The sequence below is a fragment of the Metopolophium dirhodum genome, chromosome 1 (assembly GCF_019925205.1).
Source record: "Metopolophium dirhodum isolate CAU chromosome 1, ASM1992520v1, whole genome shotgun sequence".
Taxonomy (NCBI): Eukaryota; Metazoa; Arthropoda; class Insecta; order Hemiptera; family Aphididae; genus Metopolophium; species Metopolophium dirhodum.
The window spans coordinates 128,145,317-128,289,495 of record NC_083560.1 but is presented as its reverse complement, the minus strand read 5'-3'; the positions used below and the strand labels follow the sequence as shown (position 1 = coordinate 128,289,495).

General features: G+C 30.4%; 5 protein-coding genes across 10 annotated transcripts; 1 reads left to right on the top strand and 4 right to left on the bottom strand.

Annotated features, from left to right (window-relative positions):
* Positions 1–20,266: 20,266 nt before the first annotated feature.
* LOC132934049 (zinc finger BED domain-containing protein 5-like) lies at positions 20,267–20,773 on the bottom strand. The gene has a single exon (XM_061000331.1). It carries the CDS (start codon positions 20,771–20,773, stop codon positions 20,267–20,269), a length of 507 nt encoding a protein of 168 aa, XP_060856314.1.
* A 98-nt stretch (positions 20,774–20,871) lies between these two features.
* LOC132953708 (zinc finger BED domain-containing protein 5-like) lies at positions 20,872–22,003 on the bottom strand. Its single transcript, XM_061026076.1, has 2 exons — positions 20,960–22,003; positions 20,872–20,883 (listed from the first exon to the last, which is right to left on the bottom strand). Exons 1-2 carry the CDS (start codon positions 22,001–22,003, stop codon positions 20,872–20,874), a joined length of 1,056 nt encoding a protein of 351 aa, XP_060882059.1.
* A 43,781-nt stretch (positions 22,004–65,784) lies between these two features.
* Positions 65,785–102,015, top strand: LOC132937443 (one cut domain family member 2-like). Of its 2 annotated transcripts, XM_061004268.1 has the most exons (6): positions 65,785–68,969; positions 73,676–73,711; positions 92,478–92,549; positions 94,786–94,809; positions 97,658–97,776; positions 98,485–102,015. In XM_061004268.1, the coding sequence occupies exons 1-6, from the start codon at positions 66,950–66,952 to the stop codon at positions 98,710–98,712; spliced, it is 2,499 nt and encodes an 832-aa protein (XP_060860251.1). In that variant the 5' UTR covers positions 65,785–66,949; the 3' UTR covers positions 98,713–102,015. The 2 variants fall into 2 exon arrangements, with proteins under 2 accessions (XP_060860251.1, XP_060860252.1); XM_061004269.1 differs by lacking the exon at positions 94,786–94,809 and having other exon boundaries at positions 98,485–102,014.
* Positions 102,016–102,099: 84 nt separating this feature from the next.
* Positions 102,100–111,577, bottom strand: LOC132937444 (uncharacterized). Of its 4 annotated transcripts, none has more exons than XM_061004270.1 (5): positions 111,164–111,577; positions 109,758–109,934; positions 106,872–107,248; positions 106,067–106,253; positions 102,100–105,670 (listed from the first exon to the last, which is right to left on the bottom strand). In XM_061004270.1, the coding sequence occupies exons 4-5, from the start codon at positions 106,242–106,244 to the stop codon at positions 105,003–105,005; spliced, it is 846 nt and encodes a 281-aa protein (XP_060860253.1). In that variant the 5' UTR covers positions 106,245–106,253; positions 106,872–107,248; positions 109,758–109,934; positions 111,164–111,577; the 3' UTR covers positions 102,100–105,002. The 4 variants fall into 4 exon arrangements, with proteins under 4 accessions (XP_060860253.1, XP_060860255.1, XP_060860256.1 ...); XM_061004272.1 differs by having other exon boundaries at positions 109,758–109,920; XM_061004273.1 differs by lacking the exon at positions 106,872–107,248.
* Positions 111,578–129,847: 18,270 nt separating this feature from the next.
* On the bottom strand, positions 129,848–137,623 carry LOC132934662 (TATA box-binding protein-like 1). 2 transcript variants are annotated; one of them, XM_061000989.1, is made up of 5 exons: positions 137,495–137,623; positions 135,275–135,544; positions 134,783–135,036; positions 132,700–132,794; positions 129,848–132,615 (listed from the first exon to the last, which is right to left on the bottom strand). In XM_061000989.1, exons 1-5 carry the CDS (start codon positions 137,531–137,533, stop codon positions 132,362–132,364), a joined length of 912 nt encoding a protein of 303 aa, XP_060856972.1. In that variant the 5' UTR covers positions 137,534–137,623; the 3' UTR covers positions 129,848–132,361. The 2 variants fall into 2 exon arrangements, with proteins under 2 accessions (XP_060856972.1, XP_060856973.1); XM_061000990.1 differs by having other exon boundaries at positions 137,148–137,613.
* Positions 137,624–144,179: the final 6,556 nt, after the last annotated feature.

Below are 144,179 nucleotides of genomic sequence, written 5' to 3'. Positions count from 1 at the left end.
CTAGGCAGGTGACCGTCGCGCGCCTGGTGGCAAATTTACGATAGTAAAATACTTGTAATGTAAGGGTTCACAACTTTTTTCATAAAACATCTGCAACACAGCTGCACCGGCTATTCATTTAATAAATTATACTTTTAGAACCCCTGGTTTACATGAAAACGGCCGGCCTAGTTTCGCTGGCCGTACTATATAGTATTTAATTTAAACGTCGCAACAGCCCGGCCCATTTCGAAATATTGGAAAAATTTCACGCCAGTATTTGTCATATAATTAGCATGCATTTTCATGGCTTAAATGTAAACTTCCATGATATTGATTTAACAGCTAACTGCTAAACTCAAAATGTTATGAGCAGGGCTAGCGCATGGTTATTTATATAGGTATAGTTGATAATAATATTTGAGATTCTGAGCGGAACGATGAATGTATTGATTTTAAATTGATTTGGGTTTTTTATTTAAATTTTCAAATTTTTTTTTGTTCTTGTGATCACGATAAGTAGTCGAAATAATACTTTGATTTTCAACTTAAGTATCTTATTAGATGGGAAATTGAATCTTGCTGATGCATTATTTAATCAAAATCCAGCACCATGTTCTTCTACTTGGATTTTTTAATCCAATATTGTACAGTTATTCCTAAAATGAGCTTTATAGAAATACAATATTAAAACACCTTTTATGTGGAGCTCGTCCATTAAAATAATTGACTGCACTCATTTTACCATCCATAGTGTTTTGTACATTATTACCACCTTGATTATAACATTAACCCATACAAACAGTGTTTTGAAAAAAATTTTTACTATACCCACCATTATAATGATTATAATTATTCTTTGCATGGCCTGTGTTATGCAACCAGTTACTATAACCGTTATTGTTTGGATTCTAATATTGTTATTCCTAAAATCTATGTTTTGTAAACAGTTTTTATAACCTTTATTGCTCCAATTACAATTCATATTTCCATGGTCAGTATTTTGAAAAACCCTAATTTGGGTTGAGAATAATTCCTTTAAAATCCATGTTTTTTTTTTTTCACTCACTTGGTTAATTGATTTGGTAATACTATATTAACCTATGCAAAATGTTCACTGTATATTTTCACATTCATAATATAAACAACATACCGTGTTCATTAAAATTTAAAATCAAATTATACTTATTTTATTTAAGCTCCTTTTTTATATAAAAAAAACTACAACCCTTTCAGCTCAAAATAAGAATCTCGTTGTCGGAGATGGGGGATGAAGAAAAGAGTTGCCTCGTGGTCTAAAGCGATGCAGTGATGCGCTTATACTTACGGATGAGCTGTTTGACCTGCTGACTGAGGCTGAATTTGGTTCTATAACCACGCAAGTCTGCCCTGATGGGTCTCACTATGGTTTGAGTAGACGAAGAACGGAATTAACACTATTTGGTCCAGAAGACTTGGACGCACTTGGAGCTTAGACTGAACTGGAACTATGAGATTTTAGACCAGTCTTTCTGCTTGCTTTGCTTTGCTTTGTCTTGAGAACTCTGTACCAAGCTTAATACTTCTTTCAGAGAGACGGTAGTGAAAATAAATGAGAGTGATGAGTTTGGATTGGTATGAGGCAATTACTATGTCAATGGGTTTCTATGAAAGTGTTCTTTCGGAGAAGCCTTTGTACTGATGTCAGAAATATGATTGAAACTTGAATTTTGAATTTTTTGAGTAAGATTTTATTTTGTTTCATGAAGTCTTCAAGTGTCATGATTTTTAGCGATGATCTGATAGTGCCGTTTGACACGTACCAGTCTAATCCTGTGATTTGACATAGGGTGGTTGATTGTAGTGCCTCAAGTTTTGACTAGCTGGTCCTTGATATGTTAGCTGTCCATGCAGGTCCCGCGTAGGTGATGATTGGTTGGATGTAGGTTTTAGATAAAGGGCATTAAAGAGTAGGAATAAAGAGAATTTCGCACCTTTTGTTTTTGAAACGATATTTTGTACATGGGAAGAGAAATTAAAATTTTTGCCAATGGTGATTCCCAGGTATTTGATTTTGTTTTCCCATTTGATGGGAGGATCTCAAAATTTGATAAATTGGATTTGTTTATTAGTGAACATGATTGCTGTGGTCTTAAATGGGTTGATAGTAATTTTCTACGGGCGGAACCACTGAATCGCAATGTAAATTTGAGACTGTAAGCTTTTAATTGTGCCTGAGTTATTCTTGCTTGCTGCGTAGAAAATTATATTGTCCGCGAATAATGCAATTTTTTCCTTTGGTACGGTTGGCATGTCGTTGACATATACAGAGAACATGTGGGATAGACAGGATCCCTGAGTGACTCCATCTCTAATGAGCCTGGGTGTTGATTTAGATTCACCAATTTGTATGCAGAAGAATCTATCTTTGAGGAAAGATTTGATGATGGAGACAATTTACCTGCATTAATAAAAGTTTGAATAAGATACCCTCGTGTCATACCTTATCAAAAGCTTTTTCAATGTCTAGCAGAGTTGCAGAAGTTTTTAGTCTTATGTTCATTTTGTCCGTGATATTGTCAATAAATTTGACTAGATGGATCGTTGTGCTGTGTTGGGGTGGAACCCAAACTGTTCAGGCCTGATTTTTGACATAATATGTGTTTTCAGTCTGGAGAGGAGGAGTTTTTTAAAAATTTTTCCCATGGTGTTAAGAAGTGAGATGGAACACCCCTGGTAGTTGGATGGAACTTTTGGATCAATCTTTGGTTTAGGGATCATTGATGTCCGCGATTTTCCACTGGTTGGGAAAGAATCTGAGTCTGGTACATGCATTATATATTCTGCACAGGTTAATAGCTAGTTCCCCCCCCCCCCCCCCACGCTTCAAGGAGCAGTTGGATATAAGGTTTGGCCCTGATGCACTCTTGTTAGGAAGCTTGCGAAGCGTGTTCCATACTTCGGATAGTTTAGGGATTCTTGGACTACTTTTCTATACTTGTGGCGAAGATATTGGCTTTTGCTTCAGAAAAATAGTGGAGTTTGCCAAAGTTGTCTTTGAATGGATTGGTTGGAAGTGATTTCCTCAGAAGATTTTTGTTCAGTTTTTAAAGTTTAGACCAACCCTGTGGAGCAGATTTGATTGAACCAAGAAAATCGGATTATTCTTGGTGGTTTGAATGGAGGAGGTCACAGACTAAACGAGTTTGGTGGTTGAGTAGGGTTTTGATGACTGGATTTATTGTCCTTTGCCTAATAAATCTTAATTTCCATTTTTTATTGATTTGAGATCGAATAGCTGGTACTAGATCTGCTTTTTTATCCGACGGATTATGCATTACAGAATTAGTCTTAACATTATCTGAGATGAAATCTGTGATTAGTCGAATAGCTGAGTTTATATGCTCCTCTGTGGATAAAAGGAAGAAAAATGAAGGGCTTGGATTCCATTTCAACTTATTATTTTTACCAGTCGGTGAAGAATAGAGGTTTTGGCGAAGACACGTGTGCAGAGCGGTGGTATATATCAAGCAGTACAGGAGAGTGGTCAGACAAAAGCTCAATTGGGAGATTTTCTAAATGATAACCAAGACCACCTGTTTTTATTATGGCAATGTCAAGAACATCGGACCTTTGATTTGGGTGAGTTGGGTAACGTGTTGGTGATGTTGGAGCAGTAGCTATTGTATCTAATCTCGTGTTCATGTATCTGAATAGGGCTTTACCTGCCGTGTTGGTTGACTTGCTATTCCATGCTTGATGCTTGGCATTAAGGTCTACTGCTATGATGGCATTTTGGCCAGAATTTAGGATGTTATCCAAGTCAGCCGTCAGAAAGGGGGTTTCTGGACTTTTGTACACTGCGAAAATGAGTTCTTCGTTGTTAGTTTTAACTTGGATTGCCGTGTTTGTGATGGATGTTGTATTGGTCTTGATGTTGTGGTGAATATATTTTTTGTTTACTAGGACTACAATGCCTCCCGCTAGGTCTATTTGTCGAGTAGGTGATAAAGTTTGGAAGTTCGAATAGACGGTTAGAAGACAGGTGGGTTCCGTTTACAGGATGATGTCGACCTTTTTCCTTTGAACTAGATCGAGGAGTTCAAGACGTTTCCGAGTAACGCCTTGAGAGTTCCAAACATAATTCTGGTGTCAGACATTATGAGATTAAAGGAGGGGAATGAGAGCAGTTAGAGTAGAGATAAGAACGTCTCTGATGTTGGTGGTGCCGGCTGTGAGCTCTGAGAGTAGGTTATTAACCAATTGGATAGCTTTTGGATCGACGGACTTTTTAAATTATTTTATAAGCCGAGGCCTAGCGAGCCTTGCATATGACTGAGAGCAGATTTGAGCATCTTCCTTAGATGAAGGTGTGTTGGTTACCAGAGATTGGTGAAGATGGGTTGATTGGACGCGCTGGCGATTGAATGTGTGTAAGGATGCTTGTTTTGCAGTTTTAGTCTTTAGGATTCTGGACATTTTTTGTAGTTAGCTGTGTGAGGGATGTCACAATTAATGCACTTGGGAGTCTGTTCCGGAGTCTTGGAGAAGTCTTTAGCCAAGTGAGATCCAGCACATTTCACGCATCTTGGGGTGATTCCGCAGAAGATGCTGGAAGGTCTAAATCTTTGGTATTTAAAGCACTGGGCTGGGTTTGTCGCTTTGTAGGCTTATACCTTAACTGAGATATAAAAGAATGAAAATTCCTTAAATATTGACTTTCTGGCAGGGTTGTTTGGTAAGGAGACTATATGAAGGGGTAATTTTATTTCGGCTTTAACATATTGGTGAACTGCAGAGATTTCGCAACCTTTGAATACGAGTTCTTCGGTGAGTTCGAGGTCAGAGATATCAGTAGGCAAGCCTCTGATTACGACTTTGAGTGTTTTTTCTTCAGGACTTGGAAATGTGGAAAATTCAGTTTGAGTGTTATTAAAATATTTTTGGACAATTCTGAACATTTCAGAATCAGTGCATTGGTTGTTGACCGAGTCATTCCGTAAATCTTTGACTATTATCGAGTCAATAGGAATTGTTGCCATAAGTTTGGTCACTGCTTTCCTCCAGGCTGAGGTAGAAATGATTAGTGGCGGTGGAGGTTTGATCTTTTGTTCGACAGGTGGAAGGTCTTGAGTGGGTGTAGGCGAGGAGTGACTGGAGTGGATTTTTCCGGAGTGGAAGTACGGATGTTAGTTGGCAGTGATCCTGGTGTAGATTTAAAATCGGAGAGTGAAGGTGAGTTAAAATCAGGTTGACTTGATATTTGGGCTGTTAAAGTCGCCTCTGAATTGGACGACATAGATTCGGATTCTAATGAAGAAAGAGATTCGTTATCTTTTTGTTTTTGTTTTTTGGTTGACGTCTGAAGTGGAGAAGCCGATGAAGTTGGTCTTTTGATTGTAACCTTTGAAGGAGGAAGAAGATTTGGGTCGAAACCACCACGTGGAACGTTTTCTTTACTCTTGTCATTATTACTAGCGGTGGAACGATCGTGCACGATGCACAAACGCGACCTGGTGGTGCGAATCCTCGGGTTCACTTGCCTCGTAGTCTGTGGGGGAGTAGTAAAAGTGGTACTTACAAATAATGTATGATGTCTGAACGTGTTGCTCATTCAGGCCGAAGCGAGTGTCATGTTCAACGCTGAACGTCACTTTGAGATGGTGAAAACAGAACGTCGACTGGATTGACTCGTGCCCGTATGGAATACAATCTTGAGTTTTGAGTCCTATTGCCGGTATAAGTACTACTGTCTGTACCGACTAGTAAACACATCGTTTTTCGGATGTTCATTTGTGCTTACAATCGAACGGATTTGGCGGTATCTTGGTCGTTATTTGACATATCTCGGACGGAGTGGTATTTATGCGAATCCGGACATTTCGGCGTGGGTCTATTTCGGCGTAGTCATTTTTTCATAAAATGATTTTAATCGCGCTTAGATAATATAATGTTAGTATTGATTATATTGTACTGATATAATTTATCAGTTTTTATCTCACTTTCGTCGGTTGGATGCAGGTATGAACTGTATATAATAATAATAATTATATATATATATACTATGAGATTATTTAGCTTTAGCTTTTGTTAAAATTGACGACATTTAAAATAGTTTAAACTTATTATACGATGAACTGCATGAAGAAATATTTCCTCTCTTAGAATGGTTTGAAGAAAACTACATCAGTAACTGTAAGAAATCGTCGTCGAAACCCACTTTTCTCCCCTATAATTTGGAACATTCATGATCACGTACTTAATAAAGAAGATCGAACAAATAATCATGCAGAAGCGGAAATTTGTCGGCTTAACCTACAAATGGCCACGCCGAGTTGGCCATGCTGAAATTTCCTAGACCGGTATTTATGTACTCTTTAGATTGGCCCCCAATATCAAATTATTATTCTTTGTTTATATATCTTTTGTCCAATTATTATTGTTTGGTTTAGGTACTTCTACTTATGAGGACATTTTAATTAAGGTTTCAAATGTTTTGAAAACTAAAAGTTGTTTATCGACAATTACTAAAAAAAAAACTCGAAAACTTAAGTATTTTAAAAAAAGAGTAGAAATATTTAGAAAATTATACAATCAACTAATACTAAACCATAAGCTCAGTTGGCTATCAGTAGCCGTAGTGTCAAGTCGTCCGTAGTACTCCGTTACTCCGTAATCGCGCGTGTTTTTAATCTAATTTCAATGCATTCCAAGAATAAAAATATTTCACCTCAAGACCTCAACTTTCCTGACACTTCCAAGAAAAGAACTAGCAGTGCCGCTCTTACACCTCCTCACAATAGTAAAAATAGATTCGCTCCACTTTTAAACCTACAGACACCGGTGAATTGAACCATATCATAGAAAACGACAGTTCTCAGCAACCACAGGTCAGACCTAAAATTCCTCCTATATATGTCTATAATATCTCCGACTATGAAAACTTTCATACTTCCTTAGATAATATAACATTTGACAATTTCTCCATTGTTAATACAAAATCTGCCCTAAAAATTAATTTAAACTCGATTGATGATTATCGAACTGCAACTAAACATTTCGACGAGACTGACATTGAATACCACACATACCAACTCCCTGAAAATAAACAACTTTCAGTATTCATTAGAAATCTACCTGTTAACATAACGGAAGCTTGTATTTACAATGAACTTCAAGAACTCAAATTTGAAGTCGCTTCAGTCACATGCCTTCAAAACCAGTTCAAATCGCCAATTCCAATCGTAGCAGTTTTATTATCAAAATCATCCACTGAAATATTTTCTTTAAATAGACTTTTACATTGTATAGTTATAGTCGAACCTCGTAAGCCCTCCAAGGATATCCCTCAATGTACAAATTGTCAAAGATTTTCCCACACCAAAAAGTTTTGCCATCTACCATCAAGGTGTGTCAAATGCGCGGGTGACCATCACTACAGTCAATGTCAGAAACCAACTGATGTCCCTCCAAAATGTGTTAACTGTAATAGTGATCACCCAGCTAATTATAGAGGATGCACCTTCTACAAAGAAATATCAAAAACCAAACATAAAAATAAAACTAGTACAAATCCGTCCCACAGAAAAAATCACACAATCACAATACCTAATGCAAATTCTCAAAATACATATACAAACCAAGATAACACTAATACGCATTACACATACGCCTCTGCGTGCAATATCAATAACAATAATCATAGAGGCAAATCAGCCAAACCCACAGATAACGATAGTAATTTTATGTAAACTCTCTTACCACTAATTAACTCATTTGTTACCCAATTAATACAGAAAATAATTCAAAACATGCCAGTCATCATTAACAGCTTAAATTTAAACACCAATGGAACTCCATAATACCTTATTATTAAACTGGAATGCTAACGGTCTTAAAAATCAAAGAAATACATTACTAGCTTTTCTTAATCATCACAACATTCATATCGCATGCATTACCGAAACGCATTTGTCGCTCACAGATAAAATTTAATTCCCTGGCTACAAAATGTATCGTGCTGATCGTATTACACATTCTCGTGCCATGGGCGGAGTAGCTATTCTAGTTCGGAACCAAATCAAACAACAACAAATGCCTATAACCGGTCTCGAGAGTCTGGAAGACGTGGCAATTTTAATAAACATAAATAATAAACCAATTATGGTCGTTAGCGCTTATCAACCACCTAGTCGTAGTATGCTTATCGCTGACTACGATAAAGTAATGAGCCTACACAATTCTATCATAGTTGTTGGAGACCTTAACTCCAAACACACTAATTTGGGCTGTCGCGTCAATAACCCGAACGGTGTCAAACTTCAAACTTTTATCGCCAACACTCCTTACTCAATAGCTGCACCAAACGGTCCTACCTACTTCCCTACGGACATTAACAGACTACCAGACATTTTAGATATTTTATTATTAAAATCAATTCCGTTTGTATTCACGCAAGAAACTTTAGCTGAGCTTGACTCAGACCACGCACCTGTAAAAATTACATTAAATTCTACTTCTCAACCTTATCTGTATAATAACTCTCTAATTAAAGGAAAACCAAACTGGGACATATATTCTAATCAAATAAAAACGAAATTAAAAGTACCAATTAGTATACCTTCTATACAAGCGGCGGAACAAACATCTGAACATCTAATCACAGTCATTACAGAAGCCGCACAAGCCTGCTTCCAACCCAAGACACGTAATAATTCTCAAAATATCGGTTTTGTACCACACTCTATACTATCTTTAATACGTCAAAAACATATTGCTAGACGGAATTGGCAAATCCAAAGAAACCCGGCAAGGAAAAAACTTTTTAATCAACTCACGAAAAAAGTTAAAGTAGTGCTACAAAACCACCATGTATTGTCTTATAATAACTATTTATCAAATATGCATCCGGGTGACACCAATTTATGGAAAGCATCCAAAAGACTGCTAAATCAAGAAATAAATACTATTCCCCCTCTTTGTAAAGACAATCAACTAGTGACTTCTGAAAAGTATAAACACACCAAAATACTTATTCTATATCATTAAATCCTTTCTTTCGGACAGACAATTCTCAGTAAAAATAAATGACTCTTTCTCGGACCTCCAGCCTATCACTGCCGGTGTACCCCAAGGCTCCAAGCTGGCCCCAATCTTATTTAACATTTATATATCTGACATCCCTCAGTCACCACTCACCAATATTGCCCTTTTCGCAGATGATACGTCTATATACAGTGAATTCCGTAATATAGAAACGATAACTCATAACCTACAAAGCCACTTAAATGTATTATCTGAATGGTGTAAAAACTGGAAGATTCAAATAAACACATCAAAAAGTACAGCAATCATTTTCAGCCTTAGTCGCTTCTCCACACCACCACCATTAAAATTCGACAACGTGCCAATACCTTGGAAACCAACTGCCAAATACCTCGGAGCCACTTTTGATAAGAGGTTGACCTGGGGGCCTCATTTATCAACGAAACTACAACTAGCATATCAACGTCTATCGATGCTATTTCCAATTATAAAGAAAAAATCAGTCATTCAAAAAAAATGTTCAATCCTAATATACAAGCAACTTCTACTGCCAGTAATTACTTATGCTAGCCCAGTATTGGGGAACTGTTCGGCTACACACCTAAAAAAAATCCAAATATTTCAAAACAAAGTGCTAAGAATTATTACAAATGCTCCGTGGTTCATCCGGAATGAAAATATTCACAAAGACTTCCATAGTTCATTACTCATCTCAACAAACTCACTTCACTACAATCTCCATATTCATCCACTACTCCAACGACGTCTATAACGCGGCCGCCCTCATGACCTCATTATTCAAAATCAACCTCCAGTCTAATCTGTATATATTGTAATAGTTTTGCATTTATATAATAACTCAAGTATCTGTAACTATACCGCATTCATATATTGTAAAATTTAGAATATTTATTTTATTTAGTCTTATTAGTTAAACTGCATACATCTTTCCATATTTATATTTATAATTATCCTCTTAAAATAGCTACAAACTAATATTGTCTTTTATCGATAGATATAGATAACCAATAACGGCTAGGATTGTCCTATTTTATTAAAATAAAAAAAAAAAAAAACCATAAGCTAATATAAATATTTGGTGAACATTTCAAGTATCTACAGTTATTCATTTTTGAATTCCCTACAACAAAATAGAAAAATCAATACCTAGCTATCAACTATTAGAAATTACAGATATTTTAAGTGTTTATAATTTATTCACTACTCATACTTGTTAAAAGTCGTTTTAATAGGTATTTATTATTTTATTAACTGTAGTTTTAGTTTGTGAGTAAAGGTTTAGAAGTTCAGATAGTAAAAGTTACAAAATCGTCATAATACTGAAACATTATAAATTAAATATATTATTCTTTAGATATACAATAGATGGTAATTTTAATATATTGACACCAACCACAGGAATAATGTGTGTATATTAGATATAGTCCACTGTAGGTGTCCACTAAAAAACGTATGTAGATTTAAAATGTATTGTGTTTTTTATTAGGTACTATTTATTTCAATAGTTTACATCACTACAATTGAACAGTCTCGTGATGATTTTCATATCATTGTTATTGTTGACGCTGGTCATGACGTGACGTTTGATGGTTTAATAATCGCAGTCATATTATGGTAACGCACTAACGCTAACTTGAGACGACGTCGAAATCAATTTTTCCCACTTTAAACCAGAACACGCATGTAATACGTATAGGTTAAGTTAGGTTAGGTTACATATAGGAACATATTATTACATAATATATAGGATATATATTATAGGATATTATATTTAATATAGGAAATAAATAAGGCGGTGAAACTTTGAACTAATTGACTTAAAATCCAACACGTTTGGACACATATAAAATGTATTTGGGTATATCACCATAATTTTACCTAATCAGTGAACGTTTGGGTACACATAATATACAAGACACGTCCAGGTACAATACAATTATTGATAACATATGAACATAAACACGTATCTACTGTACCGCACGAAGTTGAAAAAAAAACAATCGATGAAAATAAAGGTTTTGATTTTTGTATATTTAATATAGTTTAATAATATAATACATGAACTAATCGAAATATTTTTAAATTAAAGTTGCGAAAAAAAAAGTGTTTGGGAGACAATTAACTATACTGAGAGCCAACCTAGTCGTGGTGTCTCCTGGGTAAATGGGTAAGAATAAAGCGTTTTATTACTCTATAATATTCTATACTAATTTTACATGCGGCGTTTCAACGTCTACTTCAATAAGTCAAATCTCTCAGAGAAATTCAGCGTAGAATATTAAACCGATCGCATTATAAGAGATATCAAGACGATGAATCTTAACAATAACATTTAAGTATGCCTGAAGAAGATGATGATGCGTAACGCATTATAGATTATAGCAATAATTCATTTGTACCTATACAACTTTTGTCCGTTATTTGTAAAATAGTCAATTTGGTAAAAACAAAAACGCGGGTAAGTGGATACCACTCTGATATACATTAGGTGTCAAGAGAGCAGAGACTGGAACCTAACCTAAAAGAACCGATTTTGGAAACGGAACCTTTAAAATATTAAGAACATGTACCATAAGCGAAACCTTTATTTTAACAAAAAAAGTACCGGCAACCGAAACGCAATTTTTAAATTAAATAGGTTCTTTTATGTTTAAAAATGAAATGATTTTATTTATTATAATTTAATGGTGTTACTGTTTTGTGGGATAATCTATATATTATTATGATCATATATTTAATTAATTTTTTTTAAATTTCTCAAACTATTAATTAAACCCACATTCCGGATATATATTTAAAACTATTATACTTTTCGGTACTGAAATTATTTGGAACTTTTATACCGATACTTTAATTTTTTTTTTTTCGGAAAACCAGAACCAAACCGGAACAATTATTTTATTTTTGGAGAACCAGTGCCGGAACCGATACCGATAAATTTAAAAGGTTCCAGTTCTTGCTAGAGAGCCACTGTAGGTGTATTAATTAATATTTGTATAAAAAACGATTCTGAGCGAAGTCGGTCTTTAAGCCAATAATATTATGATACTAATATGATTAAACTGATTAAAGTAATTTAAATAATTATTAGGCATTAAATTACAATAGATTAAATTGATTTTTGCCAGTAAAATTGCATTTGAAAATGTCATTGTATGGTTACCGAGTACTCCTCTAAAAGTCTCAAGTGCCCACAAATAATATTTTTAAATTACAACGAAATAACTAAAATCGTTATTATAGATTTTCTTTACGTAATTTCGTAAAAATTTGTACTTAAAATGTCTGTAAAAAAAACTATGTATTTATATTTTTTTAGATTTTAGGCTATAATTTAAAATATTTATAAGAATTATTGTTTTAAATTTTCAATTCTTAGCTGTAAAAATTGAACATTTTATAATTTTTTAACAACAAAGTAATTTTTAAAAAGTTGAGATTTTGATAAATTTTGTCAACATTTCAACTTTAAATACTTATAAAAAAAAAAAATCGTGCTTATAGATTTTAAATATTTATCAAATACTATTATAACAGCTTATAAGGGAACTTGTATTCAACTTTAAATCTTTTTTACCCAACGAATAAAAAACGTTTCATATTTGTAGAATAAAAACTAAAATGTGAATTTGTTAATTTTACGGGTGAAAAAATATATTTATTTTTCAGGTAAAATGTTTTTTGTTATATGTAGAAAAACTTAAGGGGAATCTTGTGTTAAATTTTCATAGCTTAGTTATAAATAGAAAATTTTTTATGAATTTCTTACTTGGAATAATTTGCCAATTTCTTGATACTTATGAATTTAGTCAAAATTTTAACGTAAGATGCTTATAAAAAATTACTGTAGATTTACGATCAGCTTTTTTTTAATTTTCATTGTTATGAAGAACGTTGTATTAAATCTTTAAGTTATTTGACTGAGTGAAAAATTTTGTATCGACAATAATTTAAAAAAAACTAATATAACACTTAATCTTCTTATGCCTATGAATTGCTCAAAAACAGTCACCTCGAGAATCAAACAACTTCTAAAATTATATATGGTGCAAAGAAATGGCTATTATAAATATTCAGTGAACATTATTTTCATCTATCTATGGTTATTTTTTTTAGAGTTAAACTTGAAAACAAAATTGATTATTTAGAAAAATAGTTTTCGTATCGAAAATCGCAGATTTTCCTTTATTTTTGTTAATTTTTTCTGACGCTTTTGAAAACTATTGGGAATTTTTACTTTTGACGACTAAAGTACCAACTAGATTACCATTCCTGCAAGAAATTATGGTATCGAAGAAAATTTTAAATTTTTACTGTACCTACCACAAAGTGATGACAGACATAAAAAAAACATACATAATAATTGTAAAATCAATACAATCATCGCTCCGCTCAGAATCTAAAATAAGTGCATGCGCTAAAAATATTAATAGATTCTGAGTGAAGCGATGAATGTATTGATCTTACAATACTCTCCTTGTTTATTTATTATTTTATTTTTTGTGTCCGTCATCATATTTTAAGACAGTAAAAAATACTTTGATTTCCTAATTCAGCATTTCTTGGTTAGTAAAGTAAATCTAGTTGGTACTTTGGAGGCTTAAAAGAAAAAAATTCTCAGTGGTTTTTAAAAACGACGGGGGGGGGGGGGAATTTCTCCAAGTGGGTATCCTTTTGCTGTACAGTGTCAAGTGGGTACTGTAATGGATGGGTTAAATTGATATAAAACCATTGAATACAAAAAACAATTTCTAGCAAAAAAAGTTTGTCACCCTATATAATATTTTACTATGTATATTTTATAATATTATTAACGATAGTAAAATGATTTATTTTACTTTTAGTAATACAATAGATTAAATTGAATTTGCTTAAAAAAATTCAAGTACCTACTCACGAATAATATTTTTTAATTACAGTAAAATAACTAAAGTTGTTTATTCTTTGTTTAAGTATTTAATGTTATCCAAATTTGATCTTAAAATATCTATGAAAGTCTGTATGTTATATTTCTTGAATTTTTTTATTACAGTATTAAAATTACTTATGAGTTATGAGAAACTCTTAAATGTATAAGCTAGATTCTGCACTCTACTGTGCATTGATAAGGTCTATTTTAAAATTTAGTTATTTGGTTTGGACCCCATTTCTCAGTCTGGTCTTATAGATAAGCTTGAAAAACTACCTACAAAGTCGTTTTGTATAGGTGCATACGTATAGTTTTAAAAGGCTTTATTGATATGCCTATCAGATATTTTTAATTGTATTGGTTAGTATTATTAGCTACCTACTTGTCCTAAATATTCTGTTGTAGTTTGCGTGTACGAGTTAATAAACTCTAGTCTCTACGATAGATGGTCCTGAATTTTAATCACAAATTGGTTTTAGAGCTCTGCTTTTTATTCTAGAAATAAATCCCGTTTTCATGTTCCATTTAGTTCTAAGAATTATATGCAAAAACAGTCAGAGATGCTGCTTGCATTAGTTGGGTAACAAATTAGTCAATTTTGATTTATATTTTGATCCAATAACCAAAGTTTGAACATATAAAAAATAGTCATATTTATGTATTTTTGATATTTTTTAACTGCAACTGCTATATTATGACAACTTATAAGGAAGATTGTATTTTCTAGCTTTTTAACACAGCGAAAACATTTTTATTTCCATTAATATTAGAACAACTAATACAAATTTCAAATTTCCAATGTCTATTTATATCTCAAAATGAGTCAAAATATTTTAAAAACTGTATCATTTCTAGAAAACTATAAAATAAACATTTGGTGAAATTTCCAAGTATTTACCATAGATAATAAAGAAATGGATAGGCCATGCTTGTATTGTACTCTTCTTTGACGGGAAAGAAATTTTGTTACCAATATGGTAACAATTAATAATGTTATTAATTATTGGTAATTTGTTATCATTATTATTGACGATAACAAAATATTATCATATCACCTTATCAATTATCCGGCAACTACTGTCTAACTACTGTGGTAACAATAGTTCTCTTCGATCACATAATGCTCCGTGTATAAGATATAGGGATGGCCCATCCATTTTTTTTATTGTCTATGGTATTTACAGTTATTCATTTTTGAATTACAACAAAATAAGAAAATCGTAAAAAATAACACACATTATTATTAAATCAATACCAATCAGAATCTAAAATTAAGAAAAAACAAGAATTATATTTTCAGGTTAAACAGTTTTCCACAAAATCTGTTTTTTTTTTACTAAACGAAAAACTGTAGAAACTTTAAATTTTCACCAAATATTTATGACTTATTTCTATTTAAATTTATCTAGTTATTTCTATTTAAATTTAAAAATATTTTGACCCTTTTAAGCTTTTATATAGACACGAGTAATTTTCGATTTTTTTTAGTTTATATTTTTCAATAAACTATTGTTGAAAAATAATTTATAGCTCTGTCAAAAAAATTCAAAAATTTATTTCAAGGTTTTTCATTACTTTTTATTGATTATTTAAAAAAAAAAGTTGAACGTAAATTCGCAATAAATTTGTATGAGTGTATACAGTTAAAATCTTAACAAAATTCGTCAAAATCACGAAAATGTTTTAATTATTATTTCGAATTAAAAATTCATAAACTATTTATTTTATACATTAGCTTTGGAAATGTAATAAGTACAAGATTCCTCATAAGTTTTTTTCTAAATTTACCAAAAAAGAAAGTCACAAGCATTTTCAAATCTCTATAAACTTATCAGCTTTTAAATGAAAATTATTTCACAAGATTGCAATTTACTTTAATAAAATATAATTAACGAAAACGTCACATGTCTCCAGAATTATTTTTACTTAACTATGATAGATAAACTAGAATCAATTTTTTTTTAATATAAGACGGCTTTAATTTTAGGTATTTGTTGTTAAATTTTTATAAATTTTTTTTATGTTAGTAATTTATATTGTTACAATAAAACAATAGCTCGTTTAATGTAGCTACCTACCAGCTACCACACATAATAAAGAACGACTATTTATGTAACACATTTTTAAAGCTTCGAAGTTCAACTTTTGAAAACATTTGTTAATACTTAATACTGCATAAAAGTTTTAATTTTAATACTTAAGAAGGCATAAAAACATGTTTTTATATAATATGCCCCATAAGTTTTCTTACTGGAGTTAAAAAGAAAAGTTTAGCTTAAAGCCACGTAAATTTTTTATGAGCCTTTGAACCTTAAAGAAATTTAATATTAAAAGCTCAAACATTAAATAACTATTACTCATCAAACAATTATTGTTACTTTGTTGTACCTCAAAAATTATTAACCTTGGAATTTTGAAACATTTTACCATTAATAAAATTATCTTATTTTATATTATACATTAACATTTTCAATATATTTTAGAATAACTGAACTATTTATAGTAATTTTAATAAATTAAGTATTATAAAATATGTTGATAAAATAAAAAAGTTTACAACGTTTAGCATACGTTATTATAATTAAAAATATATTAAATATACCTACACATGTTGCAATTTTTTTTATAGTTATTAGAAGTTCAAATCTTGTCAAAGTTAGATAATATCTGAACAAAAATTAACGATTTTACATCAAACGTTTTAGTTATTTTTTTTAATTCAACAAATAATGATCGTATCGACTTGAAACTCTTCATAAGTCCATATATACTTATATATGTATATTGTACATAATATAAGTATTATTATTTTCTTTGGACAATGCAATTTCAAGACTAATTATAGAATCAACAATCCTATTCACGCCGTTTTGTGGTACTTCGATAGGTAAAGACTTTTATATTTTTATATTTTTATCTATGCAGTGGTTAAAAGAGACTTACTATAATAAGTTATTACTTATTAACAATAAAATATTAATAATAATAATTTAAATAAATAATTAAATTTTCTAATAATCATTAGCAATTACACATTATATTATGCGATGTTTTTGGAAACATTTTGTTCAATCTAACGTATTACCAGCTATTAATAATAGATATGGAAATCAATGATAAAATATCTTTATTATAATATAAGCAATAGAGGCAGACCGGTTTTTTGCGTGCAATAAAATTATATTTTAAAATTGAATTTAAAATTCAACACATCCATAATGCCGACTTACTGAATTAAACGCTATACCTATACATTTATACAGCTATAGACGGTCGAGCGACTTTGCCGAATTTTTATTTTTCAGTGTACGCCCCGACATCTAGTTGGGTCGATGGTCATCGGTGAAACTGTGACGCAGTGCTCCCCGTCGATGAACCCTGCAAACAGCCACTTGTACTTGAACTTCTGTCAAGTTTAGATACTAGAGAGCGACGATAACGGCTTTTGCTGTGGCGCGTAACCAAACGGCCGGCGCTATCAGCCGGTCGGATGTAACACTAACCACGGTCTCGTCGCAAAGCCGGTAGATACCGTGGTCTGCATGGTATATTTATTATAACGATTCCACGAAAGTGTCGTGTCAACACGCATTCCTAACAACTTCTTTGTTATTGTTTAAAGTAATGATAATATGGTTACAACCTTTTTTTTCAACCTTATTTATTTATGCGTTTTTACGAAACTTTAAATATTATATGCGTTTAGGTATAATAGATACCTGCTTATACAACAATTATATTGAATTTTATTTACCGGAAGAAATTACACCACACTATATTTTGAACGAGCCTCCATGGTTATTATTTATTATAACATCTACAAATGTGTGTCATTTTTAAGGTGTATTTTGACGTATGCTTTAGATTCACGTGGACACAATAGTAGTGTGCTTATGAGAGTCATATATGTATAAAACAACCAGATTGCCGATTCGAAAAGTATATTGAAGTCGGCAGCTGTTATACACTAAAAGGCCAAAATACGATTGATTATCAATAAGTAATAACATTTAATATAACTATGGCATGAAACATTATTTAATAATTTGATAACAACAAGTAACGGCGCATGCAGGGTGTTTATCAGAATTTATTCGCGAATTAAAATTAAATCGTGGTGTTAGGTTATCATATTATAATTCATGGCATACCTAATTAAATATTTCACGGATTAATCAATTGTATTTTGTCCTCTTGACATATGGCTGCTAGACTTCATAGGTCATAATATATTATTATGCAACTTTAACACATCAGTCTAGTTGTTTTATATAAATATATTATATCTAAAGTGTCAGTATAGTAATAATGATCACTAATGTGGAGTGTGTGTGGTCACAACCAATTACCGAATCAATCAGTTACATATAGTACTTAGAGCACGCACATGGCACGTGTCATTACAGGGATAAAATATAAAAACACCTATTCGAAAGTTATTTAAGAAAGCGAAATAGCAATTAAAATAACTGACAAAAATTTAGCCACATCGATTCATATAGATAGGTATAAGAACTAAGTATAGTTTGCCATGGACGGAGCTTATTTTTAATTGGATATGTTTACAATTTTAAAATCTAATTGTAGAAAATATATTCTTTTTGTCAGGTTTATAATTTGAGAAGGTTGTTTTGATGAAAAATTAATTGTATCCTAATGCATACAAATTCACGAATAGTTTATAATAGTTTGAGTTTATCGTGACTTACAATTACTTTCATGAACCAGGCCGTGACTTTTGTCATACATTTAGTTTTCGTATTCCTTTATATGCAGCTTAACTACCAGAGAAATTGTGCCCTTGCCAGGATGATGCGGATGGCTAATGATCCATCTTTTTCTATGTAATGGTTTTCATATTATATTATACATTTGCGTGCCTGCATTTTGTATGTTATTGAAATTATTATATTTTTATTTGTACTTGTTATAATATAATATGTATTATTATTTGTACCAAATTATTGGTAAAACCACTGTAATTGAGCTAAGGCACGTATATATACTTAGTGTGTACTAATACTGATACTTATATAAATGAATAAAACCATTATCTAGTTAGGTACATTAGCAGAAATAAGTTAAAAAGTACATAAATAGGAATTCTTTTAAAAAAATAAAATAGGTTAACTTCAAGTTTGTAATATTATTCAAAATTATATTTCTAATTATTCGTTTTTACTCAATTTTCGTAATGGGGACATTGATTCCAATCATATAGCATTGATTCCAACAGTGTCCAGTATAAGTAGTTTAAAAACCACCTATAGATTTCCTTAACTTAATAAAATTTTACCTTATTGCTCTATTAATTTGTTAACTATAAATTTGACCGAATTATTAGACATTTGAAAACACATATTCAAATATAGGGATATAAAAAGTAAACATAGAATAACTAAAGTATAATTTAATTTAATTTTTTTTTTTCAAATAATGTTGAATAATTGTTACAAAATTTATTTATTTTTCAGTTACAACAGAAAAAGAAATTCGATTTTATCCAAAACTGGGTTTGTGTAAAAATTGCAGCTTTTCATATTTTTTTGTTTTTATTTTTCCTGGTTATTATAAAAATACTACATATTATTTTTAAAGTACTAACTACATTAACTGTCCTACCGGAAACCACCCTCATAGTTAAAAATCAAAGAATTTTAAATTCTACAAATGGTTATGAGTTATGACTGACACAAAATAAAAACGACAAATAATTGCAAAACGAATAAATTCATTGCTACACTCAGAAATTGTAAAAAATTTTTTCTCATAAAATGCTATAATGCCAAATAAATTTGGTAACTGTAAACGTTTAGGTTTGTTATCTTTTAATACATCCGAATATACTAGTTGTCAATTTTTTCGACATGAAAAACAATGGCACGACACCGAGTTACTTGCATTTACACTCCAAATTAGTAAAATCAATGCGTTAATTATTTTCTGTCCTTTGAGATGGAATCTATGTATTTATTCCTAATAATATCAGTTCTGTCTGAATCGATGTAATCTCAGTGTTATCTTGTCTTATTTTCTTTAAGACCCATTGTTTTATAATTAGGTATACTTTTTGAAGGCGGGCCATGATGTTTTATTTAGTACATACCTATGTACCTATAGATAGCGGTTCCCAACCTTTTTAGTCGGCGGTGCCCTTTTGTTGTTCCAAATTTAGTTAGGTGCCCCTCTGTGAATATTATGAAAAACATGATAAAAATGAACACTTGTTTTCATTGTTGACCAATTTAAATAATTTTATTGTACATATTAAAAACAAATTACAATATTATGGTTGAAAATAAAGAAAAAAAATACTGCTTTAAAAGTTAAAAATTAATGAGAGTTTTGTGTCTGCTTATTTTTTGATAGTTTGGCAATATCTGGTTCAATTTTTGACAGTTGAATACGAAGGTCAGGTTCTACATTAAGACGGTTCCGGTATTTGGTTTTAGTAGCCGCATAGGCTGAAAATCCTGTCTCGCATAAATATGTGGTAGCAAAAGGTAAGAGTATTGTTATTGCTTTTTGACTCAAATTATCAAAACTTGTATTTTTCAAATTTAGCCAAAATTCAACATAAGAATTGCTACTGAAGGTGGATTGAAATGTTGAATCTGAAGTAATATCGATCAAACTCTCATATTCGATTGAAGACAAGCTTGAGGGTTTTCCACAGACTGAAAATGGATTAACTACCCATTCACGGTCTTTTAAAAACACCTCTCGATCTGTAGGAAAATATTTATTAAATGAATTTTTCAGTTGTTTGAGATGTTCAGCAATCTCGTTAATAATGCTAATGGGAGCTTGCAATTCGTTTTCCTCCAAAAAGGCCTGCATTATTGGAAAACACTCCAGCTCTCTTTTAAATAAGCACTCTGACCAATAATCAATTTTTCTTTTCAATGCACATACTCTGGAGCTCGCATCAAAAATTGTCAAAGTTCTTCCTTGTAAAGAAAGACTCAACTCATTCATTTTGTTAAAAATGTCTGCCAAGTACGATAACCGACAAAGCCAAGTCACGTCATTCATAGTTTCAGCTAATGTAACGTTGTGGTCCATTAGAAATGAAGAAACTTCAGCCCTTAATTCCATTAACCGTGTTAATACTTTACCGCGAGATAACCACCTGATTTCTGTATGGAAAAGTAACGTATTATGAATACTTCCCAAGTCGTCACACAAGATTTTAAAAAGTCTAGATTTCAGAGGACGTGACTTGATGAAGTTGACTATTTTTATGGCTTCATCCAATACGTTTTTTAGACAAAGAGGAATATTTTTCATTGCTAGAGCATGTCTATGAAGTATGCAATGACTACTAGTAGTTTCATTTGATTTCTCCTTTATTTTAGCGATTGCTCCAGCTGTTGCACCTGTCATGGCCCTAGCACCATCAGTACACACATCGATACAGTTTGTCCATGGAATCTGATTTTCTGTTAAGAAATCATCCAATAAACCGAAAATTTGAACCCCTGTCGTATTAGATAGAAGTGGTTTACAAAATAAAAGATCTTCTTCAAAAGAGTTAATGTTTACGTAACGAACGAACACCAATAGTACAGCAAGACCAGCAATATCGGTTGATTCGTCCATTTGTAGTGCGAATTTTGTGTATTTAATACGAGAGACAAGTGTTTCTGATACGTTGCTAGCCAAATCTTTAATTCGCCGTGCAACAGTATTATTTGACAAAGGAATTATGGATAAATGTTTGGCAGATTTGTCATCAAGCATACAAGTTACTATATCAATAACACATGGTTTTATGAGGGTCTCCGCAATGGTATGAGCTTCGCCTTTTTGAGCTATACGGTAACTCACCATGTAGGAAGCTTTCAATGCGTTTTCATTATCGGTTAGAACGTGCTTTTTTATTTTTTTTTTAACAGCCAATAGTTCAGAGCGCTTTCGTTTGAAAAAATCGAGTGGTTTCCCATTATGATCTGTGTGGACCTTTTCATAATGACGACGTAATTTTCCGGGATACATAGAACTGTTAGGAAAAACTTTTGAACAAATTACGCACTGTGGCTGGCCATCGTTTGTTTCTATGAACCCCATCTCCAAATAACTTTCATCGTATTTACGTTTTTAGGACGTTCTTGGGGCAGAGTCACCAGTATTGGGCGGTAGTGTACTACTCATACCTTGAGAAGTAGGACTATTATCATTAACTCCGTTTTCGTTGGTTATGCTTTCTTCTATATTAGAACAAGATGACTCCGTAGCAGGCGTCTTATTAATAGACCCACTTTTCAACCAACTGTCCATGTTTAAAACAAAAACAAACGTATGTACAGAAAAAAATAGTTTACGAAAATACGTGTTAACGCGTAAAATGTCGATCACAGACTGAAAGTAAATGCTCAACTGGTTTGGTATAATAATAATTCCGAAAATATACGAGTGATACAATTCAATTTAATGAACGTCGGAAATTCGAAGAAGTCGTGCGTGTATATTGTATATAATGTTATCTGAATTTACCGATTCGATAGCACCGATTAGAAACACTGTATTAAATATATCGAGTGTACTAAGTAATTTCATACGTAAAACATTTTTTTTTTAACTACAATAAATTGTAAATATTTTTTATATTATATTATATCATATTTAATATTTTTTTTCACTCTTTCACTCTCGAGCCGCGGTGCCCCTGAAATAAGCTGGCGGTGCCCTTTGGGCACCGCGGTGCACAGGTTGGGAACCGCTGCTATAGACAATATTAAACTAGCATATAATTTTGACTATAATTATTTTTATTGATCGGCCTTACCAAAAATATAAAATTCTTCTTAGCTTCAAGCATTTCAACTATCAATAAAAAGTAATGGCCTTTAAACTATTTTAGTTTATAGATGTGCTTGAACATAGAAATGTATATTAGGTGCTTAGGTATGTAGGGTAAGCGAGAATTATATTAAATTGAATAAAATGTGTGGTAAATATCACATTACACAATATCTTGGAAAGTCCACAACGAAATCAGTTAAATAATTAAAAGGTACTTTTTACACAAATATTATGATAAAACAACCACGCTAAAACCTTCAGCAAAATGGCAATTTATCTAATTTCCACGCAGTTTGCTATTATATTTACAACCAAGCCACAGTATAAAATAATAAAAATATAAAAGTTGCATTTTTGAAGTTTATATTAGTATAATACTTTATAATATATCTTTATGAAAAAACGAGCGTTTATAATAATTATTTATCATAATATACTGAATTTCCTTTGCATGTTTATTAATTTATTAATATTGTCACGTCGTACGGTTCGCTGTATATAATGATACAAGGTTTTTCATTTAAATTACATCAGTATTTTATAGATATACCTACAGGCATACTTGTTAAATATTCAAATATTTATTTAATATAATAACAGTGATAGCCCAATATTAACAGTAAACGAATAGAAATGATACGTTTTAAGTTTTTATAGTTTCAAAATAAATATACATTAAAATAGTTAAACAGTAATAAAATATAAAAAAAAATCAATAAAGATCCATAATGTAACTATGTAACTTCATATTAGTTAATAATAAGGAAGACAAATATATTTATTTATACCTATATATTATATTACATTTGCATACATAATATTATTGTATATTTTATACATTATTATATAATCAACTATATTATAAATTATGATATAAAAATCGAAAATAGTATACGATCCACAATATGAAAATGAAAAAGGCAGACAAGTGGGAACCACTCTGCTGTACAGTAGACGGTAGTTTTCGAGCATGTCGTTGTAATGAATATGTTATATTTGAATCCAATGACGAACCAACACATCATTGTAAACACGATACATTATTTCGCTTCGCTCAGAATCTAAAAAATTACATACAAAAATTAAATTACTTGAAGTATTCTTGGCTGATAATAAAATATTAATAGCAGAGTGTGCCATAAATTGTTTTTAGTATTTTGGAATGAGAAAAAAATCTTTGATGCATACATGATAAGAGTTTATTTTAAATGATATGAGACTAATAAAGGAATAATCCATATTGTTATTTGACAATTCAACTAGAAACATCTTTTAATGTTTGTAAATATAATATTCGGAGAATATGATCATAACCAGAGTGAGACAGTCTACATATTATTATATTTCATTTATATGTAATAAAACATAGAATATTATTTTGTACTTATTCAACTTTTTTGCAATAAGTTCAAGTCCCTGCTTCCCATATAGTATAGGCATACTCTAGATGATGATAAATAAGAGAAGTGTAAAGGCTTTTCAAAGTACTAGGTGTGTCTTTAACATTTACACAGATTTTATTAATCATACCATAGAACCGAAAGTAATTTCAAGAACATAATATTGTAACATATTATAGTTTTGTATCAAAAATGTCACCGAGGTCAACCGCCGTCGGATGCAACTCTCCGACGTGCACGCATAAGTCAATACATCGCGAAAAATGAAATATATTTTTGTTTGCGTAACAATAAAAAATACTCAAAGTGGTACTTAGTTAATTATTAAACATTCTTAGTACATTTGGAATTTCGAACAAATGGCTGAAATTATAAGTTTCAAGACTAAGTTCTTTAGGGATAATTTTTTTGCTTTAAAATCAGATTTGCCAAAAATAAATACAATTAATGTAATGCAATTATTTCAAGAGATTTTTGAAAGAAATATCTTCATTTTAAGGTCCTTCAAAATCTAAAATTGAAAATCAACTTTCTAAGAAGTCTGGATATATTTTTAAAGAGTTCATGTATCTATTAAAAATTTAAACCAGACAATCTAAAGTAAATGTAGTTTACCACCACTTAATGATCTAAAATTTACGAAAATACGTGTGCTTCAACCTCCTTAAAAGGACGTAGTGAGAAATTGTAATGCATTTAAACGTTGTTTTGGAAAAATCTTACAATTTTTTTTTAAAAGTTTTCTTTTCATAATCATTTTATAGTTTAAAGTCTAATAATTATTCAATTTAAAATTATATACATAATTATTATATAAAATAAAGGCAATATATTATGATGCATTACATATTTCATGAAATACAGGCATATCGTAAGTCTCTTTAATAGTTGACAGATTCTCTGTATTTAGGTATATTATGTAGAAACATATTTTTGAACATTGTTTTAATATAAAATAAATTATGATAAGTTTTATTTTGATAACATTTCGTGTAATAAGAACTACACAAACATATCACGTATTGCCCCTTATTGTCTGTACATATTGTATTTCAGAAAATAAACGAATAATTATAGCACTGATAATTTATTAGTATTGTTAATTTTGCTATAGTTATCATTTATTGACAATAAATACCACAGGACGTATATGGTTTTTATAAAAAATACTAGCTGTCACACCTATAATCTTTTTATTAATAATAAATAGTTTTTTTTTTTTAAATATTATACTTGTAAAAAAAAATCTATTTTCCATATATTTGCTACTAATAACTGTAACAGTAATTAATGGCAACCATTTAATTGAACAAAAAAAAAAAAAAATTCTTTTTTAGAGAGCTGAAAAAAATGCATGTATAAGTTTCTCTTTAGTTACCTATAGTGGTTGAAAAAATAAGCTATAAAGCCTCAAGGAATCTATTGATTTAACTTATATTGAAAACCGTCCATGAAATGCTCAATTCACCTATAGAAGATTGGATATATCGCTTGGTATAAATCGAAGGTGGTTATAACTTCAAACTACTTTTTAAACTTTCCTGAAATCCCTAAGGACAATTCGATATTTTCTCGATCATGTAGTATTTGAGTATATAAGCTACAAACATACATTCAACTATCATTTTTATTTGTTTTAAGATATAATATAATATATAATATTTCTTTACTCAAAGCCATAAACGCAACGATTTTATGCATGCTTTTACCTCATATGCACGAATAACCTATGGTAGCCTTTTATATTAAAATCAATTCATAGAAAAATCCAAAAGTCCCACTGAAAAAAGGCTTTTCAGTTTTCCTAATTTTTTCAATAAAATTGTTTTTCCTTAAAACACCAATCGAAACATTACAAATATTAAAAAAAAAATGATCCAAATCAGTCCAGTCGTTCTTGACTGATGCGGTTACCAACGAACAGATTTTCATTTTTACTATATACCTACTATGTAGAATACGAATTTTAAATTCATCGGTAACTGATGTTGGCTCGACTGTAGAGTAGTTGTCGAGTGTACCTCGTCATTATGGAGGTCGCTCTAATGGATGTGTTAAATGTGAATTCAATGATAAATCATTGTGTACGATGAAAAACAACTCTGAGCGAAAACAGTCGAACGTTTTGGTAGCCATAGTTACCATAGTTGTTTTGTGTCTTTGCGAAAAATAAGGCACATCATTGTAAAACTAATACATTCATCGCTCCCTTCACATTTCAAAATAATAATGTACTATACACAAATGTATTGCACGGCGTTATGTGTAGGCAAAACAGGTACACGTGTACCAAAAAAAATTCCGTTGATTGACACTTCATTACATCGACATTTTTCCTCCTTCGTATATTATATATTATATTATGTATCATGTATTTCAACACGTGCATCCATTGAAAAATTAAGAATAGGTTAGTTTCACATAATGGATTGAAGAGAAACTAAATGAACGGTGTGTCTGTATAGCACTGGTCCCGTGAAAAATTATCTAAACAATTGTGTACCTATTTTTGATTTTAGTCTTTATTAATACCATTTGTGCAAATTGCTTAAAAAGGTCATTAAATTGCTCTGACTGATATAACAAATAAAACATATTACACGATATTTAAGTCAATTAACTGGACAAATGGATGTCTATTTCGTAAAGAAAAAACAATTGCATGGAATAGATTAATCATAAGTAATAGGTATTATCATAAGGGGTTGGTGAATTAATACAATGTAACAATTTCGAAATTTGTTGGTGTAAGTACATAAAAGTTCCACTATGGCTCTTGGCAAAATCAAAGTAGTTTCCACTTGTTATTATTTTATAACCGTTGAATCAAATTTGAGTTAAGCCAAGAAGGTATTTGTTCAACAATGATGCAGGTATTTCTTTTTTACATTTCTGTGTTAACATTTTTATGGGACCAAATGAGTACTTACTTTAAAACTTTTGTGCAACTCTTAAATAGTTTTAAAACTCAACTTGGTATTTCCTTACAATGGTTATTTCTCACGGCTTTTTCGAAAAACTAACGATAACTTGACTAGGATACATGTTGCATAATAAATAATTATATTTTATTATATTTTTTTATATTTAAAGGATGTTATAGGTACTATTTTATTTTGGCAGATCTTGTCATAAATGTATTATTAATGTGATTATTACCAATAGATATCATATTCCGTCGTATTTTTATATTCCTAATTGAAAGTAATCCATTGAAAGATTAAGCATCGCATAAATTTGCAACATCTTCAAAGTTCAAGAACTCTACTGAATAAGTAATAACATTCTTCTTGTGTACAATAATTATGACAAGTCGACCATAGTATATACTATAATAATAATTTGTATATTTATATAGTAAATAGTTTTGTGAATATAATTAAATTTTTAAAAAAAAATTTGGTCAAGTTTTATTATGTTTATCTTAACTTACTTTATAATTTCAATATAAAGATATAATCAAAGAATGGTGTATTGATAAATGTGTTCACTCTACAAGAAGTTGTCATGTTTTAATATATATAATATACCAGATACCTAGAGTTGAACAATAATTATAGTGGGAAGTATAATTTTTTATATGCTTCCATTCAAAGTATGGAAATTCCATACTTAGGTAGGTACCTACCCCTTAATATTATATATTGTAACATTTTTATCAAAGAAAAATATATTCATAAAAGTATAATATGATATAATGGATGAACTTTTTCATATTTTGTTATCTATGTTGTTACTAAATAAGGAGAAAACAATTCAAAGCACTTTATATCGGAAAATTGTTAAATATTGATTTTAATGCATATACTATATTAGTATGATCAGTGCTTCAAAAATATAAATATATTTCCGTACGACTGTGTGCCAAACTATTAATAGCTTTGAATATTTTTAAAAGTTGAACAATAAAAAAAATTTGAATATAAAAATAATTAAATCATTTAGATTTGAGGCTGTATCCGGATTGTCTAATCGTCTATCGGCGATTGTTGGAATAATAATATATACATATTACTAAAATATTAAAATTTTTATTTTTATTTTCAAATACAATATAATAATATTTTATGTTAAAATGTAGTTAAGCTGATGCTTATGATGTCTTGGACTTTTTATTTTAACTATCATAATTATATTATATTTCATAAATAAAAAATTGTAAAAAATATATTTTTTTATATTTTATGCGGTTTATTTTGGAAACCTAAATATTTAATGATATAATCATGTTGATTAATTTTGTGAATTGTATAAGCTAAAATGTTGTAGTCTATAAAATTTTCTTTTAAGCTTTTTTTTTTACTAATTTTTGGTTTTTTGTTACTATTTATAGTTCTTATTTTTATGTATCTTAGTAAACGTTTGAGAATTTCAATAGTTTGAATAACATGATGAGAAAAATGTAATATATGATTGGTGTAGGAGTAGGAATTTATATACCTACCCCATTTCTATATTCCTGTAGGAATTTACACATATCATTTATACTATAAATTGTATAGGAATTAACGTATGTAATTTTTTACCGGCTTCTCTCGCAGGAACTTACGATACATTTATATATATACCTTTCGTAACAGCCAGGGAACTAATTTGGATAGTTAGACTTAGAATTAAAAACCTGAATTAGCTGTATTAGATCAATTGTACTTCAGCGACTTATTAAGTTATACCAACATATTGCACAATATATATAATAATATTATATTATATCAGTATTATAAAAACCTTTTTTAATAAAACTTATATATAATTAAACTTTTCATATATTTGTTAGTGAATAATTCTTACGTTTTCAATCTGATTATTGAACATTTATTTTCTAGATTTAATGCTATTATTAGCGTTTCTTAATAATTGCCCAATTATATTTAATAAAATACAATTATTTAAATTTTATACTTAGGGGTGTCTAATTAATAATTTAAATTACCTACGAGTTACTATGGAAACATAATACAATATTGCTAGTTCAATTTATTATCACCGTTATAATATTCTCCCAATACCTAAATTTTTATTTTCCTGTCATCGATTTTTAGCTGATATAGTTTAGGTATCATGTATTTTGTGTTTTTATTATATTCTACTATCGATTTCATCGTCAATTAAAATTAAAGGCAAAATATATTATATAACAACTATGTTCATATTAATGTATTTGCTGTTAAAAATATAATTACCTAATATTTTTTTATAAATAAATGTATTTTTTAAATACATTATCATATTATTATTATCATTAATTTTGTTTATTTGAAATACTTCAATTGCTTGTATAATAATATGAAGATACCTAATAAATCAAAAATTGTTGAAATAGAATAAGGTTATAAAAATTTCTATTTGAAATTAAAAAAACAATTAAATTATATTAAATTAAAACATTAACATAATTTCATCGAAATATCTAAATCCATATCTGATATTTTATTCATCCATAATTTAGTTTTAAAATATTAGAAATAAGCTCAAAACTTTTAAAACTACTTACTTTTGCGATAAAACATTGGCAAGATAGATAATTGTACACATAATAGGTACTTGTGTTTATTTGAAAAGTTTGAGATGCTGACAGGATGAAAAAGTTATTAGCAGTCCGATTTACAATTAGATCAACCGCTTTATAGCGGATTCCCAATGTTAACCCATATAATCATAGACAACCATAAAAATATACTTAAAATTAAACTTAATAAAAACATACTTACAATTATAGCTCATTGCCTATACTTGATTAATTTATTAACATATAATTAAAATAGGAAATCTTATAATTTAGTACCAAGGTAATTAACAAACCAATCTTCAAACGTTGATTATTATTAATATTACAATTTCGCGAATTGTGTGTGTGTGTGTGTGTGTGTGTGTGTGTGTGTGTGTGTGTGTGTGTGTGTGTCTGTGTCTGTGTCTGTGTCTGTGTCTGTGTCTGTGTCTGTGTCTGTGTCTGTGTGTCTGTGCGTCTGTGCCTGTGTATGTGACTGTATAAGACGACAAAAATCTTTTGAGTGTTGTTTCTACTTTCTTGTAGCATTTCAGTCAACATTTTACTTTTCAAAAATCAGGAAAAACAACAAAATATTAATATAATTTGTTTTTGTTTTTTTTGTTGTAATTATTTTAAAACGAATAACTGCAGCCTTGCAATTTTAACCAAGCAAAAAAATAAATATTTTTTCAAGAATAGAATATCTAACTTTTTTTGAGCTATTTATATATTTATATATATATTTGAGCTATAAAATAAACTTTATAGAAAATATCAGATAAAAAAAAGCGGGTAAGTGGATGTCGCTCTGCTGTACAGTGACTACTGTACAGTATTGTTACAAGTGGGTCACTGTATAATGGATTGTATTAAATTCAACGATATCATATCATTGTATGCGAAAAACGATTTCAGAATGAGCGGAGACGGTTTTTCGGTCTGGATATTTTATATTGTTATTATATTTTATTATAGCCTGTAAGTTGAATTAATATTATAAATTACAACAAAATAACTAAAATCATTATTTTTATTTTTATTTTATTCGTTTCTATGATGATAAACGAAGCGTTAGAAATTAAAATCCCATTTTTAGCGGTTTTTTGTAATTTATTGGTGGTTTTTCCCGTGGCATTAAATAACTATTGAGAAAATCGAAAAATGACCTCTTTAAAGTATCATCTAGATCCAATTTTCTAAACAATAAGAATATATCGAAATCGAAGCTCTCCTTCGGATTGAAAATTTGTATAAAGGATAAAAAAAAAATAAACACCATTGTAAAACCACTAGATCCACTCAGAATCTAAAATATTGAAAGTACACAATTTTTTGTATACGCGTTTGAAGCTAAGACATTGACCAATTCCGTTATCATGAGAATTTGCACTATATTTTTTTATTGATAAAAATACAAAAATATTACAAATCTACCATTTTATAAGGCTTGAGTGCTTGAAAATTGCATACAAGATTTCTCATTAGTTGTCTACAGGAATTATTAGTAAAATAGCTAAGCGTTAAGCTATACAAATGTATAAATGTTTTATGTGCGTTTGTAAATCAAATTTCGACAGTAAAATTAACGATTTATTGTCACACAATTTTTAATCGTAGAAACTTGAAACATTCCAGTGTTACTTAAATTATCTTTTTTTATACATAAAGAAATGTTCAAAATATTTAGACTAATATTTTAATCCACTGATAAGCATTAGTTAAAACAATTAAATGTAAGTGTTGATAAAATATTTTATACTCGATAAAATAACTTGAAAATGTAGGTAATACAAGATCCCTGATCATAAGTAGTTTTTGTTACAATTTAAAAATATCGACTATACATATTATTATGAACTTTTTGTATCAGACATTTCAAGTTCAAGTTTTTACAAATTGGATAATAAATGTAATAATAAATAATGATTTTGTTATTTTGTTGTAATTAAAATATATTAGCTGTAGCCTGTAGGGACTTGACAAATTTTTTCTCGCCATTATAATTATATTATATCATTATTTACTATACACATTGGTATTTTAAAAATATTAATGAAACGTACCGTATTACTCATGGAAAAATATAAAATACCTTTAGAACTACGGGCTGACCGACTTAATTACTTTTTTATTACCTACACGGCATTCACTCTTCACAGCTTATATATTTTGTATTCTATACGTCTTATCTCAATATATGGTTTATATCCTGGATGTAAATCCTGCAATAAATTTAACTTGAAATATAAACATATTCTAATGTAAATTTTTATAATGTATAATATTATGAGGGTTTTATCTGCAATTTGTCAAAAAATATGAATTTAATGTACACACACATATTATAATAGTATGTATTTATATACATACACACACACACGAATAAATTTAGGAGAGATTTGAATTCATGAACATTTATAACGCGATTACTTTTAGTTGACCTGCACCTTACATTATCATACATTTTTATGTCCACTTCAAACCCAACTCATTGTAGGTACTTAATACATTTGCATTTTGCACACGCGATTAGCAGTTTTAAAAGGTAGATAATATACCTACTTGTGTGTTATTAAATATTATACCTTTACAAATCTTGTATTCTTTCGTGTGTAAATTAAAGTTTGATTAAAATTTCTGTTATTATCAATTATTTAATAATTTATATAAGTATAACATAATTTGTAATATCGGTTTAATGTACTAGCTTACCCTAGTTATTATTATATTATATTTTAATTAAAGTTTACTGAAGATGGCCATATTTTATCTGTTTGATATACTTGAATATTGTTTTGTTGAGATGATTTTAAATATTTGCATCTAGTACACACTTTATAACACTAACAGTCCATATTAAAGCCAAACATTGTAATATATTTAGAAAATTAGTGTTATTAATTATCGGTTGTAGTTAGATTTATCCAACATAACATCTATTGAAATCATAACCGGAAATCTAGATTGTTCAAATATTGATATTTTGTATTAATATTTCAATGTAAATAATTTAATATCAGCTTAATGAAGTAAATATATTATTATTTGCATAAGCTCACGTCACCTATCGATCAAAGGAATATTATCTTCTGACACAGACATTTAAATACATTTAATTACAATAATGAACTAAAATACATGTCATTGATAATTAATATAGACAGCAAATTTGATTTGTTATATAGGTAGATGTGGAGTGTTGATGTAATCAAAATGTGATGCACATTATAATAATGTAGGTACATAAATTCCGGCATGATATTGTTATCAATTATAGTAAATGCCGTGACACTATTATGTACCTATATGCGTTACAGGTAGGTAATGCGGAAAACACGGGAATTATTGAAGAATATAGATAACTGTTGGACCGTTATATACATTTCCCGGGAAATCCACGAAAATACCGATTTATTGAGAGAAATGTAACCTATTAAATAAATAATTACAAAATATATTACTAATATTATATTATGGGTGTGTATGTGAATTAATTCTGTAGTTAAGTTTTACAAACAATTCAAAACTATTGAAACCACAATAATTACTTGTGTTTATAGTTTTTTATTTTATTTTATTAGTTATTATAATAATATAATATAATGCACAGCGATAGGAGATGATATTAGTCGCCTATTTTTGATTCACCATCAAACGACCCAATCAAGATAAATCCATGAAGGTAATACAAATTGTGAATGCATTTCATAATAATATTTTCATATAGATACCTCTATTTTTATGCTCTTGACAATAACAAAATACCAATCGTTAGAATTTTACTTTCATCCAGGTTACTTAAATATATTTACCCATTAAATCGTGAACAACTAAAAAAAAGGTTTTCAGAGACGAAGTATAATCAACAGCCCTGAGTTGTACCTCTTGCGCATGCGTGCATACCCATAACTGAAGATACATACTAGAATTAGAGTATATTATGACCTGTATAATGGAGAATATTATTATAACATTATAAAGGAAGTGAACATTTTCTGGATGACTGAATAATATAAAAATGTAATGAAAGTAATCAATAGTGTTGCATAATACCTAAATATAATAATAAAATATACATTTTTTTTAAACTTCAATTAAATATTCATGCATATACTTACTACAAATATAAAATATTTTTTTCTTTAGTTTATTGTTATCTTTAAATAAAACTCGAAATATAACTCCATATTTTATATTTCATTTAAAAAGAAAGATTTTGGTCATTGTACAGTTTGCCCATATGTGAACTTGGCTCACCTAAATGAAAAAAAAAAATACAAAAACCACACAAATCATTTGTAAACATTTGTAATAAATTTGCTCAATATTTGCTAACTTATTATATTGGTTTGGAGTGTGTCATATAAAGTGGGTGGGTCAAGTTCATGTACGTGTCTATATGTAATAACTTCAACATTGCCCGCCTACATTATTGGCATCCTATACATTGCCAATTTTATAAAATGCACAGTTATCAATTTTGCAGTCAATATAATATACATATATACATATAGGTATTTGAATTGATTTGTGTAACAAGTAAAAGAATTGAGCACGCCACCCAACTGTGTATATAGACGTGCAGTCAAGTTGTATGTTGACATAAACCCACCTAGTGTACACAGAGTATACTAATATGTAATATTATATACCTGTCCTACCAGTTACAACTACTATTATAACAACACGCAAAAAAAAATATTACTCTTACAAATGTATTTAACAAGTTATTGAAGTATAAGCGAGCATATAATAATTTATGTTATATCGTGTAAGTATATTATACTAATAAGTGTCATTTCTGGTATTATTATTATTGATTTAAGTTTGAATTTTTTTTTCTGTAATTCATTGATTTTTCATAAGCTCCAGTAAACTTTTATAAATTATAAAATAACCGCTTTCAATCGATAAAGTGTTTTGTGTTTTTTTTTTTTTTTTAATAAAAAAACTGTAACAGTTAGTTTTATGACTTTCTTTGCTCCTACAACAGATAGCTAGTGCATCATATATTTTTCGTACCTGAATTTTATATTAACGATAATTTAATATTTATATTCTCATTTAATTTATATGTATTTTTTATTTTGGTTTGGTAAATACAAATTAGGTATATAGTATATTATTATTAATAGTATTTATTTTATTGTATTTTACAACTATTCAGACAAATATATTAAATTATAAAATTCAACAAGAAACAAATAATAATATTTAATTTAAACAACAAACTAGGTAATATTTTGTTGAATATTTTTTTATAAGAAATCATCAACACTTTTAATAATTTAATGGAAAGGTGTATAACATTGTACTAAGTATTACCTGCGGAGACACCCAAACAGTTATAGATTATGCAAATAGTACCTATACAACCCAAAACATTCAAAATGCTGATAAGTTTATTTTTTTTATAAACTTATTTAAAAAAAAAAAGCAAACATTTGGAATTCAATTTATAGAAACAAAATATTTTATTAGTGGCTTATAATATTAACTGTTTTGTGAAAGTATTTTAAAAATATTTGTTTTTAATAATGTATGTAAGTACAATATTATAGCGATGAGCATTTTCTGGACTGCATTGAGACGGTATCGATTATATGATATTAAATTAAAAATTTATTTTATATAATATTATTAAAATCATTCAGAGTGAAGTATTTTTCAAATGTTTTCAAAATAATTATTTGTTTTCTTGTAGACATTTTTAGATTTAATGCATTTTATTGTGTCATAAAAAAAATGCGTCGTGTAAAACTAATAACTTAGAGGGTCATAGTAGACGCACCTTGCTTGACCTCCTTACCATGTTATGATATTTTTTAAAACATAAAACAGGCAACGTGTCCTAATAAGCGACATTGACGAACATTTTTTTAATAAACATTTGATGTTCAAAATCACTGACCTTAAAAAACTGCAGAATATTCAATATAGTATAACCACGTAATTATACGTAAAACAAATAACATATTGTTAGTTATGACTATAGACCGGATTTTTATGTTTTTACATATCTTTACTGAGAGAATGTACCTCCAATTGGATAAGTTTTGTCGACGATTCATCAACCAATGAACTGATATACAACATTTTTTAGCGTATAAAAAAGAATATTTTAAGGTTAAAGAATATTTTGTGTAAAAAACATGTTTTAGGAATATATTGCCATATTGGGGTCAAATTTGAATATTTTATAAATATCTAATAGTTAGTAAAAAATTCAAAAATATTTTCATTATATGGTATTTATTATGACGACATAACGCAAAACAACATTGATAAGAAAATCAATTTTTATCTAGATCTCTTATCTTATACTCATGAACGGAGCATGGTGGTATAGTGTGTTATAGGTGTTATAGTTCCCACGTTCAACGTGGATAGCACTGATCTTGTTTTGTACATTTCTTTGCATGTGCATAGGCCACTAAAACTTAAAACTTAAAACTTGTTATTATTATTATTTTTCGAGTTCATAAGAGTGAAATATTTAAGTTTGAGTTATTTTAATACATAATATTATTCTGTTGTTGAACTATATACAATCATTTTTTTAAATTTTAATATTATTATTTTTTGAATTCATAAGGCTGAATTATTTAAGTTTTAGTTGTTTCAATACATAATATTATATTCTGTTAATGAACTATATGCTTTTTTTTTTTTTATTTTTTTTTTTTAGTATTATTACTATTATTATTTTTTTGAATTCATAAGTTTATGTTGCAACAGTTAAATATAGGTACACCTGTATGGCAGTATATCACCATATTATAGATTAAATATAACTGTTTATTTTTATAAACTGTTACTTTTATTTGTTTATTCAGTGTTTAATACATTTTTATGAAAAAGAAATTTTCTCATATAAAAGAATATTTTTGCATATAAAAAATTATTTTGATGAAATTATAGAGCATAGAAACATCTTATTTTAAAGATTTTAAGCACATATAAATCCGGTTTCTAGTTATGACTTTATATGAGCATTTAAAAATAATTCATAAGTTGTGAATTCTTAATCGGTGTGCATATAATTTAGCAGAACCAACGAAAATGCGCTTTAAAATACGATTTCGTCTACTTATTTGGGAAAAAAATTAAAGACATTAAAATGAACGATCCCGCGTCTTATATTAAACAGTTCTCCAATAAAAACAACAACAATCTGATTGTACACTGGCAAATACCGTATGATGTGTGCGATAAACACTGTTCACTCAAACGGCAGTCTGAAAGCACACCATCGTGGGCGCAAACGGACTAGATTTTAGAAGAATATAATCTCTAAGGGATCTAAAATCTGGATTATCAGTGGTTAGGTAAAAGTAGGGTCGAGGTTATCATATTGTGATATTGCGGTTGGCTATAGTTCGTTATTTGTTTTGTATACCTATTTGTAGTCACTCGTAAATACATTTCGTTCTATGTCTGTAAAGAAAACCCAGCTGTCATTGTTTTTTTAATTTTCAATTTATTGTCGTGTGCTGTGCGCTTGAAAAATATTGTCAATTTGAAATTGTACGGGAGATCGTCCACCATCTGTACAAGACAATCTATTTCCAACATTCTAACATTTGACGTGTGACATAAATGCAGGTTTGGTTAATGAATTTTTAAATGAAGTGGTTTCCCATTACTTAGAGAATATTATAATAATTATTATATACACTTTTTGGATGATTGTAAAATACAAATAATAAAATAATACCTATCTAATTGTTATTGACTACACAACAGTTAAAAATAATTAATTAAATTAGAATATTAATTACAATAAAATGCAAAAATATAATGCACTATCTGTTGACTGTTGTGCATGTGAAGTAAGCCGTACAAGTTTTTTGTTAAAAACAAACAAACAATCTTTCATCGATTGAAATGGTTTATTTTCCAATTTATATTAGTTCACTAGACAGTGTTATGATAACATATTTTGTTCATGGTTGTTTATGATAAAAAGAATGTAAATGACAATAATGCCATTTCCAAATATTATACTTGAAATTATAAATTAGCTAAACAATCTATAATATTACTATATGTACATTTTTCTAGGTGTTTTATAAAATTGTAAAAATTATAATTTTACAATATTGAATAATCAATAAATCAAACGTATAATAACGACTCAAGGTTTAACGATATTTTTTATTTTGTTATTATTCAAAAAAATATTAATCGTAAAAACTTTAAACATTCCAATATTACTAAAATATCATACTTATCACACATGAGGCGCTATGGATCACGCTGTGGGACACGCCAGAAGACGTGGATTACAACCAGGGCTAAATTGGGTATTCTCGACCCTTCGAGAAATATTTTTCAACCAGCCTATATTTACTATAACAGCCCATATTGGCCAAATTTTAATATTAAAAAATAATAATGACCTTATCACATTTGTCGACAATATACTATTACATAGCTGTCATAAAGATCGTAATCCGGAATTACGGATATTTTATCCTACTAGCCAAAATGTTAGTGGCCCTTCGAGATTTTCTCGAATCCTCAACTGGCCTATCCCGTAGACAACAAAGAAAGAAGAAAAAATATTATTATTTATGGTCCAGGCATCAAAAGACCGGTCGACAATAAGAAACATGAATAGAAGCCATAGTTTCAGAAAAATAGGAAGACCGTCAAACAGTGGTGAGATCAATAGACTAGGGGACGCAACATGATGTACAACGTAACGTGAACAAGGGTGGCTGCAGCCTAAGGCCTGGTCGAGACGGAACAGACATAACTCTTATCTATTATAAACTATTCATAGGTAGGCGTTTTAATCTTTAAAATTGTTTAGTTTTCTTCTATAAATATTGTATGTTCAAGCAAAACGTTTGAAAATGTATATAAGATACATCGTAAGTTTTACTAATAGTCATTTGCAAATATCGAAAATACACAAGCACACTTTTTCATATAGACATTTCAAATTCACAAATAAATATGGGGACTTGACTTTTCACCATTACGTACCTATATTATTATTATTTACTTAACATAATTATATTTTTAAAATATTCAAGAAACCTATGGAGGCTCATTAGTAAAAAAAATAATAAATAACCCATGTATTATAGCTTTTTACATACATTTAAAATTTCAACTCGTGATACAATTTTTTTCTGTAGGTAACTAAACTTGACAATTTAATACAAGGTTTCTCTTAAGACGTTGTTACCGCAATTAAAAAATAACAAAACTACAGTCATAATTGTGTTTGAAACACGTTCGGAATTTTATACATTTTTAGGCAATTTGTTGAAAACAAATTGTAGAGTGACTGCCCTGGGAAGTTTTTTTATGTCTATTTTAGTTTTCAATATACTGTTATTACTCATTAAACTTTGAATAAAAAATGTAATGATAACATATCATAGTAGTATAAACTTATAGGTACTTATAGTTTTATTTTTACATAAATGGCGATTTATATTAGAATAGAAACGTCGTAAATAAAGGAAATAAGTGGGTAATAAAAATAATGATACCTACATTTAATAAATATGTAAGTACTTAAAAAGTTAAATGGGATGAAATTCAATTTAAGTAAATATATATATTATATAATATTGAATATATGGAAATTATATTAAAATAATATATTAATAGATGAATACGTTTCATGATGTTCTTAATAAATTGATATTAATTTTATTTAATAAAACTAATGATAAATTTAAAAACGTATAGTAAAGTTTTGATAAATAACTGAGTAAAGAACTTTTAATATTATATTATTTATTGTATGAATATTAAAATGGCTATTAAAAATGGATTGTGTAACAAATAAATTGCTTTGAATTGTATATGTGCAAAAATTCGATTACCTATTATCTATATTGTCTGTTTTTCAAACGTTCGTTCGCGATCTGCGATACATGTTGGTCGACCACTAATTTTATTTTAGTTTTGACTGTTATTTCTGGTCAGTAATACTTTCAGTCGTCATAAACTCACAAATGGATGTTCAGAAAACACCTGGCAGCGTCCGGCAAAACTAAAATTCTAAAAATTTAATTAAATATTAAAAATATCATATTTAAATACCCGTTTTGACTTTTCATTTAAATAAATATAACCATGTTTTGATTGTACTTTAACCGGTGTTGTTGGCGGTAGTTAGGGCGACACTTCGAATTGGTATGTAACACACGTCCAATATCCGAGTTCGTTAATTGATTTTGCATTCCATTATACATTATTGTTCGTTTAATAATAATTGTGCAAAGTGTTTATTGAAGTTTACAATTTAGCAATATATTTACCACGTGTGACCATGCATTGTATAGTAATTTGTTTTATACATAGTAATATTATACATGCATATACCTGTGTGGTAACAGTTACATAACGTCAAATTGAAATATGAAAACGTTCTATATGTTTGCCCATAAATATTTTTTCTTCTTACCAATTCGATTTTTTTCAAATACTTTAGATGGCGCAATTGATGATTTAAATAATTTAGTACATTTACTTTTATTTTTATTTTATAGAGGTAGGTACATAATAAATTTAGTTGAAAAAGTACAGGTAATATTATAAAGTACCTATGTATTAATTGTGACACATGAATATTATTTAATCATAGATTTCAAATTGTTAATGATTTTTGTCATACTAATCGTACTGTTATTAGAGAAATTTAAGTAATATACCTACTATGATTTTTCCCAATTTTATTCGATTGTAACATTTATTAACAAGACGTATGTTACATGTCGGTATGTCACCTATATCCTACCAATATGTATAATGTATATATTATATAAACTATACATATTCGCATTACGCACATAGTTCAGACACAGTAAGATTAGCATTGCTGACTGCTGACAATAATAGATACACACAAAATCAACTTTAAATCCTAATTCCAATACACAGTGTAATAGGTAGTTTACCGTAACACACTATCCTATCTTACGTAGGGATGGGGTTTTTTACTTAAAGCTCAATATTTACTCAATTTCTAGGTACCTGAACATTTCAAAAATAAGTAATAACCTATTTATAATATCAACTCATGAGTTCAAAACAAAATATTTTAAATAACCCAACCAATAAAAATATTATTTTATTTAATTTTCAAGGATATCCACCCCTAGAACCGACACTGCCAATGACTGGTTATGGACATCATCACCATTCTCCATTTTTGTTATTACTGGACTCCGTACGGATACGATACAGTCACCTACTATTGTAAAACTTAATTTACCTATACTTTATAATTATTATTATATTGTTTGTACTTAAGCATTTAGTGGGCAATTAAATGGCTCGGTGCCGATTTTTCAAAAATTCTCAGGCTAGAGTGTATTTTTGTGGACAAAATGACATCGGTACCGGACGCCTAAATCGTAAAAATAACTGTAAATTATTATTGGTCATTTGAATGTATTCAAGATTATTTTATCTACCGGCCGTGGCTACAGTAATTACAGTAGCTACATGCTCTGCTTGGATATCTTATATATTTAAGTCGATACCTCTTGGTAACGTTAAAATAAAATTGACAGTTTTAATTTTTAAAACGTGAAAATGATACCTATTAAAAATGAATTATGTAATATAAAATATAATCTGATTCTAACAAAATGACTGTCTTGTATTGTCTGTTGAAAATGTAAATAACAGTGAATATTTTTAATTCAGTTCAAGTCAAATTCATTAAAATGTTTCATTTTACAAATTAAGACTTTATTTATAAAGTTTTTTGTAAATAAAATAAAAAAAAAGTTCTATACATTTTACGGTAAATGTACTTGCACTACTCGTAACCGTTTTTTGAATGTCAAGATTTATTTATTGCTTTCAACCCGCTCGCACAACGATTATTGTATATATTACCTTTTTCATATTTAATATTAACATTTTATGGTATGAACTTTGAATACATTTTTTTATGAGTAGCTATAAATTATGAAAAAAGGTACAAAGATAAACACAATTATCTACGGTAAATTATATTACATTTGATTAATGATTCTATTGAAGATTATTTTACATCCATTTAAATTGTTCACTTGACACACTTGACACATGTCTAAAAAATTTTCCCACCGTATATTTTGACTGCTGTAGATCGTTTCATCGAAAACTCGTGGATCAACACTTAAGAATATGCTGTTTACGAATCATGCAGACATAAAATAACTTTTGTTTTGTATATAGTTAGAAGTAATTTATAAACTATAATATAATATACATACGGGAAATTGTGAAAACGAATTGGATAAAATCTGTGCCTTTGTGACGTCTATAGAAAAACTGTAAAACCTTTTTCGTGAGTGATCATTTAACTTATATACACACGAGGATATTTTTTCGCAGAGGTGAAAACTAACCTCTCTTTTTATACGATTTCTTCAAAGAACCTGTCACTCAAAGTCGAAACACATATTTGATATATCACATGCCAAAGGAAATAAGACGTATTTTTACTTTTGACTTTAAAACAATTTTAGAAAAGTAACATACATGAAGATGTATAGTAGTATCGTACTATAATTCTTAGTAATAAAAATAAAATATTTAAATAAAATCTATATTTTTATTACAGGTATACAAAAAAAATAAAAAAATAAATAAAACGTCGTCGTTGAAAAAAATCGTTGCAATATTAAATTATCAAATATAACTAAACTATTTTTTCTCCATTTTTACTTGAATGTTATTTGAATAATTAAAATGTTTATGAACTATATTCTACCGTTTCTAAGGTGAAGTAAGAGTCAGTCAAAGTCCGTTCAGACGTAACCTTTCAGTGTTCATAGACATTATTTTTATTTACATATTTTTTGGTGGTCGTTGTTTATAAAAAGTATTGTATTTTATTTAATGATATGATTTTTTATTTTATTCTAATTTCATATTCAACCCGAATTGAAAGAGAAATATAGGTAGCTACTTATTGTTATTCCATTTCTGTTTGTCTTAAAAATATTTTTTCAGAAAATTGAATGCCACATTTCCATGAACTGAGAATTGAACACAGCTGGATTTTTTTTTTCAATCTCCAGGAGGGTTTTGATAAAATTCCAAAAACCAGAAGAAAAATCAAACATTATATTATATTGGCTACACTAATTTTCTAAGCAAATGGTAGGTATTTGAAAAAAAAATGTTTTTATATAATTTTGACGTATTATTACAAGCATTACATTTTTATCTTCGTGGTTTTATATTTTTTAACGACAACCTATGCAGCTTTAATTTCATAGTCATAAGCAGTATATACAATTTTAAAATATTTATGTATAAATATTGAATAATAAATAATAATAAATACTTTTTGTTTGTAAATATCATTATATCAATCATTGAATGTTAAAATGATCTGGTAAAATGGCACGAGGCTTAAACAAAAAGTTGTGGTCCACAAAAAAAAAATACTAATTTCTACTTACTTTCAACTTACTATTACCATATTATAATATGCAATTAATGACAACTATTCATATAACTACAAAAATTCAATGGAAAAAAAGACAAATTTTCCAATTTTCTGGTCAACTTTTCCAATTTTTCTTTCCGTAAAACCCTCATTTGGAATTCGGAATATTACAACATTCAAAAATGAGCCAGATCGGTCCAGCCGTTCTCGATTGATGCGGTTACCAACGAACACCTTTTCGTTTTTAATATATAAAAATATAATAGTCCATAACCATTGTCCATTTTTTCAATTAAATACCACCGATACTCAGACAATAAAATTACCTTGAAATAGTACAAATTTATCGTATTTTATAAAAACTATTAAATGCAATAAATATTTCAGTAAATTAACTAATAGGACGGTGTTTGGGCTTGATTTATAACCTGCAGTGTTCCCAATTTTCATGAGAGATAAAAAACTTACTTTGGACCTGAATTTTTTACTTGATTTTTATAACGAACTCGTATTTTTGCATTAAAAAAAATTAACCGATGTTCTTGTGGTCATTGTAGTGTTACCAATCGATGAAGTAGAACATGTCCATCAAAATGTATTTACAAACCCAAAATGACCAAAAATGGACTTTAACCCTTTTTTTCCGAACATCGTCTTATAATTGTTATAGTTCTGTTTTAGAACAGAATATTGATTATTTATTCTATATATGTATATATATTTTAAATGTATTTGGCCCCAAGTGACCGAGTATGGTTTTTAGTGCCTTAAATAACGTCGTAAGTGGATTAATTTGATAAATGCAACTTAACATTTTACCAAATTAAATTTATAATATTATATATTTTCTAAGTAATTCAACACGACGTGGCTTCAATAATATGTTTATCGGGGAAACACAAGTTTACGTTAACGCCGAAGCACACACTTAATATTATTAAACTTTTTGAAATCAATTTAAAACGACGATGAAATAATATCGCAAACACGTGACATACAATACACGATATCCCTTGACAACTTTAACGATATCGCTGTGTCAAAATTATTTATGTGCAGATGGGCGAAATGAGAGGTGCCCTTAAAAAATCTTATACATAGACAACAGACAGCGAGCCTATCTCTATATTATTATATTATAGCTTAAAATGTTCACCCAACTCGTAATAATATTGTTAATAATATATCAATATAAAACAAATCACCTTTTGTGTTAGACCTACTACAACGTGTGCATGGGGCGCGCTATAAGAAAAAATATGTTTGACTGTTTTCGTGATAATTCAATAGAACGAAGTGTCTTTATACAATGACGGGTTGAGTATTTGAAAGCTCAAATTAAAGTGTGTGTTACAAAGTATCTATTAAACTTGATGCCCGCTGAAAAATTAAAACTTTATAACACTTACGAGCAGGCAAATCAGCTGTTTAACTGAGCCACTCCATCATATTATACTATGAGTGTTGGGCCTAACATAATAACATAAACTATGCATAATAGATGTATATATTGTATGTATATAACACGAACTACAATATAAATAATGCACACGTGGTCGTATCGACATAAGTGTATTCACACGTGAGGAAACATGATTTTATATAATATTATATTTATACAATATAGGCACCTCAAGATTGCTATGATGAAAAGTGTTGATTATTACCTATGATTATATTTACCTATTTTATGTGAATGGTTGTATTATATTATGCTGGTATACAGTGTCTGTCATCACCTTTTAGGACAGTAAAAGTGCTAGGATTTTCTTCAATAGTAACTTTTCTGATAAGAAAGTGAATCTAGTTGGTACTTTGGGGGGTCAAAAGTAAAAATTTCCCAGTAGTATTCACAAGCGACGTGAAAAACAAAAGAAAAATTAAGGAAAAACGGGAATTTTTACGCAAAATCTGTTTTCGAGAAAATCGATTTTGGTTTTTGGTGTAACTCTAAAACAAATGACCGTAGAGACATGAAATTTTGGCTGAATGTTTATATGAGCATTTTCTATACACCATAAAATTTACAAAATATTTTGACTCTTTTTGAGCTGTTTACGGCCATTGTCAGTTTTCAATTTTTTTAGTTTTTTTTTCTATAAATATCAATAAAATTTTATCTGTTGAGTAAAAAAGCTTGAAAATTTAATAGAAGGCTCCTAGGTTATTGTTTCAAAGGCAGATGAAAAAAATTAAAAATCCTTAGTCACAGTTTTTATTTATAAGCATTTAAAGTTCAAATTTTGACAAAATACGGAAAAATCACAAAAATTAGCAAATTATTTTGAGTTGAGAATTCATAAAAATTTTTCTTTTTAAATCTAAGATATGCAAATGTAATATAAGATTACTCATAAGTTTGTCTACCTTTATCAAAAAAAAATGTCTACAAGAAACTTAAATGAAATTTTTATGAGCGTCTGAAATTTATATTTTTACAACATTTGATATTCACTCGATTTCTCATGTAACAATTTTCTTATTTTATTTTAATTAAAAAACGAATGACTGTAGATACTTGAAAATTTCACTGAATGTTTACATTAGCATTTTCTATACACGATAAAATTTATAAAATATTTTGACTCTTTTTGAGCTGTTTACGGACATTGTCAGTTTTCAATTTTTTTAGTTTTTTTTTTGTATAAATATCAATAAAATTTTATTTGTTGAGTAAAAAGCGTGAACATTTAATATAAAGCTTCTGATATATCGTTCTAATAGTAGTTGAAAAATATTAAAAATACATAGGCACAATTTTTTTTTATAAGCATTTAAAGTTCAAATTTTGACAACATTTATCAAATTTATAATTTATTAATTATTTTGTGGTTAAAAATGTATAAAATGTTTAACTTTTATGGCTAAAGATTGAAAATTTAAAGCAAGGCTCCACGTAAATAGGTTATATATAAATTACTTTATTCACAATAATATCATCAAATATACTTGGTAAAATCATAGGCTGACTAACCGTTTTCGCTCAGAATCGTTTTTCTTATACAATGATATTATATCATTGAATTCAAATTTAACACCATCCATTACAGTGACCCACTTGTAACCTACTGTACAGCAGAGCGACATCCACTTATCCACCTTTTTGTTTTATTAAATGATATATAATATATTTTGTTAGTCGTTATGACGTTTTGTTTTGCGGTATTTAATTATTTTTGACTATCGCTTTCCGTTATAATTACGTTTACGAATTTCAATCGTTTTTTGTCAAATATAAAGTTACTACAACGTTGCAAGCTCTACTCTTAACTTTCAATCATTCATACATACATGCTATAAAAACGAAAAATCATTTTATGATGATTAAAAATCATAAATAGTATAGAAAATAACAAAGAATAAGGTGTGGACAATTTTACTTTGGGTCAGGGCTTGAAACCGTAAATATTTTTTCCTATTTCAATTTCGGTTTCGGATATCGGTATTTATTTTTTCTGATTTCGTTTTTGGTTTAAAATACCGGTTTTTATATTTTCCGATTTCAAATTCGATTTTGATTACTAGTATTGATTTTTTTCGATTTTGTTTTGGGTTTCGGTATCGATTTCGGTTTAAACTAGTATTCAAAATATACGGTGTCCAATATCGGTTTCAAGTCCTGCTTTGGGTTATAGGTATTTTAATATTTTATTATTTTATTAAACCATAAACATACTTAACGAAACCTAACCTAACATAATATATTAATATGTTATATAGCTCATATTATGAGCTGTATAATAATCGGTAGTCGGCACCTAGCAATTTAGGATAGGTACCTACTTTGGATAAGCATTAATTAATTTTTTTCTAGTATGGATATGATATAATTATATGTATACAATAAAACTGATCAATACAACAAATTTATTTCATAATTTAATTTTAAGTTGTATATTACATTTCAATAAAATAAGATAAATAATATAATTTATCATCCTCATCATAATTAATAACTTATGTTTAATATTCTATTTTTATTGTTAGCAAAATGTATGATTAACTTTAGAAGCATTTAATGTAATCAATATTATAGTGTTGTAAAATTTAAAAATTCGATCAAATTATGATCGGTATGATAAATAAATTTTCCGTGCTTCGTAAAAATCAAAACTGCCTACACTCGTAGTGAAAAGTCCTATACGAAATTATAAACTGTTACCAATTTGGCATTTCCAATAAATATATATATATACATAATATATAGATGATCACTATTTTTTCCAAAAACTAGTGGGTTATCGGATGGAAAATCATAACAAAAGATCACACAAGCAGCAGCGTTATTATAGAAAAATTACTAAGGATTTAAGAATAATATTCACCCTGGCCTTACTTTTTTATTTATTTAAATTAAATACAATTATATACCTATTGTATCGTAATATTTTAGCGTATAAGTAAAATTACCAACTAATAGTTGTCTTTATTCATTTTCACTTTTGTTGTATTATCCAGTATCCATTCGATTTAAAGCAACTTTTGTAAATTAATAATCGTTTGCACGCTTCGTTTGGAATCTGAAAATGTAGGTACGAAACTACAAAAGAGAATTATTTATATAGCATACTCAATAGCCTAAACTCTAAACTATAGAAACATTAGGCATACATTATTTCACAGCATCGTTGCATACTCGTAACGAATCGTACAACAATAAATACACACATTCATTGAGCATTTTAATAATTACTTGAGTTACTTTATAGTTACTTTATATATTACCTAGTCTATATAGGTAGATTTGAGAGTTAAGAGTTACAATTTAAATAATATAATTTCCAGAGTGACTGACCACGTGGTTTGATAATTTAAACACATTTTATTCATTTGACTCGTACACAAATTGGTCCATTGACTGTTCCAGCACTGCTGGAAAACGAATTACTTGAATTAATACATTCATATAAGAAAACTAATAATTAACAGCCAGCGCTCAAAATAATTTGTATTTTTGTATATTCTTTGAATGGTATCTAATGGACACATTACTGTCGTGGACTTGATAATAATGGCCATGATAAAACAAAATATACAAGTAACAAACTATATTTCTTACATTGTGACGAGTGTTAATACTAAAATCATAAAAACACATATTCATAAACAAATTAATAGATAATTATTAAATTTGAATTTATTTATATGAACATAAAATTATAGCACTCTGATGAGTACCAATTGACAAATACGACTGCCAATATAATACATAATAAATATGAAGCGAGTTAATAAGGGGAGCTAATTTAATAACTAAGTAGCCTTAGATACCACACTTAATTTTACACTGGCAGTTCTGCCAATAGTTTCCAAATAAATGTTGTTTTCAATTTCAGTCAAAATAACTTTAAAAGGTCTAACCGTTTTTTTGTTGTGTGTGTGTATATTGTCGCTTTTCAATAACTACGGTACGCCCGAAACTACATTTACAAAGAGTCTTTCAGTAAAAATACAAATTATGCGTAGTAGTAATAAATAAATAAAAAAGAAACCGAAAAAGACATCCAAAGTAGAATTACCTGGAAATTACTTAACTCTGACGAAATTCTTTAACAGTGTTGTACGAATTTTAACTGAATGTAAAGAATATTTGAAACGACAATAAGCTTCGAACAACTTAAACGTTTCCCACGGAGGGAAACAACGATTTACGTCATCGTATCCACGAACGACTAAACACCGATTCAAGTGACACGAGTTAAGTAGGTTAACTTTCGTCTTGCTGCCGTCAAACACACCACCAAAACCTTCATTATTATATACCTGGATTGCCGACCAAAAATAAATATATTTATACCGATATGGGTGAAGTACATTGATTGCGGCAATGCGGCAAGCTCTGCAGGGCCAGACTAGGGTGTCTTGTCTTTGTAATACCCACACGAGTCATTTTGGTAATATCAACAAAATTAATATTCATGCAAATTAGTCGTGAATAATCGTTAGGGGATTTCGTTGCAAAACAAGAATCGTACAAGTAATATAAATTAAAATAATTACATACATAATGTACTGAACGTTAATATGATGTACCTACTAAAAAAAAAAAGTAAACCAAGATTTTTTGTTTCTTTAAAATGGAGAATAAATTGTATTTACTAGTAGGTAATTTAAAACAAACAAAAATTAAAACATAAACCTATTACAGATGTGGCGTATTAATTTCCATCGCAGTGTTAACGCTGTTTGGTACTGTGTACCAAACCAATTGAATTAAACTAACAACAAAATATAATAATTATATATTTTAACAATGTAGTATTAACAAAGATTGAATTTGTGACCATTAGAGTGTTTTAAGACTTTTAACAAAATGAACAATTTAATCATCTCACAGAAGAGAAATTATGAAAGACCTCTCTTAAAATTCCAGAAACATTTTCATGACAAGTCCGAATTAAAAGAGAAAAGAATAAAATATGTCCAACATTTAAAGTTAACCATTTACATATGTTTTAAACCTAAGCTCTATATTTGTATAAAAAAATCTATATATATAGACATAATTAGGTATTACAATATTTAAATGAATAATATATTGTATCTTAATAATTTGTAGTGCCCAGAGATTATCTGTTCTTCAATCCTTTAAACTTTATAGTTACGAAAAATTAACGTGGCAGTCCAATAACTAATAAAACAGTAAATATTTGTATAAATGAGATAACAAAAATTATTGACGTGGAAATCAATAAATTAATCTGACAGATTTTATTTGAAATAAGACAATAATTTTACGGAATAATAATTGTTGTGTAACGTTTTTATTTCTTTTTTACAGTTTACTAAATATGTTGTATCATTTCATATTTTGGGTTTATGTCTTCTACATTGTATAGTTTAAATTCAGCTCTAAAGTCTAAAGTTTAGATACTGAGTGGAGCGATGAGTAAGTGATGTGTATGTGAACTTTTTACTTTTATATATGCTTTTTTGTCATGTTGGAATATGTGACTTCTGTTTAGGATAAAGGAGTGAACCAAAGTCGAATGTAGAAACTTTTTATATCAGAAATGTAATTTGTTTGCTACAGTTGTAAGAATTTTCTCGTTATTTCTTGTTGTTTACGTTTAAAGTTGGGAAAAGTTATTGACAATTTGATGAGAATGAGTGACATTTACTTCATCCATATACGTAATTACAATTGAATTTTTCTGTATTTTAGAAAATATTAACAATCCCAGAGTATTAATGTTCATCGATTATATATTATAATTTATAATGTTAAAGTATTATATAAACCCGATTGATGAATAAACTATAATATGTTATATGTATTTAATTAAAATTATGAATAATTTGACAAATTTATTTTATTATTTTATTTTTATAAAAAGGTTAAATGTTTATCTAAAAAACTAAAAAATATGATATATTTAGTTTAATAAAAGTTATATTTTGAATAATAGGGTAGCCATTAGGTATATTAAAATTTCTTAAGCTTTATCCACAGTTAGTTGCATATTTTAATAAATAAATCAAAATTGATTAATTTTATTTATTTATGTATGAGGAACTATGTTATATTTTGTCAAAGTTAATTTTGTAAGATTTCCACCTAGTCTAAAACTGTAAAGGAAAGCTTCAGACCTTGAGTAGTATTAATGTTTTACAATGGTGCGTTTATTTTTTTCCTCATGTCAGTTTTTAGAGACGAATACGTCTTGATTAATTTGTCAACGAAGAGGGTGGATTGTGATGCAAATCTAGTTAGTACTTTTTTTTAAATATTGGAAAGGACTAACAAAAAACCGCTGGAAAAGAGAATATTTATGCTACACCTGTTTTTAAGAAAATCGATTTTGTTTTAGATTCTGAGCTGAGTGATGAATGTATTGATTTTCTAATAATATGTGTTTTTTTTGTGTCTGTATATACACGATGATTAGACAAAATAATGTTTTGATTTTCTACTTTTAGGGTGTTTTTCATAGCAAATGGATCTGGTTAGTATTTTTGAGAAGTCAAAATTAAAAAGAATTCCAGGATTTTTGCAAAAATTTTAAATATTTTTTGTAGTTAGAACTTCATAAAATGTTGTTTTTATATCTAAGATTTAAAAATGAATTACAAAATTCTTCAGAAGTTTTCTACCTACAATGAAAAAAAACGCTTGCCGAGTCAGGGATCGGCAGGTAAACTTTCTTGATTTTTAATTTTTAGAAATGTGTTAACTGATATCACACCCAAGCGATAAAACAATTTAAATCCAGAAAAATGTCGTTGTGAACAGCCCTACAAAAAATCATTTTCATTTTCATTTAGTGAGATAGATATCTGAAACCGGAGAGCGGATTTCGTTGTTTGGGGTCTTGTTGAATTCACATTGGTTAGGAGAAGTGCAGTGAAGATTTTCAGAACTTTATCTTTAATAGTTAATTCATTACAGAACATTAAAAAAAAATTAAAACACATTTTATTGGGCGTTTATTGATGTTTTTAAGCTTTACAGCTTTGTAGTGAATTAACAATTTGAGATAAAGTTCTGAAAATTTTCACTGCACTTTTCCTATCCAATATGAATCTAACAAGACCCCAAACAACAAAATCCGTTCTCCAGTTTCGGAAATGTACCTCACTAAATAAAAATCTAGCGGAAAATAACTCTTTTTTTATCTGTGAAAAATTAAAAAAAATTAAAAAAAATTAATTCCATATTTAGTATTTAATTGACAATCCCTTTTTAATGAGTTATTAATCAACATTCTAGATATCATAGTTTAGGAGAACAGTTAAAAAAAATAGAAAATTAGGGACTGTTCATGCCGACGTTTTTATGGGTTCAAGTGGTTATACTGCTTGGGTATGATATCAAATCTCTCTCATTAATATTTTATATTAAAGCTAGCTAAATTACCCACCTACTCATCATTACTGAGTTACATTTTTATTATTTTCCTATTTAACACAAATTCTTGAAGTTTTCAAAATTCAGACTTTTTTCATTTCAATTACCATACTTACTTGATTAAAAATGTTAGTTGGAAAGTTATATTCATTTTTTATATTTAACTTTCAAATATTTCCGAAATTTGATATAAATCCATAAAATTACTTTTTTTCCTCGATGGATTTTTGATATTATATTGTTCTAATTTCAAACACGAATAAATGAAGATACCTACTTTAAATGTTCTCCAAATGTATTTCTTTCACATTTAAAGTTATGCGGCTTAGAAACTACCGCATACTAGATCCTTGTGAAGAATTTTGAAAATATTGTATAGGTATTTATATGAAAAAAAAAAGGAAAAACATGAATATTGTATTTTTTTATATTATTTAAAAATCAAATTTAAACGTAACATACTAACTCAGTAATTATTTGAAGTAATTTTAGTATTAAAGTAATTGTATTACAGTGAAACTTCCTTACAACGAACTTCCATTTAACGAAATATTTTTAAGAACTATGACGTTCATTGTTAATTACACGTAAATTTATCTCCAAATAACGAATCTGATGTTTCTATATAACGAAATGATTATTCGATAAAAACCAGTTTTTGTAAATGTTGTCACTATCAAGTTTTATATCATAGTTTATGTCATAGTTCTAAAATTGTACATGAATAATGTACCCGATAAATATAAGACACCGAAGGTAGGCAAACTGATTAATTTTACTGCAGTACTTCAGTTCCAATATTGATGCAAACGATTATACTTCGAATTTTTTTTCGTTTTATCTTCGTCCGTACAAAAAAAATGTCAAAACGTAAATGTTTATCTATCGCTGATAAATTTGAAATTTTAAACGAAGTCGATAAAGGTGTTAAAAAAAAGATATTGCCGCAAAATATAGTATTCCAACAAGTTCTCTATTAGCCATTTTGAAAAACCGTGAAAACATAACCAAGCAAATGCAAAATTCTTCTCTCCTCAGCAATAGAAAACGAATGAAAATTTGTGTCTATGAAGAAATTGACAACGCTGTTCTTAAATGGATGACTTGTATACGAAATAACAATCTGCCTATATTAGGTTTGTTAATCAAAAAAAAAGCAATTTATTTTGCTCAGAAATTTGGTTTTATAGATTTTCGTGCAAGCTCTGGATGGTTAGATAAATTTAAATCGAGACATAATGCTGTGTTTAAAGTTATTTGTAGTGAGAGTGCTAATGTTCAAGAAAATGACTGTGATACATGGAAATTAAATGTTTTACCAAAATTAATTGAAACTTTTTACGAGAAAAGGACAATTTTCAAAAATAATAAACAATCAAAACTTACAGATTATTTCTTTTGAATTATATTTAAGGTTAAAAATTAAACTAAACTGTAATATGATGTTTGATGTTGTTTTTACATACATAAATAATTCAATTTTAAAAAAAAAAGTTGAAAAAAATACGTAATTTTATTTAACGAATTCCTCCATATAACGAATTTTCTTTGCTGATTATTCGACTTCGTTATATGGAAGTTTCACTAGTATTTATTATTTAACGTTTAACATGATGTGAAATGTAGGACTGTAAAGTACCTAATTATTATTTTCTAGAATATTTTTTTTTATATGAATACATTGTATAATGTATACATATTATAATTTTATATTTTTATAATATTATTATATAATATAATTTATTACTTATTATTCTTGAACATTAAAATTGTATACAAGCCAAAGCCCGTATATTAGAGTATGTGTTTTTAAAAGGAAATGCATATATTTACAATAATGTTTTTGAAGTGAAACTTCTTTACGGAGGGGGTAGACACTAGCATTTTACCGTCACAATAGATTATTGTATACGTCATATAGTATTTTCGACAGATTTCTCGCATCACAAAATTAAAACAAGACACCCCTACCTACCTAAGTTTCCATAATAGCAGTAAATGTTGTCCGACTACATTAATTAATCAACCTAACCTAACGTAAACGCCTCAGTTTGTGTGTTGGCCTTACGAAGAAATAACGATAATATTAATTATTTTTTATCATTATACATTATGCGATGAATGTTATTAATATTTTTCGACACATTTTTCATTTAATCAGTATTCAAATTTAAAACATCGTGATTATGTGTATTTTTATCAGAAAGAATATTTACATCACCTACACGTAGATAGGTACTCGCAGCACCCGCACTTCTTATTATTTTCTTTGTTATATTTGAACATTTTTCAGCAATCACTAATCCGCGCAAGGTTAGCGAAGCGAGTGAAGTATCCAACGCCTGGGAACTTTATCTCTTCTTTATTTTAGGCTTTCTTTTTAGATTCTGAGCGAAGCGATGAATGTATTGATTCTACAATGATGTGTGTTTTTTTTTTTATTTTTTTATTTTTTTTTATTTTTTTTTTTATTTTTTTTTTATTTTTGTGTCTGTCATCACCTTTTAGGACAGTAAAAGTGCTTGGATTTTCTTCAATAGTAACTTTTCTGATAGGAAAGTGAATCTAGTTGGTACTTTGGGGGGTCGAAAGTAAAAATTTCCCAGTAGTTTTCACAAGCGACGTGAAAAACAAAAGAAAAATTAAGGAAAAACGGGAATTTTTACGCAAAATCTGTTTTCGAGAAAATCGATTTTGGTTTTTGGTGTAACTCTAAAACAAATGACCGTAGGGACATGAAATTTTGACTGAATGTTTATATTAGCATTTTCTATACACCATAAAATTTACAAAATATTTTGACTCTTTTTGAGCTGTTTACGGACATTGTCAATTTCCATTTTTTTTAGTTTTGTTTTCTATAAATATCAATAAAATTTTACCTATTGAGTAAAAAAGCTTGAAAATTTAATAGAAGGCTCCTAGGTTATTGTTTCAAAGGCAAATGAAAAAAATTAAAAATCCTTAGTCACAGTATTTATTTATAAGCATTTAAAGTTCAAATTTTGACAAAATACGGAAAAATCAGTTAGAGTTGAGAATTCATAAAAATTTTTATTTTTAAATCTAAGATTTGAAAATGTAATATAAGATTACAAATAAGTTTGTCTACTTTTATCAAAAAAAAAATGTCTACAATAAACTTAAATTAAATTTTTATGAGCGTCTGAAATGTATATTTTTACAACATTTGATATTCACTCGATTTCTCATGTAACAATTTTCTTATTTTATTGTAATTAAAAAACGAATGACTCTATAGTCATAGATACTTGAAAATTTCACTGAATGTTTATATTAGCATTTTCTATACACGATAAAATTTTTAAAATAATTTGACTCTTTTTGAGCTGTTTACGGACATTGTCAGTTTTCAATTTTTTTAGTTTTTTTTATTTGTTGGGTAAAAAAGCGTGAAAATTTAATATAAAGCTCCTGATATATCGTTCTAATAGCAGTTGAAAAATATTAAAAATGCATAGGCACAATTTTATTTATGAGCATTTAAAGTTCAAATGTTGACAAAATGTATCAAATTTATAATTTAATAATTATTTTGTAGTCAAAAATTTAAAACAAGGTTCCACGTAAATAGGTTATAATATATAAATTACTTTATTCACAATAATATCATCAAATATACTTAGTAATATCATAGGCTGACTGACCGTTTTCGCTCAGAATCGTTTTTCTTATACAATGATATTATATCATTGAATTCAAATTTAACACCATCCATTACAGTGACCCACTTGTAGCCTACTGTACAGCAGAGCGACATCCACTTACCTACCTTTTTTAAATTTAATGCAACTCGTTTTTGTTAGACGTAAAAAAATATTTTCTATTGTTTGATAGAGGTATTTTATATATCAATAAAATTGTGTACGAATAAAATTTATTATTATTATTATTATTATTATTATTATTACAAATACATTATAACTGTACCGATTTTGCTTTATGTCTATAAAAAGTTTTAATTCGATCCATAGGTACCTATGGTACAAATGAAAACAACTTTTACGAACATTGTAGGTATATTTATATTAATGTATATACGTTATTAATTGTTCAATTGTAACGGTTAAAATAAATATGGTTTATGGAATAAATTTGAAATTACCAAGGTAGACACCAATAATACTGGTATAAAAAAAAGAACGTTCGTATTGTGCTGCCGCTTTGTTTATTTATCATATTATACCGTTTTTGTAATAGTTTAGCTACTTACTTAACATAAATTAAGCAAATAATGTAAAAAATAAATCGACTTTGGACAGACTGTACAATACTGATCTGTAAATTTAGCTGTTAATATATTTGAATAGTGCAATGACCCATTGATGCTATTGTAATGTTGCACCTGGTGGTAGTATTGTTATATAACCATAATTTATCCAAAGAGGGTCGAACACGGTGTACCGATAACCAGTCGAGGTTGTGGTACATTTACGTTGTAATGAATGAATACATTTCGGTATCCAACCACCACCATATGTTTAACTTGGTAAAAAAAAAACTTCAAACAAATAATTGTTTGTATAATATCGTCAATGTTATTCTAGTGCCAGTCGTTACTCATAAGACACCGAACAAGTTTCTATATTTTTTTTAATCAATGTTTTTGGGGTTAATTTTATTTATTAACATGTAATACTCTTACCATATTCATGAAATATTTACAGTGTAAGCTTTGTTTGAGAAACGACTTGAAACAAAAATTGAATTATTTATTAGTTTTGTTTTGTCATGATTTTTTAAATATATCGCGATTGCCATATTATGTTTTAATATATATTTCTAAATCAAATACTTATTTACCATCTCAGTGTTATTAAAATAGTTAAGTTTACAACTCAAAGTTTTTATTATCACAAATTATACATTTTAAATTAGTTTACATATTTTGCATAAAATAAATACTGTATTGATCATTTATCTAATAATTACAAAGTAATAATTGTTGTCATAACCATTAAAATATTTTAAATTATAAAACTTAGAGCTAGATAAAATAATAGTATTTAAAACTACTTTCTAGCGTAGTTTCACTGTCATGGTTAAACAAAATTTTAAATGATATGGTTACCGGATTGTTTTATGATGAAAGTTTTAGTATGAAATTTTTGTAAGTACTTGTATATAATAGGTACCTACTTATAGTTTCCTTTTGATCCGATATTATATAAAATTTTAATTGCTTAAAAGTTAAAAAAATTTTGGATAATTGCCAAAACATAAATATTTCGGCACAAAAATATTATACTCATCTATTAGTCCACCAACTTATTTTACAAATTTAAGTCCTTGTACGTAAGGACAGAATGTAGAGTACATCACAATAATTCACGATGCTAAATATAATGATAGAAATATAATATTAGAATAAAATAGAAATCCACACATTATATTAAAAAGATAACATTCAGTATAGATATTTTAGAATAAGTTTTAACGACAAACTTGATTTAAATCTTCATAATGTGCACGCTTCTTAAGAAAATAAATTCTAGTACTTACCCTCCACCCCTAAATGACTTAGTTAAGTTCCCGGAATCCGGAAAGAGATCACGGAAGTAATTAACAGTGTATAATTATAAATTTTAAAGTATTTCAATGTATCCCTTACCTATCCAATTTAAAGAAAATTGAATTTAAATTAAATTATTTGTTTCAATATTATGTTCTACAATTTATTAATGACTTATTCATTTCCCATGGGTAATTAGAATTGTTAGTATCGTTTTAAATAGGTAATTACCATTGAAGCAAAAAGTATATAGAGAATAAGAATTTAAAAGAATTAAAGTAATCGATGGTGAAAATAAAATGTAAATTTAAGTTCGTATAATGTACCATTCGAGTTTACCATTAATATTCCAGTCATTTCATAATATATTTATAGCACTTTTGAAAACATAGGTACCTAACCTATACATACCACGTTTAAGAGGTCAACCATTGGCAATCGATATAGAACGGGCTAGCGTGGCTATTGAGATCCCAAAAAGGTTCCAATAACAAGATGTATTCATCCTAAACTATTAATTGGTTACTTATCAATATTATATTCAAATGAGATTAGTAAATTATCACATACTAGTTATTAGATATAACTAAAGAGCGCAATCTAATAGGCATGGAAATTCTTTATTGATATCAGATAAATCAAATCTAATATAATATGTACACAAATAGGATTAATATTACAGTCTTCCTATTTAGTTTTATACTGCAATTTTTTGCTATTTTCAACGATTTTGCAATTTTCGTATACTTCGCGTGATAAAATATACAAATTATTATAATATCTTAGAAGATTTTACTAAAAAAATATAACTACGATGTACCTAAATGTTCACATTACCTATGGTTTTTCCTAATAGTAGATAAGCATTCTATAGATACGGTCATACGATAATGTCGTGATATTATTAATATATCAATAATAATAATTTATTGGCCAACGTATTCCAGGTCCTAATGGAAAAATTAATTTAAATAAATCTTAGACAAAAATGAAGGCCGATATAAAACTATTTAAACTTATATTTTTTGAAGAAAAAAATAATTAGAATATTTGGTTAATCAAAATGTTTGAAAGGATATAATGGGATATGATGATATAGGTATAACATTATACAATTTTTGGAAAGTTACTTATAGTACAGTTATGTAGCTATATAATAATGAATAATACACCTGAGTATATGTGTATCATATTATATATTTTAATATTTATTTATAATAAATTCAAACGTTAATGAAATCGACTAAAATACTTTGACGAGACGTGTTTACTAATAAAAACAATTAACACCTTGTTTCGTTGGTATTAAAAATAATTTTAATGATTATCATCTGACACACAATTCTTTAATCTATTCATAATATTTATTTTATCGAAATTCATTTCAATTTAAATAGGTAGGTACCTAAACATCATATTAATCTTGTGTTAAAATTAATTTTGATCCCATTTAATATCAAATTAGTGAGGGAATGCGATAAAATTCCAAGTACTCTAAATTCATTCACATACGTCCTATTATGCTCTATATACTATTATACTCACTATTGATTGTCAACCTCAGCCGAACAGACCAGTAGGAATAATATAATACAATATACCCATTCAACGAAACGACCAAGTCACGAATATAAAAATGAATTTTTAGTTTCAAGCTGGTCGGGGGGAAAAATGCTAAAGAAAAAAAAATATAATTTAATATTATGTTTGTATATCCGCAATTAAGGGCAAAGTCGACTGAGGTGTTAATATTACGTGTTTCAAACCATAAGACTTTAACCACAGTATTACTTTGATCACAATCATATAACGATACATATTTTCTTGAGAAGTGTTTACTTAAATATTATACAATAATGAGTATGATAATAATATGGTACCTATGCCGAAGGTATAACGATACTATACACACATATTATGATAATATTATTTTTAATGGTTTTGTGGTAATAATTTTCGTGATCGAACCATGCATGAATTTAATATTATAACAACCAAACGGCAGTTTAAATGATTTTCAAAAAAAAAAAACACAAGCCAAAGTTGTTGTATAAATAATTCACACAAGTCTAATAAGACACGCAACAGTAACTAGTAAGTATATAAATATAATATATATGATTATATAATATTATTTACAACCAAAGCTATTAATGATCTGAATTAGTACCTTAATAATAATTAACGAATATTCATTATTATTGTATACTACATACTCGATTGATCGTCTTACCCCCAGAATAACCGTAGGCTTGATAACTGTTTTGATAGTAATATAATATTTACGATTGTGAATAACGTGACAACAATCGTAGGTAGGTACCTATAATATGGCGAACACACATAAAGTATGCCGACATGTCGTTTACTCCATATTAGGTACTCGTTGAATGTAAGTGCTTGTATAAACGTTATAATATTATGTGCAGTTTTTGATCTCTTCCTACTTACGAAAGACAAATTTTGCAAGCGTCGCGTGTAATAAGGAAGGTATAATAAGTAGGGCAGAGAACTTCTAGCATTTACATATTTGTTTTACGCAATAATAAAAAAAAAGCCAAGTAGATACAAATATGTTTCATGTTAGTTTCACTTATTATCATCAAAAAATAAAATAAATAAATTATTATTAAAACTACCAACTATTATTATATAGTTTAAAGTCACCAGCACACGGTCACGTGCACACCAAGTACAAAAGAAGAAATGACAAATTAATCAACAAATCAATTAAGTTAATCAATCAATCAATGTAGTTGACTACTTCTTAGTCAATAAAAATAAAAGATAGTTTCATTTAGATAGAAAAATATATTTTTATTTATTTGGAAATAGTATGAAATATATTTGAATCAGGTAATTATTTTATTTTATTTTAAATTCTATTTATTAATTAAACCTTTAAAAAAAATATAAGTGCATAACTACGTTTAGATCATATTTTATGGTTTTTAAATGCATATGGGTACTTGTATATCTAGTGTTGTTTAAAGGGCTATAATAGTTCTCTACTCTAGTAATAAATATATGTACCACGGATATAAATATGACTCAGTAAAAAGTGAACTAGGTTGGCATGTGTAGTATATGAACGCAAATATGCAATATAAAAGCCAATAACCATAAATTTACCACAAATGAAATGATAAAAAAACACTACAGAGATAGTTTGATTATGATTTACGAATATTCATTCAAAAATGTACACACAAGTAGTACCTTCCCAAAATGATTAGTTAATTAAATAGAAAATACATTTTCTAGTAAAGCATAAATATCGATATAAAAGAAGTAAGATTTCTTAAAATACTATCAGTTTTAGTTCTCAAAGCAGCATATTATTAGGTTCTAGTTAAAGTAGTGACACTTTGCAAAACCCCATGGCATTTCAGCATTTGCCGTCCAAAGTAAGCTTGAACGCTTAATGTAATGCTCAACATCACAGAACAGTGTTATTGTGGGTACCTAAACTTAGAAAACATGTAACTGTTAATTGTGTGCAGTGTGGATGCAAACGAATAACGATTAAACGATATGCCTCATCAAAAACTTGATAATTATTATGATTCATCGTGAAATATGCATTTTTTGTAAAAAAGATGATTATATAATATAATTTGGAGCCCAACGATAATAGTCACACAGCTTTGAGGATAAAAAAAAATTATCTCTCTCACTGAAATCTTCGGGTATAAATTAATAATAAAACATCGTATTTTTAAATAATTAATTAAAAAGTAGACAAGTATTAAATTTATAAGTCATGAAATAATAATAATATTTTAATATGTACTAACTACCCAATTATTCGTTGATAACGATCGCCAATATTGTAATAATAATTAGTGAAACATGAGGTTTTTTCGATTTGTTTGTGGTAGATATAATATATTTGTAATATATATTACCTTCGTGCCGTGTTTAACCGTTCGATAAACATAAAATTACCACCTCGCTTTGCACAGATAATATTAAAATATTCACCAAAAATTAAATGATAAAAAAAACACTAATGATAGTTTAAAAATATATGCACAATAATACCTACCTGCTGAAAAACGATTAATTAAATAAAAAAAAGTTTTGTAGAATTAATAATAAATATTAATATAAAATAAATAACATTCCTTAAATATGACCAATATACCTAAGTACTAATATACTTCTAAAAATAATATATTATCAGGTGTAGCTGGCCAGTATTACTAGTGGAGTAATGGAGTATTATAAAGTATCCATTGTGAAGCCACTGCATATTTTGTCGTTCAAAATAAGCTTGAATGTGTAGAACTAATAACGCTCAACAGCACAGAGCAGTTGAATTGAAACTTAAAACTTAGAAGTCACGTAACTATTTACTGTGCGCATGCAAACCATTAACCGAAGTATCTTATCAAAAAATCGATAATAATGATATTATAATATGCAACGACTGAACTTCGGCTAGAAAGTAGAAACTCGTCCGATCGGACAATATTAAACTTCATAGAATTCATGTCATCAAGAAAAAGTCTAATATATGCCCTTCACCGAGTGTCCATAAAAATAAGCATTTAAAAAACGTAGAAAAATGCTACTACAATGTTTCTTGTAGAAAATGTAATTATTTAATCCGCAGCCCAGCAATAATAGTAGTCATAACGTCAAAGGTAAATAAAACTATCCTTCAAATTGAAATCTTCGGTTATAATAAATAGTAAAACGTCATAATATCACGTGACTTTTAATAACAGTCGACAACATTATTATAGTTGTACAGTCATGAAACAATAATAATAGTATAATATTATGTTCCATAGTGTACCTACATTAGGCTACCACCCAATCGATGCGTTAATGACGATTGTTAATATTGTAATAATAATTGAAGTATAGGTTTTTTTTCCAAAATCATTATTATTACGTGCAGAGATTAACCGTTTGATGAACGAAAAAAATTAAAATTACTACCACGCTTATGCACAAATAATATTAAAATGTGTACCAAAATATAAAAAAAAACACTGATAATAGTTTAAAAAAATATATTATATAATATTTGCAAGTAGTACCACAGATTTTATTAAACTGTTTTATTTAATCTGTGGTAGTACCTACATGCCAAAAATGATTAATAAGATAAAATATAAGTCTTGTAGTAAAATATAATACATTTTGATATAAGAGAAATAATAATATTCTTTAAATATGACCTACCCGTGGTTTTAGTTCTCAAAGGAATATATTACCAGGTTAAAATCTAGTGGTTATTACTGATCCATTTTGAATCCATATCGTTGGCGTCTAAAATGCGCTTGAATGCATAAATCTAATAACTATAAGAAATAACGTTCAACATCACAGAACAGTTATATTTAAATTTAGAAAACGTGTAACTGATTATTGTGCGAAATTGCGAAAATGTGATTATATAATCCGCAGCGCAGCAACAATAATTTATAGTCATAACGTCGACGATAAATAAAACCATCTTTCAAACTGAAATCTTCGGTTATAATAATAAGTAAAACGTCACAATATTAGCCATTTTTTAATAATAGTCGACAATACAATAATATAGTTATATTACAGTTATGGATGTACTACCCAATCGATGCATTAACAACGATCGTCAATTGTTGTAAAATAATTAATGTTTTTTGTTCATTGATCGATATTACGTGCAATGGACAATGTGTAACCACCCGATAAACGTCTATCGATAGACCACTCTTTTTTTACCGTTTGAAAACGTCAAAGCCGGAAAATTGATGTCGTCGACAGAACGTGTTTAAAGGTAATATCGCATTGACGACTGTAACATATTTCTATCTTTGTCGCAAAGTGGCACGAATAGGGAGGGGAAGGGTGAAGCTGAGCCCCCCGAAATTCTACAAAAGCTCCCTCAACAAAATAAAAATAGAATTTATGGTATGTTTGGTTGGTACCATTATCTATAACAATATGTTACGTTATGTTACTTATGCAAAATCAAATTTTGTACAAAATTACACAAACACTGAACACCTACTCAAAGTCGTGCACATTTATTTTTAAAAAGGGACTGAGCACACCTGAATATTTCCCCTATATATCCGTGCCACTGGTGTCGCAGCAGTTGGTTCGTTTTTGGGCATTTTAAGCGCTTACAAAGGATCCCCGTGGGTCACGGGTCAAGTGCAGCAGTACAATAAAATCGTAGCCGGTGTATCAAATTGTTATAGATCGACAATCCGCTTCGCCGGCCGTGGATGATATTATTATTAACCCCATGATCACTCCAGTGGTTAGTGGTACCATTTGGTTTACCCGCACGGGGTAGAAACTCACCCCTATAAACCTGCCAAAATAAATATCTTTAAAATGTTTTTTTTTTATAAATTTAAAGTCAGTCATGTGGAAGGCGTACAGCGAATGAAGATGGTATTATATACATGTCAGAAACCCGACGATAATTTTACGTTAATTTTGTTGGTGCAAATTTTTACTCCATGCGTGGTTTCCGGTACCACTTGGCTTACTCACACCTGCTATTAAAAACCTGGTATAAATCTGCTAAAATAAATATTTTTTTAAATGTCACTAAGAAGTAAGAATGTATATTGAGTTGAAAGGTACTGAATGAAATGATACAGACACGTTAGAAGCTCGACAACAATTTTTTTGTTGCACGACGGTAAATTTTTAACGGTTACAATGTATTATACAGGATGATTTCTTAAGCAGCTCACCCAAGTTATGAAAATAGGCTTAGACGATTTGAAAAAGTTGGTAATTATTATTGATTTATCAATACAAGTAATTTGTAAAAATGAACCAAGTATTATAAATACCACACATAATATTGCATAATATTATTTGTATTTTTATAAAACCATTTTTAAGGGTTATTATCCTTCGTATAAAAATTTAATAACTCAGAAACTACCATCAACATTTTAAAGAAAGTCAACCACTAAATAATTTGCAGCAAAAAAGGGGGTTTTAATTTGTAAAACAGAAGTTTGTATCGCCACAGGACACTCCTAAAGTATTACCTACTACAAATGTCATAAATTTGAAAACATGGTCTTCATAGGTACCTATACTTAAAAATTCTAAAAATCAGAATTTGAATAAATTAATACTATTTAAGTCAAAAATGGGGGTGACCATGCTTAAAAAACCACTCTGTATAATATCACAGAATGTCACACCGCGGTGCGGAGTCGTTGATATATTATTATTAGTATTATCAATAACTATCATTTATCGTGAGTCGATCGATCGATCGGATTGATCGATCGTTTAATCTCTCGCGTCTCTCCGTCGGACACGTTATCGTTGTTTTTTTTTTTTTTCGTGATATCGTTAGGTAATATTTTAATGTCACAACATAGCACACACGACGGTCGTAGCAATCTTATAGCAATCCGCGGCCCGATAACGCGAGCCGCTTGTGCATATTATTACGGGCCCGCGATATTATTACGGTCGTTATTGTAACGCCGGTTCGCGCGTTCGTAAAATCGAAAAATCGATCGAACACCCTCCGCACGGCGGGCGCACGCGCGCGCCGCCCGCACGCGTAACACGCTCCGGGTGTACGGCGGCGGCGGCTGCGTTATATCGGCTGGCGAACTTCGATTTCATATAATACATTATCGTGGCGGCGGCCCCGCGCACATATACGATTTTTCGCCGCACGTAATATTATTATTATTATTTTATGTTTATCGCGGGCTCGCGGGCGTGCGTGCGCGCGTGCGACTAGGGACGACTACAACAACTAGACTATGCTCGCCACTGCACCAGCACACGCACAAAACCACGCACGCACGCACACGCACAGCTTGATATTATTCGCGTGTATAATATTATACGACGGCAACCCTCCGCGCGAGTATTATAATGTCGTGTGTGCTTGTGTGTGTGTTGTGTGGCCGTCGCCCCGCGTGTCCAGCTGCACACACGGCGATAGGGTGAACGCGCGTGTTCCCCTCGCCACCACCGCCACCCCATCGCGCGTATACCCACATACACGGCGCACTTAGGCGCGCGCGCGCGCCATTGTCGGTGTGTAGCCGGTGTCGACGGGAGGGTGCTTCGCCACCCCTCTCCGCCCACGATCCGCGGCGACTATCCGCCGACTCGGTTTTTCGTCGGCGCTCAATTACCCACCGAAACGGATCAATATATTGTTCGGCGTGTAGTGCCGCGTAACTCCGGCCCAAGCCGCCCGGCGCGCTTTCGCCGCAAGAGCGAACTGTTTAGGGGACGTGGCGTCGGCGGTGGGAGGGTGGCAAAACGGTATGGGGAAAAGAAAAAAAGCCCCCGGAAAATAGTAGAGGAAAAAATAATAATAATAATAACGCGACGTATAATATTATAATAATATAATACGAAACGCGACGTTGTCCGTGCGTCGCCTCCGCCGCATGCACACCACGCAGTTGTATACTCGCGCGTAAAATCCTTAACGAACGCGAATAAAATACGATAACGCGTCTAAATCCAAAATACGATATTACGCTTCAATAGCGATCCATCGGCCGATCGAAGCGGTCGGTGAACGCACACGTCCGCCGCTGCTTCTGAGTGTGTCACGGTCGAACCGCGCTCGATACCGCGATACGACCGATCCGTGGGCACGACATCACCTCGTACGCGTTTCTTGTCGATTATAAAATAAACGATATCGTTGGTGCAGGTTAACGTGGTTGTTGAATTTTCCGCGGTTTTCACACTAATACCTATACACGACATTAACGACACTCTATAATATTATTTCGTGCCGGACGTCATTTGTTGTTATTGTCGTCGTCGCGCGTGTACCTTACACTCGCGCGTTACGGGCACGGCGACTCGAACGCGAGAGCGGACGACCCGCGGTGCGGAGGAGGTAAACGCGGGGTGGCGAGACATGCACCCGTCGCCGCCGACGGCGGACAGTTGCGGCGCCCGTCCCGTGCCGTCAATACCGCTGCGGAATCGTTAATTGTTATCGGATCCAGTCGGAATCGTGTTTTCGCGTCCATCGATCGGTCTTAATGAATTTCACCAATGGATTTCCAGTAGCAGCGGTACGCGGCAGTGGTCGCCGCCGATTTCGCGCGCAACCCATACGACACCGGTAAGGCGCGCGCGCACGCCGACAACGCCGCCACCGTCGACGACGACGACGCTCGTCTGAACGCGCGCGGAACCATCGTCACACGCCGCGTAGGAAGCAGCGCGCGCGAAATGTTTTCGGACGCCGCACCAGTGTTGTTGTCGTTCCTCCGGCACCGGTGGACCGCCGAATAGTGCGTGTGCGCCCGCACATACCGACACAACCGGTCGACCACCGACGGCTGTCAATTGTTTATTTTTTTTTTTTTGACGGTCACACTCTTGCGGTATACAACACGTGGTGAGAGTACACTACACCTTACACTACACACACACACGCGCATACATAGGACAGAGGGTAGGGACAGTGCTGTGTGTGCGCGAGCGCGACGACAACGGTGCGAGACACGCGGAGCCGGTACACGAGTGAGAGCGGACGTTCTTCGCCGGATGGAAAACGTTCACAACATGGCGCCAGAGTCGCCGCTCAACGAAGTCGTGGTCGAGACAATCGATTCGCCGCAAGACGTGCGGGCGCACGTCGACGCTGGTCGGCCGTCCGCGTGCCCCGTCGCCGAGCCGCCACCGACACGCGAACTGTGCATCACGCGAGTGCCGCGGTCGCAGCCCGCCAGCAGGATCGTTTGCCATGCACGTTGTTCGCGGCCCGTCCAGCACGACGACGACTCGGAAGACGACCTGGACGACGACGACTTGGACGACGAAAACGACGACGACCACAACGACCATAATAACCACCACCAGCAGCACCATCAGAACAATCGCGGCCACCAACACCAGCAGCAACAGCAGCAGCAACACCACCAGAACCAGCACCACCAAGCCCACCATCACCAACACCTCCACCAAAACCAACACCATCCGCACCTCCAGCAGCAGCAGCAGCAGCAACAGCAGCAACAGCAACACCACCTCCAAAACTCGGACCGATCGCCGGTCGAGAGTAACGGTGGTGGTAGCCGCCGCGGCGTAGGTGGTACAGTCGTGGTCAGAGGTGGCTGCGGCGGTGGCGGTGGAGGTGGTGTCGGCAGCGGTGGAAGCGGTGGCGTCATCGTCGAGGACGCAAAACCACCCGAGAGCACCATCACTGTGATCGTACACCACCCGGACGACGACCGAGCGAACCGATCATCCAGACTCAATCCCAACCCCAGGCATTCCGTCAGCGTGGCCGGCATGATCGAGTCGCAAGACTACCATCGAGGAGCAGGCTCCGGGGCAGGCAACAACAGCGTGCTACAGCTGCACCACCATCAACAACAGCAACAGCAGCAGCAACAGCAACAACCCGAGCCCACTTACCAGACGCTCACATCGGTCAACGGTAGGATGTCGCCACCTGGTTACAGCCCCAACTCGTCGTACGCCACACTCACACCTCTCCAACCACTGCCGCCCATATCAACCATGTCCGACAAGTTCGTGTACGGTCACTCCAACAACGTGTCCGGATCGTTCACGGTCATGCAGAACAACATCGGCGGCCTAGGCATGGTGGTCAACAGCCCGTACACGTACGACAAGATGGGTATGCACTCACCCAATCACTATTCGCCCACACACATGCACCACATGCCGCCGCAACAGGGCTCGCCGATATCACCACAAAGCGCGTCGTACAGTCAAAACGGAGGCGGTGGTGGAGGTGGCCTCAACTCGCCGCAGAAGAGCATGTCGTCGCCGAACAGCTGCTATGACTCGCCGTACACGCAAATAGGGCCCGGCGGTCGGTCGGGAGCGTCCAACGCCATGCACAGCCCTGACCTCAGCCAAAACTCAGGGTCGCTGCACTCGCCACCGATGTCCAGCTACGGTGGAACCACCACGCTGTCCAACGTCAACGGGCTGACCACCATCACGCCGCACCCCGGCCGGGGCGGTGGTGGCGTCGTGGTATCTCCCAGGCACTCGCCGTCGCTGGTCATACACCCCATCATACAGCCCCAGGAGGTCGTGGTCACCACGTCCTCACCCTCACCGCCCGACCACTCGCAGAGGATGCAGATGATGCACCAACAACAGCAGCAGCAGCAGCAACAGCAGCAGCAACAACAACAACAGCAGCAGCAACAGCAGCAGCAGCAGCAGCAACAACAACTGCAACAGCAGCAGACCACGCTGATCAAGACGCAATCGATCACCACCACAACCACGGTTCTGGTTCAGAACGCGTCGTCGGCGTCCGGGTCGAACGGCAGCGGTTCCGACATGGAGGAGATCAACACCAAAGAGCTGGCACAGCGGATCAGCGCCGAACTGAAACGGTACAGTATACCGCAGGCGATATTCGCGCAACGCGTGCTGTGCCGGTCGCAGGGTACGCTGTCCGACCTGCTCCGGAACCCCAAACCGTGGTCCAAGCTGAAATCCGGCCGGGAGACGTTCCGCCGCATGTGGAAGTGGCTCCAGGAACCCGAATTCCAGAGGATGTCGGCCCTCCGCTTGGCAGGTATGCACGGTACACACGATACAATATTATATAATACCTTATTATTTATATTTTAATATAATTTACGCGAATCAAATAAGCACAATTATTATTATTATTGACATTGTTATTATGTATATAATACGCACGCCGCTGCCGCTGCGCACCACACGCACACAACACGTGGTTATCGATCTATTATTATTCTTCTGCCGCCACGCACGTGTGTGTGCGTTTGTGTATGCGTGTGTGTGTGTGTGCCGTTTGAAAACGCTTTTTTCACGCATATTGCCAATTTTTTTTTCATTAATTCGGCCCAATTCCGCCCATTCGACGATTCGAAGTATAATCATATCATTATACCTATCACACACTGCAGCGAAACTTCCATATAAAGTCTCATGGGCAACAAAAAAAAAAAACAATAAGTATTATAGAAAAATTCGTTTAATATAATCAAATAAATTTGGTTTTAATTTGGTTTGGTTATGGAAGTTCATTATAATATTATAATGGAAGTTTCAGTGCGTAGTTTGATATTTCTATAACGATATGACAACATTAACAATATTTTATATTGTTGTGACGGGTTCCACTACCTAATCGCATAATATAATATTATCTAACCACTATCGCTTTGCTCGCCAAATAGGTACGCTCTCTGTACCCCCTCCCCCAATGCCCCTCACCACCCCTCGAAAATTCATCATCACTGCTGAAGCCGTCACCAACATCTGGTAGTGCACGAGAGTGCTTGATGACTGCTTTCCGCATCACCCCGAGGACCGCGAGCACCAGCTGCTACTTAGCCCAACATCGGACATGACGTTATAACGACACTTTCCAGCAACCATTTAACCCGTTTCGGTGGCGATATTCATCGGAGCAGTCATCCGGGCCGGTTGAACGCCGGGTCAAGGTTCGAATATTGCCACCACTTCTCCAGTGGCGTGACGGCTTACTGCGTCAATTACGTGTGGGCCAGGCTATAATATAGTGTGCGCTCGTAATATTTCATTTCCTCTCACGGGTATGCCGACAATCATACCGGAATTCCCAATATTTAGAAAGTCTATAACGAGTGTATCACTTTTTAATTTTTCACTTAGACGTAATTTGTATTATAAAGGATTCGAAAAACGCGAGCACATAAAGGATGATAATTTTAATAACAATAACGTTAATAATCATAATACGTATTACATTATAAAAATTAATTTCGTCCCGTAATAATGCCGAGTCTTACATTCCGGAGTCTCTCCGAATAGCCTCACATCGCTGACCAATGACCATAATATATTATTTTCCCCACACGACAACTTACATTTATACTATAATACACGGTTATGAATTGAATTGCGCCCGTAATTATATTACTATATGTATCATTTCCCTATTCATAGTGAGTTTGAATGTTTTCTCTACGGACTGCTTCATGTATGCATGTATATTTTTTTTAAACCCGACTAGGTACTTACATTTTTTTTTCATATTTCAATTTCATCGTGAGGACTATTAAATTATTTTCACTTGAGCCTCAAAAACTCCCCTCTCTGTTTTCCCCTTATAACGCAGATCCATCTGGCCATATCCGCACGACCATATGGCATATCAAAGTGTATATGGTTCGGAAAACGCATATAATATTTCGGGGCGGGACCGTCGACGACGAAACCCAAAAACAAAACGTGCGACGTACCTATAATAGGCAGTTATTACGCCGACGACGACGTCCGGAACTCTCATGGTTGACACTAAATACACATCGACACGATGTACAGACGTGTAACAATACGTGACCGGAAGATATTTAAACACAATAATAATAATATCATCGTCGCGGTTCCCGTATATCCGTTACACGCCGGGGCGCCTCCCGCTCCATCGCACTCCCTCTCCTACCCGCACTCTCACCCGCACACCCGCTCACTCGCTCACACTATGTACACACACCTACGACATAGGCACACACCACTATAATATTGTGCTTGCTCGCGTTCCGTACACCCTAAGACAGGTGCGCTGTGAAGGATATTAATATATTATAATTCCACCGTGCGCCGAGCATTGTGCTGCACGCCCGCGTCATCGTCGTAACGACAACAATAACAGTAATAATAATAATAATAATAATACATTGGAACCCCGCGGTATCTCGACGTTTCTGTACATCAAAATATTGATATATTGAAGTTATCAGATGGCAGGTTTTCAATTACCTCGGTAACTCGAAGTTTCGACGTGTCAAATTATTTTGTTGGTCCCTTCGAGACTTCGAGATACCGAGGTTCCGCTGTAATAACACTGTAGCCGGTATTGTGTAGCGAAGGGTCACATTTCACTGTGAAGGATTGAGGTACCATCGGCAACACTTCGTTACATGGTCATATCGCTATTATCGGGGACGATCATCGTCTGGTTTTCGGGTTTTCGGGAATTTCGAATAGTATGTGTATTATTCACGTGCCTTGACGATCGCGCAGAGACTGATTGTATTTTTATTTTGTCATATTATGCGCGTTGTAGTTTAAGTGTGAAACCCTCGGACCGTAATGAATAATAAATTAATCATAATGAATAACGCGTTTAACGCATCATAAATACTTTACTGTAATGCCCGATCAGATTTCATAAGAAATCATAAAATCATAAAATCTTATGACCAATGTTTTCATAAATAAAATTTTTTCCCCCGGTAAGAATAAAAACTCATTTTAAAAAGTCAAATACTATTAATATATTTTACGATATTTAATTTACAAAGACAAAATACTATTAGTGAACTAACCTCTATGCACCTACCTATATGCCATACCTCCTTGTATTATAAATTATATTATTTTGGGTTCGTTTCACCGAACAATGAAATAACTCTTGTCCGTTGCATTATTATTGTTTTGTTTCTTCGAAAAGACAATGGACACCACTGAACAGATTCGTGTAAGTGCCCATGAGTTCTCGATTTGCAATAATATTATAATTATTAGGTATATACATTCGTATTAATACTGCAATTTATATTTATAATTGTTTTAAGATTTTAGACCAATAAAATAAAGCTGACTAAAAAACATACAATATAGGTATACAGTAACTAATACAATTGTATGTTAGTTACGAATCTACTAATATATTACCTACACAAATCCAACTTCATAATATGGTTTACATAAGATAAAAATGATCATGAATCCGATTATTATTTATTATAGACCACACGCAATTAAATATGTTCCACCCTTAAAAATGCGTTTATCACTTTGATATAAAATATCCGTTAATAATCGTCTCATTTTATATATAAAGATGTATTTGTATATTTCATTGATAATAATTAGTTATGACTATAATGACAGTAGAAATTATTCGCATGCCTAAAAACTGATGAATTTGTTTATCTTACAGTAAAAATGTTAAATGCTTGTATTATATTATGTTTATTATGGTTCATTTGCCTATATACGATATACCTATTTACAATATAATAATTTAAAAGGTACCAATTGAACATAAACTTACTCGGATTATGGAAATTGAATCATAGTCCGATCCGATGATTAATTTAAACCATTATTATTATTATTATTATTATTGTTATTATTATTTGATATTACAATTAGTGTTTTTATTATTAGCAATATGTATTTTAATTTCAGATTTGTAACACAATTTTTCTCCTTAAACCTATCACACTTTTTGATTTGACATTGTTATATAATGGCATTCTGTATATACTATAGGAATAGTATCTAAACATAAAAACTATGTCCCAGGCATATACAAAATTCACTTGTATTGTTTATAAATAGTATAAGAAGTAATTGACAGTTCCATTTTTTATAATCAAAAATAAGAAGAAAAAGAAAACGGGACAATAATAATATGTTGTCTTGAGGAAAAATTGACAACTACAAGTGTAATATAGTGACATCAACTATCAAGATTGTTTCATTTTCTTATAAATTTAATTAAATATTTCGTCCCACTAAACAGTAATATTTACCCAACCACAAAGGCTTTCATATATTATATTATTTGTTTTTATGATTTTAAATTAGTAAAAAAAGTAACTATTAAAGTGACACTATATTTTATTATAATATCACATACCTACCTGAATTTCGACGCAAATTCATATAATTTATAAGAAATTTAAAAAAACTAACGTAATTATATATTTTTTTTACATCGTACCTATTATCCTAATTAGGTATTATCAATAAATTACATTATGAACAAATAGGCACATTTAAATGGGCCTAAATATCTTGTTATGTTAAATTACCTATTCAGTTTTTTTGTACCAGCTCCTTAAGATTTTATGAGGTTAAAATCTATGAACGAAGTATCATAAGACATAACTTAATTTAATTGATATAAAATAATGATATTTTTCAATAACTGTAGGACAAAAAGAACATAAGTAAAACGCGTTTTTTTACACTGATCAGAAAAGGTATAAATTACCTTTAGTTCTCAAAATTCTAATCTAACACCTATTTTTATTTAATTCTATTTTGCTTTATCTGTTTTGGCTTTCTTATTTCTTATTTCTAACATTTATTGTTTTTACTCGCTTTTAACACCATGTTTGTTACACATAAATCGCTTGGTTTTTAATATCTTATTCACACTATTGCTTAAATATTATTATATTAATATTATATTATGTATTTACATGATTTGTTTAAATGAAAAGAAAATAGCTTATAGTTTTAAACTTTCAGATGATTCTTCTTCTAACCTTGGTCAAGACTTAGAAGGTAAGTTACGTTTTGCTTTAATATTATTAGTTACACATAAGATTTCACTATACATCCAAGTATTGTTAGTTGTTACTTGTTACGTGCCTACGGCTTGATAAAAATCAATGAATGTAGAAAACTATAAATAATTGGAATTCAAAAATCGTACGTTACACATTTGGTACATAATATAATTAATACCAATAAAAAAATATTCTAAAATGATTCAATTTATTTGATATGAATTTTACTCAGTTTTGTTGAATACAAATAATAATAATTATCAAGTATCTAATTAAAATAGTTTTCAATACAATGTCAAATTACATCAGACTGAAAGTTATTTGATTAGGGCACGTATACAGGTTTTACTCGTGTTTATAATGCTCAATGCGTTCAATTATTTCATAACTCTCGAAGGTTTTCAACAGTAATCATCTTCATAAAGCCTGCATAAAACACATATAATAGATATATAAATAAATATTGTATATAGGCTCTTCCAAATTTCGTGTGACAAAAATGATGAGGATCGTGATGGAAGAACAAACATAATCCCGATCTTTTTTGTCACGCCAAATTTGGAAGGCGCTATATATTATTAAATATAATATCTGAGTGACGACCAATAGTTAAGTAATTATTATTCTTAATATATAATATAAAATATAATACATGTATAATAGGGCCATAAGGACCCCCCTCTTTGTACATCATTTTAGGTGTTATGCTCATATAATATTATATAAAAGCGTGTTTGAATAATTAAAATTCGTGCTCGAACCATGCTGCAGGACACTAATTATTATTTACACCCAATTCTTAGAATAATATAGAGTTAAGCTATATGTAGACATTTTGAAAAGTATAGTAAACCAGTTAAATAGTGCAGAAGTTAATTAATATTACATATGTTTTTAAATCGCGGAAAAGCGTAGGAGCTCGTTGATATAAAAAAAAAAAGTATACGGTTTAGAGTTGTATACATTATACCTATTACACCTTAATATTCCGTTCAACTTCACCACGATAACGCTAATGTCCGGATCGTTTTGCATAAAATATTATTAAAAATGAGAAGAATAAAAATATATACATTAGAAACGCGGTGAAACCTAAACATTATTGCGAGGAGAAAAACGCACGGGGACAGTGACCTGCGTCTGTATTATCAAAGTCGCCGTTGGCAACACCACAAACGCTCGAACATCAAGAACATCACCCCCATGGTTATATGAAAAGGGACTGTTAAAATGACGTCATCGTTTTTTAGAAGGGAGTGAAGTGAATGATGACACCAAATGACAAAATACGTATAGGGGAATACATATACTTGACGGAACGTAAAGTTATCGAAAAGGTTTTTTTTTTATTCATTTTAAAACTCTAACAACGTTAATTATACTCATGATCTGAATGAATGCAATATTTAATTCAAAAGAAAAGAAAAACGCAGAAAAACGTTGACATGGAGTTTATCAATTTATTTTTTATTACCTATAAAAAAGTTAAACTTCTTAATGTCACAATATTATAATGGCATAACGTTTCTGAATATGTGTAGGTATTACGTAGAATTTAGTCGAAGAAATAGAACGTCAACTGCAAGTCTGACATTTGTGTACTTACCGTGGTTTCTTTGTCATAAAACATTTTTTTTTTCAATTCCAATTTATTTTCTTTCGTATTTTGATACATAATTACTCCCCATAATTCAAAAGAACAATTCAGTGCATTAAACCAAAATAATATAATGTAAAAGTTAAAATCAATAAGTAAGATAATACGATGTTAATCTAAAATCCAAAATGTTGTGTTGGTAACTTTTGTGCAATGTCTCAACTTACTATAATATGCTTTTAGTAGTAATCTGATGCTGTAGGTATTCTGGGCCGGATATATAACATACACTAAGGCTATTTTTTGGTCAAATTTAGAAATCGTTCAGTACCTATAAGTAAACATATTATAATACACACAATTAGTCACAAATAATTCAATCGGATTACATTTTGATTGCTTAGATAATTTAAAAAGTACGAAAATCTGTTTCTAAATAATTGCTAGGATTATGTTTTTATCAGATTCTTATAGGTTTAAAATGTGATTGAGTACTTATTATATTCCATGTTCTATGATAGGTATTACGTTAATACGCTAACAATATTATCGTAAATACCAGTTAATAAGTATAATTACCTAATGCTATTTCATAATTCTTCATATTATAGATTATGTTTTGTATACATTTTATGAACTTTCAATAAGCCGAGTGCAGCAGTGGTGTGTTCGCCAATAGGAAATTATTATGATATATTTAGGACACAGTTATTTTTCAATTTATTATGCTGCCTTTATCATTACATATCCATTACCTATATTATTTATTCTATGGAAATTCCTAATAAAAAATATAAGTAACTGCTAATTAAATATAGCTGTGGTTTAAAACATAAATAAAGTTTTACGTCTAATCATTTAGTTAATATAAGAATTTTTTTTAAATATTATTTCAATATTGTGGTTTTGACAATGCTATTATTGAAATACTTTTTTTTAACAAAACCATAATATCATTTTAGTTTTAAATTAAATAAGTTTTCTAATTATTAATTATGGAAATGATTTCTATAATTAGTGAATCACGTGGTATAGTATACATGTCTAAATTATTGACTTTCAAAGTTTGCATTTGTTTTCGATGATAAAGCATAACCATACTGTTTAGCGTAGAGATTATAATAATATGGAAACCTCTCATTCTGTAATTATTATTCATTTGAATGGAATGAAGTTTTCAACGTCATTTCATTACAAACAAATTGCTATTGCGTGAAATAATAACTTTTCGACTCTTGTTTAAATTAGGGTTCCGTGTAAATGCTATTTGCATAGCTTTTCCAGAGTGAAATATATAATATTATATTCATTTTAACTTGGTCACAAACGGGTAGGTACTAAAGAATTCAAAAACCTCCAACAAATATCGATTTTAATAAAACGTTTACACTGTCTAGTTGTAGTTATAAATAAGTTTAAATTTTAAATTTTGGATACTTTTCCGAGAAGTCAATTTTCAAAAGTCATTCTGTTATTGATTTAAGTATTAAAATAAACTGTGTTGTTATGGGCAGTGGATAGGTACTTTGTCCTAGTAAACCGAATTATTCGACAACTAAAAAACAATCCGTTGGCTGTTTCGTCTACATTACCTAATATACATTTTCTTGAAATTTAAGGTGGAAATGTCTCTGTACCTGACAGGATAGTATTATCTGTCATAAACATATTAATCCATATTTATTGTACAATGTATAAAGTTATGAGTGTTTCAATTGTTGTATAATTTATGTACGTCCTATAACTCATTTATTTCATTTTTTTTTTATTACATCTTCAAAAAAATGTTTTGAAAATAATAAGTTTTATAATATTTGGTGAACGTAAAATTTTTATCAATTTTTCAGCATCCTAAACACTATTACATAATTTATTACAAATTTAGTTGTCTAAGATAATATGAAACTAAAATGTTTCCAACCATCTCAGCGTAATATAATTTAGTGCCTTCATTTAATTTTAATGGTGAAATTTAAATAAATGTAATTATAGTTTTCAAATTAAATATATATTGTAATGAATAATAAATAAATATAAAAATTGTAAGTACAAAGTTAGTTTCTACAAATTGTTATTAGGTTGATACTCTAATTTAAATATAAGGTCATTTTACGACCCTTTATATTTTCAATGTTAACAAAATTAAGTTATAAATTCATGAGCTAATTTATTTACTATACCTTTTACCTTTTCAAATTCTAATTAGGTCACTTATGTTATAAATTACATATGAGAAGAATACGTATAGATAAAATATTGAAAGTGTAATAGAAATATTTATATTTCTAATTTCCTATATCAATACAAGTAGAATATTAAATTTAAATATTCAATTATTTCAATAAACACAAACAATAAACATCCGCAGGGTTACTTCATACAATTTGTAAAAAAGAGAAAAAAAATGTACAGATCTGTTTTCAAATTAAATTGGATTACGGCAAGTTAAATTATGTTTTAAATCGGCCAGACAAATTTTTTTTTTTTTTTTTGAAAAGTCTGTTCGCATAAAAATATTGATCTTGTAGAAAATTCTTTAAATCCGCTTTGTACATTATATAAAAGTATAAGACTAATAGAGCGTCGTATAATAGTGCAGCATTAACTCGCACAAAATACGTTTGCTTAAGGCTAACACAACGATAACGACCGACTACATATATATGTTTGCACAGGGAAACTTTAGGTACTATACACAATATATACGCTGCATTACCACATCTTAAGAGATCGTCTTACATAGTTGTGTTATTTATGTTTATATTATCATAAAATATGCTCAATGTGGTAAAATTTACTTTTCGTAAGATCAACTCACGGCATGGGACCCTATTGTCAATATTGAGTTGATATAAATATTGAATGATGATGAGTTGAGTATATTATCATCATCTGTGGTGTGACGCGCATAACGTAGTTGTTCTTCGATGTTTTAAATCAGCTACAACGCACATACATTCAAAATATAAACATTATTCGAAATTTGGGTGCCGTGGTTCTACCGCGGTGGACAGGGTGGGTCAAAATCACTGGTACCCCTTATTGAGAAATTAAATAATGTATCTACTGGTAATATTATTAAGTGTTTGTGCCTTCTTGGATTGCTTTACTAAGAAAATATGGGTTGAGGGAGGATTTTATTCGCATTTATAACCTAAATACTAATGTACCTGCTGCACACTATATATAGTAGTACGTCGTGCTACATCCGTATCGGAATAAAAAAAAAAAAAAATGATAATTAATGTTGTTATTGTTGTCGTCCCTATCACAATTCGTAACCGATCGATAAATCGACACGCTGATATTGACCCAGACACCAATAATTGCGAGGCCACGTGGATGACGGACACGGAGACAACAAATCGATAAATCGGTATAAGACCTCTGTGTCCGTATGTGCAGTCGAAAACAGTGGACAACGCTCTCGGTGAGGACTACAACAGTTTCACGCGATTTGCGGATTACTGCGTCTCTCACCCGGTTCGTGCGTCCGGAAGTGATGTAATATATATTCATATAATATTATTATTATTATTATTATATTCACGGCGGCTGTGCTACGGCTGAACCGGTGTGTTTTATAAAGCACATACACGTATTGAATTTCATATTTATTGAAATGAAAAAAAAAAAAAACATTTTTAATGAGATATTAACCCTCCTCGATCGGTAGGTGACAGCGGGTGACGGGGAAACAGTCGCGTGGGTGCAAGGAGGCGGAACGGTAGAAATTTATATAACACCCCCTCTAGAATTCTATCCCGAAAAAGTCATTATACGTATATCAGATCATTAATATCATTATATACCTTGGTATAATTTAAATATCAGTAAACGCATATCATTCCTAAGTAAAGGATAACGAATAATATGTTAATAAAATCTATATAATATATTTTGTAAACAACAAAATAAAACTTAACACTTTAGTCTTAAATGACTTTTATTCATTTAATGTTTAATACAACAAAAACAAGAATGTTGGGTAATAATTTAATTTATTTTATAATCAACAATAAAAGGCAAGACTGCGATGGCTTTCGCCACTTGGAATGCAAACGGCCACATAAATTTCGTGATCGATACTTAAAAAAAAATAATAAATAATAATAAACTTGGTCTTCTTTGTTTTCCAAGTAATATATGTTGTATTTAATATTTCTATCGATTATCCCCCCCCCCCCTCTCACCAAATTAATAATCTCGGATCCACGCCTGAGCGTCAAACTTACTGTACCTACAGTTTGTGTATTAATACATCGCTGTCGTAAACTAATAATAATACAAAACTAAAAAATTTATTTGAATTTCAAAATAATATATTTACCTCTTCAACAGAATTAAGTATTCACATTCTTCAATATTGCATTATAGGTATTAAAATGAAATGATAAAATTGTTAATAACAAAAATTAATATTAATATTACTATATAATGGCATACTTGATTTTTTTAATTTTTACCCAGAGAAAGTAAATTTGTGAGTCACCATACCAAAAAGGTTGGAAAACACTGGTATACACTACACAGCTGTATACAGGATGGTTCACCGTTAGTGTGTTCACCAGAATATTTTATTTAATAATTAATTTAATATTCAAATTATTCTGCCATTTAGAATTTTTAAGCGAAATTTGAACGAGATAATAAATGTGTATTATACTAAGGACAATAGTTCTTAAAAATGGTTTTACAAAAATAACAATATTAGATCTAGTAGGTATAATAAATATACTAGATGAAATATTATTTTATTATACTTGTACAATTTTTGACAACTATAAGACGTTAAATATATTAATATTAATTACTAAAATGATTTAACTTCAAATGATCAAAGCCTCCAAATCTTGAAAATTAAATAACTCAAAAACTACTCGTTCGTACAACGATTTAGATAAATCGATGTTTTCAAAACAGTAATCTTTCGAATTTAAGGAAAAAACAGTAATTATAATTTTTTTTAAAGAAGTTGGTATACTGTACATTCTTCAAGTTATACGATTATTAATATATTATAAATAAATATTTGAAAATATTATGGTCTTGAAGTGTGGGTATCTAAATGTTCTAGAAATCAGAATTCGACAAAAAAATCATCGTTAAAAGAATAATGCTGAGGTAAGCATAGTATTAATTTTGGTGAATCACTCTGTATATACTATGGTAGTAGCTGGTATCGTACACTTATCCTGCTCACATAAAATGTTCAAAAGTTTCCACGTGATGAATATTAATTATACTATGCGTCCAAAACAATTAGCCAACTAATAATTCGGGATTCTCGGTCAATAAAACAGCTAAGCGTCGCAACGATTATAATAATATTACGAACGCGACTTATACGCAGGTGGGTACATGAAGGTGAATTATAATGTAGCAGCATAATATTAATAATAATTCTCGTAGCATTACACGATTAAACATTATTTTAATTTATATTCTAAAGTAATACTTATTTATTTATATTTTTATGTGGCTTCATCTACCCTCGCACACGGAACCTTATCGTCGGGTTTCATGCGTTAAATCATACAGTTTTTAGAAGTTTTTACGCTACCTACCGTATATTCTATATTTTATTATATTAAAAAATATTTCTACAAATTCCCAGGAACTTTTGTATACGTGTGAGATATCGTTGTCGTCGTATAGATACGGGTGATTTTAGATTAGTTAAAATAGTAACATTTCTTAATTCTTATTGTGAAACTTTAAATATTAAGTAGATAGGTGTATCTTATGGTACAGTTTTGTTTATAAAGTTAGTTTGAAATTTGTTTCAATCTTTTGTCTTGGTACATTTCATAATTTCATTAAGTATTACATACAATATATCATACAATATGTACCTACGTTTTAATTTTTACGTCAATAAAGCACGTTAAAAATATAATAAATTTTTATTCGGTCGGGCGAGGTTGTTGAACACGAGTAGCTTTTATTTTTTTGCTCCACACATTTTTTTTCTCTAATTACATCACTAACAGAGTAATTCTGATTACCTACCTACTGTGTATTATTATTCTACTTGAGTTCCCATATAAGCATTTCACGATTCTCCGCGCAAGGTACCCACATTGTTCGTGGTAATGAAATTTCAAATAACGAAAACAACGACTAACCATTATATGGCTTATTCGAAAGAAACTTCAAAACGTATTGCAGTCGCTTATTTACCCTTCTTTATATATATATATGAGTTTCTAGCATCGATAGGGCTTCTCGCGTATATGTTTGCGCCGCACTTCCATTGTGGGTGAACGCGACTGATATACAAACTCAGAGTTAGGCACGTGTGAGACCCCTCGAATCACATAATTAATTCAAACCAATTATCAATTTGATTCAAAATTGAATTGCAGCAAAATATTATTATACGCATGCGCGGTCAGGGTGGTCCACAGTGATTTCTCGTTTCCTCGTTATGGAGTCAAAATACAAACATACGCCATGTGAGCCATTCCATATCTTTGTTGCTGACTGAAATGGTTTTCTATTACAGCGTTTCCTAAGCCATGAGTCACGAAATTTTTTTGATGGGTCGTGACTCGCGGTTCTGATTACTCTTATTTCAGTATTTTTGTATTTTTTTATAATTTATTTTATTTATTTTTTTATGAATTTTTATGAAATTTTTTTATTATCAAGTATTGTATTTCATAAAAATTCAATGATAAGATTAATAATAATAAAAATATATTAATTTATGGCATAATTAATTTTTTTTTAGCAGGGGGTCGCGTACCCAACAAAGATTAAATTTATGGATCGCCATTGCAAAAATTTTGGGAAACACTGGTCTATTGGTTTAAAATCTATATCTATATAAAACAAGAAAATTGTTTATACTTATGTCTTTTATGCATTCCTAAACCGTTCAGCCGATTGCGATGAAATTAGATACAGAGATAGATTAGACCTTGGGAAAGAAGATAGTCTAGGTTTTGTCACATCAACCCCAAAGGTTCTTGAAATAGGGATTTTGAGATTTACGATGGACATTTTTGTCTATAAATGGTTGCTATTGGTTTTAATAATAATAATTATTATTATTATTAATGTAGTAAGCCTGTGTATTTTGGTACAGAATGTCTCAAGTTCGAACCACAGTTTCTCCGATGGACCATTTTTTTTGTATTTTTTGATACTTTAGAGTTAAATTATACACTTACTTACCCACCACGCGGGGCCAAGATCAACCGCAGATAAATTGTCTACCTGATAATATACTACTCGCATAATCACAAGCGAATCTCACAGACAACGCCGGTCGGGATGGCTATAAATTATAATATAATATAATTTACACTTAAGCATTGCTTCCACAGCGTGTTACATCCAAAAGAAGTTGAACAATCAGAATTTGTTTTCCGGGCAACGTCGGGAAATTCTGCTATATAAATATATTATAATGAGACCTAGCAATATCAAAAGCATTGCCGGGTCAGCAAGTAATCATAGACTATATTAATTACGAAGTCTGTGCGGAAACGTTATTGTCATATACTTTTTTAAGTATAGAAAGCATAACAATTCATTAATATTATTCAATCGTCATAATCGCACCTCTAGAACAAGACTGCTACAACTCAAAACTGATAAGCTTTGTGTTATGACTACTTTCGAATAGTGAAAAAATATCTCTATAAAATTCAAGAACGTCACATTCAATATAATTTTTCATTTAGCCACTAAAAAGATGAGTCAGTATTGAATTATTACATTTTTAGACGATTTTCAAAGCAAGAGAGCCGTATTTACTTTATGGTATTATACTTATTTTAATTTATCCAATCAGTCACTGAAGTCAATATTCAAGACTGCCTTATTTCGATTTGTGGTGTTCTTGCAGTAAATAAAATCTAATTATCGTGTGATATATTGAGTTCAAAATGTCAATATTTAGAGTTGTGGTGGTATGGCATTTTATAATTTGTTAAATCGCAGTCACAATATAAAATGCAATACTGCCATATTTTAGTATATGGCTGTCTTAAAATCAATTTCTGTATGCAATACAGCCATATCTCAAAATATGGCAGTCTTGCTATTACTTAAAAAATTGTAAAAAGCCACAAGTCTAACCTTTCGGGTTTAACAGAGTATTTCATAATATTTGAAAAAGTCATATTGTAAAGTATTTAAGTATTTGCAAGTATTTAAGATTTTAATTTGAAACGCATAGGTAAAAAAAACTCTTTCATATATCATAGATTTAAACTTCAAATCACTTTTTCTCAAAAAAAATAATGTTGAGTTGTCACAGTCTTGTTTCAGAGGTGAGAATTATAATAATACCAAAGAAAAGAGGCTATGATATAGATATTTTGGTTTCTTCGACTTTAAATGCCGCCTTTAATTCGTGTACGGATCGTTCATATAAATGTGCCCGTTTATGATTCGAATAATTGTGACTGCGTAGTCTGCGCCGGGGGTGTTATTAAACGTGTTAGGTTTTTGATAGGAGTAGATTATATTATAAAGAAAAGAAACACTGATTGGAGGACGACCAGTTTATATTTGAGCTACGTGCGAAAGATCTGATTCGACGAGAACTGTAAAAATGCGTCATGCAGTAAGATAGGATTTAATCATAATTAAATAATACGGAGAAGGCTGGATCGATTTTATTTTTAAAATGATACCTCGACGATGCCTTGGTACGTGATAGAAAGTGTACGAAATTTCTAGAAACGGTGACTGTGCAGAATTCTTTACTTTTGAGAGCTGTCTCTATTTTATCCGTGATCCAATGTGTATAGTGTTTGGTCGAGTGCCAACTATCAAATTGGATAGATGTCCGGTAGGATATGAGGGTTTTCAATAATTACTGGACATAATGATATGACTGTATCAAAATATAATCAACAGATAAATTGTAAATTAAAATATTCATTATTTATAAATCATTGGTAGTTTTCGAGAAAATTGTCTGGAAGAAACGGTGTAGTTACCAACTAATTATTGCATATTTTTGTATGTTACGAATACAGTAATCTGTAGAGGTTATGAGATGGAAAACTCATTTTCAGAAGTTAAAATGCTAAAATATTTCCATACTTTATTTGATTGTTAATTATTGACATTCAGTATCAGGTATAGCTTCTTAAAATTATTAATTAAAATACTATTAACAAAGTAAATATTTCAAGAATTATTCAAAATATACATTTTATATTTTAGTAATAAAGATGAAAAATAATTATTTCAAGACGCTAAGACGGTATTATTATTGTCTATATTATGTACTGTTCACAAATATTTAAAGTAAAATTTATTGCAATAATTATTCAACCAGTAAAATACAAAATGTTAGCTATTAAACATTTTCTGAAAATATATTTTAAAACTACAAACAAAAAATTAATAATGAATGTTTTTCCTTCTTAAAAAAAAAAACAATCAAATACGTTACACAATATATTTTATTTAAACGTTTCATAAGTTGGGTTGAAAATTGTATATTTTTTATCCAGAAAATAATCTATTATTAGATTGTCTTTAAATTTACAAATATGTTTGATGAAATCTAAAATTGTATACATGTATATAACTTTGTCGTTATTTATAATGTATTGTATGATTTTATATACAAACTTAAAAGTTGGATGAAATATATGGATGACCTATACTACTAAGTTTATGTTGCCCATTGTTTAAAATACCATAAGCTATATACAAATAATACCTACATGAATATTTTATGTTTTTTAATTGTTGATACTTGATGCACATTATATTATTATAGTATTTTAAAATTTTAAATGACGACCTGTTTGATAATATGATTTCTTTTTGTTGAACATATTAAAATAAAACATTTTTTTTTTTTTAAGAAAAATCAGGAAATGGCATAATGGTTAAATGTGTTTTTTGGTTTAAGCAAAAGTATCAAATCTCAACTGTGCACTCAATATACACGAGTAGAGTACCCAATATATTTATTTGAAAAATTTTCTTAGTTCCTATTAATTTCGGTTAAGAGAACTTCTACTAATTCTACTTCGTGGCAAATAGTAAGTACTTACCTCAGCAGTTTTAATTTAGAATGGAATTTAACTATGCACTAATAAAGTAATGTGTGAAAACTATATAATTGAATGGATAAATAAATACAATTAATAATACAGTCTCAAGCACTTTACAAATTACTTATACTGTGTATTATTATATATTATTTAGAATAAGGTCCTTAGCGTTGATATTGAATTTAACATATGACTTGGACTATACAACTATAGCATATACCTAGGTCTAGATGATCTGTTTGTCGTCTTATCCAATAGCTAAATCTGTTACTCCAGTTCATAGAGTTCACAGTAGGTACTATAGGCACCTAGTTGTAGATGAGCACACCGGAAAATTCTTGTACGTTTTCCTTATAGACCCAATTCCGTACGCATTCGCATAGTCCCGGTATCACAAAAGTCGCATTTACCAAATCCTAGAAAAATTCTACTAGAATTTATAATTTAAAAACATAGTAGTTATTTATGTTGTGTTTATCAATATTTACACCGTATAAATATCTAAAAATTCTTTCAATATTGTGTATAATCATAGATAATTCCAAAATACTTCGATCCGTATAAGAAATGTCTATCAAAAATAGAAATGTTATTATTTACATTAACATTGTCAATACTAAATAACAACTTCATACCTCAGAATAATTAGCACCTAGGTAGGTGGTTATAGGCACTTATACAGACTAAATCATTAGAGATTTTAATATTAAACATTATTCATGAGCGCGAACATTTTCCCGACATATTTTTATTTTATTCAATGTTTCGAGTATCTCGGTTGCTGCTGGGTCACCTGTTTTCATATTACATTATCATTATCATCATTTTTTTTTTTATATTTTGACTTATATATTTTGTTCGAAACAAAATTATTGATGAGCAGCACAGAGTGCAGAGATATTTACTATTATAATAATATCATAATTTATTATTTTATTAACGTTTACAATAAGTTCATTTTGTAACGACAAGACGACATAACATTTTATAAGACTTTAAATAGAATGTTAAAATTATTTTTAAATATTTAAATTCATTTATAAAATAATTTAATCATACAATATTATTATGTGTTAATTAACAGCAATCAATAAATATTTATAATGGAAAAACAAAATGTGGTAATTTTATGTAATTGCTTATTGGGGGCATTTATATCTATGACGAACGGTTTTATTGTTTCAATATGATAAAAATATTATAACACATAAAATATATATTTCACTATTATAAAACTTTGTTTTTCTGTATTATTATCAATATAAACTCTATGTTAAATTTTATTTAATTATTTAATAAATTGATAGCTAACCCTATTTCATATTTCTGATAGATTTTTAGTTCTTCAGTTTATAGAAACAAATGAATATTTTAAATATTGTTTATTTAACTGAGTTTGCCAACAAAAAATTAATCTTAAAATAAATAAGTGAACACTTTACTGTTGAAGTATTAAAGTATAAACCTAATTGCTGCACAATATTTAGAAAAGCTGGTTTTTAACAAACAATTATAATCCTTGACATTTTATCCATATATTTATTTTAATAATATTTTGATGTTAAATAATTTTCTAAATATTGACCAGTGTCAGGCTAAATAAACAATAACAATATATTATCTTTAGCACAATTTTCGAGCTAAAAAATTTTTTTTTATTCTTTAAACCCAATTAAAACGTAGAAAATGGTTACAAGTTAATAGTAATAGATGAAAAATTGACTGTGTAATTATGAGTTATGAACCATTTTCTATTGTTAATATATTTTATTGTGTGTTATGGGTTACATCATATTCGTTACATGTACTTACCTATTACATCACAATATGACATATTATTATATATTTCACTCGCTACCATTATAACTGGTAGGCCCTTTGATGTTAAACGGATTAAAATCCGTTAAGTGTTCATGAAGTACGTAGGTACCTACTATATTGTATAGGTATAGTGTACTGTATATATATATATAGGCACATAAACGTTTGAATAAAAAAATGTCTTTCAGCTTTTTGTTACCATGTCTCAATAATATAGCTATAATATTATAATAGATGGGTGGAAAATTAAAGAGTTGGAGTTGAAATAAAATTTAAAAATATATCGCGTGTCATTGTAATATGATATTAATATATTATTGACAATATTACGTATCCAATATTCTATTCTATTACGTATCCTCTGGAGCGAGGATGAGGTTAGATGTATCACAAAACGACTCATGTTGTCCAATATTCACGGTTATAATATTATAATGGTAACTCCTAATATGAAGGTCTAATTTTGTCAGTCTGTACGGATCATCTCCCTCATCTCCATTTTTTTTTTTACTTGATCCACAAATGAATACGTATACTTAAATATATGAAACGTTAAGACAAAACGTCAAGGTAGGAATTGATATTGATGTTGAGATATTGACATTTTCTAACAACCGCGAGTACCGTGAAAAAAACGCACGCCCTAAGATCCAATATATTGGCTCACTGCAATATTAGGTTAGAACCAATAAAAACTAAATCAGTCAATACGTCAACCATTTTATTATTAAAACTATTGTATCAAATGCTGAAAAAACAGTACCGATAAGTTACGAACGAAGGACAAGAAGGATGATGCAGAATGTTGGGTGGGAGGTTGAATAGGAAAAAGAAAACCGTCACACGTCATAGTGGGACTTAACAGCTAGCTATAGCGGCACTCAGTTCCAAAAATACATCTAAAAAATAAATGAAACCCAGTGCTCACGAGATACATAGTGGGTAATTGGTAAAAAAAAAACAAAAAAAAACAGCGAAAAACTGAAAGTTATAACGAGTTCAAATTTAAAATAAAATACCTCTTTGTTATATTATAATCATTTACATTAGCGTTGTATAAATACTAAATAATAACTTCATAGCTCAGAATAGTCAGTGGGGGATAGGTAGGTACTTTTCTGCGGACTAGGTATATAATTATATTATGATTGAACATTATTCATGAGTGTAAACATTTTCCATGAGATATTTTAATTTTATTTAACGTTGTGATTATCTCGGCGGTGCAGTGCCTACAGTTGTGTCACCTGTTTTCATATTATACGCTATAATATGTAGGTAGTTAACCTTTTAAATATTACGCTACATTTAAGATGGGTACGAATTTGCTAAATTAGCATGATGATTATTTTTGTTGCTCCAGATCAGTAATTTTGACATATATATTATGCTTAAATAAAATTAACGAGGGGCAGCAGCACATGCCTATTTATTATTACAATATTAAAATTTATTATTTTATTGACTTTTACAGTAATTTTATGTTTTAATGTTAATGGGACGTACGTTCTTGAACGGCTTACATATAAAATTGAAGGTTTTTTTAAATATTTAAATGCAAACTACCTCTTTGTTGTATATATTTTTTTCCCAATCGCTCAAAATGAAGTTATTTGTTGAATTCTGTATAATAGATTTTGTATATATTATTATGTTTGTAACGCGTTACAACGGATAAAAGTAAATCGTATAACGGTGTAACTATCTACCAACCTACCAACATGACACTACAGGACTAGGTTATTGTATTATACGATTGTATACGCATATTATAAGACCCAACTTAACGTTTACACTATACACAAACGAGTATGGCGAACGTATGGTCAAGCGGGAAGGTCGCTGCGCAGGAGAATAATCGGCACAGACAGGGTTGCTTGAGCAGCAATATCACGTATGTGCACAGGACCAATACGAGTGCAATGTTTATCGTCGTGTCAGCGGTGTTACAGTGTCTACAACACTCACTCTCTTGTGCAATAATGTATGTCTCTTTTTTTTTTTTGTTTTCAAATGATCGAAATCCAACACGACACCGGCTTTCCTTCGTACTAGACAGTTCCGTACGAAATTGTTTAGACTAGTGCCACCCATAAATATTAATGTAAAGTCCACTGGCGACAGTACACGAAGATTGATAACAGATGGCCTATATTTTTGATAAATTATAATCTTTTTAAAATGTTTTAAAAAAATATTAACATAGTTAGAATGTTTTTGAAATTTTTTGGAACACGATCGTTAATATTCTAAAATATGCTGTCCGGTAGAACAGTATTGAAATGGAAACGATTTTCTGGTTAGAACCTATATGCGTACACCTAACCATCGGTGCAAATAGAAGGGCTTGGGGAACTGGGGCTAAGACCGGCGGGGGCCAACCGACCGCTTTGCTAAGTCCCCTAAATTAAATTGCTCATTAAGACGTAATAATTATTAAGTAAATATAATTTTTTTTCTACGATTTTGAAATTGAACCCAATAAATATTCCCGAAAAAAAAAATTATTTAAAATAAGAATTTTTGGTTCTCGTAGAAAATGTGGTGATAGAAGAATATGACAAGACCGTGCAAATTTTTACCTCAGTTTTGTGTGTGTTTGTCAGGAGTGTATTTTATTCCGTATTCTTAATAGATATTATGTAAAATATTAAGGCCCGACACACAATAAAAATATTTCCTAACTATGGTAAAAATATTTTCAGGAAAATAATATAATTGCCAAGTAACTCATATTTTTGAAAATATTTTAATCATATATTTTCAAAAAAAAATTTTATGGAAACTTTATAAAAATATTTAGTCACATTTTATGCAATTATATAGTACAATATTTTATTATCACGAGAAGAAAATATTTATAAAATATTATTAGTAAAATATTCACTATTCAAGCACTTTATTCACAAAATATTATTATTTTCCAAATGCTGGTGGGGTGTTGAATGTAAATATTATGTTAGTTATGTAAAAATAATTTTTATTAATTGTATGTCGATAAATGTAATCGGCGATGAAAGGCGGCTACATTGCACATATTTTTTATCGATTTTACGGGGGACTTAAGTTTTGGCTCGGTTTTTGTACGAACATTGAGTAAAATTGCATGACTTCAAATTCTGCAGTATTACATAAAGTAACCTGACATATTATAACGAGTATACGACAACAATTATAACAACGTTGAACGTAGTTGTATATGTGTGTAAATTTGATGGTTCTAATTATTTTATTTCAACGACTTTTTCTGTATCCGACATTCCGACATAGGTATATGTAAATTAAATACAAACATAAAATGTCTTCAGTCGAAAACATTTATAGGCTTTGACCCGTTTTTTTTTCATTCATCAACCTACACCAAGAGTAAAAGAATTAAATTCTACGTCGAATAATTACAGCGGGAAAAAATCAGTTTTTTACAAGCTTATACTGTGTTTACACTAAATCGTCATTGCACGTGTAATCGTGTAATCGTGGTCCACTGCAGCAGTGTTAACTACAGTCAAGTGAATTATTTGCATACCATTGTCAGTGGTATTTAAAAATTTCCACTTTTGACACGTCACAAAAGTTCTTATAGTATGTAGTTTAAAAAAATATTACAACATTAATTTAGATATAATATATTGTTGATTTAAAACAAATCAGAATATTACTCTCTTTTATTCGGTTTTTTAATAATATTTTAACAACTCTTTACAATATCATATATTATTTTAGATGTTCTTAAAATGTTGTAATAATGTATTATTATTTGCTGGGTATGAAGCAAAGTATTTATATTACTCGTGTTTCTTCGTATTTAGGTATAACTCTTAATATTATTATTATTATTATTAATATTTTACGCGAACAATAATATTATATCCGTAAACTGTAAAGCGATATCCTGATAACAAGAAAGCATAGTTACACAACTATTTGGCGTTTCCAAATAGTCATCCAGCAAAATGCAGCTGCTTTTCGACGGTATCTATAGTTCAAATTTCATCTCTCACGGATGCGTGCATCTCAATTTATTTTTCCGTCAGCTTATACTTGGAAACAATAAAATACGAAATAGTTTATCATCGGATACGCATTTTCACGGCTGACAAAGACAGTTCTATATTTCAATAAAGTACAACACATCGCAGTGCAATTATATTAAGTTATTATTATTATTATTTATTGTTCAACGATCGAAGTTATATTATTATTATTAAAAAAAACCCCACAACGAGTATCCAATGATGACGTTCAAATATTGAGGAATTATTACGTTCCCTGCAAACACTTTATTTTAAACATTAATGGCAAAGTTAACAACTTATAATATTATAAAAATAGGTACTCTACAATACGCGACGTGCGTACGTTACTTTATTTCTTCGTATAGATACTTATATTATCGTCTCAACTATAAAAAAAATCTTAATCGATATTACTTGCGACGTTTTAGTGTATTATATTCAACGGGGTAGGTACTAAAAAACATGTACCTACATGCGAGCGAGCGTTAATTTATTTTTGCGCTCGAAATTGATTTAGTTTCGTTTTCAATTGACAATAAATGTGGGAATGTTCGGATAAAACTCGGGAAATTGATTTCAAAGTTTAATTTACAAATATACTTATTCGTGCGCTTTTAAAAACACGTAGACGGGTTGTTGGTACATCGTTATGTAACAAACGCTGTAGGTATAGGAATTTATTGGAAAATTGCCAATCACCGGAGTGCAACAAATCCATTTTTCTCCTAGCAAAATAAAAAAAATGATCAATATCGTCGTCGTCTCAATTATTATTGTGTTTCGTTCGTCTTCGGTATAATTTTTCGGTGAACAATAATATTTATCACGTGGCGAGGCAACGATCGGTTGTAAAAATGTAATGTTTTCTATTTCTCTTATAAGTTGTAAAAACTGAAAAGTCTATTCGGGTTTCCACTTTCTATAAATAATTTCGTTGTAACTCTATAATAGTGACTAAATATTATATAGACAGCTATGTTGAACTATAACACCGTAGACGGGACCGTATCCCATTTCGGGCTTAATATTTTATTTTTATTTTAAAATCAGTTCAATTCTATTATCGATTCCAATTATCTGATATATTTAATATTTATGTAATGATATGTATACATAGCACTATAATTACTTTAAAGGTCATTTTTCATCGAGATTAAAATTAACAGTCATTGATTTTTGTTTTGTATTTTTATGGCGTAACGATGGTACCTCATCGTTATTATTATTAACAAAGGAAGAGAGTTGTAGTTGTCAATTTTGTGAACTATAGATGACGTTTTATTTATTTTGCAGGTATGTTATTGGCAGAAAATGGACTGCAGAATGTTCCAACACCAAACGTCGGAAGTTACATAAACAACATGGGTCAGTACTATTATTTTTTTTTTTTACATAAGTATACACTATATTATACTGTATTAGATTAGAGTGTTTCAGTTTTACAAAAATTTTGATTATATTGTAATATACGTTTCTCTACAATCAACAAACGTAGGTACCTATATGCTTTGAGAGAACATAATATTATAATTAAAAACAATATTAAACCGTACATAAAAAAAAATGCAACATTATAGTTTCTAAAAGTAATAAAATCACGAATTTTAAGCATGGAATGACATTTTTAAAAAGCAAGGGTTATGTTTCAGCTTTGATCTTATTCAAATATTTTGTTTTTAATGCGTACATAATGTACTCTTTCCTTGTGGTTCCACAACTACAAAAGTAACAATATTGAGTAAATTGTGTATTGAAGGAAATACAAATAAAATACTTGGAAAAAATGATTTACTTTTTAACATAAAATAAATCAAAATCTATTCAACAACATAATAAAAGGTATACATCCAAAATAATATTAAAATTAAATTTGATTTTGCTTAGCTCATCTTTATTACATCATATTATCCAATCAGTAACTCTTAGATACTACATTTTGAAAAGGTACCATACTACCATCCGATATTGATTTACCTACATTCTAAAATAATTTGTTTTATTTGTCGTGATTAATACTCAATTATTTGTCAATTATTTGCTTTTCATAAAATATATAAATAGATACCTACCACAAATAATATAGGTAGTAATATTTTTCTTTGTAAGCAAATCGTTGTAAATACTGATTTCATAATGCTATATAAAGATTAAAATTATTAAAATTTGCTCAATTAAGACCATCCGTTGTTATCTATTGATTTACATCCTGGCATAAATTATTTAACTGTTCATACTTTAATTTAACTCCTAATAATATAGTAAATAGTTATATTTCTAACCTACTTAGTCTGATTAATTTATTCACGTATCTGAACAATAGTTCAAAATCATAACTGAAATAAAATTATATATTGTTTAAATTCACAAAAATAATTAAAAAACTAAATTTCCTAAAAAATTATAACCATAACATTCAAAAACAAAAATATATATTGGATTAACTGACAATTTTGATTGTAATATAAATATTTTTTACTTATAATAATAAGTATTATTAGTGTGGTAAGTGTAATAAGTAATATTATACCATATAGCATATAGTATATAGTATTATATGTGTGGCATGTACATTTAATCGCCATTAATTTTGATTATTAGTTATACCTAACTTATAATATTAAAAACAGATCTATAAAAAGTACCTCTATTCTAAGATTATAAAAGATGAGTACGAAGATGATCATACAAAGATTTTTCAATTTAAATATTATTAATAAACACGATTTTTATAGTGTAAAATTATGAATTTTCTAACAGTATTTTTAGTCTTCAAAGTTTGTTTGTCTTTTCACGAGAATTAAATATTAGGAAAACAATATTTATTTTACCCTATTCAGGATAAAAAAAACATGTCATTATAAAAGAATATTAAATGTGAAAAAATATAAACAAAACTGAACGACCACGTGAGTCAAAAATAAATTTCTTTATTAAAATAATGTTTGTGGAAGGAAGTTTTAACTTATCCTCTCACACGTTTTAAAAACGTTTCACCGAAAAACCACTAATAACTTTCGTTGCAACTTTACGGTAATTTCAAAATCAATATTTTACTCGAATGTTGAGCGATGCGGTCAACGCAAAGTTATTTTTATTGGTATCCACGACACAATAAAATTAACGTCAATATTGTCATCTATTTTGGAGAACTATGTGTAACTGTAAAGGATGGTTTTTTATATCCTCGCAAATTCTGTTAACCATAATCAAATCACTCAGGTCGTCCATATATGATATTCATTGTAAGCATTGGCTGGTATATTCCAGTACAATCAAAATGTTTGCTCGTGTTCATCCTTGTTCTGGTTTTCAGGTTTTCTATGATTTCCCCCACACACGCTTTATTCCATTTGGGTTATTCTGCGTAATTATATAGGTAGTAGTCAATTTACAACTAGATGCATAATTGATCGTATTGAAACAATAAATTCGTATGACCAAACATAGGTACCTACTATTATCTGTTGTGTACGATAAAATTTAAAAATATCTAGAGACAGTTAAAAATATTTTTAAAAAAATGCTAAATAACTTATGTATTTGTAATTTTATCATATATTTCATATGGCTGTAACTTTTGTTTTATTTTTGTTGGTCGCAGTAGCTCAAATTCCACAGCAAAACCGTAAGTTATCATTTGAAATTAACTAATAACCCATACGGTTATAAATCGCCTTTACGGTAAACGTAATATTTGTAAATAAAATCATGTAGTTACAGCTAGAACCTTTATAGGTGTAATACATTTGTTTTTGAAAAACTAGTGGCCATTTGGGAAAGTGTGTTTAAATTTGAAGCCATGCAAAAAACAGTTTCCAAAAAAACACTTCTAGGTGGAGGAGCTTGGTTTACTTAATAAAAGTTGAGATTTTCGTAGAAATATATTGTGCATTCCGTGCATATAATATATTTCATGGTTTTTTTTAACAATCTCAAATATCACCTAAGTGTTAAGGAATTTAAACAACGGCCTTTCTTGTTTGCCCGTGTTTCAATTTTCAATCCACGAGCTTTAATTAAAAAGTTAAGTTAAGCTTTAAAAAAAAACAATAATATAATACTATGATAAATTAGATTTTTTTTTATTACAAAGTTTTGCTAAAAAATTCAGTATTTAATATTGTTGCTTTAGTCGTGTTTATCTTTGATGAAACCTTTTTGAAAGTCAATTATTCTATTTTCATTAATGTCTTACAAATTTGACATGTTTGTAAATAAAAAATAATAAAATAGATAATATACTGCACTTTATATTGTAGATAACCATTAGCTTAATAAAAAAAATTAGTTCGTAGTTAAACTGTTTTCAAATTGTTTTGAGTTTAATATTTTGTAGTCCAAATGTAATATAATACACGATTTATATAAAATAAGAAACACAAAAACCAAGTATGTAGGTAAATATAATATATATAATACACAATCATTATATGTGTTATATACTTTTAATCTAACTTCTTAATTACCAATTACTTAATAGTACCGACACTCTACGTGTTAAGTCCTCAGTGACTCACTGTGATATTTATAAAATATATTACACAAAGTAATATATATCTTCTAAACATCGCTTAGGTATATATGAAAATATCTTATCTTATAATCAATATAATGAGTCAATTAAATTTAATTAATTAAATCAAAATAATACTTACAAACTAGCTAATGATATTATGTTTACTAGACTAAGTGGGTGTTTACGTGAAACGCGCGTCAGGAACTTAAAAGCAGGAATTATACACGATACGCTTGAAAACATTAAGTTAGGTCACTCATCACAAAATATAGAAATGTTTGATTTTGTTGAAAAAATGTCTGTGTATGACACTTTAAAATCGTTACTGTTGCGCCTTTCGTGTAATAATATTATGACAAACAGTGTTCTATTACAGTGATTTTAATATTTTTAAATGGAAAAATATGATATGGGTAAGAAATATTCTGTTTCAATTACTTACGCATTATCTTAAACGGGGTCATCGAGTTATTATTTTAATAGATGATTAGTAATTAGTAAAAAGTACCCGGTTAGAATATAGAATACCTATGTATTATTACCTATTTCAATCCCTAGAGTGTTTTAAGTACGACCTATTTATTTTTCCCTAATGTGGCTTTCCTGCGTTAATTATCTGCTGAATTAATATTCTATTAGATTAAAAACGAAGAGCGGAAAAATATTTCGTTTCATAATGTATTTTTTTTTTTTTGTTCATACTTGGAGATAATGTTTTGATTTTAAAACTTTATTCCTTGAAACGAAAAGCTTATAACTCGTGCTGCTTATTCTTTAAAACTATTATCGTTTTCAAACATACTTTCACATTTATTCCACATTTTTACATCAAAAGAATCAACTTCCTCTAAAATGAACAATTTGTGGAAAACGAAATATGTACTATACGTCTTAAGTAAATCTCCTATCAAGGTTAATATTTTTCTTAACAATTCTATTTGCCGGGACAGTTTTTGATTGTGTTTAATTTTGTTTATATTATAATAACGTTTTGGAAATATTATTATGGGTACCTACTAATACATGGTTCACGAAAAAAAAAAAGTAAAATTATTACAAAACGAATAGTTCTCAAAGTAGTAATCAAAGTGATTGTGTAAATAATTTACATATAGGTACGATTTATTGAATATTAACAGTCTCGTTAAGTATTCAAATACATACGTTTATATTTTTAGTATTTCAAATACTTCTTAAATATTTTTTGACAAATGTATTTTAAATACTTAAAAATACTTTTTCTTTGTATTATAATAAAATAATGTATTGTTTATTGTATAAATAAAATTCCAGAATACTAAATCCTTTTTCTCTTTTTACCGTTGTATTTCAACAATCAATATGTTTGTTTCGTATTTCAATATTTAAGCAATTTTCATTAAAATAATGGTTAACAATACTTTAAACTATTTAATTTAAAGTAATTAATAAACAATTATCTTAATACCTCTTAAATATTAAGCAATTTAAAAAATGTCATCAAATACGCTTATGACACGATACCTAAAATGTATATCTAGTAACTGCCTTATTGAAGTCTGACTTGACCTAATTAAAATGTAATAGGTATGTGACATCTGAAATTCTTGAACCAATTAAAGAATGTATTTATTAATTACTTCATTTAAATATTTATTAGTCATTTAGTTTTTATTTATTCATTATTTATTAAGTACCTATATAAAATTCGTGAATATATAAATATTTAAAAAAAAGTACTACCTGTAAAGTATTTTGAATACTTTTTAAATATATTTATATTTATATTTATATTCAAACACTTTTAAAAGACAGTATTCGAATATGTATTAAGTATTAAAAATACAAATGTCACCAATCGTACTTAAGTGCGTATTATGAATACATTTGAAAACTAACTTCTTACCCAGACTAAATCTCAATTAATAAATAATTGGTTAATACTAATTTGTTTAATTATGTACCTTTGTTTTTTTAGCTCCTTGCAAACGAAAAGAAGAAGTCCAACCTATTGTTCCTGATCATTCATCTGCACCTAAAAAACCACGTTTGGTCTTTACCGATCTTCAACGACGAACATTACAAGCTATTTTCAAGGTAAGTACCTACATACCTATAATAATATCAACGGGTTATTTTTTAAACAACTTCAAGAAACGTTTGAAATATGTACTTAAAAAATGTACGAACATTATCTGTTTAAAATAATGTGAAATATTATACGTTCTATAACTCACGTTACAATATTAAACAGAAAACTTTTAGCTTGTGCGTCAAAAACGGGGAACAAATTGGCAAAGTTCAACTTATCAGTTATCGAAAAACATATACTTAACTATTTAACATAAGCGATATCAAAATTAAAAACGCTTGAAAATTCAATATTTTACCCTTCATTATCGAGAATTTCATTTCATATAGTTAAATTATATTGAAATTTAAAGAGTAGTAAAGTTATAACTATTTTTTTCAAGATACCTTATTTAACCATGAATTATACATGTTATGAAAGACATATTTATTTCTCTCCCTCCCTCCCCCACAAACATAAATGTAACTAAAACATATTATATTAAACTAATCAACAAATCAAGTTTACGTAATAAACCAAAAACTCAAAACTGTATTGCAACAAACGGAGTAAACAAAAAACAAAATCGAAAATATAAAATATACCAAAATATGATTAACGGAACAAAAACAATTTTTTTTCGTTACTAAAATCGAAGACTTAATAGTTAAATATATTTAAAATCCTTGCAAGTTTGTACACACGTGAAAAACTAACTTTTTTAATTTGCGTAGGAAACGAAAAGGCCGTCAAAAGAAATGCAGGTGACCATAGCTAGGCAATTGGGCCTGGAACCGACTACAGTCGGCAATTTCTTCATGAATGCCAGGAGACGGTCGATGGATAAGTGGAAGGATGAAGATCCAAAAGTAATGGCGGCATCGAACCACCACCAAGACGACATTGTAGTCAATATGCAAACAGGGACACATATGGGTAACCACCAGTCTGAAGTGTTGTGACCAATAATTAATTAGGATAAATATAGATATTTATTCCAAAATGTTAGAGTACAATATCGAAATGTGATTTATTTTCTGGCCATATATATATAAACTATAAAAGTTGATAGGTTTATTTCTTTTTTATTTATATAAAAATATTATCTCGACATATATATTATGGTAAGGCAACATAACATATTTCCCGATAAATTTATCCCAATTGATTTTTCATCGAAACACTCAACCAAACCATAACCCCGTCCCATAAATATACAATAATTTAAAAAAAATCGAAATCATATAAAAAAAAAATTCAAAAATCGATCGACTTCTGTTTGTATTCATTATTTGATTATACCAAATAAATGTATTTTTATTTTTTGTGGATATATAAATCAATGCTACGTTATACTGTTCATTTAAAAATATTTCATACAAACAGTCAAATTTGTTTTAAATAACAACAGTACCCATAGGTATTACGCTTTAAATATTATTATTTTAATACGTCATATTGTATTTATTTCATCGAAAACCACTTCACTGATGTTTATACAATTATTTACCTAATGATCTCTTCGCATTGTAGTCATATAGAAGTATATAATATTTTTAAGGTCCAACCACTACCTTTATCGATTGTTCAATCGAATCAATTATCTAGTCAAAAACCGCTCAATTTACATGAAAATTGAAAAAAAAACATATTTGTAAACAATTCTTTTGAAGTATATTTTTATCGAAACTATGTGCTTTCACAAATTTTACCAAAATGTAATCCGTCATCATATTTTGTAATACCTAACATATAGAACATAAAGTAAGGACTAAATAGTTCATTATAACAAATTAATTTATAAAGAGCTTAAATATTTTTAACTGAAAATTAATATTTTTTCACAAAACTGATTACCAAATAGAAATTCCTAAAGAAATCGTATTGTTCGCGTCCAAGTTTCTAATAGAAATTATATAGTGATAACTTAAGCATTCCATAACGATTATTATATCTAGTCAAAATAGTTAGTGCAATCGACTTAATGTCAAATCTGATAACTAGTGATTTTTTTATTATTTAATTTAATTTTAGTTATTTATTTATTATATTTTATTGTTTTTTACCTAAGTTTTGTTTTGTGGTTTAACAATGCTGTGTTTCAATTTATTTTTAATGTGTTTGAAGTAGAAGAAAGTATCAAACGTAATAATAATGATTTAATTGGGGGTAATTTGGTTGCTCAGAGATTGTTAGCTTATAATTTTTTTATTTAAAATCTCCTATGGAAAAACCAATTACCTACCCGAATAAAATGCAATTTTTGTTTTTGTCAATAATTTTTTTTTTATTTCTTTTTTTCGTCTCAACTTTTGAAATCTATAAAAATATATATCCAACATAACTGTCTTAAATATTTAAAATGTCATCTATTTATATGATTATATTTTTACTTGCGGTCGATAGTATTCCAATTATGGTTAAAGAGCATTTTTTGCTAATTTATTGTTAAAACAAAATTGTTTTATTCCCAAATAAAAAATTCAATATTTTATTTAAAATTCAGATTTTCAAGGCACAGATTCTTCGTCTGTTGAATATTTTGTTTTTCACGTGTACATTATAAGAACCCATTAGTATGTAGAATAATATTATTTTAATGTAAGTTTAGTGCGTATGTGTGGTTGCCTAGCCAGTAAATTATTTTTAATAAAACGAGAAAATATTATTATTATTTATAATTTGTATCATAGATTTTTCTATTATGCATCCAATTTACTTGTAATAAAATAATTAATACACATGCACATTAACACGTTAAAAAAATAACTACAATCAAATATGATTAGTTGTAAAATATTGTAAATATTTATACTTTATAACCTTTAGGTTATATTAAAATATGATTGTATTTTTTGGGCAATTTTCTGTGCGAATATATAAGTAACTATTTAGATTCGAACACGTCTTTTTTTAAATACTTGGCAATTTAATTATCTGTTACTTTAAATGTATTTTTAGTTGTTTAGTATTATTATTATTATTATATTATTATTATTATTATTATTATTATTATTAAACAAATTTATGTGTTACCTACTTTAATTTATATACCTAGTCATTTTTTTTAGTTTGTAAACAATTTATAAGAAAATATTGTATACTAAAATGTATTTTTTAAAAAACCGTTTCTAGTCTTGGAATGCTACCAATGTATTAATACTAAATACTAATCTAGTCATGTAAAAAAACATTGTATGTTTTATACTTAATTTCATTTTCTAGTGATATTATATATTATGTATTAATAAATTGTTAACAATTTTCACAAACCAAATTTTTGATAGACCAATAGACCATAAAATATATTATTTAGTTATATAACTATTGAAACATGAAAAAAAAAATTCATTTAAAATATGTCGTCATTAAAATGTTTTTTTTCACGTTAAAAAAAAAAAATGTGAAAAATTCTTTTTATTATCTAAAGAAATGTCTAAAAAAAATAGTGTATTAGATGTTTCTTAAAGTGATTTAACATTTTATCAGTACTTTAATAATAAAGCATTACTGTAAATTCAACGGAAAAATTATTGTTGTTTAATATATTAAATTCAGCGCATTAAGTCCAGTGCATCGTATGAACACGACAACCATGAATAAAAAAAAACACGATATTATCCTATAACAAACGATTTTAAATACACGTTCAGGGTTTCTTTTTTTTTACAGTGTATTGATAATTGTGCTAATATGTATAAGTTTATTTCTCTCATGTGTAATACCATGTAGTGCAGTGGTTCCCAAATTGTTTTCCACTGCCACACATTATTATTGATAATGTAATGTTATAAGAATAATAAAATAATACTAAAATCACACGGCGTCTTGGATAGGCTTTTTAGCTACACCACTGTCGTGAACCCATTTATCCGATATCTTATATAAGACGTATGTGACGCATGGTGACTAAGTATAAGTAAGTAACCGACATTTGTATTTAGACGGTGCAGTTTTTAGGCCACAACAAACATTAAAATTTAAAGTACAGTATGATTGCTGTCCAAATTAAATATTTAGTAGTTATTGTTGTTGTATAAATAAGTTATAGGTTACTCTAGGTCATTAAATAAAAATAAACAAATTAAATATTAGAATGATCCACTCAGTTTTATTTAAATAAACGTGTTCAACGCGCTTACCAATTAATCTTAAGCAAATTTATTTTCCAGTAAGTATGAAATTGTTTGGATTCACTATTTTTGGACAAGAATTTTAGTTTAAATATTGATAAAATAATTTAGGTAGCATATTTGTAATATATTTTATGTTATATTTTAGTATTTCATATAATATAGTACTTTATAAATTATATTGTTATAATTTTAAATATAAGTTAAACTATGAATTTAATAACTAATAGTAATAAGTATACAAAGATATTATGCTTACATATATTATATGTCATAACAGAAACATCACTTCACACAAGACTGCATTCTCCTGGAATACGCTTACTGGTCCCACACTGAGGTTCAAGAGACTTAAGTGACTTATGTGTTTGTAGCCTGCCTTTAATTAATGTATCGATTTTACAATCATGTTGATCTATTTGTCTTCATAATGCCGACAAACTACTTACGTGTGCTAATTGTAATGTTCCCGTTTTCTGTTGTTTTTGTGTAACTATTGTAGTATGCTAAATTTCAATATTATATTATATATTGTCATGTCAACCATAAACGAAGTTAATAGTCCATAGCCAACGGTAAAAACCATACCAAAAATTATGTCTTAAAAATTAATAATTTAGGTACAAATGTTTCAAAAATGTTATTACTCGCCTCAAACGGTACGTATGTATTTGGAATCTATATAATATTATATTTATTTAATTTACCCTTGACTTATGCTGTATAATACTTGTTTTGTACATCCAATAAAATCAAAACAATTAAATTGAATGCAAAAATAAAACTGCTTGATTCCTTAATAAAATGATGGCGTACTACATTTTTTACCAAAAGTTCTTTAAATATATCTAAAATAACTTGTGTGCTATTTACCTATTAAACGGTTTTTTTTTGTATTTTGACTGTTATTCTTTTATTTTATATTTAAATAAAAATCAAAGGCCACAACGTCCACGCATCACTTCAAATCGGCTGCACCTATTTGGCTAATTCTTTTTTTTTTGTGGCTGTAGACAAGTTTTGTATGAAAGAAAATTTTAGAAAAATCCACTGGAAAAGTATGAAATCTGGATGACAAAATACCAAAATGGCGCCATCTGTGCAGCTAATCTTATAAATTAAAATCAAATGAAAAGCTCTTCGTTAGTCTCGATAAAACTCAAAAACAGCTTGACTGATTTGGCTGATTCTGTTTATTGTGTAAATAAGGGTTGTATAAAAAAACATTTTGGTTAAATCTACTAGATAAGTAGAGAATCTGGATGGCAAAAATACAACAGTCGCTCCATCTGTCCGGCAAAAAAATAATATATTAATTATATTTTTATTTATTATAAGGTTGCTCTTGGTTACAAAAAAATAAAATAGTTAAAGAACTGAAAGAAGATAATTAAAAATTAAAATTAAATAATAGAAAACTATATGAGGACGTCAGAAAATTAAATCGAAAAATATATATCTTGGAGCAAAAGCAAATTGTGAACAATGTGGAGAAAATCAGAATGATTTAAAAACTGATAAAAGTAGTAAAGAAGTTATTGAACTTAATGCATCCAGACTAGAAGTAAGTTATAATAATAATAATCATAATAATAATAATATTAATATATTTTGAAAAAACATAGGTGATACATTATAATATTATATACAATTAACATAAATCAAATGGCAGCACTCCTTAAAAGCCAACCTTGTGCTGGGGAAGCGGATCTTATCAGTTAAAATTTACATATAATAGCATAAAGTAATTGTACATATTAGAATAAAATGTATTCTAATGTCTAAAATAAAGAAAGAAAAAATATAGTATAATTAAGTAAATAGTATTTAAATTTACTAATATTAATTATATACTAGATAAATCAAGACTCTTTACATAGCTTTTGAAAGAATTTAAATTACAAAAATGATTTATATTAATATTTAAAGTTTGGCATAGCTTAAGACCAATATATAAAACACGTATGAAACACTTATTTGGCCAAAAACTTTATTATATTTAAGTTAGCAATAGTTAATGTTTTTTCGTTCACACTACACATTCTAAACAAAGTAATAGACCAAGAAACATTATTGTAATCTTACACGATAGAAAACAAACAAAACATAATGGAGTCTGCTAAAAAAAAAAATGGATATGGTAAATGGAAGCTGGGCAAATGGAAGCATAATATTCATAAACAATGATTTGTCGTCGTACAATAGGTATTTATTTTATAAGACAAGAATGTTCGTTAAACCAAATTAATTAAGGTTTGTATGATTTAAGAATTTAAAGTCAGGTATTTATAAAAAAAATTAACTCCAAAACATGTATAATACAGGATGACCAATATTGACCAATATGTCTATTCAAACTTTTGTTAATCTAATTTGAATTATTACTTATTGTCTGTTATATAAAATGTCTTCATCGTGAACAACTGCAATATACTAAAAGTTACACAATACACTTTTATTGAACACGGTCCAGTCGTTTTTTGAGGCTATTAACTTCGGATGAACTAATGTCCAATTTTAGTTGTATAACCCGATTTCGCCCATGGGAAAATGAAAAAATACAAAATTTTTATTTCGACCAAGATGGACATTTAACTTTTTGTGGATTGGATATAGCACTTGGTATAAATCAAATGTGATTCAAACTACTCTTTAAACTTTCCTGATATCTCCAAGAACAATTTGACATTTTCACAAAATCAGTTAGGTTAGGTTAGCTTTTGAGCACCTATATATAATAGCTACAAATATACTCAACCCTCATATTTGTTTTAATAATTACTTTATTCAAAACTATAAACGTGACGATTTTATGCTTTTACCTTATCTACCCGAGTAACTAATAGTAATCATTTATCTACAAAAAAAAAATTACTTATTTCTACTAATTATCTCTTCTATAACTCACGACAACTATTTATAAACAAACATTCCCATCAGAAATCTCAAAATATCCACCTCTCTAGGTTGGACCTACACGGTCCAATTGTAAATCTAAAGCATCCAAGGAACCACTCACACACACAAAAAATCAAAATCGGTACAGCAGTTTAGGAGGAGTTCAGAGACACACATGGACAGAATATGGAGATGATAATACATGAAAGTACTATTGCCTATTACCATGGAATGCGTCCGTCCCACTCGCAACCATTTTCCAGTGCGTATTCCAGACATTGACCGTGCCCGTTTGACGCTGCCTCGTCACACGTGGACATGTCCCAAATACAGCCGTTGTTGTGCGCGTACATTAGACAGCGGAGGTGGCCGCCAGCTGCGGCCTCTTCACATGTCGTGCAATCCCACAGACAACCATTTTCATGTGCGTACACTAGACACGTTAGGTGGCCGTGGGCCGCGGCTTCCCGACACGTGGCCGAGTCCCAGGGACAGCCATGATTGTACGCATACCGCAGTACGTCGATGTGCCCACCTGCCGCGGCCGCCTCACACGTGGACTCGTCCCAGGGACACCCGTTGTCTTGGAGGTACGCCAGACACTCGAGTTGGCCATTTCTGGCCGCTTTCTCACACGCGTACAAGTCCCATGGACAACCCTGTTCCCGGGCGTATCGCAGGCACTCCAAGTGGCCGTTGGCCGCGGCGTACTCGCACACCGACTCGTCCCATGGACAGTCCCGTTCGTGTGCGTACTTAAGGCACTCAAGCTGTCCATTGGCGGCCGCCTGCACGCATATGGTTCGCGTCCATGGAAACCCGCGACTTTCGGCGAACGCCAAGCACTCCAGGTGTCCACTAGCTGAGGCCTTCTCAATCATCGAGTATTCTAAAAAAAATAACGTTTGACCATTATAACAATAATATATTAAATAACATATTTAGAGTCTTTTAGAGAAAGCTTCCAAAAGTCCTGGAACTACTATTTGAATAAATATTTTCAGAGCTCAAAATCCCTACACCCATTCACGAGCATTACTATTATTTGCCCCAATACGATCGATCGATATCGTATGTATACTGCAGGCTCGGATAAAGAGATATGAAGGTGATTGACCAGGGGTGGTATTTAACTTTTGACTTAAACAACAATTAATAAGGATCAGTGCGGTTGGGTTGTGAAAAGGTAAATAGTTCGACACTATAAAAATGTGCTATACAGTCGCTCTTTTTGCCTTATATTCGTTCAGGCCATATCGCTTATCTACGTTATCTTTACACTTACCGTCATAGTTTAAATCAATGTTGTCATACATAATATTTGATTTTGTCTCATTTTTTAGAAATCTCAATAAATCGATACAACAATGTTGAATGTCGATTTTTATTGTCTCTAAATCGTCATAAAATGTTCTTTCTTCGTCATCGCAAGCATAGTAGGCTAGCTTCCTTAGAGAAAACATTTTCCAAATCTGCAGAACAATTAACATTTTAATAATATATACACAAAAAGTAGTTGAAATAATACTTCAATTTTCAACGTCAGTATTTTTTCTGGTAGGAAGGTTATCTAATTGATGATTTAAATATGTTAAAACTGAAAATGTATAGGAATTTTCAAAATTATGGATTTTCAATAAATAAACAGTAAATATTAACGAGTGTTCATCGAACGATTTTCTTATTTTTATGTTATTAAAAAACAAATAGTTGTACTAATACATGAATATATTTAATCGAATGTTTGTTTTATCATTTTCTATACTTGATACAATTTTTCAAATATTTTGACTCGTTTAAACAAGTTTAGCTATAAATGCAACTAATCTCCTAAAATTATCCAAACATGCAGTAAAAAACTTTAATAATGCATTAAAACTCGTAAACTGAAACGCACTTTTTATCAATTTATTAATTCAATAGTTTATCAATATATCGTATTGAAAGAAACAATATTTTAAACGGCTACTTATGTACATAGGTCAGAATCTGGATAGAGAAAGAGTACACACTAATTAATTAAGTGAACGGTTTATTGATATAATAAACACAACGTCGCCATAAGGCGTAAACAATATATGAAAACTTACGATGGCAATTCGTCCGCGGACACGTTCGTCGTGCTCGGCGGTAACGGCGAAACAGAAGGAACATGCCTAAAGGCAGCCGGGTCAAGCCGCACGGCGGAGCTCAAGTGTTAGTGCTGCCAACTATATTAGCTTACAGTATATTGTGTGGCAAGGGCGGGAAGTGAGCTATTTCGCTATTTCGGTCGCAGGCGAGTACTATCACGTTGCGTAGCGATAAGGCCGCATTTTGCACAAGACTGAAATTGCCTTCGCGCACGAGCTGCACATATCATATTTTGTCACGCCTGCACCGAAAGTTTGGTTTTCGATAGCGGTTGAAGCATTCGAAAACGACCTTTTTCCATCTAGCTGGTAGTAAAGTGGGAATTCCTTAACACCTATGGCATGGAGTGCATGCCGTAATCACACAGAAGTCGCACAATATTTACACAACATTGGTAAAATACATCACAAGCAATTTAAACTACATTTTTATGAAATTTTTTTGCTCTAATAAGTAGAAACGTTACAATATGCAAAATAAAGTTTTATATTATTATAAATTTTATAATATGAGTTTTTAAATTAATTATAACAACATCAAAGTCCCAATCATGACATCAAACATAATTATCAAGTATTTTAAATATGTCAATTGCATCAGTAAAAAATCATCATAATATATTCTGAGTGGTGAATGAGGTTAGGTTTTAGACCGGGATCGAATATTTTTTAGAAGCATTTTCCGTCTGGATTTAGAGCAATTTTAAAACTTTTAATTTAGTATTAATAAATGTGAATATATTTGAAATGTGTACAATTTTGATACGTAAGGATATTACGCAATATTACAATATTCACTAATAAAATGATACATTATTGTTGTAATTTAGTAAATATTATTATATTAAAATGATTGAGCTATTATGTATGATACTCTAAATTTAAAAGTAAATTCATTATTCGTTAATATCCAATATAGGTAGGTATCTAAAGAAATGTATAGTTTATAAAAGTCAGCAGTTTTAAATGCCTATTAAAATAATACTTCATACCTAATTTAAACTTAGTGAACATTGTTCATACAAGAGGTTCAATCGAATAATAAATTATATGTATATTTACTATTTCGCTATATTTATCACATTATTGAATGAGACTAATGTTTAAACAAATAACTTAAAAAATAGGTATTTTAAAGTATTCATATGTTCAAATTGGTTAAAAATAGTTGGTTTTGACCAAATAACATTGTAAAATAAACTACAGTCTACAAGTCTTTAAAAAATTATATCAAATAGGTACCAACTAATTGTTTAAAACACTCACAATTCTTTTATTTGCAACAAGTTATATACTCTCAATACAATATAAAACTGGGTTAAGCATTCTATATTCACATACCAACTACCGATATAATTAAATATGATTATTGTATTCAGTGACATATTTTATTATTTAGCACCTTTTTCGGCCAGAACGTAAAAGATTTATAGTAGGTACTGTAAGAACTACAGATCATGAATAAAAGAAATTTTTCACTCGGAGAAAAAACAAAAATACAATATTAGGTACATACTATTAAGTCTTCGATATGTATCATGCGTTAGTACATTGTTATACTATCATAATTAAATATGATATTGAAGGCATTAACAAATTGATAAATAATTAAACTATACATAACATTCTCAAATTTTAAATAATGATGGTAATGAATAAAAATATAATTTTTTTATGAGATATAAAGTACCTTTTAAGTCTTAGTGTAAATTCTCGAAATTACATCTTCTGATGTCAGTTTAAAACGAATGCAAACATTTCTAAACGATAAGAACTAGTTAACAAAAATTCAAACGCACTAACTACCATGACTTATAAAAACAACTTAGTTGAAATAATGAATTAATAAGATATTATGTATTTTAATATAATTTAACTTTTAAGCACGATCTTAGATTATAAGTTTTTTAAGTTGTAACTGTCATATAAAAATTATGAAGTATGAAATGACAAGCGTTATCAATTATCAAGTTATCAACAAATAACCACATGTTATGAAACATTTCTGTAAACATCACAACGGATGTGTTCGGCTGGGAGTGGTGATAAGATATTAAGGTCCAATTCGCGTGACTTTTGTACTTATTAGTTATTATCGAATATCGATTATGATCGTTACGACTTATGGGTATTGTTAAATTGAGATATAATTTCGTTTTGACTTCTGGTTTTTTCTGTTGGGTTCGTTAAATTGAACGGTAGCAGTACATTTAACGAATATTTAGGCATTAATAAGTCACAAACGGATTACTCAAATTAAATTCTGTAAACGTTAAAATTATATTTTTCAACTGCTATTGTAACAATATATCAGGAGCCTTGTATTACATTTTTACAATTTTTGGCCCAACAAATAAAACTTTATTAATATTCATAGAAAAAAAAAAATTAAAAATTTGAAATATGAAATTGTCCGTAAACAGCTCAAAACCAGTCAAAATATTTTGAAAATTTTACCAAAAAAAATTTGGTTTTAAATAAATTTTAAGTCTTTCAAAAATCCTAAAAAGCTCTTATCAATGAAAAAATAACATAAAAATTTTAAATTGACAAAAAAATTTAAAAAAATGGAAATTAAAACTTTTTATTCTGATTTAAAAATACATGAGCACCACGCGCCTAGATTAGGAAAACAATTCAAAGTGCATCGAAATCCCAGGCAAATTATTATTAATAATTATGAACTTTTAGTTAACCTAATATAGGAACGCTTGAATGACTAACAATTTTTACAGTGCATCGGGACATAATATTAATAAATTTACAATTTTAAAATACTCATAACTCGTTTTAAAATTAAAATATAATAAAAATCCCATGAAGTTGCCTAGATAATAATCTTACCTTTAGATTTTATAAGAGGTCAATTCGCTCTAATTTTTATACTAACGGAGCTACACGTGTTCTGCTGAGCGTAAAATTTGATATGTTATACGCACTTGTAAGACGGAGACAACACATGCGGGTATACCGTCCTCTTAAAAACTCGTAATATTGACTATGAATACTATAAATATAAAACTGTATAATTGATTATTATTCGTATCATTTTTATTATTATAAAAAATGTGTAAGTACTATAAACTATTATTACCAATAGCCTATCATTTAAAAAAATATCAAATATGTACCTATTTATCAAAATAATTATTAATATAAATTCGTTACTTTGACCATGATTTAGAAAAATGCAAATTATAACTATAATAATGTTCAAATTAAAAATTAAAATTGATTATTATTATGGTGTACAATTCGTGTCTTTAAAATATATGAATTAAGCTGAATCGACCGCCCTACACCAACCAGTGGGGTGGATACGCGCTTGTCCTAGTATCGATTTTGTGTTTTCTATAATCCTGAAGGGGTCCTCAACCCTCTTTTCGGCAAACACGGGGAGCAACTTCCTGCGTGAGTGCGACGTATAGTATAACGGCTAGCGGGACGCGGTTTCCAATAATTGTTGTGTGTGGCCACCGAGTCATTCACGCGCAAAAAAACAGTCGGTCATTAATATTACGGAGGCAATGTGGCTGTTGCCCGATTGTGCGCCACTTACGTTGTGCTCGGCTGACCTACCGGACTGGTAGCCATCGTGCGTGTACGATTGGTAGCGTGTAGTGTGTACGGGTGGTTGGTGGTTGGAAAACCGCGAGATCGCTTAGTTTTGTGGCTGCAGCTGTGCGATAGCCGTCCGCGATTCCGTGAAGAAACGCGTCATGCTCACTCATGGACGTCCGCAGAGTTCCCGATCAGGTGCAGCCCATAGCCCATAAAATGCAGTGGATTAGAGTGAACATTTATGGTGAATACGCGAGCTTTTGCGCGACTTTTAAGAGAGAAAAACAAATTCTACGATTACGTAAATGATGGTCAGCTGGTGACGACGTGTTCCAATAATAATTATAGCGAGGCTACAAAATAGGTCACGGCTCGGCGGCGGCGGAGGTAACCGATTTCAAGGTTGTGGCGTACGCGCTGCGTCATTATCGCCAGTATAAAATATTGTCTCGTGACGAAATGTGACGGTCGGGCGGGGTGGCGGTATGTTAAGTAATTACTTTGCACAGCTGTTTCACGGTTATTCTCAATCGTGCGGATTTCCCTTTGCGTATGCACCTGCATAGTGAATACTTATTACGACGTAATCCCAACAAACCGGAAAACATGCCCATGGTTAAATATCTTAATACTAATGTAATATTGTAAACAAATAATGCGAGGTATGTGTCAGCGTGAAAAACTCTTACCTCTTCGCTGACTCTAGGCGATTCCTATGCGGGGAGCCAATTCGACACGACTACGGCGGTGATGTTTTTCGCTGTAGTCCGGTCACAACGTGTGGTTTGATGGAGTGGCAGGTGACACAGTGATATCATTTAGTAGCATTATAATATGACAGTAATATAATCTAATTTCGAGATCACTTTATAAATATTGAGATTCTCAATTTTTACAAGAAACAGACGATTTTTCGTTTCACAACGGTCGTTTGGCACAAATGTCGATGAGATGTGATGAAACAAAAATAAACTAGGTACAACGATACTGTCCTAGGACGCTAGGACGGTTGAGGTGTACGAGAACGGTGTGTATACGAGAGCGAGGCGCGAGGGAATTGCCGGCGATCCGGCGGTCGGTACTCGTGCGGCGCGACTAGCCTTCTCGTCCCACCATGTACCTTTACGGCTTGGTGGGAGAGCCGACTGAGTCGCGTCGTCGGTGCTCCGTGGTAGTGGTTGGTAAATAGTAGACTGTACGCTACGGTGCTTGCTGCCCCAAAAGTTTATGACGGACACAAAAAATAATTTAAAAAAAGGTTAGTGTGTTAGTGGATGTCGCTCTACTGTACAGTAGATTACAAGTGGGTCACTGTAATGGATGGTGTTAAATTTGAATTCAATGATATAATATCGTTGTATAAGAAAAACGATTCTGAGCGAAAACGGTCAGTCAGCCTATGATACCAAGTATATTTGATGATATTATTGTGAATAAAGCAATTTATATACAACCTATTTACGTGGAGCCTTGTTTTAAATTTTCAATCCTTAGCCATAAAAGTTAAAAATTTATAAAATTTATAAATTTTTAATCACAAAATAATTAATAAATTATAAATTTGATAAATGTTGTCAAAATTTGAACTTTAAATGCTTATAAAAAAAAATTGTGCCTATGTATTTTTAATATTTTTCAACTGCTATTAGAACGATATATCAGGAGCCTTATATTAAATTTTCACGCTTTTTTACCAAACAAATAAAAATTTATTGATATTTATAGGAAAAAAAACTAAAAAAATTGAAAACTGACAATGGCCGTAAACAGCTCAAAAAGAGTCAAAATATTTTCAACATTTTATGGTGTATAGAAAATGCTAATATAAACATTCAGTGAAATTTTCAAGTATTTACAGTCATTCGTTTTTTAATTACAATAAAATAAGAAAATTGTTACATGAGAAATCGAGTAAATATCAAATGTTGTAAAAATATAAATTTCAGACGCTCATAAAAATTTAATTTAAGTTTCTTCTAGACATTTTTTTTTGATAAAGGTAGACAAACTTATGAGTAATTTTATATTACATTTTCAAATCTTAGATTTAAAAAGAAAAATTTTTATGAATTCTCAACTCAAAATAATTTGCTAATTTTCGTGATTTTTCCGTATTTTGTCAAAATTTGAACTTTAAATGCTTATAAATAAAAACTGTGACTAAGAATTTTTAATTTTTTTCATCTGCCTTTGAAACAATAACCTAGGAGCCTTCTATTAAATTTTCAAGCTTTTTTACTCAACAGATAAAATTTACTTGATATTTATAGAAAAAAAAACTAAAAAAATTGAAAACTGACAATGGCCGTAAACAGCTCAAAAAGAGTCAAAATATTTTCAACATTTTATGGTGTATAGAAAATGCTAATATAAACATTATTTATTGATATTATTGTGAATAAAGTAATTTATAATTAATAATCTATTTACGTGGAGCCTTGTTTTATATTTTCAATCCTTTATTATAAAATTTGAACATTTTATAAATTTTTGACTACAAAACAATTATTAAATTATAAATTTGATAAATTTTGTCAACATTTGAACTTTAAATGCTTATAAAAAAAATTGTGCCTATGCATTTTTAATATTTTTAACTGCTATTAGAACGATATATCAGTAGCCTAGCTTTTGTTAGATTGTCATGCTTTTTTACCCAACAAATAAAATGTTATTGATATTTATAAAAATAAAAACTAAAAAAATTGAAAACTGAAAATATTCGTAAACAGTTCAAAATAAGTCAAAATATTTGGAAAATGTTATGGTGTATAGGAAATGCAATTATAAACATTCAGTCAAAATGTCATGTCTATGGTCATTTGTTTTAGAGTTACACCAAAAACCAAAATCGATTTTCTCAAAAACAGATTTTGCGTAAGAATTCCCGTTTTTCCTTAATTTTTCTTTTGTTTTTCACGTCGCTTTTGAAAACTACTGGTAAATTTTTACTTTTGACCCCCCAAAGTACCAACTAGATTCACTTTCCTATCAGAAAAGTTACTATTGAAGAAAATCCAAGCACTTTTACTGTCCTAAAAAGTGATGACAGACACAAAAATAAAAAAATAAAAAAAAAAAACACACATCATTGTAAAATCAATACATTCATCGCTTCGCTCAGAATCTAATATATGAAAGCCTTTGTGGTTGGGTAAATATTACTGTTTAGTGGGACGAAATATTTAATTAAATTTATAAGAAAATGAAACAATCTTGATAGTTGATGTCACTATATTACACTTGTAGTTGTCAATTTTTCCTCAAGACAACATATTATTATTGTCCCGTTTTTTTTTTCTTCTTATTTTTGATTATAAAAAATGGAACTGTCAATTACTTCTTATACTATTTATAAACAAGTGAATTTTGTATATGCCTGGGACATAGTTATTATGTTTAGATACTATTCCTATAGTATAGACCCCCCCAAAGTACCAACTAGATTCACTTTCCTATCAGAAAAGTTACTATTGAAGAAAATCCAAGCACTTTTACTGTCCTAAAAGATAATGACAGACACAAAAATAAAAAAAAAAATTTAAAAAATTAAAAAATTAAAAAAAAACACATCATTGTAAAATCAATACATTCATCGCTTCGCTCAGAATCTAAAATACACATTATTGTAAAATCAATACATTCATCGCTTCGCTCAGAATCTAAAAATGGAAACTGAAAATATCCGTAAACCGCTCAAAATAAGTCAAAATATTTGGAAAATGTTATGGTGTATAAAAAATGATAATAGACGGAAAATGGGAAAATAAAAACTTGGAAAGTTTTCTCGACAACTGTTTTCAATCTGTACTATCGACATGTCAATACATGGATTCAGGAATTCTTTGTAAGGGAGTTAGAGAAATTATGCCAGATATATCTGGTATGCATTTATTTATCGATATATTTCATTGGGAAGGTATCCATATTGTCTAATATAACTAATAATTGTTTATTGATTATTATATAATAATCTCATATTCATTTTTTTTAAATAGTATAATAAAAAATAAACGGAGATTTTCCAGGAGATGGAGTGGTTTCCAATAATCGGAAACTACTGAACAAGTAAAAATGCGACATCTCAACAATTTTAGTATACCTACAACTACATAACTTATAAGCTTACGACCAGCAAAATCTAAGTTAAGGACATCATTAGGACATTACAATGCATATGCTATAAGGAGAGCTAAGAATTGGAAATTGTTTGATGATCTCAAGAAAAAACTCATCCCGATAAGAAAACAAAGTAGTTTCATGTGAACTACTAGTGTATACAATTTAAAGTTACTGTGCGCGCCACCAACGTCCTCTCCATAACGGACAGGCTACATCCCGACGCTTAATGTGTAATTCTATTTTAATTATAATAATAAAAAGGAATAAATCAATAATAATAAGACCGTTTCTTTAATCAGTTCTGAAGCTTCTTTATTGCAAAACCAATAAATATAAAATAATTCAAGAAAAACAAACCTTTTGCACACTGTGCTGGTAAATAATAATTAACACAATATTATTATCTGGCCTGATTGACCTAATATTAACAATGGTAGTAATAACTAATGTCTAATAGGTAATAAAATAACAAATGTATCAAATAATATGTAATAACAATCCGGCCATTAAAGTACAATAGAGTGGCCAAAGAAATATAATGACAGTTCGTTGCTAGACTCCGTACAGACTACACGTACTTATCGCGTTTCACGAGTACCGATTTTAATAGCTCCGATAGCAGTATATTATACACTCACCATATCGCAGGTAATATGCTCATTATTTATACTACTAGATGAGATACGTATACTCAGCGGGCGCAAGCCCATCACACTATAAAATGTTTTCAAAACCACCGGCTATAAAACGCCTCTCTATTCGTCAACCAACTCATTCAAAAAATGTACTAAAACAAAAAAATATAACGTCATCATCTTCACCCAAAACCATACCCAAACCAAATCCACTAAAAACCACATCAAATCCTAAACCACTACATCAGTTATCACCACAAAATTCACCCACCGTCAACACTTCAACCAGCTCTATCAATACGGATATCAACAAACAATCATTTGCCTCAACGGTTGCAAACCGCTTAATTCCCAAAAAAGACCAAGTATTATTAATCGATATGGACGACAACTTCCCACACAAAGATTACATCATCGCTATCGGAAATTTAGTTCAACCGTCTAACATTCTATTTGCGTCCCGTATATCAAAAGGTCGCTTATGCATCTTCCTATCACAAGCAGGTCATTAGTAAATAATCTAATTGATAACAACCCATATATCACAGTACAACAAAAACAGTTCATATTACGAAAATTATTCAACCCGAATAAAAGAATAATATTATCCAACGTATATCCTAATATACCGCCCGACGTAATCGCAAACGAATTTATCAAAATAAATATACCTCTTTGTAGCCCTATAACACCGTTAAGGCCGGCTTTCAAGTTGAAGAGTTAACACATATTTTAACTTTTCGTCGACAAACTTTTATCCTACATAATGACCTTAATAAGCTCCCGCCTTCCATGCTTATAAATTACGAAGACACCAACTACAGGATCTTTTTATCCGATGACTCCCTAACCTGCTACTTATGTAAGGCCTAAGGTCACATTGCGTCTCATTGCTCAAACCAAATTAATTCGCACAACATAATGTCACAAGAAAACATTGATCAACCCATTGAAAACACACCTCCTAAATTAGACACACTACCAAATACAGATAATACCCCTATAGTACCTGCCTCCACACCGGACACCGACACATCACCACTCGAAACACCCAATATTGCTGCTGAGCCTAAATCGCCATCCATTCTTCGACAAACGGCCTCTACCATTTCAAGACCAACTCTTCAAAACTTAGATGCGATTCCAATTTCAGGCATTGACCCTATGGACATTGAACATCTATCCGGCACTAAAAGATCTTTACCAGATTCATTTCTTACGCACTCTCCGCCTCTATCTCCATTAGAACTAAATGAAAACTCAAACGCGACGCCTGCTCCACAAAACCTAGTGACCCACCAAAATTAAATCATCGAAAAAAAAAGAAAAAGAATAAAAATCAAAATCAGCGTCACTAACAAAATTCTTAGAAAATATCGACACATATCTAGAACCAGCAAAAAAACTCTTCGCCGATCAAAATAATTTTAAAATCGACTTTATTACCTTTAAACACATTTTTGAAAATAATCAAGGCCACTTCGAACCATCTACAATCTACAATGCATACAACATATCAAAAGACAATTTATTAGACATTATTATGGCTATAAAACCGAGCCTACTCAACAGTAGCATCAAAAACAGTTTAACCCGTTTCACAAAAACGCTAAATGCAGAACCCTATGATTCTAACTAATCAGAAGCTTAATTCTTTTTTTTCTCTTTTTTTCTTGTTAATAAACAATGACACATAATAATCCATCACAAAACCGAAGAACCAACATTATAAAAATATAACCTAAAATGCAGCACAATAATACAAATTGTAACATACTACAATGGAACCTAAATGGTTTCTACAAAAGAATCAGTGAATTACAAATAATAGTAAACAAATACTGCCCCGAGATACTTTGTCTTCAGGAAACAAATTTTACCAGCTTTAAAAAAAACACACTAAAAGGATATACAAATTATACCAAAATAAGAACTAACGCAATCCGAGCTAGCGGAGGTATCTCTATATTCATAAAAGACTCATATACTTCCGAAGAAATACCTGTAAATACTCCACTTGAATTCGTAACCATATCTGTTCAACTCAAACAAAAGATTACAATTTGCAACCTTTACCTATCTAACCAATCATTCTTCACCGAAGCAGACTTAAAAAACATCATTCAACAACTCCCTCCCCCGTTCATTCTCCTAGGTGACTTCAACAGTCATAACCAAATATGGGGCTGCATTACTACAAACACAAGAGGGAAAATAATCGAATTGGTCATAGATTCTGAAAACCTATTTACACTGAACAACGATAAACCCACTCATTTTGGAACAGCATCCGGTACACAATTAGCTATTGACTTAACATTCACAACACCTTCTTTTGCCCCCCACCTTACATGGGACACCTTATCTCATGCATATGGAAGCGACCACTTGCCCATAATCACGAAATTAACGTACAGAAATACAGAAGACATTCAAGTAGGCAAACCAAAATGGAAACTAAACACTGCTGATTGGAATCTATTCACATCCCTCTTAGAACAAAAGATAAACTCAATTGAACTTGAAAAACCAAAAATAAATAATTTAAATGACGATACACAAAATTTCACAAATGCTATACTTGAAATAGCGAACCTAACAATAGGACAATCTATATTCTCAGGTAAAAAGCCCCCAGTTCCATGATGGAACTCTCAATGTAATGAATCTATAAAATCAAAAAAGACTGCCTTCAACAAATTTAAGTGCACAAAATCCCAAGCTGATTTCATAGAATTCAAAAAACGCAGAGCTCAAGCCAGACGTACAATTAAAGACAGCAAAACAATGAGTTGGCGCGCCTACACGAGTTCAATAAATTCTAAAGCAAATCCAAAACAAATATGAAATAAAATTAAATGGGTACCTGGACACAACAATATACCTGGTAATGAAATTGCAGACAAAATAGCTAAAAGGGCAACCAAAGAACCAACTGATTTCTGGAATATAACAACACACTTGGATACAAAACACCTAATAAACAAAAACCTTAATCAAACATGCCTTCAATAATGGAGATCAGTTTGAAACAAGCTAAGAGAAATAAAATCATCCACCCTCCCTTGGTTGCCTGACACATCACTCCCACGTAGACACCAAGTCATACTCACCAGACTTCGAATTGGCCACACATTGTACACTCACGAGCATCTAATGAGCAAAAAAGAACCACCTATATGCACCCCATGCAACACCGCGATGACTGTTAAGCACCTTCTGACTGAATGCATCCTCACACAAGTTGCCAGAAACAAATTTATGCTCCCCAACAACCTGTGTGAAATACTTGCTTCAAACACGGAGAGAACATCGTCTCTACTTGAAATTCTCAAAGAAACAAACCTGCTGAAAAAACTATAATAGCTACACTACCACTAAATATATCACAAACATTGTATATTTTCAGAAAACTTATTGTACCTATCATATTAATTGTCTTATATAGGTACATTCTGTTATATTTTTCTTTTACATACTCTATTATTCTTATGCAAAATTTTTAATAAATCTGTAATTTGTATTTTGAAACGCCAATAACCCCGGTAGTTGAGGCGTATTTATAAATAAATAAAAAAAAAAAATATAATGACATTATGGAAATTGAAATATAATTATGTATAACAATATGAGTATAATAATGTTAATGGTATAATAATATAAAAGGAGAAAGAAGCTCGTCCACTTTTACCTGTAAATATATTATTTTTAGCTGGCTTTTCACCTACACTACCTAACCCTGGTTGCATGTAATCTTAACAATACAAAAAAATTCAGCTTCAAATTAATGAATACAACAACCAAGTCAGTGCGGCTAAAAGTTAATAATTTAATGCAGAAAATTTACACATACACAGCTCCGATTACCAAGGCACGAACAAATACCACAGACCATAAATATTGCCACAACTTATTCTAGAACCTTCTGAATTTATCGATATTGGTTCCGGTACCGGTTCTTCAAAAATAAAGAAACTGTTCCCTGTTCCGGTCCAGTTCAGGATTTTTAATAAAAAAAAATAAAGGTATCGGTTTCAAATAATGTCGGTACCGGTATGATAATTTGGGTACCAAAAAGTATAATAATTTTAAATACCTACCCGGAATGCGGGTTTAATTAATTGTATGAGAAATATTAAAATACTTTTATGGTCATACATTGTTTATACACAAAACAGTCTAACTATTAATTTATGATGAAGAAAATAATTTTATTTTTGAGCCTAAAAGAGCCTTAAAGAACCGATTTAGTTTAAAAATGCCGGTTTTGTTCCGGTACTTTATTTAATGTTCATTAATATATTATACATTATACATTAGTATAGATATCTGTGACTATCTATAGCCATAGTATTAATTATTTAGTCATTGTTATTTGTTATCTCTCAAAAAGTTGGGTTATTTATGCCTATAATGTAACCTCAGATAACCGTATAAAATTATGTAAGAATGCTATTTGTATTGAGATAAAAATGCAATTGTAATGTAACACAGAACCTTTGAACATCCGAATCGACAACCTCGCGGGTTGATAAATGCAGTAGGAAGGCTAGCAAACATTCTTTTTGGAGTTTGCTCTGATCAGGATGCAGAATTCTTTTACAAAAACATTGAAGATCTAGCACATTCCGAGGATAAACATGTTCATCTATCACAGGAACAAATACGCATAGTCTCTTCAGTCATGAATAATGTTAATTCTACCATGCATGAACTACTAGCAGATGATCAATAATTGCAGCAAAATATAAACGAAATAGAAGAACAATCCAGACGTTCTGTGGCAACAATGAATGTATTGGAAATACAAAACACCTTCCTGGAGCACACTGCAATATTGACAGTTTTTCTAAACCAATTCGCTTGGGAAACTCAAAACCTCCAATCCATTGTCAACTCAGCATTAAATGGATTGATGCACACAAATGTCTACCCCCCATCTCAATTGATTCACGAACTTAAACAAATACAACTGACATTACCGTCTACACTAGAGCTACCTATAACACTCTAACCGATGATCAGTATGAAAAATGTTAAACATTGTTCTCTTTTAGGTTATGTGTAAATCCTGAGGCTATCAGTAAATTTATACACCAGGAAAATTGTGAGGTATCTTTGTACAATTCCCCGTATCAAACGATAGGAGCGTGTAATTTCAAATATCTAAGCCTAAATACTACAATCTGGCATAAGCTTTATCTGCAAAACGCGTGGTTATATTATTGCATTTCGCAGGCAGTGACAGTAACATGCTCACAAAACTCTAGCAGAATCCTACTTACGGGTACAGGAAAAATTCAAATTTCCGATCATTGCGTTATATATACAGAAAATCTGATCTTAACACCATCGAGAACCCTATCATCAGAAATTCATAAAGATTTCGTTCCAGAAAATCCAAATCTGCAAGCAATGTTAAAAATACCAGAATTTATTAACAGTCGTGTCCCCGAGCAAATAGATATCAATTAGCTGAACATGCCGAAAAACTGAAAGAATTATCTAAAATGTACAACGATACCAAAATATTTGTAAATCCCGACAATAATTTTATTAAAGTTTATATTATTGTCATTTTAATAATAGCAGTAAGTCTGTACATGCTGATTAAATATAAGTGTAATCCACCCCGACTCTACAGACTGGAAGTAGCAAAGTGTGTGCAACCCATACACTCCCCTACAAATTCTAAAAGCTTCAGAGCATCGGAACTCACGGATGAGGTGAAACATGGTGATCATTAGACCCCCATGTTTCATGTAGTCCGGGGGGTATTGTGAACCCCTGTCTGTATGCTATACGCAGTATGAGATATAGTAATAGTATAATATATATTAGTGTGTAAGCATATTAATATGTGAACAGGCAGAGTCACACGGTCTAAGGGAATTCGCTGTGTGGACAGTTTTGAGCCCGAGCGAGCCCCTACCGTGTCTCGCTGTCTGTATAAGAGTCAGTGTAGTACTGTCAGACCATCGAGCAAAACCTCTGTTAATCTTTTAAGTCTAATAAGTATTCTGTACAACTAAATTTCTTTTAAAATTGATTATATTTATATTAATAAAGTATTAGGAATAACTCATACACCACGTATTTCTTTATTAACGAACAAACTCGGTTTTGAAGACGTCCATAACAGTATCAACTACTAGTCCCTAGTTCCTAAACTATTTTATCATTTAAAAAAAATATATATTTTAAAAGATAATAAGAGGTATCTAGTATTTACTTAAAAACTACAAAAACTTCGGACTGGGCTATCACATAATATTTTACCAGGGTCATGCTGGACGAAAATATATGGGCTTAACCGTGCCGTGCTTAATCCATATAATTGTTTGATGGGTATTGGCAAGGACAGGGCCGGATCGGGTCGGGCTTAGTCGCCTAAAACCATTCACGGGTCGGGCCGGACTTTCTAAAAATTTTACCGGGCCGGTTCTAGCTAAGTACCAATGTAGATTAGGTAGGTACTCATACACAGGACTTGACCTAACAAATACTCTTTTTTTTTTTAAATGCTAGATATTATATTTTTATAGAACTTCATAAACAATTAACAACTAAACAATCAACCAATAATAAATTATCAAATTACAATGTATTTCAGATTATGAACGGAGCGATAAATGTATTGGTTTTACAATGTGTTTTAGATTCTGAGTGGAACGATGAATGTATTGATTTTACAGTGATGTGGGTTTTTTTTTTTTTGTGTCTGTCATCACCTTTTAGGACAGTAAAAGTGCTTGAATTTTCTTCAACAATAACTTTTCTGATAGGAAAGTGAATCTAGTTCGTTAGGTTAGGTTAGGTAGGGTCAAAAGTAAAAATTTCCCAGTAATTTTCAAACGCGACGTGAAAAACAAAAGAAAAATTAAGGAAAAACGGGAATTTTTACGCAAAATCTGTTTTCGAGAAAATCGATTTTGGTTTTTGATGCATCTCTAAAACAAATTACTGTAGGTACATGAAATTTTGACTAAATGTTTATATTAGTAAATTCAGTATACTGGGTACTACATTTGTGTCTTTGTGTGTATGGTTACTCGTGCAATCCACTTAGAACTAGTGTCATCACTGTTAACTAAAGATTTTTTAGCTGCACTGTCTCACTTTATGACAAGAGGCCAGTTTGCGCACCTTTACAGTTACAATGGCACCAATTTTGTTCTCACTAATCGTATACTTAGAACTTATTTCAAGACAACAGCAGAGAAAAAAGGCATGCATGACTTCCTTACTATGAGAGATATAACGTGGCATTTTATCCCAACCGCTGCTATCCCTTTTTGTGGGTTATGGGAGAGTGTAGTTAAGTCTGCTAAACGGCACCTAAGCGTGTCTCAAAGGGAGTATTTCTCACATTTGACGAAACAAGAAAATTATTATGTGACATTGAAGCTGCTTTGAATTCTCGACCTCTGTCTCCATCATCCTCAGATCTGACCGATTTCAGTGTACTAACACCAGGTCATTTTTTTTATTGGGAGTCCGCTCATGTTGCCACCTGAACATGATGTGTCGTCCGTGCCCTAGAATCGTTTAGAGCGATGTTATATTATATTTTATATTACTAACCACTGTGTGACGGGGAGTATAAGACCATTCCCTCGGGGGTTTTTACACCTTTAGCCATCTGTCGCGAGGGCGGCTCCTTCACGCCTTTGGATGACGCGGTCACATCCCTCCGACGGGTTACGTCAGGGCGCCCAGGCGCCAGGCTGACGGTCCCCCGCCGGATGCTCTCGTTCGAGATAGATCGGTTGGTTTCGTATAACTGCGTCGGCGAGCGCTGGATTCGACCCAGTCAAATAGCTCCCCTTCTACTAAGGCGCTACTACCACAGTCTCCGCGAGGCCATCCACATATATCGCGGGCGCGCGGCCGGCGAGCGCGAGCCCGCGATGGACCCGCGCGCGTCGGCCGGACGCACGCCACATAGCTCGATGGGCACTGATACCGTTCGGGCGTTAGCAAAGTCGGGTTTTCAGTAGGGCTCTCCACATCGACCCGCGGAATGAGATTGAAGGATCCGTCATCCAGAGTACTCACAACGACTCTTTTCCCACTAGCATCGGCACCGGGACAGTTCCTACGCCGCCACGGTGCGACCTTTTTTGAGTGGTACGGTTTTCTTTTGCCGGGTGCCGTGTCCGTACCGAACGCTCGGGTTTGAGTGCTTGTCGGTGGGTGTCCCCCAGCCAGACTTCCACCTTGCACGTGTTCGTTCACGAGTTGGCCGGGCCCGTGAACTCTCGGCCAGAGTTGGGCGGGGAATGTACCGGCATGTGGCTGGAGGTCCGCGGGCAGGTAAAATTCGAGGTGCCTGCCCGCAGTTGCTTTGGTCCAGCCTTTCCGTTACCTCCCCCGCTTAATAACCTCCACCGGTGTGTCGCAATATTTTTCCACGTCGCTTTCCGCGACGCTGATATGTCACTCGGACGGGTGTGCCCCGTGCGGATTAGAGAGGTATCCCTCTTCCCTCTGGCCTCTGGCTACTGTGATGCCAGAGGCCCCGCGTCGGAATCTTACTTTAACGCCGAGTCGCGTCTAACGGGCTCGTCCTTCCTCAGAGCGGCTTAGTGTTGCGTGTGCAAACTGTTTCACCGCCTGGAACAAGACCTCGGATCTGGTCATGAACTCGGGCTCACACGGCCAGTCCGCACCGGCCGCTCGCACCGTGAGCTCGAGTCTGTTTCTTTCCTGGTCAGCAAGTGGGCATTCAAACAGCAGATGCTCGGCGGTCTGGTTTGGAGACCCGCAACCGCAAGCTGCGTCGCCTTTCAGGTTGAACATGTAGAGTTTGCTGTTAAAGTCCCCATGGCCCGACATCAGTTGCGACGTGTAATAATCCATGACGCACCATGTGCGTTCCAACCGATGACGGACGTTAAGGAACCATGCATAAGTCCACCTTCCCTTGTCCACGGCGACCCATCGTTGCTGCCAGGGGTCAATGGTTTCACTCGTATAATTTAACAGGTTGTGGCCAGCCTCTAAAGCCGTCATAGCGCCGTTTCTTACCAGGATCCTGTCCTTCTCGGTTTTGGCCATTTCCTTTAGTTTCAGGTCCAGGGGGGGACCCCCGCTAGTACCTGCAGCGCCACCGTCGACGTCGTATTGTATGCCCCTGTTATCGCCCGCAGCGGTAGTCTCTGGGCGGAGTTCGCTCTGCCCCGATGGTGCGCCAGGGACATGCAGTCCATCGCCCACACCGAGGCCGCGTAGCTCATTTTCGGTATGAAAACTATTTTGTAAATCAGGAGCGGTGCTCCGGATTTCAGTCCCCAGGTGGTCTTAGCGACTCCGTGCAGGCGACCGAACAGGGCTTTCGTGCTTTTCGCTGTTTCCGCCAGGTGGTCGCTGAACTTTGCGCCTTCGTCAAACGTAACACCGAGGTATTTCGCCTACTTAATTGGCTTTATTCTGTCGGCCCCGAGAAGGAGGACCAGTGGTTTGGAAAGCGATCCTTTCAACCATAGCGTCTGCGACTTGGCCGCTGAGAACGCAAGTTTGCGCTGCTTCGCCCATAGCGACGCTCTCTCGAGAAGTGCGTTTGCCCTCGTGGTCAGCTCGGCTCTATTTTTGCCCGAGATCAGCAGCGCCAGATCATCTGCGTACGCGACAAGTTCCGTACCTATGGGCAGCACGTAAATATCAAGTAAATGGGTTAGACGGAGCAGAACTATTAATTTGTCGTATTCGACACAAAGTGCGTTTAATATGACTTACTGGAGAGAGAGCTCCGTGAACAGTTTGCGAACACAATGTTGAGGCTTCTGAAACGATCTGATGTGGATTATCTTGAGATGATAGAGCTCGAATTTTCATTTCGTCAATACAAACACGTCATTCAATTTCTAAATTTGAAATAGTATGGTTATGTTCACTAGGTCCTTTTACAATTTCGTCGTTGTTTAAGTTAAGGCGCGATTTACATAGTTCTTCAGTACATCTCCAATACATGGTATTTCTATATTTTTGTCAAACCTATATAAATAACCATTATATTTAAGTAAATTTTTGTTTTTTTGACTTTTAATGTATGATTTTTTTCGCGATTTTCACATACACTCGTTATTATCATTGTCTACGTCGTCCCGACCATCGTTGAGTCAATACCTCTCGCTTCCACCTGCTCCTCCACGTGCTCGCCGTCGAGAGCCAGAGAGAGAGGACCATACAGATCGACTAATACCCGCCCAAGTAGGACATCAGCCAAAACAGATCGTATTTCTCCTTCTATGCGGACCATGGACGCTTTAGTCTTTTGACACAACACACAACTTCAGACAACTTTTCGAATACGTGACTGAAAGCTTTTGAAAAAGAAGAAATCACGTATCGCGAGTATGCACTTCTTTGGTCTGACATGTCCAAAATGACGATGTACCTGAGTATATTTCAGGTTACAGTTCGTCTACCCTATCGATGAAGATGCAGACCAGCCATTGATCAGTGGACTTGTGTCGTCGATAAAACAGTACTCCCTCTACTAAGCTATAGTGTTCGAGATACGGATTATGCTGACTCTGGGGGTCCATCAGCAGCTGGTGAAGTCTATCAAGGTTAGTGTCCTCCCTATGGGACAAACAAATCGAATTTAAGGATGATATTTGGCGCTCAAACTCGGCTTGGACATTTTTTGACGTGATTGTTAAAACACATGGAAAACTTGACACAACCTTCTCTGCCTCCTCTCACCCGGCAGGACTTCTGGATAGAGCATCAATAACATTATCTGAGCCGGGGATGTGTTTTACTTGCAGATTGAACTCTTGAAAGTGTAACGTCCACCGAGTTAATCAAGCGTTTCGCAGGCGATATTGAAATAAGAAAGTTAAGGCTTGATGATCAGGCAGGATAGTGACTGGATATCCCAGGATGAATACCCGAAACTTCTTACAAGCAAAGACTATAGATAACAATTCCAGTTCTGCTATGGAATAATTACGTTCAGCGTTGTTCAAAGTGCGGCTAGCAAAAGATATTGTACGACGGTCTCCACTTGGAAAGATTTGAAACAGCTCAGCACAGAGTCCAACTTTACTAGCATCAGTCTGAAGGTAAAAACTCTGGTCGAAATGGGGATGTGACAGATATTATTCTGTGAATGATTCACGGACCGCATTGAACAGCTTCAGATCTTCATACCCAAAACGCCAAGCACAATCTTTTTTGATGAGTTCAATAAATGGGCTACTAATTGAGACATGGTGACACGAAAATTGTCTATAGAAATTTCAAAATCCGATAAACGTTTGTAGCTCTTTTTTATCCAAGGCTAGGGAAACTCACAAATCGCTTGAAGCTTTGACGGATCCATAGACATCCCAAGTGGAGTCATAAAGTGTCCAAGGAACTTTATCTTTTGTCGAAGAAACTCACACATGGACTATTTCAATGTCATTCCTGATATGGATATTTTCTTGAACAAAGTACCGAGGCGTACTAGATGTTCGTCAAACAAGGTGGATGAGATTAAAACGTCGTCAACATATATATGAAGATAGTCTAGGTTGTCGTCTGTCCCATTTATTTTAATATTTAGTACAGCCTCTAATGCTTTGCCGAACGCTGTATTCGAAATGTTTAGACCTAGGTACAAAAAAACTGATAGGACCGCCCTTCAAAAACAAACGCTGTGAATTTACGTACTGTTGGATGTAACGGCTATTGCCAATATCCGGCACTAAAATCCAGACTGGAGAAAATCCCCCCCCCCCCCCCCCGAACCGAGCCAAAAGTTCGTCAAGTGGAGAAAACATATCGTGCATCGGTAAAATTAACCGATTCACGCGTCGCGCGTCGAGACATAAGCGAACTTTTGGCTTGGTTTGAGGGAAAATAATTTTCTCCAGTGTGGATTTTAGTGCCGGATATTGGCAAGTGCTAAGCATGGCGTGGAGCATTCCTGGAAAATACGCATACAACAGTTTGCTCATTTAGTCATTATATATTATAATTTATTATCTTCCGGTAACCATCCATCGGAACCACCGCAAATACGTCTTGCATGCAAAAAAAAAGAGAGACTATTATACATTATTATTAATAATAATATCACAAAACAAAAGTCACGAGACGGTCTTTTTGTCCCATCATCCTCGTTATTTATTTATATTATTGTTATCCCTGAACTACGTGTTTTCTCCGTTCGAATTTACACCCGTTTGACTTTCTTGGTACTAGATTAATTATTTTTTAAATATACGTAATTTTTTCTACCCGTTATTTTGTTGTGAGTTTCTTTTTTACTATCTATTTTACCTACATGTTCAAAAACTCGAATCCTTTAAAAATTCACTACTATCCAGTCCTTGGGAACTCGGCCAGTGATTGGCCTCGAATGCTACTAGAATTTTGTCTTTTGGGGAATAATCGAATGTTGTCACATGATTTTAAACTTTAATGATAAGAGTGCTAAAATAGTAGCTCATAGTAAAATTGACTTTTAAGAAATTTAAAAGAAACTTTGTCATATATATTATATTATTCATAAAATATAATATGTTAGGGTGATAGTTAATAATGTATTAACATTACAAATGTATAATAATAAAATATAGAATAGGTATGCCTAGCTAATAATTACTATAGGAAACAAAATGTACAACTAATACAGTAATATCTAATTACAATTATTCGTTTGTTGAAGACGAATAATTTATGTAAAACATTATTCAACTAAATACAAACAAAAGATTATTTAAAATAAATATTTTTTGTATAATAGGTTAGGATTTGTGATTTGGTATTATTTTTCTTGAGTTTCCCCTTTTTTGAGATAGTAATATAATAGGTATTAATGTTCTCCATAGAAAACTCCATAAGACACACACAAATTAAATTACAAACTGATCTCTTAGTGACCAAATTTACATTTCCAAACTAATATTATTCCGACTGCAGTGTCACATCACCCGTATTTAGTACTCGATGATATAAATTATACTTAAGACTAAGTAATGCCTTGCTAGTACGTACCCACTTAACTTTTAAATACTTAAAATATATACCTACTTAGATTTTGATTTGTATTTTAATTTGTGTAGAAATATAGGGTTATTTAAAATAACTTTTTTATTCGCGTTATGTTTGATAACACAATTTTTAATATACATGTACTAAAATTATTATGAACATCATAAATTAAAAATAAATATATTGGCTTAAGGTTTATTCTTGTCACTGCCAATGTCATATAAAGTCTTGAATGATAGTATGAATAATCTCACAAGTCATAACAAAGTTTCTCAACAGGTAGGTGGTAGTTTTAGTTATTCTTATTACTTATACTTTAATCATGTTATATTTATCAATTACACATATTGTTCATGCATGTAACAGATCGTTTGAATAACATATTATACAAAAAAACAATATCTATATGACGTTTAGGCCCTTGCTATGAAACTCATATTTTTGTATATAGTATAAACACTTAAAATATATGACGTTAAGGCCTTAAGGGCGGGCTCCGTCGTATCATGTTTTAAGGAGTAATATTTATTCAATTCACATGACATGAACATTTGGGCTATGTCTATGGGTGAGTAGTAAATTAACATTACTCATTAGTCATTAGTGTGTGTTTCCGAGAATCGCTTTAATCGCTTTAACCACCACCGAATGCAACTCTCGCACATAAATGTCAATACTTCTCGCAGAATGAAATATATTACTGTTTGCATATTAACTATAAAAACTAGGAAAAGAGGTAGTAAATTAAACATACTTCTTGAAGTTCGAAAAAATGGTTGAATTTAAGTGTCTAGACTCTAGGCTAAAATACATAACATAAACAATTAAGGTACAATATATAATACTATAGTAGCATTGCTTATAAATGACATGTAAAAATAAAACGATTGCAATAAACAAACAGTTACATTAAACAGTGCACATAGATAACATTAAATAAACATATCATAATTATTTAGCCGGTTTAGTACACGAGATATTCGGTCAATAGGGTTATTAGCGCCGTAAGAAGTATGGTGGAACGGAATTGCGAATGTAGGAATGGACCGAGAATTGAATGTGGGGATATGAAAATTAAAAAGCTGTAGTAAGTCAAGAAAGGATACATCAATTAACTCATATCTAGTAACGAGAGATACCAAATTAAGGCTGGCTTGAATGGATGTTAAGCCAGAACTAGGAACTAGGTTATGTTCTTTAGGCATCACTTTTTTAATTTAAAATCAAATGTGCCCAAAATAAATACATAATATGTAATATAAATATTTCATGAAATTTTTTTAAAAAAACTTAATTTTAAGGGCTTTTAAAATCGACTTCCTAGAAGCCTAGATATTTTGTCAGAGTTCATACACGTATAAATAAATTAAAATCAGACTTTCCGAAGTATGTGTAATTTACCACCACTTATTGGTCTAAAACGTATGAAAAATACGTATTCTGCAATCCCCTTAATGATGTAAATTGATGGTATATATTGTCAGTTTTAAGTTTTTAAACCATAACACAAAGCATTATGAATTATGATTAATGCTGGAAATATTGCAAAAATAAAAATAAAATTATTTATTATTGGGCGGTAAACAAAAAAAAACTAATTTTAATTTATTCGTTTCAAAAATTTAATTTATTGGAAAATTTAAAAATATAATATATATTTATTATTTATGTGTATAGTAATGTAAAGAATAAAATATAATTTTAATTTTTTATACAATTTAAAATGTATTAAAATGTAAAATTCATTAGTATAATTATTTTTTCAATGTAAAAACAAATCCAAGGATTGAAAAATAAATCATCTGTATAACTGTATGCCTAATTATTCAGCACTAGTTGAATATTTTCATACATTTAAGTTTGAGCCACAGAATTTGGTTTTAAGTTTTAAAATGCCTGTATTAAACTATTGGACTTAGCTATTTAATACTTATATTGGAACCGCATAAGTTAATGCTCATATTTGTATTAGGAATAACCGAATATTTATCGATATTTTTAAAATGCTAAGAGTACAATTGTGAATGCATTTTTATCAACGTTTATGAAAAAAAAAATTTTAGAAATCGAAAGTTTAAAATACATATAATATATATATAAATATCATCAAATTAGTTTACATTTCGTGTAAGTATAGAAAATTATAGTTTGAGGTAAAAGTGAAATTTTTATCTTGAATAAGGATGAATTGTTAAATAATAAATTATATAGGTAAGGACCTACTTTTGGTTACCTTAAAATTTAAACTTGAATCAATTATACAAAAAATTTTCAGGTAAGTAGGTAAATTGGTTAATTAAATTGGTATACATTTTAAGTCAAGATTCTAGAATAGACTAATATAAATATTTGGTGCGAACATTTCAAGTATCTACGGTAATTAGTTACCTATTGAATAACTACAACAAATAACAAAATCAATTTAGTTAAAAACTGGTTTACGAAAACATTCCGGTTTTTCTCAAATATATTTTTTCCCGATTTTCTTTTACTTTTGACCCTCATAGTACCAATAAAATCCAATTTTCTACTATAAGGTACTTTCAAAGTTGACGGTTTAAACATTTTTACTGCTCAAAAAGGTGATGATATACAAAAAAAAGAAACACACATATTATTGTAAAACTAATAAATTAATCATTTCACTTAGAATCTAAAATATAAACATTGATATTAAGATTTATTATTTATGCCACAAACAATTAACATAGTAAAACATTATAAAAATGATTGGGCAAAAATAAAAACAATAATGATGTGATAGGTATGGTAATTGATATCATATAACATTGTGTAGATACAACGTATTATATACAATATTATATTATAAAATAATTTCACAACATAAAGCTTTAAGAATAAAGGTAATAAACTAAAATAAAAAAAGTATTACACAAAAGACAAACACTAAAAGGCTCATCATCTTTAATATATATAAATAATTTAAAATTAATTTTATAAAAAAAAATTAAATAAAACTTTAGTATTAATATTTTAATTTGATTGACAGTTAATAAGTTGTCAAACTAAAACGATTAATAAATCAAGTATCTGTTAAAAAATAACAACCTATGGTGCACAATTTTGGAGCTCAAATTTACACAGGTGACATTTTACTTAGACTTTAATATATTACCTATATTAAAGTTGTATCATACACTTGTATGTAATTTTTTTCTTATTAAGTATGATTATTTTTTCTTAAATTAAAAATAAAATTGAATTAAACATAAACATAAACTAGGAGCATAAAAATACAATAAAAAAGTACACAACAATATTAATTATTGAATTGGACGAGCCTTACTAAATGACTTACTACATGTGATACGTTAAAACGGTAAGAAAATAGAAACTACGGATTCTCGCTTTGTAACTAATAGTATGAGTTAATTTATTCACTATTATAGCCTATAGGTACATACTATAAATACAAGAATCCGTGGATTTAATACTATTTTAAGCATATATTATTATCGATAATAATATAATGGATAGGACAAGTCTATATCAATTACACGTGAGGTCGCTGTCGTTTTTGGAAGAGAGCATCCTAAAATCTGTCAGATGGATATTTTTTACCTTTTTTTGAAAAAAGGCAAACAATGTTCAAGCTTTTCAAGATTATGAAAATAATGGGCTCGACATATTCTCAAAAGCTTATTACAAAATTCAATTGAGATAAGCATTGATTTTCTACTCATTATTTTACTATAAATTATTTAGTTATAATATATGAATTTAACGCCATCAATGACGTACTAATTATATCAAAACCATGTTATTAAATTCTATAAACAATAAATTCTGAAAGACGAAGTTATAAACAAATGTATTATTTTTATAGAGAAATAATCGTTTGACTTAAAAACTTTTTTTATCAATTTAATAATATTAGTAAGTTATATTATATATATAGCTCATAAAAATATATAAATTTAATCATACAATTTAAATTCTAAATTCTATGGCTATATAGCGGAATATTTTTTCAAAGAATAAAAATAACATTTGTTTATATATTTAAAATTGGATTTTAATTATTTATAATTTTTAAATTATAAATCAATTGAGAAACAAAACCTATGGTCAAAATTTAACATACATTATGACCGCAGAAAAAAAATTGTTTACGTAGTATCATTTGTATCCTTTTTTGTCTAATATAGGTGCCAAAGCGTTTAACTGCCAACGTTTAATCACTAGTTCTCCGACGGGACGATTTATGGGAAAATGACTAGTAGATTCCAATATTCCGGCATTTTGTTCCTGGGATTTTGTTCCTCCAATCACTCTAACAAGACATTTATCGTCAAATAAGTTGGTTAACTTAAATGGTAAAACTAGAGGATATATGTGTTCAATGGCAAGTTGAACTACTGCTTCACTCGGAGCTGTGAACAAAATAACATTCAACGAATAAATGTTATCATATACTTAAAACTTTATTTTACTAATTTCTTTAAGAATTTCCTTACCATTTACAGTAATGCTACCAGTAGAATATATTTTTAATGTAGCTTTGATTTCTTTAATTCTGTACGTCACGCCGGGATTCAACTCGGGTTCATACCTTTTAATAAAATAGTATAATTAAAAAAAATGTTATAACATTAATAATAAAAGTTTTTATCAAAGAAATAGTAACCACTTATTGGGTCAAAAACCCACTGTGTTAATATTTTGTAATGCGTTTTCTCAACTTTTTTTCCAAAAAAATTACTATTTTTTTCAGTTGAAATAAAATATATAAAATGCATACATTTAAAAAAAAATTATGTCATTAAAAAAAGTTTGATAGTTATATTTCATATTTAAATGTGTATATGATATTTAGGGATTAGATTTTTAGTGCTATATTCATTATGATGCACATCACATATTACATGCCAACATTTTCATGAATATTCTGATCAGATTATTCTATATGCATGTGTTTTTAATTTTTATCGCTTTTATCTATTGATAGGTCATGTAATTTTTAATTATTGTTATAGATTTTAACACACAGGTTCTTAAGTCTTGTATTTCAATAAATGTATAGGAACAGGCGGATACACATGACACGGAGGGACAAGGGAGCAATAACGACACCCTGAACGACACCCCCTCCCCCAAAAAAAAAAAAAAATATTTATGTATATATTATGGTGGATGTGTAAATTATTATAATTACGTACATACAATACAACAATTCACAATAGATCTACATAAAATTATTAGTTTTACGTTAAACAGTGGAAAAACTATTTGCGTTTAGTGGTTATATTAGTTAGGTAATTGTTTAGTGGATATTCTATTTATAGTATTCTATAAATATTGTTTACCGCATGAACTGAGTACTGACTACATAGAATAATTGAAATAATAAACAACAATTATATTTCAACATGAGATTTTCTTTTTAATCTAAGATTCTAGGTGGAGTGAAGAATGTATTGGTACAATATTAAAATTATGTTTGCTTTGTTTGTTGTGTTTGTTGTGAACACCACGTTTTGGAGCAGACGATTAACAAAAATAGCTAAATAAATTTGGTTTTTTTTTTTTTGTAATTTAAACATTAATACCTAATCATGATCCAATCGACCCCTTTCTTCGTAATCGTTTTTTTCGTGTAGTATGATTTTTATTTTTATTTTTATTTTTAAATTGAACATCCATTACTACAGTGGCATACTCAATAACGAGTACTAAACCTACTTTATCTACAGCAAAAGTGAACTCACCGGTTTTTTGATTTTTATTATCCGCATTTATAAGTGTATTTAATACGTCTTCTAAAGAAAAGTTGAACATTTTTCGTAGTATAGGTACATTCTAGGAACTGTGGTATTAGGGGTGGCTAGAGGTTAGTTGTCTACGGTATATAAGAGTCTTTAGTAAAAATGATGCCAGACTTAAATGTATTTTAAATAATATCATAGAACATATTTTTGGCATCAACGACGTTTTTTATTAGCCTAATATCATTGATTATAAACACAATTGTTTATTAAAATTATACCTATTTATCTCTGAAAAACTTTGTCGATGCTACAAGGTTGCTTGAATGTTTAGAAGAGGAAATTTATTTACGCATGGCACATCTGAATCACAATCTAATGATAATAGACACTATTAGTCAATGATATTTTTTATGCGCTTGGCAACAAAAGTGGTGCACTATGCACCATAAAACGATGCATCGTGAGCTTAAAAAACACGATCCTTACAATAAATAAATAAATATATAATATTATAATATAATATATTATATTAAATTAAATCGTAGGTAATTAATTAAAATAATATTGACTGAAGTATAATCGGATTTCGGAACACTTTTCCTACCTTGTTTATACCACCATTCACTAATATCATTATTGTTAAATTTTGCGATGCCCAATGTAATTTATATGTCAAATAATAATATAATTAATATGCATAAAATAGTTAAGCCATTTAAAATTTCCCAATACTAATTTTTTTTTAAATAACATTGAAACCTCCAAATCTATAACATTTATAGCGATTTACATTACATTTAGGTAATAAATTAATTATAGTTTAGGTACTTACTGAGAATTTAGTTTATATTTTTCGGAAAATTGTATAATTCTGATGGAAAATGGTAAGCTACATGAGCCGAGAACATTAATAATTTTGAAACTACTAAATTTTGCATCACTATATCCCAGCCTTTGAATAATTCTAGCAATACGTTTTGAAGCTATTTTTGAATCATATTCAGATGCTGAACCTATACAAACTATTTTACCACTTGACCATATAATTGCTGTAGCACTTGGTTTACGTAACTTCATGACGAGTTTCTAAAATAATAATAAAAAAAAACATGATGTATACAAATGTGTTTAAATTTAAGAGTATGTACCTAAATAAAAGAATTTTCTTTTTGATTATTTTTTTGATATTAAATATTAAAATACAATACGATGTTCTGATATATAACAAAATATCCTATACACCTCTAAGCTGAGCTTGTAGTGGGGTAGGGAGTTACAATATACTTTTAATTAAAATAAATAATTATGTATAACATTATATTACCGCTTTTTCACGTTTATACTCCACATTATGCCCATGCAGTGCTAAATATCTGAGATTTAAATGTGATTTCACATTGAAACTAGCAGATACGTTACTTATATTAATTAATATTTCATCATCAACATTTAAACAGTCTTGTATAGGTTTTCTAGATGTTGATTGTATTTCCTCTTGTTCGTGAAGTCCATTGTTGTTGTAAATGTTAGCATTTAATGGAGATTTATTTAAATTAAATTTATTTTTCAATTTAATGATAGGTGTCATATTGATCTATAACAAAATAAATGTATACATTAATAATTAATTATAAAACTTTTATCATAATGATCTTAAACAATAGGTATAGGTACCTGTCAAAACACAAAATATAGGTAATATTTGTTAGGTACATGTCATGTTTTAGGTTGTAACTAGATATAAATAATGTATTTAAATTGTAAGAAGAACTGCAGTTTTTTGTCAATCTTAAACTGGAGTAGATTGTTCTGGAGGAGATATAGAATAACTGTTGCTAAAAAGATTATTCTAAGAAGCAAGTTTTGAGTCCAAAAGTTTTAAGTCCTAAATGTTGTTTAGTACAACATTTTTTTTTTGTGATAGTTTTATTCGATTTAATTATCTAATTGTAAGCTATTAAACTCCTTAAACGTAACCTTAGTAAAGCAAATTTATACTAGAGTTTATTCCAGTCCAGTGGCGCGTATATAGAGAAGAAGGAACTCTGACCATTGCCTATAGTGAAATTTCAGGTTTAATTAAAACATATATATATTCAATATTCATTCATAATTACAACCCTCCGGTCCATTAAAAATGCAATTGGCCCATAATGAAAATAAATTCCTACCTATGTACGCCACTAGCCTCTACAGTATAATCTTCAGTATATTTGTTGATTTTCATAAACTGTAAAGTACGTTATGGTCACAGGACACGAAAACATAAGTGTTACAAAACAAACATAAAACTATAACTAAAACATAAACATAAGTTATATAATTATTGAAATTTAAAGTGTACCTAATTAAAACGGAAAATAAAAATAAACAAATTTATTATGACCAGTTGTGTAGGTAGGTATCAAATAATTAAAAAGATTTAAATAAAATGTAACATTAATCAATAAATAATGTACGTACCAAGTTGTAGATACCTACGTGAAAATATAACAATTTCTAAATAATGTAATCATAATTATATTCAAATTTTAATGAAATTGCAAATTTGTCTAATGAAGCAATTTAATGTTCACCTAGATACAAATGATATGTGTGGTGTATAGTATGGTAATTAGAATTGAGTGAAATTGTAATGATAAAACGGAACATCATTAAGTTTAAACATTTCGTAATAAATATATCACAATGTTAAACGCTAAATTTAAATAACGCATTAATTCTTAGTGACTTTAAATGTAATTCTATTTTTTAAATCCGAGCCCTGGACTTAAAATACAATATAGATAGCACATATTGTAAATTTATACTTTATTATGAATTCATAGCTCTGGCCATCACGGCGTATAAATTATATTAGTATTTGTATATTATATGAGACTTGTATTTAGAATTTTTTTTTTTTATAATAAACTATGAAACTGAGGTGGAAGTAATACTATAGGTAGTGGTTCCCACCTCAGTTGCAATACCACATAACAACAAAAAGTTGGTTTTTTCAACTCTGCGTTTTCCCAAGTATAGCATCAAAAATGAGTGCACTGTAAAATTATATACTCATAATTTATAATATTATATTTAATACGCGTGCAATAATAAATACCGAAATATATTATATAATGTATACAAATATATTTGAGTCCCTGCCTATAGGTATATGCCTAACGTATATGCGATAAGAAAATTAATATACATACGCTATAGGTATCTGCAGGACAACACAACGGTATGGTAGATCGATGTAATTATATTATTAATATATTCGACGATGTAGTGAGACGTTTACGGCGATGATTTCAATATGAAGTGACCGATTGAAACGAGAAAAATACGGCGTACGATATAGACAGCAAAAAATATCGTTGTGCAGTAGGTAATTATCGACAGTATATAAAAATAATAATATATTGAACGGTGTCAAAATTGAGTGAGACGGCGAAAAAAGGACGCAGGAAAGAATACGGAGAACAAATTAAATAACAAAACGCCTATACAAATCACTATGATACAATACGGGACTGTGGTGTGTATGACAACAACTTACAGAAGTGCACTGTCCGCTGGCAATGGAATAACGTAACATAATAATAATAATAATATATTGTCATACATTATTATTATTACGGAGACGAGCGTGCCATAGAGGATGCGACCAAACTCTCGTGTTGGTCTATCAGGACTGGACGGCGGCGCGTTGAGCGTAACGCAGTCATCGCCCATCGGAAACGCGTATAATATAATATCATCATTATGGTGTGTGTGTGTGTGTGTGTGTGTGTGTGTGCTATAATAAATTAATATAAATTATATTAAGGCAAACGTTCTTCACCGTTGTACATCACAGTGCTATCATTATTATTATTATTATTAATGTTATTACTATTATTATTATTAATGTTATTACTATTATTATTATTGACTATTGTAATTAGGTATAATATGCTTGTCGTCGACGTGAGGACCACGTCGTGATGAAATAATAATAAAATGCAATCGAGTTAATAATATTTTTTTAAAAAAACATAAGACATCTATTTACGTCGCACATCCGGCGCGGTATTTTAAACGGTATAAAATATTATAATTTCGTTGTTGTCGTCGTCGGTAGGTACTTAGTGAAGGGTACACTCGGAGGAGACGATAGTCGCTGTTGAAGCGGCGGCCGTTTCGAAGCGTGTGACGACACTCGAAGATCACCGGACGACGAGCTGTTGTTGTCCCATCTTAGCACAATTACTGTGTTATTAGTTATTATACTGTTCCCCTACGACAAACTATAACCAGAGGTATAAAGAATACATTACTAATAATAATAATAATCTATAAGATGGACAAGTTAATAAAAACAATTTAACTCATCCTGTAAGGATTATTTTTAAATCAACTGAAAAACTAAGTTATTTCAACTGACAATTTAAACTGTTTATAAGTTCTTAAGTTAATTAAGAAATTAAATAAATAATTAAATTGAAAACTTAAAAATAAATACATTTTTTAGCTAAACTTGATCTTTTTATATGGTTGATTTCCACCATTGTTTTATAGTTCAATATATAAACCTTAGTTTCGTTGATTCAAATTCGTTCCTCTCTATAATATTCTTACTCAGTAGGTACTCCTCGTCCCGCCGTGATCGATAAACACGAGTTTCACAAATGACGATTCTTATTATTTCAGCGCGGTATTTTAATATATTATCATACTATGATAAATGTATATAGAAACGGGGTGGATACAATGGTGAAGCTGGGTATGACGGCTACAACCCCTTTCGTAGATACTGTTTCAAAGAGGTAGGCGCCGATTGTGTTTGGATTCGCTTTTTGAGATCAAGATTGGGTATTGAATACAGGCACCAACGTTGTCAAATTTCTAAAATTATAGGATCATTTTTTGTGTACGATGATCAATCATTGAATTCAAATTTAATACATCCATTATAGTGAATCGACTACGAGGTATACTCGGGACCACCACAGTATTGAATTTCATATATCAGTAGCTTTGTTAGGTAAAAGAAGGTAGAAGGATCAAAACGTATACAAAAGATTATTTAAAAATAACCACTGGAAAAAAAATTGTATTTTTCATAACTGAACTTTACACTACCTACTATGTATAAAAGAGCCATAAAAGACGGAAAATATGTTACCATGGTACCTTCTGTGTACAGGGTCGTTATTCGGGAGGGCATCGCCATTTTCGACCAAAAACGTACCCTTTCCTTTGTGGCCGATTCACTTTTCGGCCAAAACAAAAAGTTTGATAGTAATTAATACTATATACTTTAGGTCTTTATTTGTTATACTTATAGAAAACTAATTATAGTAATAAAAAATTGTTGTTAATAATAATTAAATATAATAGTATAATAATATGCGTATAATATATTAAAAAATATTAAAATAAAATATAATATTTGTAATATTATTGCAAATATAATTTGGAAAATGATCAAAAGTATAAGTTAGAATTTGTCAATAGTTATATTATAATTATTATTATTAAGTATTCCGTGTTATTTTTTAGTTTTAAAATAAATGTTCATTGTGGTTCCAGTGTTCAACAATTGAGAGTATTGACCAAGACCAAATACTAAGTATCAAGTAAAAATCGACAACAGTGATATTTATTATAATTATTATGATTCGTACGATCTGAAAACCAATATTGAATGCGCGTACTCATCACTGCAGAACGAAATCAACTATCACTATTTGCAGGATATTAAAACGGCAATCGTGAATGAGCTATATAGATAATGTACATTATTTTTATGATAGAAGCCAGATAAAATTCAAATCGTTTCCGTTATTATATTATTATAGCGTAGACAGTTGTATGTAGGTACCTATATACAGGGTACTGAAGTGATGGTAGCAGGCCTATTATACAATAATACGGCGGTCGACGACCGAAAGCGATTCACTACGTTGCTGTAGGATTTTGACTAAATAAACACCATCGTTTATGTAATAATCTATTATCATCTTTCAAGGGATCTCTGTTTATTCTTTAGGAATGTGGTGAGATTGTATAATACATAAACATACGTACGTACGCCGTACATAGTTTAAAGTGTTTAAACGCGCGAGCCGTTTTTTTAAACCATGTACCTATACACAATAGTATCGACTGTTGGCCGCGCTGTCGAAGCTACACCCTACACACACGACACGTCATCAAGACACACTTACGCAACATTCCGATAATTATTGATACAATTTGTTAAGATATAACTTTTTCACTGTGAAAATAAGTCGTGAGATGTTCTGTTTTTGCTATTAGATAAATATACATTTTATACATTTTGTTAATTGTTTGTACGCTGATTATACAGACCGTTGATACAAACGTCAAACATATAGATTATATATAAAATTATATAGATGTTACGTTTTTGTTTAGCAAAGCGGTAGATATTCAAAAATAAAATGTTCCCTTTCCCCCGTGGAATTGACCTGAAGACGCCTTTCACCTCGGTCATCTAACGGCTTATATACTCATTGGCCGTATAATATAGGCCGTTACCTGCAATGGGTGAATTTAATACACGAAATGTTTTATTTGCAGGACTCACATTTAGTACCCTTGGATCATACTATCTTAGGATTTCCATATTATGTGGGCCCCCGACATTATGCATCTGGAATATAATTAAAATTGAATTAAAATATTACCTGCGTGAGGACTGAGGAGTGAGCTACGAATGTTTTAAAAGTTATGAACGAACATATACCAAATCCACCTATATGGTGCTGTTACAAGTGGTTGATTTTATGAGACTTAAACCTCCACTTTAGAACCAAAAAATAAAAAATATTTATGGAAGTATACATTATATTACATTAGGTCATCAAATTTTAGGTGTAAATTTTAAAAACTATAAAATAATTTGCTACTTCAAACGCCTATAGAAAACCATTGTCAAATTTTACTCAATTTTTTACCCACAAAAAAAATTGTAAAATCAATAATTCATTCATCGCTCCGTTCTAAATCTAAAAAGTATATTATCCTATCTAATTATTATTTATAATGTATATAGTACTTTTATAATAGTTGGAAAAAATGAATGTACGTTTATTACTTGTCTTTCGTGTTTCGTCATTGGAAAAATAGTCTCGATATTTTGGTATTATCTTTGTACGATGAATTACGAACCATCTGTTGCTACTTGCTACCATGCACTAAAATGCCTACCTTATTTTTGGTTGCTTCATACATATTTTCATACAATTCATGTTACGTGTTTGTATCACCAACCGAAGACAGGTAATTTAGGTTAGAAAAATCTTTTAAGACTCTGAACTACGAAACTTTATGAATGCTCATCAATAAGTAGGTACCTATATAAATACGCTTTCCACAATATTTTATATTATATTATTATTGTTGTACCTACATATTTAAAAATACTTTATACTCATTCAAATTATAATAATGCGTTTATAATATTTTTAAAAGATTCTGATGTGTTTTATTAATTCTTATTAGAAGAAAATAATGAAATCTTTTTAAAAATAATCAAAACCTAGATACCTGTGTTTGATTAATCATACATGACCCAAGATAAACAAGCGAGTGAAAACTAAAAAAAACAAATATTTTATCTATAATTATCGAGGTACTTAAGTGAAATAGTAATATAAGTAATAGCTAATAAGACGTAGGTTGTAGGTAAGTAGGTATAATAAGTAACAATCTTAACTTTAATTATTGATATACAATATTATTGAATACAAAATGTTATTTTACCAACATTAATGGTTTAACTTGTTTTAAATTATTTATTACCAAATGTGAACAAAAAGAATATAATTAAACAATTCCATATAAAAACAAAACAAGCAAATTGTTAAATTTTAGTTAGGTCTGACAGTTAATATTAATATTGTTATAAAATAGTATTAACTATTATTACTATGTATGCTAAAATTTAAATTGAATCTAACATTTCAATGTAGGTCATATACCACCGCACCGTGGCCAGATGCCCTCACAGTTCCCCTTATATTTATATAAATATATAATACTCCACTTGACACTGATTAGTGGTAAGTACCTTTATTAGTCCTTCAAAAAGTAATATTATAAATTACATATTTATATACTACATATAGATGGTACCTTTGATGCTTCGACAGTCTATGCCAGTGATTCTCAACCGGGGTGCGACAAACATGGTTAGGGCATTAGGGGTTCCGTGAAGTTTTGGAAAATATAAAGTTAGAAGTATTTAATTGTTGCTTAAACAATATAAGTATAATTAATCACAACTTATAAGTGATATCACTGTATACATATTTTTTTTAAATCCAGCTTTACCTAATAATTTAGTATATTTTATAGTGTAATATTGTAATGTAATAATTTACGAAGCTTAAAAACGAAATAAAATCGAAATTATTAATGTTGGTTACCTTATGATTTTTAGATTTTTATCCAAGGGTGGTGAGGTTGAGAATCACTGGTCTTTGCTTTTTGCGATCATTTCATTCTATATTTCATGATATCAACATAATATAATAATATATAGGGGGGACGGAGTGGCCGAGCGGACTAAGGTTAGGCCGACCCGAGTTCGATACCTCGGTTGCGGGTGGCATTTTTCTTCGGGCAAGTCACGGTGTCCGGAGATCAAGTGCCGTCATCCCCCACCCGGCATGGCATATACTTACGGGTGCCCAAATTAAAAATTCTGCCAAAACAAACACACACGTGTAAACAAATCTACAGTACCACAGGCTAATAACCTAGTAGTTGAAGCCTTAACCCTAATAATAAAAAAAATAATAATAATAATATATAGACCTTTTGTAACAATTATTATTTTATTGCTAATACAGTTAAATTGTACACTTTTAAACTATCATTCCACATTTCGGTATGTATAATAAAATATGTTAATTATTCCGTGGGTAATTTTTGTTTTTATTATAGCTAAATAATAGGATTATCTAAGATCTAAATATTTAAAATAGGTACGCATGATTAACTTAGTTTAAAACAAACTATTATAGTATTGCTGTATGGTAGCCTCTGCGGCTCTATAGCTTCGTATGACAAATTCAAACTCAGATAGTCACAATTAACATGTACAGTGGAACATCGATATAGTTTCTGTATATTGAATATTTTGTACATAATGTATGTATAGTCATAGGTACCTAAAAGTAAAAATACACTGAACGTTTTTATTAAGACTTTTACGCAAATCATACATTTAAATATTATTTAATAAGATTAGCTATTTAACAATTTATTTATTATAAGTACAGCAGTACATACATTATAATTTAATTAATAGGTATCAGGTATGCATTAATAATTATATGTTTAATATAATAATATGTGAATCAATAAATTATAACTATATAAATATTATAATTACATTTTTCGAACATTGTGGTCCTAAAATATTACATTCTTTTTTTCGTTAAGAGCTGGAAGCGTTGACTGGACTAGAACAACTATTAAACTACCTATACCTATTATACGAAAAAGATGAAAAAATTGTTTCTTAGTGTGGATGTTCTAATTATACATTGTATTATACTCCTGCTGTTATATATAAAGCTGGGTACTTGCATACACTTTAATTTTTTAATAATCAATCCAAATCAGGGCTTGCAAACGTCATAATAACGTTATGATTATAAAGTTATATTTGACAAAATAATTATTGCAATTTATAAACGTAATTATAACAGAAAGCGATAATCAAAAATAATAAAATACCGCAAAACAAATCATAACGACTAACAAACTATATTATAGGTATATCATTAAACAAAACATAACGCAAAACGAAATTTATAGAATTTTATTAAACGAAAAATATCGCAAAACGATAATAATTTAAAATCCATTTATTTAAAAGTTATATTGGTTTCGTAGAAATATTTATCTCATACATATGGACATTAGAATTGATTATATTAATATATTCCGTATCCGGGCCATTACCTATCCCCATTAGTTATTATTAATAAATTTGATAGGAATTAACACTATTCTAAATAACGATTGGTAAACGCCAAACTTGTATAACGTTTTAATTCTGAATAACGATAAACGAAAAACTTAGATAACGTTTTAATTCTGAATAACGATAAACGAAAAACTTGTATAACGTTTTAATTCTGAATAACGATAAACGAAAAACTTAGATAACGTTTTAATTCTGAATAACGGTAAACGAAAAACTTAGATAACGTTTTAATTCT

Bases quoted from the DNA above. Each gene is read 5' to 3' on its own strand.
- LOC132934049 (XM_061000331.1), bottom strand. From the start codon at position 20,773: ATGCAGGCCTTTTTGGAGGAAAACGAATTGCAAGCTCCCATTAGCATT.
- LOC132953708 (XM_061026076.1), bottom strand. From the start codon at position 22,003: ATGGGGTTCATAGAAACAAACGATGGCCAGCCACAGTGCGTAATTTGT.
- LOC132937443 (XM_061004268.1), top strand. From the start codon at position 66,950: ATGGAAAACGTTCACAACATGGCGCCAGAGTCGCCGCTCAACGAAGTC. The intron at 94,810-97,657 runs GTAAGTTATCAT...TTGTTTTTTTAG, and splicing joins TCAAATTCCACAGCAAAACC to CTCCTTGCAAACGAAAAGAA. The intron at 97,777-98,484 runs GTAAGTACCTAC...TAATTTGCGTAG, and splicing joins CATTACAAGCTATTTTCAAG to GAAACGAAAAGGCCGTCAAA.
- LOC132937444 (XM_061004270.1), bottom strand. From the start codon at position 106,244: ATGTTTTCTCTAAGGAAGCTAGCCTACTATGCTTGCGATGACGAAGAA. The intron at 105,671-106,066 runs GTAAGTGTAAAG...TATTTTTTTTAG, and splicing joins CATTGATTTAAACTATGACG to AATACTCGATGATTGAGAAG.
- LOC132934662 (XM_061000989.1), bottom strand. From the start codon at position 137,533: ATGTTACGTTATTCCATTGCCAGCGGACAGTGCACTTCT. The intron at 135,545-137,494 runs GTAAGTTGTTGT...ATTTTGTTATAG, and splicing joins CCAGCGGACAGTGCACTTCT to ATCAATATGACACCTATCAT. The intron at 135,037-135,274 runs GTAATATAATGT...TTATTATTTTAG, and splicing joins AGTATAAACGTGAAAAAGCG to AAACTCGTCATGAAGTTACG.